Source organism: Limanda limanda, chromosome 13 (genome assembly GCF_963576545.1).
Source record: "Limanda limanda chromosome 13, fLimLim1.1, whole genome shotgun sequence".
In the NCBI taxonomy this organism is placed as follows: Eukaryota; Metazoa; Chordata; class Actinopteri; order Pleuronectiformes; family Pleuronectidae; genus Limanda; species Limanda limanda.
This window is the reverse complement of record NC_083648.1, coordinates 16,366,665-16,510,843: the sequence shown is the minus strand read 5'-3', so window position 1 is coordinate 16,510,843 and position 144,179 is coordinate 16,366,665. Positions and strand designations below refer to the sequence as shown.

Below are 144,179 nucleotides of genomic sequence, written 5' to 3'. Positions count from 1 at the left end.
TTATAAATACTTTATGGGAATACTCAAATTTGACTTTGTGCTTTTATGACATTTTCAAACTCAAGATGGACAGTTGGTACATCAAAAAAAGTCAAAAAATCAATCAGAGATAAGATGCGCTCAATTCAGGGGCGTCGTGTGTCAGAGGATGCAATCTTTGCGGCCTCCTTCCATGGTCTAGTCTACGCAGACTTCCACTATAACTGCGGTCGCCTAGCAACAGAGCTGCAGTTGGACACAACGATAACGTTAATGCTCCTTGGTCCTGTGTACTCTTTGCTGTTTGGTTGAGTTGGAACCTAATACTAATGCACTGGACGTCTCGTTGCTTGCCGCCGTCATTAGCGCAATGAATCCTGGGATTGGTTGAGCCCAGATGGATCCTTTCCTGGGAGCCTTCGCTTCTCGCTGATGGAATTATACGCATTTGTCAGCTGCATCTGAAGGAGCTTTCACAAAGAGACAGTCTAGTTGCGCAGATCTTCAAATGCAGCCTCTATAGGATGTGGCCCCTGAATTGAGACACAGTTTAAGTCTTTTTAAGCAAACATATTATTACCTCGATGCAACTCGAAGGCAATAATTCTGGTTGTATAAAGCTTGCGCTGAGGCTTTATCAATCTTTTCCCACATATGCTGTAGTGCTCTCCAACACCTGTCAATCTATGCATCTAAAAAAACAATTGAAAAACATGTGTAAAATAACCCAAACTGTGCTGACGCTGGCAGATCATTGTGTGTTTGACTGAAACTGTAGAAAGAATCTGACTATTTAAATGTTTTTTCAAAGCCATAATCATTTAATGGTTTAAGGGGTGTAGAATAGTACAGCTTCTAAAAAAATAGAAAACCCTTCTAATAAATGATTTCTTTTCATAACAATTTGGTAGAAGACTTCATCATGTGCCATCCAGAGACTGTGTAGGCTTTGATCCCAATCAAACGCACTTGCAAATACATTCCCTGATCACGCGGTCTACAGTAAGTAGAGAGGAAGCGGCTGAAAGCATCTGCTGTAGTGTTTGGCTGCAGTAAAGCCCTGTAAACACACTGTATCTCTCGGAGGCTGCTGTGTGGGGACGCACAGCGGACTACTTCAGCCAAATTAGTGTCACAGCGGCTTTCCACATCTAATTACTAGAAAGTGTTGAGAAAGAAAATAATTGTCGGCACACGCTCGTTCTTCTGATGCCCTGTTCACTAATTAATAGTGATAAAGATTTTGACCCACAAGCTCTGAGCGGTTAGCCACTTGTTTTTGTATTATTATTAATTACTTTTTTATTTGAAAGAGCTGAATCTATTCCATTATACAGGATCAAGAGATACTTTAATCTGATTTTGTGCTTTTGAATCGGCCCATGCCTGATGTCTCGCGCTGAGACTGACCTCCCGGTTGGAACATGACTGACCTTGCATGGCAACATGACTGTGAGCCAGGAATGAGGATTAACTGTCTGTGTCAGCCGAGGAGAGACAGCAATTCCCTGAAGCCAATTGACAATTTGCTCAGATGTAATGAAATGGGTGGAAGACCACACGTCCCTCAGCTCTGCAATAAAAACCTGCATGCAGCGTCAGTGATTGCCTCGTTTTCACAAATTGAAAACATAAAAAGAAAGTATAAGAGAGAAATGACAAACTCGGTGGATAGCTGATAACTTCCTCGGCAAAGACAATTATATTTTAATTACATTAGTATGAGAGAATGGTACATTGTCTCGTGTTTCATAAGCATCCCCAGCGTTTGGGAACGTACTGTACATAATTAGGGAGAGAGAAAGCTGAGGTCTGGGATCACACAATGTCTCACATTCCTGATGATTTTAGTAGCAAAACCAATTTAAGTTCATCTCTCCTGCATGGGAGCTGAATGTGGGACTAGCAGCTGCAGCATCTCAGACCACAAGGCATTTTACAGATATTATGCAGAGCAGATAAAAGATGGTGCATAGTTGAAGCACATGACAGAGATGACATGAAAAAGACTTTAAGAAAGTGTTTCATTTATATAATAAATCCTCTTGCAGTCGAGAAATACTTTTGACATTTTGGAAAATACACTTTCACATTTTTCACATTCCTTCCACTAGCATTAGGGTTACTATACTTATGATTTTTTTTTTTCATCAGAAAACTCATGCTGGATGTTTCCCCTTTTCTCAGGCTTTATGGTAAGCTAAGTTAACCGGGTGTAGCTTGATATTTACAGCATAAAGTAATAGCTGTCTTCAGACATGAACTCAGAAAAAATGTCGCCGGTCTTAACATTTTCTCTGCCTTTTTATTTATCTGTGCATTTTCTCTTATGAAGAGCACAGCAGGAGATTGTTAGAGATGGCTGCGTTCATGACAACAGGAAAATGTCCTATCCACGGGTTGCGGCCTGGTAGAGAATTCAGGAGGCAGGACATAATGGATCAATTTTGCTGGAAGGAAAAAACATCAAGTAATCAGCAATTATCCAAAAATGCTACTGAATCTCATTGTCTTGTCCATGTTGACATCTTTGTCAGCGTCTTCTATGTGTATACCTCTTTTTCATCCTGAAATATATCAGTTTTGCATCCATCCCATGTTGGTCATCATTTCCCTGCTGTATTCTACAGTTTTTACTCGGGGGCTGGCAGGAAATGTTGCAGATCAACTGACTCAGACAGTTGCATTCTCACAAATAGCCACTTTAGAAAATTTCAGGGAAATGTCCAGACTTCTGAGAACAGCTAATGTAAAACATTTCCAGGGTAGGTGCAGTGGGTTCTGAGAAGCAGGACACAGCCACAGGAATATTATAAGTCTGGCCCCTAACAGAAATCCATAGTTGTGTGTGAGATTTGTTGCTGCTGGGTAATCACATGACAATAGTTAGGCTAAATGTGTCACTGGTGACTACAGATGTTGGTACAGATACACTGGTTGTTACTTCAGGCAATTCTTCTGATTGGACTAAAGACTGACCTTTGACCCCTATTAGGCTAATATAGAGCCATTATTCCAGTTTTGTCTCGTCCACTGTCACAGCATGCATCCTCCCCCTTCTCCTCAATGCTCTGTCTGTTAAGCTCCACCGTCACTCTCTCCTCTTTATCTTCTTCTCTATTTAGCTTCCTCTCCGCACATCCCTCCCCTCTCTCCTGAGCTTTCCTCAGGCTACCTCCCCTCTCTCTGTCTTCTTCTCCTGTCGATAACCTCTGCTCCTCCTCTGGTTCCATGTTTATCTTCGCCTCCGCTATCTCTTGTTTTCCTCTCACTCGTCCCACATGGGTGTCTGCCTCCAGCCGAGCTCTCAGCTGCTGCTCTCTGCGGCTCCATTCTACCTCCATCCTCTGGTAGATGTGAAGAGAGAAGTGCCGTGACCCGTTCTTCAGCAACATGTCCTCTACTTTTCTCAGCAGCTCTCTCACCTGCCCCTGCTCTCCTTCCTGTCTGTCATCTGACTCACCTCCTCTGTTCTTCCCCCCCGCCCCCTTGTCATCGTTCCTCCACCAATTTACTTCCTGTTTCTTTCCACCTTCCTTCACCTTCTGTGGATGTATTTCTCTCTGGGCGATGATGGTTGTCTTGTTATCCAATACGTGGTATCGATAGCGACACTTGTACAGAACATGGGAGCGCCTGCTGACTGGATGTGCTCCTGCACACTGCACCCATTTCTCCTCAGCCTGTCACCAAAGGTGAACAACACCATTGTGTGTCTCCAGGCTGTGGGAGTCAAGATCTCCATCCTTCTCTGTACTGCTCTCTTCTCAGAATCAGTGAAGTCCAGCAGAGGGATCACAATCAGAATAACATGGGGTCTGTCAGGATGTAAAACGCAGCATCTGGGAAATGATAAGGTTAAAGTTTAGTTCACTTCAATGAGCATGCACTAGAAAAAGCAACAAAAATGGCAGCTATATACCGGTTTCCCTGCGATTGGTTAAAAGTGCCAGGTTTGCAGCTAAATTTAGCATCACAGTTCCACATTACTGGCATTCACGGGCATTTACCTCTACGAATATTACTGTGTTCTTGTCTGGTATTTGAGGGATTGTGGAAGTAGTCTTAATCGCCCCTTACTGGCCCGGTCTGCATTTTGTAGATGTTTTTTGCATGGAGATATTTTGTAAAACAAAGGTCGTGTGGACAGAGATTTGTGAAAGGAGGAGAAAATCTTCACAGTAGTGTAGACAAGGTAAAGGTATAAATATGAGTCCATGAGATAAAATTGGTTGTACTGTGAGTGACTGCATGACTGGTCTTAGATCTCGACCTGGTTGCTGGTTGCCAAACCCACTGCTTTTGTGAGGGTTAAAAGTTCACTCACCGACATGTCCAGCTGAGCTCCAGCTTCCCATTGTCACAGTTATTCCTAAAGGCTGCAGGTGTAAGATCCCTACACAATAACGGTGCCATCAGAGATCCCGGAATCCTAAGACTCAAGATATTGACCCAAGATCACTCTTTCTTCTTCACTTACTTCCTATCTGGTAGCTTAGGCGATAAACGTTCCTCTTATCAACACTTAAACATAAGCACCTTTTTATAGCTGTCTCGACATTTCCTACGGTTATAAAGCTATCGAAAGTTTTTATGATTCCCATCAAATACTTTCTCACTGTCAGAAAGGTTGTGAATGAATTATAAGGCCTTTTTGAGCAGCATCTTGTTTTACATTGTTTTAGTAGAGCTGCTCACTGGCTTTTGATGAACAACAAGGACTTGCATAACTAAAAGAGCTCATAATAACTTTATTAGGCCTGTAAAGATGATGATGTTGCATCTGTAGTGACAGTGTAGCAGTGTACATTTTACACATGCATTCATATTCATATAGACCTGTGCATTTGTTAATGTAAATATACCTTCAGAAAAGTGGACATGCGTACCTGAGGTATCATGAACTACATATTTGACATGCATTAAAAAATACAATTGTGGTATATGAACTTTGGGCTTAGCCAGTCAATCATCACCAAAAATCTAAACTTAAATCAAATCGTTAATTACATTTTTTATTCAATTCCATAGCAAATAAATGAAATGATTCAGTTAAAACAAACTTATCTTCTGACTCCATTTCCTGTACAAAGTGATTTCCTCCTGCAGCCTTGTGCGTCATTGTTCTACAGCTGTCAAAACAAAATTACCGTTTAACACTTTTTTTAAAAGCAACGGATCTCTGACATTTTACACACATCAAACCTCTTACACGTGATTTGTTTGTGTGAATTCTCTGGCCTCCTTCTGCCGCTCACTGTATCAGGGCTCACATGTTTGGTCCATCTGCAACCTTAATCTGAGCCCGTGCACCTCACAGATTATTGTTACTCTCGTCTCTGTATGTGTTTGTGCATATGCCTGGTGTCATTGTTGGTTATCTCTGTGCTTGACATTTTGACATTTTGTGTTAGCAGATGGAAAAGTGTGTGTTGTGTCTGCTTGTAAGCATGTACCGATATGGAGGCTGCATGGTGCTGTATACTGTTGATGCATGATGCTAAATATAAAATATATGCTATATAATATTTGACTGGCGTAATCCAGGAACAGAAAGTCGAGAAAACGCAGCCTCTACATCATCAGTTTTTACTCACTTTTTACTATTCTTGTTTTCTTTAATTTAATGCTATAGTACTAAAGTACTAAATTGCTGCCGAGCCACTTAAAGAGTCCATGCTCTGATGCAAGTTTCTAGCATATTTATATGTAATGAAATCCTGTATTCTTCATACCTGCTTCATAAGGTTACTACACTTTGTGATTTGCAGAATGACAGAATGACTCGAGGCAATTTCCACGCAGCAGGTATACACTTGCAGCAATTAGCTTCAGTGCTTGTACTGCAGGAAGAAGTGGAGGGGAGCACGGGTGGTAATGATGACATGTAAATATACAGCTGTCTTCTACTCTAAAGTAAATGTCTCCAACCTCCCCCTGTAAATCAGCTGATCTTTAAAAGCAGGCAGGTGGAGTGTTAATCTCCAGTCTTACACCTTTCTTTCTCTTCTGTCCAGCTTCCCTATGCTTCTTACTTCTCTCTCTCTCTCTCTCTCTGGGTTTATGTCCAATGATCTTCTGCCGCTTGTTAGTGTGTGTGTGTGTGTTAGTGAGAGAGCGAGAGAGAGAGAGTAAACATGCACCCAGATAAAAACACACTCTGACCTGACCGGTAAGGCCAGAGAAGGGATCAGCCGTTTTTATCTTGGTTTGCCTCCGTCACACTGAGGTTAGTGTTAAAGCCTGCCTGCTGCGTGTGCGCATGTGTGTGAGCTCATGCTTGTGTTAATGCACGTGCGGTTTCCCTACTTTACTCACACACACACAATCCACCGTAGCTCCAGAAAAGTTCCCCCCCTCGGTCTTTCCTTTTGTTGTTTTGATCTTCACTCTCTGATCCTGATTCTGTCTTGTCTCTGTCAGTTTCACCTATTCTGCATCTCCCTTTGTACTTTTAGGTGATACACACACACACACACTCACATAAAACAGTAGTTACAAAAGTAAGTTTTCCTAATCATCCATATCATGAGCTGTCTAATAAGGTTGTCTATCTGATCTGTACATGTTGGTGTCACTTACAGTATGAATGTAGATATAATTGTTTTTGTCCTCATTCTCCTCATAGTTTGGTTCTTCCTGAAAGGTTAGTTTTCAAGAGACTTCAAGTAGTTGTAGTAAACTCATTTCTAGTCATTTCTTGTAGAATAATCAACAAAATCTTAAAGTGTTATTATTTACTGGAAACTATCATATAAGTGCGTAGCCTACATATGCAAATCATACAATGTTGTACTGCTGTTGTTTATAGCTTTAGCTGTCACATTCTCTTATGAAGTTTTGCGCCTTTTTTGGACAAACCGTTGCTACTTTCTTTAGAAGACAGTGTTGCCCTGGCAGTGAGATTCACACCTATCTGTGAGAGTCATAGAGGCGGGGCAGCAGTTTGTTACCCAGACAGAGGCAGCGCACGGCAACACTTAAAAGCTGAACTTCTCTGAGCATTACGCTGAGGAGCTGTACGTGTGAACGCAAATGTCCGAATCAATTGAACTGGACAACAGAATTTGCTCGGCTACATCTGTAGTACAAAGTCAGTGTTATGTCCAACTGAGCTGATACACAAACAGATAAAGGGTGAACAGATGAAACTGGCTGACACTGCCTCATGGACTGGAAAAATAAAAATTTAGAAATTAGTACATAAAGCATTAAGTACTCAAAAGGCACTTCTGGCAAGAATGAGTGTTATAATATGGGAAATATATTTAAGTGTGTATTTACAGACGTCAGTATTCATGATAAAAATCTAGAAATTATAAAAATCTAGAAATTAGTACATAAAGCATTAAGTACTCAAAAGGCACTTCTGGCAAGAATGAGTGTTATAATATGGGAAATATATTTAAGTGTGTATTTACAGACGTCAGTATTCATGATAAAAATAAAAATCTAGAAATTAGTACATAAAGCATTAAGTACTCAAAAGGCACTTCTGGCAAGAATGAGTGTTATAATATGGGAAATATATTTAAGTGTGTATTTACAGACGTCAGTATTCATGATTGAGAATCAACAATTACTATATATTATATCACCTCAATATTAACAGCTATGTACCACTTCAGATTGTCCAAACATTTCCTTGTTCTTTCATTCTCATATTCATACAGACGACATTGGTCTTCAAATATATAACAGGCTATCTACATTTAATTGTAAAATACAATATTATAAAGTTAGAGGGGAAAGCAGCATTGAAGTCAGAAAGCATTCTATTTTATTCCCTTAAGAGATGTAGGTCTTGAGCTTCTGTGTGGCTCTACAATAGTTTAACTACATCCTCACCCAGGGATGAGGGATGTTTTATCGCTTTGTTAAACTGCATGTAAGCAGGAATATGAATTGATGGCTGTGCTTGGTAAATCATAGCAACATATTTTCTCTAATATTGACATATTTATGAGTGAAGTCCACCTCCATGTCGTGTGTAGCAGTCAAGGATGTCTGAGGGTCAGACAGCAGGCTCTCCTCTCTCAGTGCGTCCTTCCCCTCTCATCTCATGACCGCTTCTCCTCCTCCTCTACTTCATCTCTTCATCTCGTCTCCTCTTCCTCACCCCAGTCCTCCTCCCCCAGTCTTTTACTTTTTCTACCTCTCCTTCTCATCTTTCCTCCTCCAGTTTTTTTCTCTCATCTCTCTCACCGTCTCATCCCAGAGGAGACAGCGAGCGGTGGATTTACAGGAATGCAGGAGGAAAAAGAGAGAACAGGGCTTTAAAAAGAAACAGTGCCATGGCTTGTATTACCACCAACTCCTCTCTGTAGTATAGTCAGCTCTGCCCACAATGCCCATCTTTCTGTGTGACACTTATGTGGCTGATAAGATGCTAAATGACTCATAACTAATACTTGAGCCACCAACGTTATGCTTTAGCCAAATATTTCAAGATGGAGTGTTCACAGAGGACTTGAGGGACAGTTTTTTTTATTTTTCCTACCCTAAATCTGTGTGGGCTGGACTTAGTGCAACTATGTTTGCAGCCATTAGTCCTCCCACGCCGTGGCTGCATCCTTTTTTTAGCACAAAAGGGTTTTCTAACAAATCCTCCATGGATTGTCGCAGCAGGTCTGCTTGAGGTCTGAATAACGGATGCTTCAAACTGTCTTAAAGTGTGATTATGCAAAAAACTTGAGTGTTGCACAATTTACCGCGGAAAAAGATACAGGACACCGCCGGAGGTACATTAGTTATGGATAACGGCGACTTGTCTTTCCTTGTGAAGGACGTTCGGTGTTTGGCAGAGTTCAACGTCTTGTGTGTTTGCTCAGAGTGTAGAGATGCACCTCCTAACAGTCCCTTCTTTGTTGTGTTTGCTCTTTGTTTGAGTGATGTCTAAAAATGTTCTGTTTTCTTTCTTAAATCATAAACTCACATTTTCAAAGCAGCCATTAATCTGCAGAATTAACCTTAATTGTAATTTGGGACATTATTAATCACCTTGTACTACACTGCTGTCCTCTGTCAGTAGATGCAGGCTTCATATTAATACAGTGCATAGTGATGTTGTGCATACAGTATGAGAGTCAAAGCAAGAGCCTGCAGTGCAATAGCTCACAAAACTTGTCATATAAATTATAATTGGCAGAAGGATTCTAAGTTCTGTACTTACTCTTTCCCTTTGTGTTGTTGAAACAACAACACGTCCAATGACATTTGAAGCCTTTGGACTTTTCTTGGATTTTGTTGCACCTGCTCATTCTGAACATACAGTCCTTCCTAAGTTTCTGCTCCTTCAAAGTGCGGCCCAATCACCACCTGGTGGCTGGCTGCAGTATAGGTTATAAATCCTGCCTCCTCCATGTTAGGGGATGGGACATGGACCAAACTAAAACATACATTTAATACATTTTTTTCTTAAAAATGATTTTATGCCATTTCAGGTAGTTCTTATCACTCTGATGAATGTTCAAGTGTTCATTTGTACCATTAAGTTTGGTTTCAATTAGTTATTTGATTCTATAAAAACGAGGTGAAACGAGGCTCAGCGTCTCCCCAGATTTAGCAAAATAGTTATCTGCCTACTCGTTTCAAGTCTGTTCACTCAGAACAGCCTTGCGCTTATTTATTTACATATTCACTTTAAATATGCACAATACTCTGCACTTTTACTGCCTTTTTTGCACTTCTGGTTAGATGCTAAACTGCATTTCGTTGTATAAGTACTTGTACTGTGCAATGACAATAAAGTTGAATCTAATCTTATCTGATCTAATGATCGACAGCTGACAGCCGGACTCCTGATTGGTTGAGCATCTTCGGCGCCTCACTACGGCACAAATCCTTTCTGATAGTCAGAGGCAGCTGAGGCACATCATCCCTCTTTATAAACAGCCTATGGTTCGACCACAGACATATTCCAGAGTAAATATTAAGTCATGAAGTTCAGGACCCAGCCCTACTTGTGACTGTGTTGGAATTATTTGCCCTCGACTGAGCTCAAAGCCTCTGTATATGCATATGCAAGGAGCTCTGTGTGTGTGTGTGTGTTTTCTCTTTGTTTATTTCATATTGTTTTATCTGATCTTCCCTGATTTTTTCCAGCGATGTGTGTTGATCTGTTTGATTTCCTGTATTCGTGACATCGCATACACGGGTGCTCTTTGTGTCTGCATGTTTTTCTCGACTGTCGAGGTCTGTACCAGACAGGTTTGTGGAGTTCCTTTATATAAATGTTTGTTCTCGTTTCACGTTAACAGGACAAACATGCTGCGGCTGCTCCAGCGGGCCTGCATTGTGACATTAGATCAGGACAGAAAAAGCTTTGTATTGGGGGAGAAATACACCAGAGGTCACATTATTGAGCTGTTTGTTAATCCTTTAACTATTTGCTTGTCCCATATGTACACATCCATATGAGTAGACATATGGGCTTGTGCTTTACTTTCAATTGTACCACTGTTGTCGTGGAAAGCCTTGTAATTACATTTTTATTCATTATTCTATTACATTGACTTTAATTAAAGGATTAAAGGATTACATGCTCCTCTAATTCTTTAACCTCTCGGGCTTTGAAGCTCCTCCGAAAAATCAGGCAGATAATGATAAAAACTGCATTGTCATCAGGATAAACACACACACACACACACACTTTTGTGTCTCCTGTTGACAGTTTGGAGATAAAGCAGTTTTCACCCAGTGATAGTTTGTGATGTGCCAGGGAACGATCAAACACTTCAACCTTCGAGAGTGTAAGGAGCGAAACAGTATGGGAGTGATAAAGAAGGGCAGAGAAGAAGGCAGCGGCTGAAGAGGTTTCCTCTTTACAGGTGGAAAAGCACCGCAGGAGGAGAGAGGTGTTCTTTTACAGATGAGATGGAGCTGTGGCAAAATGAGAGACTTGAGAGAGAGAAAGAGGAGAGGATCATGTTGAGCCTGAGCCGTCCATTCTATATGTAACGTTTGTGTTTGTCATCGCCAGTCTCTGAGGCCGTTTGAGAAGCTTCATCATCTTAAATCTAGCTGATTTTTTTGCTAAGAAATCAACATATATAAAACATCTCCAGTTTTTTTTTATTGGTTAAAATCATAGACTGTATATAAAGATGGATGACGTGACTCCACACACCACCAGGTAGGAACAGAGCCATTTTACACATTTGGTTCAGGCGGTGGGAATGTTGGTCCCGTAATCAGTGAATTGGAACAAACATAAGTTTATTAAATTGCTACAGTGCCATCTGCCCCAGTGAACCATTGGAGGTTCTCAAATGTCAATCAACTATTTCCATGGAAACCATTCAACATCCTAATCCATCTTAACATCTTAGGAAAAATAGTCCCTAGCTCTAGTGTCATCATACTTCATCTTTACCGGACTTTGACTTTGAGTATTTCTTCTTTTTCTATGACTAGTTTCTCTCTGATGGCGTCTCAGGCTTTATTTAGATCCTAGGCTTCACCTCAGGTCAGTTTTGACATCCATCATCAGAGTGATGCTGCGGTTGCCATTTTCACCTTCTCTCCCATTATCATTGTCTACAGACAATAACTCCTGCTCTGCACTGCTGTGCAACTGAATCTCATTACAGGCGTCATGTCATTCTGTGTGACCCTATTACTTCTTGTTCCCATCACAGCAGACCCAGGGTCACACTTCATATCCATATAAAATGTCTCATCAGGGAAGCAGTCCTTCACTCGCTGAGATCCCTCCGCACACCGTCGTCATCAGTTTACCCTCCTGATGAATTAATAGAGGCCTGCCACTCTTGTGCAAATAGAGCTGTCACAGCAGAATGTGGAAAAAAACATTAAAGGTTGCTGGTTTGATTCCCAGTGCTGCCAACATCTGCCTGAACAAGCACTCTGAAAAAAGGAGAGAAATTACTTTTATTTTTCATTATCACTATAATAATAATTATATTTTCATTAAAAAGTCCTGTGGTCTAGGGGCGGTTTTCCCTCAGGAATTATTCTGGTTTCATCTGGCAGTTTAGCTCTCAAACACTCTGAACTCATTTTGACGACCAGTATCTCAATTAGAAAGTTATTATAATAACTTGAAATAATTGATTTCAATAAAAATAGAGCAATTATACTCTGAGGAAATCCAAAATAACTCATTAGGGTCCACTGTGTATTCTGGTGGTATCTTATTCATCAATGTGACGTATCTGTGACGACCTACAGGTAAATCTCTTCACCCACAGTGATGATATTCATTCTGAGGCATCATTCCTCTTAATGCACTGAGTGTGTAATGATGCAGATGTAAATTACCCACTGCTGATCATCCACAATGAATCTGCTCATTAGCTTGGGGAGCTGCTTATAGGATGAAACATAATGGAAAATGTGTCATTAAGAATTAAACCTTATTGTTAATGCACCGAGAAATGCAATGAAAGTCATTAACCCTGCTAATAACTTGTATAACGCAACAAAAGGTCACTGTAGAAATGTAGAGGGCAGCTTGTGATTAACATGGAGAGAACGCTAACTTATAGAAAGGATCCCCTAAAGATAGAATAATATTATGAGCTGGTACGTGTTAAATACCTCCTGTCGCATTAAACTGTACAGCTACATTAACACACTGTAACATGTGTAAAGTCATTAAGGCAAGGAAGTTTCATTTGTAGAGCCCATTTCATACGCAGTGGTAATATATGTAAAAAGATTAAAATAACAAGAAAAAAGAGAAAAATAACACAAATTAGGTAGAAATTAAAATATTCACATAAAAATAGATTAAAATATGATGGTATGACTTTGTATACAGTTTAGTTACAATGTTTTCAAAGATGATTTATAAGATTAGAAGATGTCGAAAGCTTTCTATGATTACAGAAATTTAAAAAAGACAGGTAATTATAGTCAATCTTTTTATTTTTCAGAAGTTTAAGGGATACAAAAGGTAATGCTGCTTCCCGTGTGTGAGAGGGGAGTCTGTGATGAACGCTGATAGTTTCCACTCAACACTCTGTGGTTCTTTGCGGCTGTTGTTATGTCTGAAACATCTATAAGACTTAATGCATTACAATAAAGGCTCATAGAAGCTATTACAACACATTAGGTTATAATTAGAATTCATTGTGAGGGTATTAATAATGCATTCTAGAGGCTCCATAGAAAGTATCCCTGACATTATGGCAGACAGAGCTGGGCTGTTTCCGGATACTTCACTTCTCACTGAGGAAGAAATGACTCCAGGAGGTTTGAGTGTATTTTGATCTTTAACTCTCATTCCAGTAACAGCGGCTAATTAAGAGACGTCGCAGTGACAAAAAACAGTGAATTTTTACCATTTCAGTCTATTTTCATTTGTATTATTTGAAGTTGTTTTTCTGGAGAGGGGAAGACAGAAAGAAAGACAGAGAGACAGAGAGTTTGAAGCCAAAGTGTTGTTTGCTGAAACTGTCTCCACATTATTGAGCACTAAAGATCCTACCAGCGCTCTAATTAATGGCATTTGGTGGCAAATTGCTCCCTTTGACAGGTTAGTGCACACAACTCACACACTTGTACAATTCTACCTTTGTGAGGACACTCATTGTGCATTTCTTACAGCCCATAAACCAAACCTCAACCATCACAATCATGGTTTTCCACTTGTTCTTATTAGTTCAGCAAGGCGAAAAGAAGCCAGCTTGTGGGCTGCAGCACACACAGAATTATCTGAAGAGGTCTGAGTAGGAGTCAGAGCAGGTAATTAAACCTGGTAAAAACACTTTTCCACAACTCGCTTGATTACTTTCAGCTTTCATCTCTGCTTTCATGTCTTGTTTTTTCAGAGAACCTTCTTTTTATATTGTATCTATCGGAAATTCAATAAATAAGATGAAAAGTGTCTCCGAAACAAATTACCTGCCCTCAACCCTTAATACCGCACACGTAATCACGGATGAGACTTCAAGCTGTACAATGAACAACATCCAATTGATCAACCAGTACCTTAAACATTCTTCATTTTAGGAGTCATTAACCAAGTATGTAGATTGAAGAAACATCTCCTACTGTATAACATTTGTACAGGGGAATATGTTTCACTGCAACGGGAAAGGGAAATTTAATTCAATTTGAATTGTACAGAGCCAAATCCCAACAAACATTATCTCAAACATCTTACATATGGTTGATCCCTCACAGTCTTATAGAAAACCTTGTGCAGAACCAGACACTATGTTGGCGGCCATCTTCCTCAGCTGGTCAGGTGAGAGAAGACATATGAGGGAGAGGGGAGAGAGAGTAGTGTGATTATCGTATTTTAACTATACTGGTTGTCATAATGAAAATAATAAGAGTGATACTTGGATATAATGGTGTTATTAAGCAGCAGTAAATTGCTTTAGTAATAATAATAATAATAATTTTGAGCAACCAGTCTCAGCTTATCTGCAGAGCTCAACATCTGCACTGTCTCAATTATTATCTCTGGGACCACAGCAAGTACAATGTGCTGTCATGTGGTGATGGGTTTTTGATTGAAACATAACATTCACTTTCTCCTGCGAAAAATATGTGTCAGATAACTTTATAAGGAAAATTACTATATGGATTTATATGTCGTGTTGATGGCTCAGGCACCGCACAGCAGCATTCATCCACTGTGCCTCGTATCAGCTGAGATGAAAGCAGCTCTCGTAGTGGCAGCAGCGTAGTGGGAGAGTCAAAGTGAGGGCAAACTTAAAATCAACTGTGCTCTTATATCATCGTGACTGTGCACAAGTGATTCTGTGGCGAGCGCGGGTGAGCATTGACAGAGCCACTGCAAGGACACAGTTAGCGTGTGTGCGTGTGTGTGTGTGTGTGTGTGTGTGTGTGTGTGTGTGTGTGTGTGTGTGTGTGTGTGTGTGTGTGTGTGTGTGTGTGTGTGTGTGTGTGTGTGTGTGTGTGTGTGTGTGTGTGTGTGTGTGTGTGTGTGTGTGTGTGTGTGTGTGTGTGTGTGTGTGGACTGTGCTCTGTCCTGTTGGTTTAACCTTGAACAAGCATCAGCAGAGGACGTCCAGGATTACAACAGGTGATGGCAGCGTGTGTTTGTCCTGTAAGAGAAGCAGGGCGACTCAGACTCGTAGACTGTGTTTTACTGTCACTTCAGGATCCTCCTCAGCTTTTAACACCTCAAAATGATGATCCACGCCACTAATTACCGGCCGTCCAGATAAATACTTTATCTCAGAGGGTATCTCCCCCTGTCTCTGTTTTTTTTTCTTACAACTTTACACATTTACACTTCAAACGTTTCCTGCCAGTTACAGTCTCTCTGTCTCCTAATGATTGACTTTCACTCTACCTCTTTCAACCCTCCTCTTCATTGTCACTGTTTCTGTCACCCCTCCCTTTTCCATCGGAGTGACTTCCTTTGTTGCTGTTCTGCTCCACTTCTTAATTTGCCTGCATTTCTTCTCCACCGATGGTCGGGCGCCATTGTGTTGTTGTGGGAGTCATGTAGTTCAAAGGCTGTGCAGTGCAGTAAAGCATGTGTGTACGCAGGACAGTATGTGCCTGCCGTGGAGCGTGTGTCCTCTGGTGTGTGGGGGGGGGGGGGTTTGGGGCAGGGGGTTTGTTGGATCACGGAGTTCATCTTTGCATACATCTCCTCTCCTCACCCTCAATCCTCCCCCCTCCCACTCCGCTGTGCTGTGTAATTAGACCAATCAGATGTGGTCATTACCATTAATTAAAACAGATGACGCTATAAAATCAAAGCTGTGAGGCCAGGTTGCTAACACACAATGAAGGGAGAAGGACAAAGAGTAGGGAGCAGAGGAAACAAATAAACAGCCGGTTGGAAGTCAACCATACAGCTCTGCAAATGTCTATTAATCAATCAGGCTCTGGAGGCAAACTTAGCAAGTTGTTTTTTTATTGTTTTTTTTTTTAGATTTGAAATTGTTGGAGTTTTCTCTTTAGAAGCTGCTAAAATATTTGAAGTTTGATGTGCTCAATAACATCAAATGTGGCAATTCTATAACTATGGACCAAGAGACAACAGCTACACCAACACTGGTTTCAGACAGGTTTCTTCTGACCATAGTCCTTCCTCCTCCTCCTCCTCCTCTTCCTCCTCCTCTCTGTGGTCTGTCATGCAGCTCAGACCGCAGTCTCCAGTATCTGTTACTTCCTTCATCCCCATGTGAAGTTAAAGGTCAGAGACGAGAGGCTGACACGGCACTCGTAGAGATTAGAAAGTGTCTGTGTAACAAAAACATTGTGCTTCTGCACAAAAGCCCCAAAAGTTCTTGATCAAATTATATATATATATATTATGTTTTCCTTTGAAATGGTTTGATTAGAATAATCTTTTCAGCAGGACAGAATGTCCTTGTGACAGATGGTGTTCTTTATTCAATGAGTTCAAATACAGGTGCCTATATAGATCTCTCAGGAACTTGTTCATGCATAACAAATATAAGGATGTATTATGCATGTTTAAAAAGACAGAGGTGCAAGTACCAACAGAAACATACAGGCAAATCAATTCATGACATATCTCAAGTTTGCTCTCAGACTAATAGCATCTCTCTCTACTTCCCTTTCTGCAGCCGAGCCTCTTCCTCTGATGGACCTGTGTCGCCGTGCCGCCCGCCTGGCGTTGGGTCGGGAGCGGCTTCAGGAGATCGAGAGCCTCCCTCTTCCTCAGTCTCTCAAAAATTACCTCCAGTACCAGTGACTGACAGCAACAGGACCAACTGAACAACGCCACGAATCAGACCACCAGGAAGTCGAAGGGTGGACTGATGAAACACATTTATTTAAAAAAGATGCAGACACGGAAGACGGATGGAAGAATGTCCACACTGAGAGCGCCAAAGCTCAACACCCGATGGATTTATACGAGGAGGAATGGACGGAAGGATGGTGGATGAACTGATGGCGGAGGTCCGTCCTTCATGTGGAGGACACGACAGCTCCAGATTATTTTGGATATTGAAGCTGCTCTTTCATTAGTTTTGGATTTTTGGAAATAAATGATTGATGATGGGCTCCCCTCAGAGTGAGCCCATCCTCTGGGAGACGGTGGTTAGATGAACACCACCATCTAGTGGTGAGAGTGAGAACTGCGGCGAGAAGGCACACTAATCCTACCCTCGGAGGCCTTTCTGACGTACAGTCAGGGACAGTGTGTTTAAGTTGGAAACCACAGAGTGAGTCCACAGTCTCCACTGGCACAGGTGACAGCCCAGACGTCCGACAGCATTTTAGCACAAATGTCATTATTATGTGACGACTCGGGGCCGAACCTAAAGCTCCCACTGCACACAGAGTAGATGGAAACATCAGGGGGAATGAGCTCCTGGCTGCATGCAGAGATTTGGGGATAGTTTAGCCTCTTTCAGACATGGTATAAATATAATATTAAGAAACTAAAGTACCAGACAGCAGAGTGGGACAGAGCAGTGGAGTGAAAAAGTAATCATGGGAATCGAAGTGTATCAGTGATGGATTTTAAAATTCTTTAAGAGTTCTAAGTCTTAATGTTTCTCACTCATTAATTGGATCATTTATCAGTTTATTAACATGGCCTGTCCTCTACTGAAACATCCAACACAGCAACAGTACAGAAGGACAGGATGCTACATTTGCTGCATCATGAATAACACCTGAAACATTAAGGATCCCTTTTTGCCACATACCACAAAGGAAAAGAAAATAGTATAGTCTGATCTGACGTTACATAATTTTAACAAAAACTGCTTAACAACCTGGCATCAGATCTTAAAATACTCCTCTGTAACTTCAATTTAACAAACAATCAAAGTTTAAAAAAAGAGGTTCAGTTGTTATCTATTGAGAGTTTGATGTTCAGAAACTCACCTGATCCACTGTATCAAAGCTGGGTGCGTGAAGTTTAATCAGATTTGATAGGGAATTATTTGATTAAAGAAAACAACAACTGTCACATTTGAGCACAAATGCTACTTTATTATTCTTATTGATGGATGGAGATACTGTATGTGGCATCAACTGGTTCAACACAGAAAAGGAAAAACACATTTCTAATGGGAACCATAAATGTCTCGTAGGAAGAAGTTTCACTTTTAATATGCACAGTTTGTGCTGCTGCCGCCTTTATGTGACTGTGACGATATTCAGTTCAGACTTGCACTGTGTAACACTGTGGGTGCAGCTTATTAAGACTGTCACCACTACATGTCTGAAAGGGGCACGAGTGTGTGTGTGGTAGCTGTGGGAGCTGTGGGTCAAGGTGTGCCGCTGTGGAACCAGTGCTAACATGCTGTTGGCAGTCACAGGAGCCGTCCTCCCTGCTGATGTTTGTGGCGCCCTGCTGTAGCTCGCTGGTACCAGACAGTGTCTGTCTACTGTTCACACAACTGTCTTAATGACCACAAACAAACAAACAGAGAAACACACAAACAAACAAACAAACAAACTAAGCAGATCTAGACTCTGGATCTAAGATAAAAGGCTTGCGCAGGACACAGCATATGCAGTTGACACACACCAACACACACACACACACACACACACCGTACAAACACAAACACATTTTCTTTCCTAAAAAAGCTTGAGTCACTTTTTTTTACTTCTGAGTTTGTATCCTACATTATTATTATCATTATTATTATTATTATTATTAATAATTAATATTATTAATGTTATTTTGAGTGTGGAGTCTGATTCTGATGGTGAATGATGATGATGGTGATGTTTACTTATCACAAACTAATTCTATGTTTTTAAAACTGATCAGTGATGGTTACATTCAGGTAAATGTAATACAAAGATGCTAGTGATGAAGGGAGAGAGAAATCAGAACTAGTTGATTCAATGCTGCTTTTATTATTATTTTTTTAAGACTATTATAATTATTATTGTTATTATTTGTGATGGCGGTGGTCCCACCTCTTGTCTCCATCAGTTAGGATGGGAAAGAAGGACCATTTCAGAGAAGTTGTAGAATGTATGGACAGACGGAGCTGTGGAGACGTCAGCTGATATGAAATGTGAATAAAAAGCCAAGTGAATTTGAAAAAAATGATATCTGTGTTTCTTTCCTTTTGACATATGTGTTTTAAAACATCAAAGCAGATGATTTTGATGAATGTGGGTGATAATAGAGTTGTCCAAGAATACATCTAACACTTAGAAACAACACACAGAGCTGCAGTAAGATGCAAACCAGCCTGATGGTTCATCTAGGGGGCCGACACACTCTCAGCATCGAGTGTCTGAGGTAGTATTTTATCCACAGAAGGAGCCACTGACAAGGAAAATTGGGCTGTAAACTATTTGGCCGTAAGTTATCCCGATTGTCAAGTGTGCAGTTTCCACTTGAGAAAGTAAGCAGCTAATGTGCAGCCCATCAGCTCCTGCAGCTGTAAATACAGCTCACACTCACACTCAGCCGGGGACATATTGATGCGCTCGACGTCTGAGAGGGAAAAGCTGCAGGGAGCAGACAGGGTGAGAACACGGACGCTGGAGAGTGCTGCATGGTGAGTTTCCAGGCTTCATGTTTCTGCTGCACAACGTGGGATCAGACGCTCACGAAAGCAACATCAGGTCTGGCTCGCCACGTATGAAACACACGAGGGACTGATGTTGGAGAGATCAAAAACAGACAGACGGTGTAATAAAGCTCCACAGTCTCACCATCCAGACACTGTACTGTAGATCAGACGCTCACAATTTATCAGGACTGATCAACAAACAGCTTGATTTATTTCACACTGACATGAATACTGTGCAGGACGCAGGAGCTCAACTTTGATAAGGTCGCACAAGAGAACCAGGTTATTTACGACAGAGTTCTGTGTGACGACAGATCAGAATCAGAATCAGAAGGTATTTATTGCCAAGTAGGTTTACACCTACCTGGGATTTGCTCTGGTTGTTGGTGCATACAATGAACATAAAAACATAAAAACACAATAAATACAACACACATAAGAAAAACAATATATAAAATAAAAAAAGATATAAAAGATAAAAGATATTAAAGGGACTCTTACCTTTGTCGCATTTTTACACTTTTTTTGGATAAGGTTAAATTGGTATTAATAAGGTAATGACACTCTAAAATGCAAGACAGACCCACCAGGAGTAAAAACAAACAATTATTTCACTCTCATAATATTTAGTGAAAACTTCAACCAATAAAATTCTTCGGACCGAAGGACCTTATTGGCCGACAGACCTGTCTGTTTGCTGCATGGACATGCAGGTTTTCCGTCTGCTTCTTGTGGCGCATTCGGGCCCGCGTCATCAATGTACATAACTTACCGGTGCTTCTGAATCCGAATCCATTGCTTTGGTAAACAAAAACTCACGTGCGTGCGCGGAGGCAGTATTGTAAGTCTTAAAGGACTCTTACCTTTGTTGCATTTGAGAATTACAGCACATTCAAATCATCCCGCCTTCCTCCAATGCCCCACCCCCTCGTTCCCATCCGCGGTGTTTTTTTGAAGAAACTTTATTTACAAGCAGACTTACAAGCTACTGCCTCCGCGCACGCACGTGAGTTTTTGTTTACCAAAGCAATGGATTCGGATTCAGAAGCACCGGTAAGTTATATACATTTACATTCACATATGATGACGGGCCCGAATGCGCCACAAGAAGCAGATGGAAAACCTGCATGTCCATGCAGCAAACAGACAGGTCTGTCGCCAATAAGGTCCTTCGGTCCGAAGAATTTTATTGGTTGAAGTTTTCACTAAATATTATGAGAGTGAAATAATTGTTTGTTTTTACTCCTTGTGGGTCTGTCTTACATTTTAGAGTGTCATTACCTTATTAATACCAATTTAACCTTATCCAAAAAAAGTGTAAAAATGCAACAAAGGTAAGAGTCCCTTTAAAGGTAAAGTTAAAAGTGAAATTCAAAATGCAAAACAGTAGAACAGTATAAATTGCAATAGGCAATGTAATGCAATATAATATAATATGTGTTAATTTAACACATCCTTGAGGTGTGGGGGTCCAGGGCCTTGTTGATAAGGCCAATTGCAGCCCGGAAGAAGCTAGTCTTATGGCGTGAGGCTTTCGTCCTGATGCACCGCAGCCTCCTGCCGGAGGGAAGAACCTCAGAGAGTTTGTGACCCGGGTGGGAAGGATCAGCCACAATCTTGCCTGCACGCCTCAGAGTCCTAGAGGCAAACAGGTCCTGTAGAGATGGCAGATTGCAGCCAATCACCTTCTCAGCAGAACGGACGATACGCTGCAGTCGGCCTTTGTCGTTGGCAGTGCCAGCAGCGAAGCAGATGGATATGGAGGAGGTGAGGATGGACTCGATGATGCAGGTGTAGAAGTGCACCATCATTGTCTTTGGCAGGTTGAACTTCTTCAGCTGCCGCAGGAAGTACATCCTCTGTTGAGCTTTTTTGGTGAGGGAGTTGATGTTCAGCTCCCACTTGAGGTCCTGGGAGATGATGGTGCCCAGGAAGCGGAAGGACTCCGCAGTGACGACTGGGGCGTCTCTCAGGGTGATGGGGGTGGGCTGCTCTGGGTTCCTTCTGTAGTCAACAATCATCTCCACCGTTTTCAGATCATTGAGCTCCAGGTTGTTCAGATCACACCAGGTCACCATATGGTCAATCTCCCACCAGTAGGCGGACTCATCCCCACCAGAGATGAGCCCAATGAGGGTGGTGTCATCTGCGAACTTAAGGAGTTTGACTGGTGACTGGAGGTGCAGCTGTTTGTAGAGGGGAAAGAACACAGCCTTGAGGGGAACCGGTGCTAATGGTTCTGGAGTCAGAGACATGCTTCCCCAGCCTCACGTGTTGCCTCCTTTCAGACAGGAAGTCTGTGATCCACCTGCAGGTTGAGTCAGGCACACTCCACTCAGCTGGAAGAGCTTGTCCTGTAGCAGATCCGGAATGATGGTGTTGAAGGCAGAGCTGAAGTCCACAAACAGGATCCTGGCGTAGGTTCCTGAGAAGTCCAGGTGATGGAGGATGAAGTGAACGTTGACTGCATCGTCTACAGACCTGTTGGCTCTGTAGGCAAACTGCAGGGGGTCCAGGAGAGGGTCAGTGATGGCTTTGAGGTGACACAGCACAAGGCGCTCAAATGCCTTCATCACCACAGAGGTCAGGTCTGTAATCATTTAGTACAGTGATCTTTGTTTTTTTGGGGACAGGGATGATGGTGGAGGTCTTGAAGCAGGCTGGTACGTGGCATATCTCCAGTATATATGGCTGTGAACACCGGAGACAGCTGATCAGCACAGTGCTTCAGGATTGATGGAGAGACAGAGTTTGGCCCGGCTGCCTTGCGTGGGTTCTGTCTCCTGAAGAGTCTGTTGACGTCCCTCTCCAGGATGGAGAGAGTATTTTTACTGTATAGATTTAGAGTCCAACATGTATCAAATCAGTTCATTTCTGAATATTTCAAAGTACTATGAAAACACTTTGCTCAATAAGTTCAGAGAGAGACTGATATGCATGGTTCAGGACCTCTCTGACTACCTACATACTGAATATCAAACATATTTACTGTATAGATTTGGAGATTTTTCAAAGTAAAGTCCAACATGTGTACAATCAAATCGGTTCATTTCTGGATATTTCAAAATTCTATAAAAACACTTTGCTCAACAAGTTCAGAGAGAGACTGATATGCCTGTGTTCAGGACCTCTCTGACTACCTACATACTGAATATCAAAAAATTTTACTGTATAGATTAAGAGATTTTTCAAAGTAAAGTCCGACATTATCTCTGTGGAATAGATCATTTCAGGATACTTCAAAGTACTATAAAAACATTGTGCTCTATAAGTTCAGAGAGAGACTGATATGCCTGTGTTCAGGACCTCTCTGACTACCTACATACTGAATATCAAACATATTTACTGTATAGATTAAGAGATTTTTTAAAGTGAAGTCCAACATGTGTACAATCAAATCAGTTCATTTCTGGATATTTCAAAGTTCTATAAAAACAGTTTGCTCAATAAGTTCAGAGTGAGACTGATATGTCTGTGTTCAAGACCTCCCTGACTACCTACATACATAATATAAAAAAATGTTACTTTATAGATTAAGAGATTTTTCAAAGTAAAGTCCAACATGTGTACAATCAAATCAGTGGTGGCGCCATTATTTTTGTTCAAAGGTGGTGACAAACCAACAGCAGCTCACAGGCGGTGCAGTCTCAAGGTAAAAACTTCTCTAAATAACGTTTACGAGGCTGTAAACTCAGACTGAGCTTGGTTTACAGAGCCAAGGCTGTTTCATGTGCAAAGCATAATTACAGCTGTACATAATTTAAACAGAAGTTTGACTAGTGTTTGGGAATATGAGTTTCATGTTCAACCTAATTAACATCCGATAATAGCAAGGGACTTTCAAATTCATGGAAATGGTGCTAATGGGAAGCATTCAAAGGAAACAACAAACAACGTTTAGATTCAATACATACAGATTTTGGTTTGGATCTGCACCAAACTACACACACTTCTAAACATTGGTCCTCTAAACGTTTTTTCAACAAGATCAATGAATTAAATGTTTATAAACGCTTTATCTCAAAATAATAAAAAGTTGAATCATTGCCAGAATTTCATGGAAATCGGTTGAGTAGATTTTGTGTGATTCTGCCCACTAACAAACGAAAACAGGGCCGAATAAAACAGTATTGGTTCCACAGTTAATCCTAAAGGCTGATCCACTACTCACTGTAGCTCATTTTGATTTATATCAATCAAACCTTTCATTATAATGGTTTGATATATAACCATATCTCTGTGGGCTCAGTGAGAGGTTAGTCCCACCCTCTCACTATCTGTCTGTGTGGAAATGATGAACAAGAAACCTCCTTTCTGCATCATTGAGGTTCTATTGGACATTTAATCCCGTTGGACATCACACTGTCTGTTTCTGTTACATCTGTTCAGTTTCTGTGCTCAACTATTCCACATGTGACAGTTCATTTATGAAGCACATCATTAGAATCTAATGTGTTTTTGTAGATGTGTCTAATATAATAATCTCGATCAGATTGAGACGCCTCTCGTGTGATGGCCACCAACAGTGTTGTGAAATTTCAGTAAATGAACGCACGTGTTTCACCAGTCAAACATTCATGAGTTTGATCAGAACTGCTCAGAGGATGATTGAGTATTTTAGGAAGCCGTCTCCCCTCACATCTGTCACACGTTGGATTAAGGTCAGTAACACATCCACCCACTTCCTGCAGTGGCTGATCAGCTGTCAGAGATGAGAAAGTATGGGCTGGTTTCAAACGTGTCTCCAGAGGTGAGTTCCCGCTGCAGGAGCTCTCCCCAGGGAACAGGAAGCATATGAGGAACTCATTTCTCCATCGGGGGAATCAGGGTTTAAATTAAGTTCTGGTGAGATCAATGTGTTTCACCTCCCAAGAGATTATAGAGCCTGGATTCTTTTTTAAATTCCCATCACCAGCATTCCTGCCATTTTTCATGTGAACACATGGTGCTACATCAAGAATGTCTCAAAGGAGATTATAGAACTGTGTGACCTTATCCCCGTTTTTCAAACTATTCTACATTTTTGCTACGGTCTCACACCTGTAAGAAGCCCAAGTCTTTAATGTAGTCAAGCAACATGAATATTTTAAAGGTGGAAAATCCTTCAAATAGTAAAAGTTCTGCAACATAATTAACAATTAAAAGGTTCAGTGTTTGAGATTTAGGTGAAAGGGATCTTTTGGCATACACATACATACACACACACACACACACACACACACACACACACACACACACACACACACACACACACACACACACACACACACACAAACCCTGCTGCTGCATTTGCTTCATTTCAAACATTTAACCCTGGCAGTTGCCTTCAGAGCACAAAAATAAAGACCACGATAAAAAAGCCACATGGACATTTTCAAAGTGTTTCTGATGAACAAATGATTTGGAGAAATTGCAGAATTAACAGCAGTGAAGTCCTCCATTGTTTTCTATGAGTCATGAGTCCTGACTGTATATAAAGATGGACAATATGACTTCTCCCCAAAGCCAAACTGTCACCATGGGCTGGCTCCAGTTAGGTTAAATAGAATCCCCCCTCCTTCTTGTTAGGAGATGGGACATGGAGCAAACTTAAAAGTCAGAGTCAAAGTCAAATACATTATTTTCAACACACTGATGTATGTCCATGCTTTCATATTTCTGAAGAGTTTGTTTTTAATTAGTTATTAGTACTGTGAATTCACGGTGAACCATCCTGATTGGATCATAATTGGTTAAATAAAATGAAGAAGAAAATAATAATAATAAAAGATTCAAGTACGAGATTCCACAACTGAAGAAAACCAGTCAAGTAAAAAGCCGAACAGTGTTATTAGCAGTTAGTCCCATCGGGTCCATTAGGGTGGAATTGAACATGCTGCGCTCATCAGTTAAAAAGAACCAATAAGCTGCTAATTAGCTGATTGTGTATCTCACGTCCTCGGGGAGCTGCACAGTGTCGACATGAATACTCAGTGCTGCTTCGAGCAGAGCTGCACAGTCTGAGAAGTTCAGAGTCTGAGAATCTAAGAGATGAACTCAGAGAAAAACAGCTGAATTCATTTACATCAAATGTCTGTAATGGGATGTTTGACAGACAGAACAGTTCTGATGGAGAAATACTCGTCAGTGCAGTTTGTTGTGTGTGGATTAAATACAGGAGAGATGTTAGTGAAGTCACACTGTCACATTACATTAAATAATGTTAGGAATTGAAATTAGTGTTCTGTGTGTGCACACAAACACACAGACACACACGCACACACACACACACACACCTGCTCATTGTTCGAGTTTCATGTGTTTTGAACGTTCAACCACAACATCACCGGTGACAATTCTGAAGACACACTTCACTGCGGAAAATGAATTGTTCTCCTCATGACAGGACTCACCACCTTCTTATATCGTGTTACATCATTAAATGCAAATATTTCAATATTGCATGAGCTTATATAAAACTGTCTATTTCCTCAAAACTTGTGTTTGTGTTTCTGACATCAAAATATTTGAATCTGTGGCTGGAGGTTTAACACAATTTAGTTGCACTCAGTAACTCTTTAATTATTGTGACCTGTCAATTGCTACTACTAATTATCAATAATAATAATTAATCAATCTATCTTTCTATGATTGAATGTTTTTACTGCACAGACTTTGTATTTTCCACCGAGGAAAGTCTGGAATAAATATTTTAATATTTACAACAGAGAAGAAGTTAAGCACTAGTGAGGAAGACTTTCTCTATGATCATTCTTTCTCCCTCAATCTCCTTGCTTCTAATCAGCTTGGGTGTTTACTCTAATCCAATCAGATTTGGCCATGATCAGAATCAGCCAATCGTGTCGCTGCTGTCAAATTTTGAATCTGTTGTACGCTCTGGTGCTGTCAGGTGTTATTTCAGTGATTCTCTCTGACCCTCCTCTTCCTCCTCAGTCATCAGTCTCCACTCATCTTATTCAGATACTCATTGTTCTCTATAGATCCATCAACCACCATCAGGAGGTTTCATATACTGTGCACAGCCACGCCCATTTTCAACCTTGATGGCATCACAAGGGGTCTAGCTGCCACATGGGCTCATTGACATCACGTCACTTTCTTCTCTTTCTGTGCACAGCCGTGGACTTTGTTCTGTTTTCATCTAAAATCTCTCCTGATTAAAATGTATGTTTTGTATTCTTTGTTTTCTTTCTGCATCTAACCTCAGAACTATTTAGGATCCTTTGGAAAGTGTCGACCTTCACAGTTAAACAGATAATTTCATTCACACACAGATTTCCCTTTGTTGTGGTGTTTTTTACTGCTCCAATAAAGGTTTTACAGAGAAGCCAAATGTTAGTAGACAGATGTGACTGGTGTTCAGTTGTACAACAGAGCCGACACGACAGAAAAAGTTTTGTTAAATGGTTTAGAAAATCTTCTGTTATTGTCTATTGCTGTGAGACTAAGCACAATGAGGCTTCAAATATGAATTTCTCATAAACCGTTGAACCGTTGCATAAATATTTCAGTCTTTTGGCCCAGAAAAACTAACAGTGTGAACAAATGCAGGGATGTCATGGAGATGGTTCCGCTCTCGGTCTGTGAGCTCATTATCTAAAACCCAGTCAGCTCCAACATGTGATGATCCAGGCAGCTCGCCAGCTCCCACGATGACAGTTTATCAATTATGTAATTTACCGTGAGTCATTTCAAGACATCTACTGTGCAAAGAAGAGCGAGAGGCCGCTGTAGAGTCTAAAACAAGTCTTTATTGGTCAATATACAGAAAGCAGTGGGACGACCACTAAAGAGAGAGAGATCCCAACCGTTTTGTTTACAAAAAGAAAAAGAAACGGATATATAAAATAACTGTCTTGAACATTTTTACAGGGTTTGTTTTTATATGTAAAAGAATCTTTTTTTTTCTCTTTAATCTTCCAGAAGCACAATATGACAAAGGGAGCAAGGCAGTTGTTTCACAATGATGACATCACAACCACAGGTTCTCAAAGGCTGACAGAGGGAGGGAGGACACAAACCAGTTAGAGAGAGAGAGAGAGAGCTCAGAGGGACGATACCAGCATGGAGAGGAATGAACTTTCCAATCATTTGGATGAAGACAAACTCATGGGATTAAATCTGTTATGATAAATGGTAAAAGATGGAATCAGTATCAATGAAATGTCTGCTCACGGTTCTGGGAAAGTTGTGCAGGACTGAGGAGGCCGGTAAAACAAACAATCACTCTGCTTCTCTTCTCCGGCAACATTTAGCAAAGTTCCTCTGATTCACACTCTCACACAATTTTGATCTGTGTTTATTCTATATTAGACGTTTCACAAAAGTAAAGACGGACTACTTCAAACATAAAACATGAACCCCCCTCAGATGTTTCCATGGTAACAATCTGATATCTGCATATCAGTGGCCAAAAGAGGAAAAGAAAGCTCTGAATTTGTGGGGTTCACAATGTAGTCTGCAATAATTGGTTGGAAATATGCAGAATTGTAGATCAGTTTTACAATTGTCATCAGTTTGTCGTTTGGTTTTGTCAAGGGAAATGTCTGACTCTGATGGACACTTGAGAAGCAATGATGGTTTACCACATCTGGGCACATGCTCAGAGTCCTGGAGCCAATGGAGTCCCTTGGCTGTTAGATTTATTATTAGACAAATTTTTCTTAAAGTTTTAAGTATTTCTACTTCTTTAAATATTGGATGAAACGTTGCATGATTATGAAATAGTTTGAATGATTGGTTAATGGAATGAAAGTTTATTTTACATTTGCATTGTTTTAAAACTTTATCTGACACTTACTGTTGTCTTAACATGTAAAAATAAATAAATATAATCTCAAAGTGACATATGCTGCATGGTCGAAGGGCCCGTGTAATATTTTGGTAAGTGGGTAGTGGTTTGAAAATCCATCCATGATAAGAAGAGGAACTTTGCCATGTCACATCAAGAAGCCACATCGTCTCAGCTCTGCTACAGGTCTGCACTATACTGACGTTTTAAGCTGCAGGGATGTCCAACTGAGATGCATTATGGGTAGTGTAAAATCAGGCATATTTTTGAGATTGACCCATACTGGGCAACAAAGGTCAAGTCAGGCACTGATTCTCTAAAAGTCTAAATGGTTGGACTTTCAGTGTCTGTGAACTGGTTTTACTGGATCTTTAACTGCATAGAAAGCTTCTTTTTAATGGAATTAAAAACAAGACATGAAGTGGATTTCAATAGTAAATAGTAACAACATTTCATCTGCTGAAAAAGAAAGAGAACCGATCTCCCCCTACATGAGGAGACCGCAGTGGAACAGGACACATGCAAACAGGCTCTGAACAACATCAGCTCGGTTCTGAGAGGAGTTCAACCACAAACAACTTTGTCCACCAGCTCTGAACAGACGGAAAAGTAATGATTTTGATTTTGAAAATGAAATATGTGTTAAACAGACAATAATTGATCTTTGACTTGTGTGAAAATCGGGATTAATGAGGAATATTAATGTAAACGATGCAGATTTCTCTCTTGTCTCCAGGCCACAGAACCACAGCACTGTGATGTGTTTGGTGAAACTCAGCACTGATCACACACACGTTAGAGACAGAAGAGTGTTACAGATGTCGAGTTAACGATGAGAACAGAGGTTATACACTTAGTGACAATACAGCTATTTTATCTCTACTAAATAGGCTGAAGTAATTCTATTAAAAATGTTTAATGGATACATTTATCAGTGGATATGTACGGAGAAACATCTCGCTGTTAAATCTGTTAATAACTCGCCGTCTTGCAGGCAATCTCTTTAGAGAGGAACCAATACAAAACGAATCTGAGGACACACGTAACTGCAAATATTAAATGTGGACATAAAAGCTCAAATCCTCCTTGTGTCGCCATTTTTCAGATTTCACTCTTGATCGTTTACGAGTTTGAGGTTCAGTGTTATCAGTGAAACTCGGACTAATTCTGCACACATAATGAAAGGGCTGTGCTTGTTTGATGTATTTTGTTCTGCCTCACTGACTGTGATGTGAATCTTAATTCATGTGCATACAGACGCTGAGAGGCAGCAGCTGATTCTGTACTTCTTACTTTGTCCAGCAGAGGGTAATGTTTCATTAAAAATAACAACTTGGGAGCGACACACTTGCAGAGACTGTTGTGAATATGTAGGTATATTTATGTGTGTGTGTGTGTGTGTGTGTCTGTGTGTTCAGTATTTTATGGAGGAACTGTCCCACTCAAGTCTTCCCCTCTGCTTCCTCTTCTTCATCTCCTCTCTCTCTTCCTCGTCCTCCTCTTCATCTTCGTCACTGTTGTCTGACTCAGCACTCGACAATCCTTGTTCTTCGTCCTCCTCCTCCTCCTCTTCCTCCACCTGCTTCTCTTCTTTTACCTCCTCGTCCACAGCTTGAGCTCCTCTCACGTTCTAGAAAACAGATAAAAATCCTAAACCTGCTTATTCCAGAGAGTTAAGACAAATCTGAGGGAAACGGTATCAGAAACGTCAGATTTGGTGACATGGTCCATTGATAAAACAATAAAGGAAAACAGGCAAAAATTTCAACAGGTTCTGAGTTACCTCCATGGGGTTAACGGTGATGTTGAGGGCAGATTTGTCCCAGTCCCCCTCGGGGTCCTTGACCTCGTCCTCGTCCTCTCTGGACCCCTCCTGATGTGTGGCGTGGATCCTGTACACACCAATCACCACAATAACAACCAGGGCGGCGATGCAAACCACGATCACTGCTGTGGCTGCTGGTGGCGCTGCTCCTGGACGAGAAGAAGAGAAGTAGAAGGTGTCCGTTTTTTTTTTACCTCTGCCAAGGAAGTTATGTTTTCATCTGCATTTGTTTGTCTGTCTGTTTGTTTGTTAGCAGGATTACACCAAAACAGAGGGATTATTGCAGAATTGAGTGTAAGGATGTGGTTTCATAAGGGAACTGTATGTGCTCTACTGAGTGCCATTCAAGTATAAGATAATAAAGCCGATTCCTAATGCCTTATTTTCATTGTACAATCCTTTTGCTTAAGGTTTGAGCCTTGAATAGAATTTTATCTCTTACAGATGTAATCCTACTTTTGTTGTTATGGTTACCGATTCAACAATAAAACTCTATACTTAAATATCACGGCTAAGATTTGGTGATGAAACAGCTCATCCAATAGTGTATGTATTTGTTAAAAAACTGCCCTGTTCCTCAGCAGCGAGTCACAGAAAAGACAGGGGGACCTGCTGCCGTCACTTTGGTTACTTACCTGACATGTGTGAGTTTGGAGTGTGTATCATGAGCGGGCGATGGACAGGTCTCATGTACTGGGGCTGGGCTGCCATATGATTGACATGTTCCACAGGCGCTGAGTGGTGGAGAACACCGACCTGAGGCGACACGACAAAGAGACATTAACATCGGAAAAAACAGAAGCTGGGTAAGTCACGAAACATGAGTAAATAAAATAAATTGATCATTGTAAGGGTGAAAAAAGGCAAATAAATAAGAGAAACAAGTAAAAAAAGATCAAATGGAGAAATAAATAGTGCACAAGATAAAAAGAAAGATCATCAATCTGACCTCCAAATTGAACTCGTTGCTGGTGTAACGCCCGTTGAGTTCGGAGCAGGTGAGTCTGAACCTGCGCTCAGTCAGAGTGGCAGGTCGCCAGTTCCTGTAGCGCACCTGCCTCAGCGCCTGCTCATAGTGAGCCATGGAGTCCACACCTTGGAACACACAAGGAGACATGTTATACTGACTGATACACAAACTGCAATGCTGGTGTAATACACACAGTGAAAATGTGGTGAATATCCTGTTCACATGTACAGTAAAATGAACATGGAGGTTTTCTACCATATATTGAAATTCCAGAGGTGGAGTTGGTGGCGTCCAGATGTTTTCCCAACAAAGCGTTGTGATGAATCTCCAGACTCTCTCTCTCTGGGCTCAGTTCCTCTCCAATGACCAGGATGTCACAGTAGTCCAGGTTGTGCATCACCTCAGTCACACCCGGCCTATGGACTGTGTGCATGGAAATATGTGCAAGGTTTTGAATGTGCATTTTGCTGAGGAAAAGACTGTAAAAAAATCTTTTCACAAAGAGTAAATTGGTTCATTAAGAGCGACACACATTAATTCTAACATTATGACAAGAGAGCATCGTAACAAGCCGGTGCCGCAGCCTCTCCACTCACATCCACCGAAGCTGCCTCCCTTCATTACGGTGCTGGTGATGTGAAGCTCCTTGAAGGGTGCCACACCCAGCGGGCCCTGCAGGTCAGCGGCAGGCCTGACGAGTCGATTAGATCCTGTAATTGTGATTCTCGGTTCACTGGGCGGCAGCACCATAACCACTGCCTTGACGTCCGGGATGGAGAGACACGTGTCCTCCCCGAAACACCTGACACAGACATGGGAGACGAGAAGAGAGGTCACTACTTCACTTCTAATGGATCCGTCTTCATTTAGCTTCACTTGTGTCGGGGTAAATCTCATGTATTTGAGCTATTTTTGGTCCCAAATAACGAACATAAAATATAAAAATACATTGTTTGTTGAAAGTATTTTTAAACTTACATGAATCCTTAGTTTTATCATGCATTATCCCTGTTACTATTATGTTTCTTTCAACTGGCCAATACAGAGCAGTCAGAAGAGCAGGGATGAAAACCTGGAGGCACCAACTCCAGACGAATTGGAGTTGGTGCCTCTCTGTCTGGGCATCTGAATTAAATATGAAAGTCCATGAGCGTAGACACTACAATGTACTGCTAGTTGGCCCTTTATCTATAACCTGACCGTGGGTCCTGCAAGGAGAGAAGGAAGTATCTGTGGAGTGAGTTAAGCTGTTCTCGTGGTGAAAACATTGACTGTATGAGGATGGTCAACAACTTTCTCACAGTTCTAACCTGAATATATTTTCTGCAAACAAAGAAGATTCTTCTTACAGCTCACACCACGGCAGCAATTGAAACACTCAGTATTGAAGCATATGAGGGAACAGATGATAAGTCCAGGTCTTACAATTCATGTCACGATCTCTCATCTGGCGAGAGTGGAGACTCTCTCAAGGTTCATCATATATCCATGCCAGAGACAGGACGGAGACATCGAGCACTAAATTTAACAATCCTCATCTAAAGTGTTTCTGCTGAGGACTTATGAGCTCTCAGGTCAGCCACCTGTGACACAACACTTTGGACAGGAGCAATAAAAGATGCATTAAGTCACAAGCTTCCAGAGCAAATAGGTTGTCAGTGTCATTGATGTAGTCACCGACCAACAAGCACAATCAGAGGTAAACCTTTGGTTTTTATTTATGAAGCGTTTGATGGAGAGCGATCAAAAAACCCTAAAAATTTAATTAAACTTGGAGAAGTTCAAAAACCCATACCAGCATCAGAAATGCCACCGGTACTATAAAAAAAAAAATCTAGGTACAACTGTCTACAATCTACTAACTGATCCAATACCACATGTTTAAAGAATATTAGTTTCACCCAGATCAAACAGCTATTTTCACTTCTTGTCCCGCTTTCCAAAAAAGCAGTTGTGCTGCACTGGCCTTGGCAAGTACTGTTTTTAGAGCGAGGAAGAAGTGATTATTGGTAGTGAAGCGTTAACCAAAGCTCGCTGACATGTCAGCAATTTGGAAAGGCCCACAAGTAAAACAGCAAAGTGTATCATATGCAAGGCTATGTTTTCAAATTGACTTCTTTTTCACTTTAGAAAAGAAATGTTGATAGATCCTGCGTCGTGCAAAAGTTACGGTGTGTGACATCACCCCTGCTACATTAACCCGATAAGAAGAGACAGAGAACTAAAGAAAAGTGTCCAAACTTTGAAAGAACTATGTATTAATTTAGGATCCATCTCTATGACTGAAAAAGTGTTGTAAATGATAACTTCTGATTATAACAAAGAGTAGGTTAACATGAAACTATGACAATATTCACAATTTCATAAACGTCATTATATTCTGTTATTGTACTGTTACTGTTACATAAAAATCTGATATTACAAATACACGTTTTCCCCGAGCCATGTGGGATAAGTTGATGTAGGACATGTTTGCCTCATGGTTTGTTTTTTATTGTAAACAATCCCAGGAGACCTGACTGATATCACATAACAGAGATTAAAACAAGTATCCACAATGTGTAACAGGAGAACATATTATCTCCTTTTCCTCAGATTCAACCGACTGTATGTGCTGAGTGTAAAGGCGGACGTATCAGTCTTTATCTCCAGGGGAGCTGTGAAGTGTTGTTCAGAGTTAGACTCCACCGCTGCTCCTTCCGCTCGTTTTACTTTATCGACCAGCGACCAACAAAGCGGATTCCACCTGCCTGCGTTCGTTGCTCTAAAAACTGAACAGGCACTGGACGGGTGTGTGGACGGGAGCAGGCGCTAAACGTACACCCTGTTAGACACGTGGACGAGCACACACACACACACACACACACACACACACACACACACACACACACACACACACACACACACACACACACACACACACACACACACACACACACACACACACACACACACACACACACACACACACACACACACACACACACACACACACACACACACACACACACACGTATAGACTGACACAAATAATACGGTTTAGTGGGGTGAAATATTTAATCTCTCTCTCGCTCCAGTGTTAAAGGTGCTGTGTTTACTATGCTGTTGCATGATAAACAGTATGTTTTAAACCTGTCATCAAGAGGATTTAAATTTTTCCCCGTGACCTTTTTGTCTTGATGGTAGCATTAGAGAACCATTTAACCATTTGCTTTCTTGTTGTGCTGCACTTTGTACTTTGTGTTTAAAAAAGCTCAATAAATATAGTTATTATTATTATTATAGTAAACTACCAGGACACGGCAAGACACCGATTTGAATAAATTCTTTCAGTCATTTTAAATTTGTTTATGGAGCAAAGGTAGATTTCACCAACACCAGAGAGAGAGTAGACAGAAAACAAAATAAGACTGGAGCAGTATGGTGGTTTCCAATCAGCAGCAGGTTGAATCTCTTTAATGGCCAGATGTTCTCTTCAGAGGTTTAATAGTTTTTACTCTAATGATCCGCCCTCACTGGGAGTTCTGTGGCTTCAAGAGAAACACAACACATCCGACAGAGCTTTAACTTTACTGCGCAAACCAGCAATCCTCCGGCTGTTTGTAACTAATGTGATCATCCACTGCTCCTCTGTCATCAACTTGGTTTATGTATTTTGTATATAACATTTCACACTAGTGTTCAAGAGACCCTGCACTTTATTTAACAACCCGTCAACTCCCTCAGCCTTTCACTCTTGCTGAAAGTGTGTTCTTAGTCCTTCAGCAAGATGTGCGCTGTTTGGGGTTAAAATTTTTGATTGGAAACCAGTACATTCACAGCATTAGGAGTCCTCTCCATCTGTCACATACACAAAGAGATATAAATAAAACAGTATGGACCTTCATGACACATTAAATATGAGGCTGTTTGGCACATCAAGCAGGTCCCTGTACCTCACAACAGCCAACTCAATGCATGAAGCAAAGGTGACACTGACATTTGTGTTTGTTAAAGCACATACACCTTAGTTATTGTACTGCCTGGTAATGAAAAACCAGAGACATAACTTGCACCGAGTCAAGGTCAATATAGACAATTAGTGTCTATACGCACACACACAGACAGACAGGCAGACTCAACTACTATAGTGGCATGGCAGATGTGAACAGGTGTAACTGAGTGAAAGTTTGTAAAGGGGGATTGAGTTAATTTCCAGTGTATGTACTCACTGCACTGTGGTGGTGATGTGCAGCCGCCGGAGGCCTGCGGTGGGGAACTGGCGAGAGTTGATGTAGGACACCTTGGTCATGGCTGTGTTGATGCTGTCCACATCCTCTCCTTCCACAACCAGCACAGACTGGGCAGGGTTGAAATGGAACTGGACACACAAACACACACACAAAAAGCTCTTGTGTTAATACAACTCAACATGATTTATATCTGGCCTTAATGAGGGAATGTTTCAACTGCCGTGACAGCTTTAACGGGACAGAAGGTGACATATGAACCCTGAAGAGAATTTGCTATCTTCTTCAACAGAGCCAACAGGATGGTAAGAAGCTACAATTCAACCAATATGAGGCTGTGGAATGAGTATGAGTGTGTGTGTGTGTGTGTGTGTGTGTGTGTGTGTGTGTGTGTGTGTGTGTGTGTGTGTGTGTGTGTGTGTGTGTGTGTGTGTGTGTGTGTGTGTGTGTGTGTGTGTGTGTGTGTGTGTGTGTGTGTGTGTGTGTGTGTGTGTGTGTGTGTGTGTGTGTGTGTGTGTGTGTGTGTGTGTGTGTGTGTGTGTTCGTTCGTTCTTTGGTAACCCAGGCTCCTTTTTTTCAACAAACCTTTATGTCCTTAGCCAGGCTCTCGAGGGAGTTGATATCAAGTCCTTCTTTACAGGCCTGCAAGCACGAGATAACCTTCTGGGTTTCAATCCGGCCTGGTCGGATCGTCAGACCTGACAGGCTGCCATGGAAATACTGAGTGAACCTGGGGGTGGCAACCTCTCCACCTATGGGGAGGAGGGGGGGAGGAGAGTAGAGTAGAGAGGACAGGAAGATGTGGAGATCAGGAGAGGAGCATTATAAAGTGGGGTGGCAAAGGAAAATTGGACAGAAACAGACTAAGAAGAGAGAATATGACGTAGTGTGTGTTGCAATTGCAGTTAACATCTGCGAAGCTAAACCCAATGGATATCAAGTTAAATAGAATCTTATTCACCTCAATAATATAAAGACAGATAGTCCTTTTGCACTTAACATATTTTAGGTTGTGAATATAAAACTGTTTACTACCGGTTAGGGAAATAACTAAGGGAGGCATCAATAACATTATCAGTCTTTGGATAATTAAAGTAGGTTGATTGTGTTATAGGAGGAGATAACGTTTTTTTCTCTGTCCTGACATAAGCTTTAACTAACACTCAGCCACTAACTGTATCCAATATTTACTACACTAAAACAGCATGTGAGATTTGTTTATGTCTGAAACAAAAAGAAAAAATAGTGTGTGAATCAAATGGTATTTTAAGGTGAAATATTAGGACACTGCAATACCAATGACAACAACAGCCTAACAGGACACTTCTAGCAAAAAGTGCAGGGGACAATAACTGCATGATATTATTAAAGAAAAAACTAAGAGTAGGTTAATTCGTTAATCTGCAATACGAAAGTAAAATCTATACCAAACACGTCCGACACTTAGCTCAACAGTAGATATTCTGACACTTCTTGTCAGAGTTTACAATTGAGCTTTGATGGATGTAACGTGCACTTTACATGAAATGCTTTGCAACTACAACATCGAGAGGGAAATAAATCCTTTAATTCAAAATTAATGGAACCTCAACTGGAAGTCAATACACTGACCCAGTCTCTGAGTCTGTGAAGATTCACAGCACTGGAGTCCATGGTGTCAGCTCCGTCACAAATTCAGTCAGACACTTACACTGAATCTACATTTTATTTCTAAAGATTTTGCTCGGGGACAGGTCAGCTCTACTCTGTGGTGCAATTTCACCACTTCTGATGAAGTGTGTCCCTTCCATCAAATCATAAAGGTCTGAGAACCCTTAACACAAATTACTTCCAGTGCGAGTCTTTTCAATGTAGGTCAGCTATGGCTTAAATATTTGGACAAATTCTAGTGAGGGGGGGCATTCAGTTCAAGTCTCCTTATAGTAATGCAAATGACATCAGAACTGAATGTACCTCAGCTAATATTTCTATTCTAAATTGTATTAAAGGGCACATTCACATATATCTCATAGTAGCACAAATTTAGTTTATTTCTGCCAGTTTTTTTAATTACACATGTTCTTTAGATGTCTATACTTTATAACCTAACTGGCATTTCTTACTGTGACTCTTTAGTTTCCTGACATATTAGCTTTTGATAAGAAGCCTAACAATAAGGTTTTTAATCGTTTCTCAAAAGACCACTTTTGCAAACAAAGGACAGTGTGACGACTTTGCTTCATTGATCAAAAGTTGTCTGTATCTCTATCTTGTCTTTAAGATAAAATTATTTTCAGACACTTAACAGACGCTCTCCTGGTAGAGGGAACTACTCTGCACAGAGAGGCTCAGGGGAACTGTGGATAATGACAGATGTTATTATGAAGGCGTCTATACTATACCTCAGCTCTGCGAGTGTGAATTACACAAGGACGTATGGATGTATAGAGCTGAGCAAGCAGGAGACATAACCTGTGTATTATAAACAGATTTAGATATTTCAATCAATCCATATTCTCATTGTGTTTTATCTTGAATTGGGTGGAGGCTGATAATGGTGGTGAAGGAGAGCATAATGTTGGGATGGAGTCCATCTGGATGTACACTATGTGTTACAAATTAACCTTTAAAACACATGAAGCTGGTGGATGACTGAAGGGATGTTTAATGTACTGTTGAGTAGCAGGGTAGCTAAATGTAAATCAAGTTTTTACTTTTTATTAACAGCTGCCCCAGTGTTGCTGAGTAACATGTTTTAATGTTTTAATGAAAGAAGAAACAGAATCTCACTAAGTAATATGACTGGATTTTTAAGTGCAAATAAAGTTGCTCCACCAAAAAAACTGCCTCACGAGAAGAAGCTTTAAATCTGCTACACAAGTTTGAACGGTCATCGTAAAGCCCTGATACAGTTACAGTTCACAGACAATATCTGACTTCTAGATCACAACCGGAGGATATTATCAACCACACTGTTGAGTTTTGTCAGTGATCAAATACTAAAATGCTGAGGTTGCATTTGAGTGTGGCACTTCAATATAACACTACATTACATACCTATAACAGAGCTGGGGCAGCAACCCTGCAGGAACAGTTTTATGTCCACATTTGTTGCAAGGACATTTTCTGTAGTGCAGGTTTTTATTGCAGATAAAACAAAAAGGTGCTGTGGACGTGGTTGTTTTACCCAATCACATGACAAGCAACAAACAAACCAAAATGGCTTGATTTAAAAATAAAGAGAAGGGACTGAAAGTTAGATTATTAGAAAAGGGGGTAAATGTGAGATATATTATGTGTCCACTCTAAAGAATACCTTTTTTAAAAATCACATTAAGGAGGTTGTATTTAATCTGCATTATTTAAGTTTTTTTTTGGCAAAAAGTACTTCAATTTCCATGAAATCTTTATGAGAAACTTATGTATAAATACATTTTTACACACACATTTTTTTAATTTATCAGCGTTCTTTGAAACGTTTTTTATAAATTATTTAGGACACAAATCTCTCAGAAAAGACCCAAAGACTCCAGTGTGTCCTCCCACCACTGGCTCCTGTTTATGCATGTTTTCAGACACTGTGGCAATAATGTCGGCTGCCTTAGCTATTTCAGTTTCTTGGCTCTTTAATTGTTCATGGCTGGTTCACTAGTGTTACTGTTAACACTTAATAGAAACAGAGACTTAATTAGCATTAGTGACATTTGTGCTTTTCCTGCCGTGGCAAGGTTATAATGAGAAAGCTCTAATGGATCACCATCAATTAAACCGACAAATACTTTTTATGCCTATGGTTGTTTGGTGGTGTTAATCAATGGGTATTTTCTTGCATTCCTGTTTGCTGAACTAAGAAGCGTCTGAATCATCTGCAAATGAAAGTTCCTGATGTTGATTGATGTATTCATTTCATACACATACAATCACCCCACGCTCCTTTTGAAGCCTCCTCCGTGCCTCCTCGTCTTTGGTTAAACATGTGTACACTGTCGGCTTCTTTTGAAGGTTCACACCCACCTTTCTGCTTCCAATGAAACAAGATAGCAAACACAATTTCCCCCGATCAAACACATCAGCAGCTTACTGCTACAGAAAAACCGCTGAGAGAAGCCAATAACAAACAACTGAACCATTTTCATGTTAACCTTGTATGGCGAAGCACCAGCGCCTTCCTCTTGCTTTCAGGGCAGTGAAAGTACAGTCTGAATGCCTTTCGTTCCACATGCCTCATCATTATGTTGTTGATTGTAGGGAAAAGGGGATGGAGAAATGAGAGACTGAAAGGCAATCTTGCTCGCTAATGGCCTGCAAAGTTATCAGTTGCGGCTTAGTGGAGCTTAGAGCGGCTTCATTGGGATGTAATAGCTGGCAAAGTTGTCCTCCATTCACTCTGGCTAATCCTTCCTTCAGGGCATTCTCTCTCGATCAGATATTCATGGAAGGGGCAGAAAGAGAGGGCTGGATGAAGCAAGAAAGAAAATGATGACGACAAACAGAAAATTCATTCATGCCCCGGATGAAAAGAAATTTCAAAACGGCAACCAAAATACCATCAGGATTGAGGCTTTTTGATGATGCTGGAGAGCGTTAGAAGCGTTATTTAGGCGAGCCGCACCACACGTTGGTGTAATTATTCCACTCATAAACATGGCAGCAGGGTAGCTCCTCCTCGTTCCAATGGGATCACTACTCGCTCTCCTTCGCTGCCGCTGGAGCTGACACACAGAATTTCCAGTTTGATACCCACTCAGCTCAGGCCTCTCTATTTCAAAGAGGAAGCAGCACTAGGAGCCCTGGGGTGCAAATCTTAATCTCTTTATTTATCTTCACAGTGAGTCTCCTGGTTTCTCACTCTCTGTTTGCGCTTCAAATGTGATTTCACCATCATAGAGCAAACTGTGGACAGATTTTTGTGGAGTTGTTCATTTGAACAGATTACATCACATTTCAAAACACATTTAAATGCAACAATTGCTAGAAATGCTTTTAATTGTGTTTCGTTAGGAAGTCTGTATTAAATTATTTCCCGTTATTTCAGTTTTGGATGAGTTGCTGCCCCAAGTGGTGGAGTTTTATCTTGGCCTCTTGCTTGCAAGTGAGAGGCGGATGGAGTGGGAGGGGGACAGGTGGATCGGTGCCGCGTCAGCAGTAATGCTGGCATTGTACCGGTCCACTGTGGTTAAGAGGGTGCTAAGCCAGAAGGCAAAGCTTTTGATTTACCGGTGGATCTAAATACCAACCCTCACCAATGGTCATGAGCTCTGTGTTGGGATCATCCTTAGAGACAGGTTGAGGAGTTTGCACATTTGAAGAAGCTTAGAGTGGAGTTGCATGCTTCCTTACGCCGAGTTCAAATACCTGATTCCTACTGGCTGCCTCTTGGAGGTTTTCAAGGCGTGCCCAACTAGGGTAGACGCAGAACTTACTAGAGGGATTATATATCCCATCTGGTCTGGAAACACTTTGGGATCCTGCCGGAGGCGCTGGAAAATGTTGCTGCGAAACAACCTGTCTAACCTGCTGACACTACAACCAAACCTTGGATAAGTGGAACAAAATGGACGGATGTGTGGATCGATGCATGGTCGGATACTTTATAGTGACACTTCGCATGGCCATCCCCGGGCCGGAGAGTTCAAATCTTTATTTTGCTTGAGGTTGAGGTTATCTTGTGATATTCAGGAGCAGAATGCTTTTCATGCATAGGGAAAAATTATCTGTTGATATATGGTATAAACAAAAACACTAAAGCAGTAGTAGCTGTCAATATCCAGTCATAAACCAATTATATAAGCGAAACAAAAACTGTGGTTTTAACTTGGGTGATAAAAATGTACTGATGTGGCTCCTTTTGTTGAAAATAGGCCCATAGGAGCTGAATTCCTAATTTTATGTGCAGCAAATAAATAAACGCCATAACCTGGAGCTGAAAAGGCTGCTGCACGTAAAAATGTGAGATTATAGTAGAGCTGTAAACAATCCCAAAACACAATGTTATAGCAGTTGCATCCGAGCTTTGTTGGATTTCAGCTTCTCTCATACCTTGAACACATTTCTGCAATGCGCTGCAGCTGCTGTATTTCTAAACATACACACACTGACCTTGCCAGCAGGCACCCACAGTCAGCTGTGTATCAATCTTTGAGGCGTGGATTGGCCAGTCATCTGTCACCAAGTAGGGTTCGTAGGTCACACCATCCACAAATAGTGTCACCGCAGGAAACTCCACGTTGATAACATAATAATGCCATTCTTTGTCACAAATCTGCAAAAGGGAGAGAAATGTTATCAAGTTATTATCCAGTACTTTCCCCTATGTGACCACTCATTATGCCCTGAAATGAGAAAATATTCCTGATTTGCACTAACACAAACACAGGACGTCCTCAAAAATATATTACTTTCAATCTACATTCCATTTTTCAGGGTCATATTAAGGTGAGGAGCCGTTTCCTGTGGACGGTTATATTTATAGAGCTGCTGTAATGAAGATCGTGATATTTTCTCATGCAGCCGAGACCAAAGGCACATTTCCGAATGTTCCCGACTTCCTACCTTCAATTAAATAGATGCGAACAAATTCCTCTCCTCATCCCTGGATCATTTGCTCCCTTTCGACAGATGACTAACGAGGTTTCCATCAAATGAGCTGTTCATTAAAGCCACGCAATGATTCACTAGCACGGCTGCAGATGACCTGTGAGTCACATAGGTTTTATCAACCATCACAAAACACTCTGATTATATGGAGAACGTCTACAGATACACACACACACACCTCCAGACTTAAGACAACATAACGTGACATTAAATGCCTCGGAAATTTACCTCAGACCTCATTCCTTCCTATAGATAACTGACCCTTACCCTTAACATAACACTTTTCTTAACCTTTACCAAAACCTAACCATGCCTACTCTACATTACAGACACAAACACCCACTGGCCCTAATAGAGCGAAAGTGATAATGTCAAAACGTATTTGCTACTCACCTAAATGGCTTAAGGGCTTCAACGCAATTTTTACAATTTTTTAATTACATGGCTGATTATTATTTGTTGCTTTATCTTTAAAATGTCAAAAAATAATATCCCGCAGCCCAAGACGACATATTGACGGGTCCAGACCTCAGATATTCAGTTAATTATCATGACATAAGTATATTCAAGAAGCTGGAGCCAGTGAAATATTTTACATTCTTACCTGAAAAATGACTGAAATTATTAAACAATTAACAAATTAACTGACAAATTATCTTCTGTCGTGAGACTAATCGTTTCATTGACTTACTATTTCAGCTCGACAACGCTTTTTTTCTCAAACCGTTAACTGCTGTGAAAATGATGGTTTAGAGCAGAACTGGCCAATTTAAACTGCTTGCAGATGTAAATGTGAGTGAAACTGTGTTTGTCCATAGGAGTTATGCTGCGTTCACATTATGTACGGAATGAAGAGATGGAAAAAGATTCTCACGCGTGCGTTCATAGTCACATTTGGGTCTGCATCTCAGAGACTACAGCCCCAAACACCAACAGGAGAGATAAACCAACAATGTAAAAGATACAATACAGGCGGAGGGAGAGAGCTTGAATAAGCAACAAGAGCATGACAGAGGTTAGATAATGTTATGGAAGATAAAAGTTATTAGAGCACAAAATCCACTGATTACACTGCAGGAAGTGATAAATGGCAACCGAGTGCTGAATGATGCACATCTGCTGCATTAATGGTTTCCTTTCCTTTTCTATTTCTATTCTACATTTTTAGAGTGGTCTGAGTTCAAAAGAAGCCCTGGACACACAATAGAGGGATGAATAACATACAAGACTGCACAGGGCGCAGTAATTATTGTTAGCAGTGTTAGCAGCTTGGTAAAGTCTCAAAAGATTTATAAATCTTCCTCTAATTGTTTCTCTTTTATGACCATGGCATCAGTTTTGTCTGTAATCAGTCTTGTGGTGAAAGATTAGGACGAATTAACAGCAAACTTTTTGCAGAGATGAGGATCTGCTAATTTGAGAAAAACTGAAAAACAGCAAGAAAAAGATTCAACATACTTTCTTTTCTTTCTTTTCTAAGCTTCAGTAGCCGTACACACACACACAGGCTATTCATGCTGTGAAATTAACTAATAGGGTTGACACCTACAACCAGGAATCTCCAGGGATGTGTGATTTAAAACGTAGACTCTTACTGTACGAGCTTGAGAAGACAGAAATTCCCTCAGGATATCCCAGATACCCCCTCCCACACAGTGTCTGATCTTTATAGTTAGTGTATAGACTTTCTTTCTTATATGGCCAAGAGCAGACCTGAACTTTACGATTCAATGCCTGACAATAAAACAAAACAAACTATATCCCAGGATGCATCGCAACTGTTATTAATAATGACAGTTTTTTTTTCCCCCCCATCAGCTTTGTCAGGATTTGTATGTGCACTCGGCCAGACAGGCAGAATGAATTGCCACTTTCGTTTAGCTGCTGGCTGACTGCCTGTTGAGTAAAAGTTACGTTCTACAATTATTTACACTGTTTGTGTTGGTGACTGTCTCCTCTTACACTGCACTTAACATTCCCATTGATTATGTAGAGTGTATAAAAGCATGGCCAGATAATGGTTCAACAGCTGCACAATAGATTTTTTTACTTTTAATTAAATAAAACACAATTTATCGAACAACTAATGACAAATTATAACATTTGTATGGCATCCAGACATTTCTATTCATCTTTCTAGTTTAGCTGCCAAGGCCTCTCCTGCTCTACCGTCCTCACTGTCCTCATCTTACCTTACATACATCCACACCAATGGAAAATATTAAACTGTGCAGATGTATTGATTATAGTTTCATAATTCTAATATTCCTGATTTCTCCCTGCCAAAACACTGTATCAGTTTCCATCCCCAGTGATAGGGTCTTCTTGGGACTAGATCAAAAGAGTTTGCAGATTCACGTCTATCTGAAAATCTCTTTTAACTGTATTTTTCTGTGTCCTCTGAGCTTAAACAGACACTGAAAAAACATAATTACAAGAGACGTGATCTTTTCGAACTAGCGGGACTTTGACATTTGTTACATCTCTCTTGATTAAGCTTGATATTTTGCTGCTACTTTTTAGGGAACAATTTGACTGCTAAAGGTTAATACAATAAATAAGAAAGAACTTTATAAGATAAGAGTTTAAAAAGCCAAATGATAACAGTTGCAGGTTAAAAAGCTCACAATGGCAATGGAAACATTCACAATGCTTACTATGTTAATCATCTAATTTTAGTGTGCTAGCATGCTAACATTGGCACTGAACACAAAGCAGAGATAAACTGGCAGGTATTTGGTCATAATTAAAAAATAAAAAATAAAAATGTTGACCTGTTGGTGGCGCAAGCTAAAAGAGATAACCAAAGTACTTATAAGTCATCCTGAGGGGGATATGTCTCTACTGTTCTAAAGAGAGACCAACAATGAGTCTCAGTTTGTGGTCCCTCTGAATAAACAACATGTTCCGATTATTGTCCATAAACGGTTCACAGACAATAATGGGAACATGTTGTGCACAACAAGTAGATAGTTTACTCTAAACAGTCCAAATATTAAATGTGAACACTGAACACTTGGGATATACTTTTACTTCCCTGATTTTATTTGAGTTTATATTTCCTTATTTCTGTATTGATTGAAAATATCACCATGCAAAAGCAGTGCTTGATTCCTGACCGTGAAACAGCAGAAAAGGGCCCATCTATCTTCTGAAAATCTGTACAGGCATATTTACGAGAGGCTATTACATTTTATAAATGCGTATGAAAGAAGGGAGATTTCAAAATTCAACTGGACTAAAGATCACCCTTGCAAAACAATTAGACAATGTCTCTTCAATATTAGACCAAATACTAACTAGAAGAGAGGAGCCCCAGTTCTTTTATTGTATAAAACAACATGAATCAGGCAGTGAAAACAGGCATATTGTGCATATTGCTTTTGAGAAAACCAATTCAAACATGACCCCATATTCACAGATACCACAGGGGCATTTTAAGTCTGCTGACATAAACAGAAGTTTCTGCTGGCTGCAGAAAAGCCCTTTAACAGGGTCATGTTTATGTTGATGCGTTAGAGGTTCAGGATGAAAGGAGATTTCTTTAAATGGATTTGAACCATCAGCGTCTGACAGGTATACGTCTGTATTAGGATTTTAGCTTATGTGAAGGGTTTATTGATTTGTAATTATGATTCATGGATTTGCTTTTTATGCTGACATTTTTTCTTTTGCTGTTTTTCTCTACAAACCTAATGATGGCTCAATTTATTTCAGAAAATGTGAAGCGCCCCCTTTGGGCCCCACGTGTTTGCATCCGTCTTCTGCGAATCCCCCCTCCTCCTCTCCACAGCATCCCAACATCAACCCGTCCCTGCTTTCTCTTTTCATCTCCTTTGTTACCATTCGCATTTCTGGCGGCTCTTCTCTTTTCAGCCACTGTTGTGCCGTTGCATTATTGATGCCAGACTTTTATTCGTCAAGTGTGGTGGTAGGGAATCACAAGGACATAGTGAAAGTAACAGAAATATAAGAGGATAAGAAAACACTAAGAGAAGGAGCTTTGCTTACATGTCAGCAGTTGCTCTACTATAAAACACATCTTGTCATACAAAACCAGCTTAAGTGCTTGAGCGATGCGCCCTGCTGACAATTAAATACTCAAAAGTAAATGAAACAATGTTGAGTTTTGTTCTAGTTTAAAAGAAGAGTATACTAATTTAAAAAATACTTTATGCCTTTAAATAAGATCAATGCAAAACACGTCCACCATCTGAAGTCAAATGCCAGCTTTGAAACTGTTTTGCTGCAGGAATCTAGAAATCTTTGTGTCTATGCATCTGTCTGTAATGAATATAATATTTTAAATTATTGACAGACCTTAGAGTCAACACAAAAAGAAAATGTTCTCCTCAAAGTAAAGGCAGGAATTAGATAGGGAGGAGATTAGACAATCAAAGAGAGAGCAAGATTAAAAGATAAATATATAGAAAAGAGCTGGAACGAACCAAGCTGTCAATACATTTGCATGCCGACTGAATACCTATGTTCACCCAGCCTGTCTGCTGAGTGCTCTAAGACAGGCAGATAGTAGCACTAACCCCATCAGCGAGCACACGCATGCAGAGACACACACACACGCACAGCAAAGACATTTACATTAGTGAGCTCTACGTGGAGGTAATGCAGGAGGCGCCTAAAGCAGAGGAACTACAGCTGGAGCTCTCAAATGAGGTCATTGGAAAAATAGAAGCTAGAATTGGAATGAACACACACAGTGAACATGTTTGTGCTGAAGGCGACGCACAGCATCTTCTCTGCTGCTCTTTGTCTTTCAGTCTTGCTCTCAGGAATAAATCAAAAACTAAATCAACAGTTTACTAGTGTTCTTTTTATACGACGGCATGTGACATTCTGGTCCTGTCGTTCTACAGGATGACAAATAATATTGAGACTGAAAAGTGAACAAACGCAAACAGCAGTGCCAGAGAACACTGTGCCAACAGAAATAAATTAGGGATTTGTGTGAGTCTTTCAAACAAAAAAAAAAACATTACTTCAAGAATACTTTTTGAAAGTTCCTATCTGACTATTACGTGATCTTTTTAAATTTATTTACCCATGTAACAAACACAAACCTCTTGCGCTGCAGACACTCCTCCCTTTTACCTTTCAACACACACTCTTATATGCACAATGCAATGCTGCTAACTGCATTGATCGCTGATGTATGAAATGCAAATAAGTTTAAATTGAAGTGAACAATTTATCAGTTAGCCTCTTGTGTTTGAGCTGGAACTAAATCACTCTTTGAATAGGCACTTCAATTACTCCTGGTATCTACAACTAACACACACACACACACACACACACACACACACACACACACACACACACACACACACACACACACACACACACACACACACACACACACACACACACACACACACACACACACACACACACACACACACACACACACACACACACACACACACACACACACTTAATCTCCTGAGAAACAAAGGGAGGCTTCTAATCAACACAGGACAGAGAACAAGCAGTGGCACAACAAGCATGGTAATAGCAGGCAGATAAGGCAGATAATTGTAGATGCTGTAATGATAAACAGCAAGGGTGAATTTTATGCCCCCTTACCATTGAGTCCTTTTAATTGAACTTCGACACAAATGATAAACAGCGCGGGTCTGCAGTGGTTGTTTCCAGCTGTGTTATTGGTGAAATTGGAAAATGTACATGGGATGTGATTCACCAACCATGCCCCGTCAATTGTGCAGTTATCTCGGACTGATGTGAAACACCTTCCAAAACAAATAAATCACTGGCTCTCAATCTTTTTTTATCAAATCTAAGTTCACAGCTGAGGAAAAGATGTGTATTTGTCTCACCTCCCACCCTTTTCCTAACACGGATTTTCTCCCACTCTATCTTTATAAGGTTGGTGTGAGAAAGTATCAACACATTTCTAAGGGTTTAGATCACATGCACACATGCTCTTTATCTTACTAAAGATTGTGAGCAGGTCCAGCAACTGAACCAGGATGTAAGCAGCACCTTGAGAGCATCAATCCGTCCATACTCCCTGGCAAACTAAAGCTCTGGTGGCTACAGTTTGGCCAGCTTACCCAACTGATGTGCTAATCCATAGAACTGACAGCGCCCTGGGAGGATGCTGTTGATGAAGCGAATGACAGGATGCGGAGATGCCATCTGAAGCAGAACAACACGACGGGAGAGCAATAGTCCGCCCAGTGGAGTTTGGCTGCAGGGGCTTTATTGCAACATCCACCATCGGGCTGCTCAAAGAGCTGGAAATCCATGGACAAGCCCTCCAGACCATAAAAGAACCATTACAGACTGCAGAGCGCTGCAGCTGATGGCGATGGATCACGAGGAAAGTCCCAGACTGGGCCCCAGGTTTGATCAGCTTGTGGTGGGCCTGCCTTAGAAAAGGATGCCTTGTGATTAAAATGATGAAACACCCGATGGCACCAAGGTACACACAACTGATGATGTGTCCCTAACATCCGCTGGTGGTTGGCAATCTATCATCAAGCTAGTGCTGAAGACCTTCAAACGTACAAGGGATATTCACCATCTTGTCCCTTGTTTTAAAATAAGCAGCTGGGCAAACACTGAAAGCCAATGAAACATGAAATGTAGAGACAATGCAAAAATTATTTATCTTCTTTTTGGTTTGTAACCTTGCATGTTTTTTCTTCCTCCTATTCCCTCCGCTTTATGAAAATGCTGGACACATCCCTACCACCTCAGGCTCACAGGGCTTTAAATGCGTGGATCTAGATTTGTAGAGGACTTGTGTGACTTTGAGTGTATATCTTTTGGACAGCTGGATTCCACTGATAGGCTTTCTCAACTCAGGGAATGTGAAAAATGTGTGTTAAGAGTAGTGATCCATCCTCTAGTCCATTACCAAGGCTGATAAAGAGCTAGGGTGGAAAAAAGCTGTGCTGTGTGTGTGTGTGCGTGTTATTGCGTGGTTGTGTTCACGTATATACACTTAGGTTCCTGTCAGATGAGACATTCCTGAGTGTTCGATCGACAAGGGAAAAAAAAGCCTCTCTCTCCATCGCTTTCCCTTTGCTACCCTCGTTTCATTCCCCTCTGCCCCTACCCTCTCGGGGTGGGAATTGCAAAATCAATAGAGCTAAATGGAGTTGCCACGGAAGCCACAGAGTGTCCTTTCTAAGTGCTTGAGGAACACGGCTGGTAAGAAGCGGCTGTGACACCCCATACTCACCTCTTCAACTTCCCCCTTCTACCCACCAAACCCCTTTTCTCAACCACTCTACTGAGCGTGTACTCGTTACTATCACATGCAGCAGCTCCTTTCCTGACATCAGTCTGGTGCAGTGTTTACAGCACAACAAAGTGTCATTATGTCATTTTGATAATAATATATTGTATAGCAAAAGCAATGACAGGTTATATAACACAAAAGAAGTTACTGTGAAAAAGTGGTCTTTCGTGTTGTCATGGTTATCGTCTCTGTGTGACTTGAGGCGTGGTGTGTGACACTCATCTGTTCTTTATTTTACCACAGATGTCAATGTGGCTCTGTGACCACCTCCCCTGTCAGATTAGAGGCACAACAACAACAACGCTCTTTCTGTGTTGATAAGGCTGTTTTTGAGCAGCTATATTGTGCATCTGCATCATGTGACATTTCTGTGCTTACAACATCTTTTTTAATCAGATTTATATGAATTCATAATCTCTGGATCTACACTTGAAATTACATTTTTTTTCATTCTCTGTAATTCACTTTTCTTTTATGAAGAAATGAGATTAAACAAAGTGAAAAATGGGGTCAACTTTCAACTTCAGGCCAAGATGCACAAATCTGACTAGAACTTAATCAACTTTTTTTCACAGCAGACATCTTGACTGTCTGAAAACAGTATTGTTCTGTTAGCAGGACAGGAAACGATCACCTATTTGAGTGTCTTAGCGTGTATGTGAAATGTATTTTCTCCCCATTTCAGTGGCCTTTATGACTTAAATCAAATTTTATAGAAGCTAAAATGACAGTGTTGAGACACTACACCTGATGACAGTAATTTATTTCAAAGACCTCATTAACCATTAACTTATTTTGTCCGTTTGTTAAAAAAAGATGGTGATAGTTTTACAAGGAATTTCAATGTATCTATAAATTACGACTAAGAAGAAAATAACAAATTGATGGTTGTATTTAATGAAGATAAAATAAAAATTAAAAAAATGCAATAACACAGTTCTCTGCAGCTCCCAGTTTATAGAGGTCTGCAGTTGTTTTCAGAGACACACTGCTCACTTCTCTTTGACACAAACACTGTGTACTGCCTTAGGGCACACACCAGGTTTTGATGTCAGTTCTTTTAGTTTTAGAGAACAATGGTTTCTTTTAAGATCCACCATTTTGAGAGTCTAAATAACACAGAGGCTATATCAACTCTGAAATAGGTTGAGACACCAGATTGTCCTTTAGCAGTGTAGCCTGCAGACAATAATACAATCCAGCTGTATCTCATCTTAAAGTCCACACACAAAACCGGCACAGCAGTGTTCATTTTTCAACCTTATCCTGCGCATTTACACTCCTATGACATAATTTCTCTTGTTATCCTACAGTAATTCAGACCATTTTCCATTTATATTTGATCAGTCTCTGCACAGGTGATTTGTACTAGTGAGCAACTCAGCAAATTATCACTGACTGCAGTGCACTGCATGCTTCCTCTGTGGTCCTGCACAAGATCCAACTAAAGGAGCAAATGGGATCCCCACTATCCATACACTGTAAATGTGTGTGGGAGAGAATTAGTGAGGGAGAGATAAAAAGACAATGAGAGAATGACACTGAAACCCAGCAGAGTCTGGAGGTTGTTTGCTAAGAAACCTCTGAGGGCCTCAGGAGAAAAGGGCATCAGAATGAGAAAAACACTTTTCAATCTATCTTTGACTTAGAACAAACAGCTATCAGGTAAGAAGGTACACATGATAAAAATACATTTTGTTGTACCTGTGACTCACAATAACCACTCTCTGACTGAAAGGTACACACCAGTAAGGATAGTGGCAAGAACACACAGTCATTGTATTCCCCCAAGTCTTGTATGCAAACATCAGACAAGAATCACGAAAAAAAGTAGTTGTCAGTGTCGACGCACTTGCAAACACAGGCTCACAAATGCATGAGCACACGCAAAGAAATACAAATCTCTAATCTGCTTATGAGCATAAACTCTGGAGAGCTTGCAGTAATTATGAAGCATTTTTCTAATAACTGCAGTGTGAGGTGGATATATGCTGCATCCCGAGGGTAAACAATCAGATTAGATTTACATCTTCTATGCAGTATTATCGGGCTGGAGTGAAACCGTCGAAAGGGGAGATTCCTGCCGTACTAGAGAGTTCATTGGCTTATCATCGAAATCATCCGGGCTCCAGGGATTCTCTTTTCTTTTTCTCTCTTTTTTTTTTTTTTACAGTAGATAATTCTCTGCTCAGAGACTGCTTGGTGAACTGCAGGCGCCCCTCTGCTGGAACCAAGCGTTCACCTGGCTGGGGTCTCCTTCTGCAAGACTTTTAATCTTGCTCCACTGTCGCTGGTCTGACCCCGTTCTGTTATATCTCTAAAGGACTGACACTATATGTGAAACTTCAATTCTTTATTTTTATATTTAGATAAAGGCTTCAAAGGACTGTGGAGCATATCTTTTGAAACCGAGCAACTTCATACAGTGCATTTCTTTCTTTTAAAATGTCTTCCTGCAAGACTGAAACAGTGAGCTTCAGAGCAAATTAGTTCAACAACTTCCCAAAAGCATGACAGATAATCAAGGTCTGCTGCTTGGTGAGCTGTAACCCGGAACTAAACAGACTTTCCACTTTGCGTCGACCCTGTTATCTCCTACAGTGAGCAGAGGAAAGTGATGGAAGGCCTCCGGTAATTAGAATGGAGAGTCTCTCCCTTCACTATACAAATAATGATAGCCCTTCACCTACAGCAGAAGAATCAGCCTTTAATTTAAGCCCACACTCAAATAGGACACAGATCAGGTCACAAGCATGTACACACACACACGCACGGGCACATGCACACACACAAGCATGTGCGCGCACACACACAGACACACACACACACAAACCTCACCTGTTCCAGTTTCCAGTGGAACTCGGCAGGTCTGAAAGTGTCAACCTGAGTGAAGTCTCTCCTGAGCAGGAGCACCAGGCGGCAGTTGTGCACATACAGAGAGTAATGGTGGCGGTTCATCTCTGAAACAGTAACATCAGACATACATGGTCATGCAAACACACTATTAAACACAATTATTAAAAAAAAAGAATAAACTGATGCCCCTTCAGTTTTTTGGGAGTTTTTTCGACATTATTTAGCTGCAGGAAGACTTAACTCTTTTTTAATTAATGGAAATCATTCATATCTCCATACTGAAACACGTCTTCAATTCAGTGAGTGTGGTAGATTAGTCGATATTTTTTTTAAAAACATCAACTCAGAACTCAAAAAGTGAGTTCCATATGCTCTGCTTTAATACACCCAAATACGTTTGAGGTGGGATGAGTGAGATGAGCCTCTGGTTAACTTTGTGTTATTTTTTGCGAGTGTCGGTAGACTTATTTTTGGTGTTAATATATTTGGCAATCAGCACAGGTGTAAGTATGACAAAACCGTGTTTTGAAAACTTGTGAAGGAGGGAATCACAGAAAGCATGTTGCACAATGTATGCAATTTACATTTGGCGAAATGTGTAAAAAAGGCAACCCTATGTAATCCTATATATTATATTATGAATATTCCATCCATCCATCATTTATATCGCTTATCCTTTGACGGTTGTAGAGGGTCTTGGAGCTGAACCCAGCTGAAATAGGGCAACAGCCTGAACGGTCCATCACAGTATTTTCAATATCATAATTTCTTAGTCAATATAACTGTGTTGTTCACTGGAATTTCAGAACTCAACATTTCTGAATGAATGATAGAACATTTTATTGTACCATATTTGATTACAGAAAGTACATATTCTTAATATATACATATATTTTATATATATATGTGTAAATTACACAGAACATGTCCTTCTGAACAATTTGATAATACCCCAAATAGGTTGCGATAGAGAGATAATGCTTTGATAATTATGATAATAAGCCTCCTCCACTTAAATCACATAGCATTGCTGACATGTTCCTGATGCTGAACCTTCAGACACTATATTACACACTATATCATATACTTTTGTGCAAAACATTTATAAAGGGTTGACAAGATTATGGTGGTCCAACAAGAGCTACTCTGCAGTTTAGCATTACAAGATCAGAATACACAAATCCTGAGCCAACAAGCCGTCAGTGAGAGCACTGTGACAGCATGCAATTTGCAGATGTCTCGCTTAATTACACAGCTCAGGCAGCTCAGTTCAGACACTGAATGGGTAAAAGTTGAGACTTTCAAAGAGCATTTGCATGGTGAACTTCAGTCTAAGTCTTAATAATTGTGTTATTTTATAAGGAGGTGATGGTTAACAGTGTGTATGGCACATCCTGTTTGCTGAGGACAGACAGTACGTAATGTAATTTTGCAAGATAATTAAAAATAGTCTCTAACCTGTCTTGTCAGAATTACACAGTAAGGTTTCCTTCTCCGCTCTGAGTCCCGGACTGGGCCCGTGTTTCATCCACGTTGCTATGGTGAACTGGTCTGTTAGATTTTGGGGCACCACGTGATCTGGAACATTGGCAGCCTGGCGTCCGTCAAATCTGTAGATGAGGTCACTGTCTCGCCCACTGTCAGTCAGCAGAGAGGCTGTCCAGTTTGTGGAAGGGCTGGGGGCAGGAAGGAGGTCGGTGCTGCCAGATGCTGCACCTGGATGTGCCAGTCAGAGGAGAGGACACTGTCAGGACGACTCCACAGAGAATAAACCTGGAGAGAAGCTGCTTCCTCATGTGTCACTTCATGCCTAAAGCTGTGTGTGTGTGTGTGTGTGTGTGTGTGTGTGTGTGTGTGTGTGTGTGTGTGTGTGTGTGTGTGTGTGTGTGTGTGTGTGTGTGTATGAAACATACCTCTAATAAATAACAATATGTATTTGGTAGTTGTTAATATGTTTGCTGTATTTTGATATTAATGAAACATTTGTGGTAAAAGGAAAATAAAAGTAATATAACATTGTGACTCTGCTTGTGTGAAACTGACTGAGTTACTCTGTGAGAGTTTTTTGGTGTTGATAGGGAGGAAAATCAAAGATATGGTAGACAACCTAATTTTATATTTCTGTAACTTTCAAAATGCTACGTTGAGCATGTTTATGGTTTTTATATTGTAAAGAAAATTTCCCAAATCCGATTTAGTTTCTTGTGAGTTTTCAGGGTCCAATATGCTGATATTCTTTCTCAAAAGGAAAAAAAGGAATTGTGTGCTCTAACAGAAAATGTTGTGCTGAGAAAATTAACTAAACAATGGCATTACAAAAACATTTAAACAACCACAATGGCCCAGGACTTCGAAAGGTTAAGATGTTACTCCTGTTACTGAGGTAAAGTACATGCAAATGAAAATCCTTCACATATTTAGCCATTTCTGTCAAAATTAATCAGGATTCTTGATTGGTCCAAATGATCTGACCTCACGTTTCAAATTGTGCAATTTCTTTGATTCGTTTGCGATTGTAAAATATGGCTTGAAAACGATCATTGTGCAAAAAAACAAATCAAAGCTTTTATTTTTCCTCAAAAACACTTAATTATAGCCTCTCAAGAGGAATATAGAGTGAATGTCTTACATGTACTGCATGCATTACAGTGGATGGCTGCGTACAAGGGTTGGTAACAAACGCGTCGAAGTTTAATATGACTTTGGAATTTAATTAAAAAAATATTCAAAAGTCTCGAGGATTAAAATGGAACACTGAAAATTGGCAAATTAATATACCACAGAGGTGAGGACTTAAAGAGGTCATTTCTTCCTTAAATTAAAAAATGTTCTCATTTCTCATTATTATTTCTTCTCTTTGCTCCCTCACAGCACCTCACTATTTCAACAAGGCTTTTTATTTTCTCACATATTTCAAGCTCCACACTTAAGCTAATTGCCCCCTTTTTCTCTATGTTTTGATTTCTGTCTATTTACCGCAGAGTTTTTGCAGAGACTTTTCAGAGTACGTTTCGCGGTCACAGCCCTTCCCGATGTGATTGGTCTGCAGCTCCACCATCGCCCTCACGCCGGACAGGGGACCACCGCAGGTTTCCAAGCGCATCTTTGGGAACAGCTGCTTGCTTCCAGTTCCCGGTTCATAGTCCACCCGCTTGTTCCAACCTTGAAGGATCAAATGATGAACAGTTCACTTAAACTGACCTTTTTCTTAGGTTTCTGCTGACTAGTACTTCATGGAGTACAATACACCAAGATAACATCTGTAACACGTTTTTTCGATTTCATTGTATGACTAAAACATTGGAGTTACGCACGGACACACCTGAAAATGTAATGCCTTCAACCACTGGCTGTTGCTGGCACAGAAAAAATACTTTTTCGAATTTCTTACTCAATTTCAACATTATCTTAACTGCTTATTCATTGAGGGTCGCGGGGGGGGGGGAGCTGGAGTTACTGCAGGAAACCCATGCATACACAAAGAGAATATGCAAACTCCATGCAGAAAGACCCTGAACTCAACTGTGATTCAAACCAACCTCTTGATGTGAAATGTGTTCACTGTAGGTCTTCTCTTCCTGCTAACCTTGCTGTCTTTTATCCTACTTTTTTTTTTAAAGAATAAAACTCCATGTTCTACACCAAGTTGGCTCAGAATAAGGATGTGGGTCTCCAAACGATGACAGAGTACCACACAGGTTGGGCCTGGAATTATCTGATATCTTGCCCTGTGACAAGTCAAAAGTCGACCGAAATGGCCCAGTAACATGACAGACTTGGTAGAAAGGGGTGCTCCCCTACTTGTATCTGTTATAGCCTGCTGCCTGGTGTACATTTTCATTACCCAGGTGTTATATTTATCCTCAGTGTGCGTGAGAATCCCTGAATCTGGATGTGAAGGGGATTTCTGAGCATGATTGTGGGAAAGTGTGTGTGTATGTGTGAGTGTGTGCAGGTGGACACCTGGCAGCTCCTGCCAAGCCCACAGAATATAATATCAAGTCTCCTGTGACAAACATTCAAAGAGAGAAATGGAGTGTGATTAAGAGGGCGAGGAGGAGCGAGGAGGAGCGAGGAGACAGGTGGAGCGAGACATATTTAGCCTCCATTTATGCCAAGGAGCCTTTTTCCAAAAAAGCAGCACTGACCTTTACACACATGATAAATAAGGTTATGTGTACAAAGGACTTGATATTTGTGTGCATCAGTGCAATGTTTTATTTATGGGCTCAAGCTACGATGGGTTGATGGTTTTACAAGTGGATTATGCAGTGCGTCTCCCTTTTATGAGTCAAACTGCAAAGAATCATGCAACATTGATGAGGATGTTACTAGGCCATGATAGCACATGTTTCTTTCTGGTTCAAATGTAGTGTAGTGAGCTGGCAGCGCTTGTGAAGCCATCTGGAAAATTATTATTATTATTATCTCCAAAAGCAAAAGCTTGAACTTTGCAGATGCATTCCTTATTTTGGTGTCAGCTGTTTTCTGTCAAATGTTTTTTTAGATCAAAATGGCACATGTCCCCTCCAATCTCAAACTCTTTCCCTCTGCGTGCTCGGATATCTACATGAAGATGACATTTACATAAAGCAGCATGCCATTTCAGACCAGTTTTCTCCAAACCATTTTACTATTTCTGTCAGCACCTCCACCCCTCTGTGACGTGCACTGACATTTCCTTCAATAAGTGTCCCTAAAGCCTAAACAACTGGCATTCGTGACATTTTCAATACAGGGTCTCTTCGGATTAATTGTCTGTAACATCATCGCTTGCTGAGGCGGAGTCACGCGATGGTTTTTTGCTACTAAATTATCATCTTCATCATGGCACAAAATTGTGGATGTGAAGCAGGATTCTGAGCCATTACCTAATCAAACCATCGGTTTACACCATGGACAAGGATGACAAGGCAATCAAGATGATTTGGCTTCACTTTGAGGGGGCTGTCATGTCGTCCATCTTTGTATGCAGTGTGTTCTACTGTTGTGGAGAGCTTCATGTATCCCTGCACTTACATCAATTAAGATTTGCTGACAGCTGGGAGTGATTGCCCCTCGTTTCACCTCTCAGGCTACAGGCTACTGCCCTGAATGTTTGCTTATTATTTCTGCTCTGAGAACAGAATAATTACTTGAATGTATATTTTATTTATAATTAACAGGCTACTTTCCTAAAGAGATGTGTGAACAGAGCAGCAGTCCAACATAAGGCAGTAAAGGAGAGTGCTCTCTGTAGTACGGATGAATACTTAGACATTACATTCTAATATTAGTGAATTGTTGTACTGTTTATGAGTACAAAAAGCAAAGCACTTCTCATTTAGGAAGTTGTATTACCAGGTTCATAATATTGTGGTAGATTGATATAATATATATGCAGAAAAAGTATTCTAGTCGGGAATTAAACTGATATAGAGGAGACCTGAAACCTGCAATACTTTAGAATCAAGGAATCAGCATAATAATAGCTCAGGCGGCAAATACAGGGGAGTAACGGCGTCCCACTTAGGCCAAACCTAAGAGGCCAGCTAAACAACAAAAACAAATTAAATGGCATTCAGATTTCTATTTTCTGTTTCTTTTAGAAGAGCCTTTGCTCGGCTTACACCAACTCTCTCCTCTTTGTACCTACTCGCTTCAAATGTCCAATAACACTTAAAAAAAATGATTTTCACTCAACATTTGATTCATGAATAACCAAGAGTTGTTTTGTGTCATCGTTGGATTGATTCATCTTAACAAGAATATGATGGGAATGAATGAAACTGTTAGAGGAGACCTGGTCATGAATTCTAAAGCGTCACTACGAGGTCTTGCAATTGTTCAGGGTTTTACTGACTGATTTGTTTTGGTCAGTTAATTTAAGACTGCAAGAATAATCACTAGTCTTCTGTATATCTTTGTCTCTCTCTGTCCTCCCTTTTTCATTCAGCCTCTTTCTTTATCTCTCTTTCTCCCTCCCTTCTCTTTCCCCTCTCCTCTCTTATCTTTCTCTGTCTTCTGCTTTCATTCCTGACTCTTGAGGGCCTGTCAGTGCTGACAGGTGGAGCAGCAGGGGAGACGAGACCGGCTCGAATGCCAAGCTGCTGGCGTGTTACAGGAGGAAGAGGGGGAAAAAATAACACATATACACACTCCAGTCAACGTTCCCTCTGGAGGGTTCTGTCAGGTCTTCTGATTTCCTCAAGAGACATTCATTCCAAACTGAAATGGAATTCCCTTGAGGGAAAGGATGCATTTAAAAACTTCTCTGAAGTGGCTGCTTCAATTTGGATTGTGTTACTTTAAAATTTTTGTACATTTAAAAATTATGTCAGCGCACTTAAAAATAAGTTCATTTTCATCAAGTACCCAGAGGTAGATTAAAGCATTAAGCAAATATTTCCCCGCCTATTCCTTTATCTCTGACCTTGCCATCCAGGTTTGCAGACAGGCTTGACATCAATATGCACAGCCACATCTTCCTTTGCTCTCTTTTGACCACAGTCGAAGGCCGTCACCATGATCTTGTAGCTCTGCTGCTTGTCGTAGCTCAGACGCTCTGTGTTTCTGATGTTACCTAAAAGAACAAAGTAGAAATATGATCATCATTATTTAGAAAAATGGACCAGTTATGTTTATTTAGTAATAATAAGGTGAGAAACACTGAGCAATAACAGGAAACGACTTTACATTCAAAACTGTGACACGTTTACAAATGACTCTCACTGAAGACTGTTATTAAAAACTCAAGGTCTGGAAACCTTGTGCTGTATTTTAATATCAATGCGTCAATGTAAACAGTCGATTCCGCCAAGGTAACAGTGTAAGAAAGAGTGAGACAAAGATTGAGGAGATGCAGCAGCCCTGAAAGGACAAACACTAGACAAGTTCACATACTGAGGTTACTGTAATCAACAATCCAAACATCTGCTGGCAAACTTTAGTAGATGTTTGAAGGCCCTGTGAAATGAAAAACACATTTCGTTGTCAATTTACTTGGTGTTATTTACCATATTTATGTCCAAAACCAATACCGTTGTACTTTCACATCAAAATCTCGGTCTTTTCTCTTCAAGAATAAAGGTTTCAACTGTTAAAATTCCTCATCTTGTACTTTTCAAGTCTTTTGTATTGATTTTCAATAATGTACAACACAATAACTGTACAGGGGAAAACATTTACTTTGTTTAAATGAGCTTGGGTCACAATATTTCTCGTGTACAACCACAGCTGACCCCAGAGGATAAATCCCAAACTATGTATTTACAAAGTTAATCAGAGATGTTAAAATTACGCAGTACACCTACGGGCCTACAAGACCTGCGCTGTCTGATTAATGGATCAACAGACAGTATTTATGTGTGTGATTGAAGTTTTCATGCATATTTCTGCCACAGTCAGCCTCTCCAGGTGACAGTGTTCAAATCAATATGTGGGTTCTTTGTTTTATCAATATCTCTCGGCTCTGTTGCGGCCTCTGTCGTTTCTAACTTCAGCATCTACAGCATTATGATAAGTAACTGGTTTTGTAAAACTGTAGTATGATTTTAACAAATGTCTTAAATCAGTTGAGTTGCTGGTTGCAGCTGATACTCTGCATTCACATCAAAGTCCATCAAAGCAATGATGATTGCATTTCATAATATACAGAACGGCTTTAAAACAATGCCATATTCTTAATTTGTCAGTCCCTCCCATCACAGTCCTTCTCCGAGTCTATGAGGACAACTGAAGCTATTTTTGTTGTTAATATCTGGAGGCTTGTCTGTGTGAAAGGCTGTCACTCTGATTTCCACGAGAGACCAGAGGAGGAGAAAGGGAAGAAGAGAGAGAAAGAGGGGGAGACCAGAGGAGAGGAGACAGCACTGAGGGAATCAGTGTGGACCACAACAGTACTGGAAAACAGAGCTGAGCTGGAAATGTCAGGGGGAGAAAGGTGAGAAGATCAGAGTCAGACAGTTTTTACAAAATCCTCATACAATGGCAATTTGATCTGCAGTTGGTGAGAAGACAGCAACAGAGAAGGTACTGGATAGCAACAGCTGGAGTTTAAGGAGATATTTTGAATTGAATTATTGATTCTCTGTGGGATCTTAGGGAATTTTCTCCAGCAGACACGTTCACAACAACACATGAATCTCCAGAGCGTTGAGGTGGGGGGGGGGGGTTGCAGCTGGTAGAGGCATGAGGCAACTCTGCTATAGAGATCACGTGTTTATGTTTACAGCACGTTGACACTGGCATAGACCCTGATCACCAAAAGCTCTCTTGACATCTCAGTCAGTGACTTCAATTTGTGTGGAACACAGTTAGACATGAGGGTCTGGAATGAGCTTTGAAAAAGGATAAAAAAAACACTTGTCCTCACATTACTCAGCGTAACAGAGAGAAGTATTGAAGTCTATCTGGGTCAGCAGTTGTCCCTATAGTCCTGACAAGGTATTCATTAAATAACGTTCCAAAAATATGATCATCGCAGGGAAACCGCTGCACACATTTTCTTTGTTGTGGTAAATAAAAGGAATTAGAGGCAGTAAGCCGGGATTGTGTATATATTGTTTCATGTATTGTTTACAACTGGTTGCCGTCGACTCTGCTTGCAGAAAAGCAAAGAAAATTAGTATATAATAAATGGAAAAGTGATCATCAGTGTGTTTTCTTTTTATCAAGTTAATTATTATAGTATGTGTTAATATATTTAAGCATTAGAGATGTCACATTCAGCTCAATTTGCTGACATCATTTGATTTCTGAACCCTGCAAAAAGCTGATGCAGGGCAACCTTATTATACTCACTCAACAACAGGCAGTTAAATTAATTTAGTCTTAATTTACTGTCTATTTTATGATGCACATTTCGCTCCATATCAGCTCACTTCACTGCATACGTCTATGCTTTATCTTGCTCTTCCCTCAGTGCACAAACTGACCATTGTTCTATAAAGTAGGTCTAAGCAATACTGCATGTTGTGTAATGCTGCGTCTCCCAAGCAATATTATTGTGCCCCGGAGAAGATCAGATCAAATGAGCCAGACCTCTGTAAAATACACTGAGAGAGATCAGACCAGGAGGTTAAACTCAAAAAGCAATAAGACATAATAAATAAGACCCTGAGAGACGTGGAGAGACAGAGATACAGTGAAGAAAGCAGTGTGGGTGCTTCTGTCTGATCTATTGGTTGGAGTTCAACACACAAAGCCCTCCAGTCTCCATTCAGTTTGGATTACGCCACACTCAGATCAGCGCAGTGTAGCTGCGGAGGCTCAGGGAGAAGTCGGCACAAAGCCCAAAGCTGAAATTTCGTATAGGCAGATATGCTCAGAATAGCTCTCAATCAGAAATAAAATTCACTCTGCCAGTCAACTACAGGGCCGGTGTAGAGCCACAAATGAACATGAGAAAACTGTCATGGATAAAGGTGGATGTTTGTCAAGAAACTTTTGAGCTACGTGCTGATGAAAGCTACTTCCCAGATGACAACATCACTGCAATACGAAGAGGGATCGGTCTCAGTTGTCTGCTCGGTTTTCCCTCTTCATACATATTTCTATAGTGAATACACAGATGCATGACTCTGTTGTTTGGTCTACATCCATAAATAGATCAGTTGCACAGTCCCTATTTACAGCCAGTGATACATTTTTCTCCATTGTTCCAGCACAAACAAACAAAAAATTTGCTGCAGAGCTTCCTACAGTGGTTTCGAGTTCGGCGTCTGCTCCACGACTCATCTCCAGATAAGGTCGTCGGCTCTCTCATGTCTATCTTTAGTGGAGACCAGTTCATGTTCATACGCAGTTCAGCTAGCTGAGATCATAGAAGGAACATATTCAAATACAGCCAGGGATCAGACTTTTTCTTCTTTCATCGAGACATTAACCATGCTGTTTGTGTTCAAGTGAGGAAAGAACACGACTGCCATTAGTGTATTTGCAATACCACATGTCTCCAGAATGATGTTTTAAGGGAAGCTTCATGTGCTAAATTTATAAAAAGGATATAAAGGTGTTAATCGAGGGCTCTAGTTCAGGTTAAGTTATTTTGGTTACAAATATTTGATATAAGTTTAAGTACATTTGTCCTTATGGCTTAACTTTGTTTTAAGATAAATCTGTTAATTTGAAAATTAGCTGTTTGAAGATTTTCAGTCTGGCTTTCGCCCCCTCCATAGTACAGAAAAGGCCTTGGTAAAAATCACCAATGACCTTATGACAGCTGACTTTGGACTGTGTACCATTCTCATCCTCCTTAATCTGAGTTTGACCTTTGACAACATTTCTCATAATATTCTCCTTGACAGACTAACCTCCATTGGCATCACTTACACACTATTGGACTGGTTTAAATTGTTTCTCTCTGGCAGCACTCAGTTCATCCAACTCAAATTTTTCAAATCCAAGCCATTTCCAGTCACTACCTGTGTTCTCCAGGGTTCTGTCCCGGGGCCCCTTCTGTTATCATCTATTTGACTTCCTCTTGACTATATCTTCCGTAAATCTAAAATCAATTTCCATTGCTATGTGGATGACACCCAGCTCTACCTGTCCACCAAACCTACCTCGATCTGTGATTGGCTACAGGAAATCAAATCCTGGTTCTCCTCCAACTTTCTCAAACTCAACAGTGATAAACTGCAGGTTCTCCTTATTGACACCAAATCCACCAAATAACTGAGAGACTTTTTCCTTAACTATTAATAATTCCTTAGTTTCTCCTTTCCCTCAGGTTAGGAGTCTAGGTGTCATCCTTGACAGCACACTGTCTTTCAAAGCTCACATTAATAATGTTACTCAGTTCCCATACTTCCATCTACGTAACATGAATCGCCTCTGGCCTTCCCTCACAGCGCCGCCATTCTAGTTTACAGCTTGGTTACATTTTGCATTGATTACTGTAACTCCCTTCTTTTTGGTATCTCTCACAAATTCCTTCATAAACCTCAACTAGTCCAGAACTCTCCATTTTCAAACCCTGTCTCAAAACCCATCAAGTTAAACTGATGTTAATTTTCTGATCTTTTTTGATACGTTGTTAATTTATTTTATTTTTTTGATCTCTGCCTTGTAAGGTGACCTTGAGTGCTGTGAAAGGCACCTATAAATAAAATGTATCATTATTTTTAGGTAAAGAGGTTTGTGTATAGGTGTTACATTACTAATGTCCATTCAGTGTAATCAAATTAAATGAACTCTGCTCAGCTGCTGCACAGAGCACACACTTTCAGGTTATAATTTAAACGTCCGTCTAAGCATTATAACTAGTATTTTACAATTTGTTTTTAATTCTCTGAACGTGGGCACTATACTGCTGACAGGCCAAAATGAACCAAATGGGTTTTTATAGCTATAAATACAGAAATTGACTGTGGGGCCGCTGGGTAAGTTATGTAATTAGTGTGTGCCTGAACACTGTGTAACGCCGGTAACACCAACCACCTAAAATAGATGAAAGATGTTGGGGCAGTCATCAAAAAAAAACAAGAAATAGACAGACAGACCGAGATTCTATTTCGAACACAAACTCACTTACCATTGCGGTCTATGGCAAATGGCGTCCCTGCAGTGACAATTTCATAGTTGCAGATTTGGCTGTATTGTGGTGAACAGTCCTGGTCCCATGCTTCCACCTGTAAAAATGTCAGTTTACACCAGGGCCATCAACAACTGCTCTGCTAGCAATAACACTAGCAACCTGTGCATGGAATAACATCTTTAATTCATTTAAGAATAAACACTTGTTATAATGACAACATTTGTAAATGACTAAGGTCATCAGTGTAATCTCTATTGACATTTTTTATCAAAATGACCTCGAGCAAAACAAAGAAGAAGACTTCAGGTAGATAATAATGATAATAAATATGTATGCGTATATGTATTCACTGTGCATTAAAACATTAATATACCTGCAGAATGCTGTCGTATATTTTGCCTTCGGTTACTGACGCCTTGTACAGTGGCTCTCGAAACACAGGACAGAACTCGTTGACGTCATCTACCTGGATGTGAACCACCGCCCTGAAAGGAGGAAAGGATTGAAGAAACATTAGGGAGGGAGAGAACACAAGAAGGAATGGACAGATGGATGCAAAGAGAGTGAAGAGCAGATCAATTATGGAAAAAGGGAAAAGTAAGGACACCGGGAAAGAATAAAGGGATGGAGGAATGGAGAGAGGAGAAAAGAAAAATCTCTTTAAGTCATTAGAGATTGATTGACATTAAGTAAAGATGCATTGTGTCAGTAAAAGGGAGAGTGAAAGGAAAACAATTCTGCACAGAAAGGTCATTTGTATTGGTATTTCTTTGAAAAATGTGTTTCCATTTTTGTTGAGAAGATATTATTTACCAGACTAATCCATAGACATAGACTAACCACAGAGAAGACCTTGAAAACGTAGATTGCTTTCCAAGGCTCTATTTTTTTGTTTTTCACTCCTTTCCTCCTATTTTGATGCAAACACACACAACAACACACAATCTACTCTGCTGGGAGGAAGTGCTGAAGATATTAACAAGGTACTCTGATAACATTTGTGCACTAAAGTACATAAATTAACCAATAACTCATATGTGTCATGAAGTTTTCTTCACCGGTGACCTTCTCTGACAACAACTCGCAGTGTATCTGAGGAAGCACATCTGGTTAATTAATGACATTAGCTTAATGAGGCCTATTTAAAATGTCACACAGTGATAATGACACACATGCACACACACGCACACGCACACACAGAGTGGCATTCATTTTCCACTGGAGAAATTCATCACAGATCCCTTAGCTGATAAATGTCCCTCTCTTTCTCTGTTTAGTACCGAAGCTGCAGAAGCTTTTTTGCAGCTCCTCTTCTCTGACCAAAGGGTTTGATTTGCTGCTGTCAATGCAGCTCTGTCTGTTTGTCGATCTCAGTCAAATAGTGCACGCACGCACGCACACAAAATATTATATTGGGCCATTAGTGGGACAGAACATGAGAACACAACGGCAGGTCTCGGCTGTCACTGCTTCGGTGCTGAGGGATGAGAAAATTACGAAAAAAGGAAAGAAAGAACATGAAACAAGCAAAGACAAAATCGAATAATAATGTTTGTATTTTTTTGTCACCTTAAGATTGTGAACTGTGAAGGAAGCACAGGAGCATGTTGTTTTTTTTTTGCTTCTTAACTAATTTAGTCAGGGGAAAGACTAATGATGCAAAGGTTCAACTAAAGCTATGTGCATATTCATGACAACATCGTTATCTATCGTTAATTTAGTAATGCGATGCAATTAAGCCTAATTTTAAGGCTGTGTTTTCAAGGGTTACATGCATATACTACTCTGGTGAGGCTTAACTTAAGATGACTTCCACTCTTTATTGATGAAGTCTTTCCCTGTTTTTGGAAGTCTTTAATATGACTCAATTGTGCAGCTTCCTTGGGGACTTACTTTGAAGTTAATGTCTGTTTCCATGTCATAATTTGTCCGCCTCTTGTAAATGTGCGTCACAATGGCAGCTACACAAGTGAGTCACGCTGAGATAAATAATAATTTGCACTATGTGACAGTTTGAACACAGGGTCTGACAATCACAGTTTGTTAGGAAGCACAAAGACACACAGGGGGTTGCTGCCTGTGTGTTGGTGAATTCCTAAAAGTGTAAAGCTTCTGAGCAGCAATTTCACATAGTGAAGCCAGCGTGGTGAAGAAGGAACAGCGTCAAAGATTAAAAACAAAGATTATCTGCTTAAGAACAACCTACAGCCTCCATAATATTTGATTTAGAAATCATTTATTTAACGTTCTCCAGCATGAATTGAACAGAACAGCTTAAAAAAAGAAAAATTATATTATACTGCAAGCTCTCCCTGTTTTCTTTATACGCCTCAGTGTAAAAAGACTTTTTCCCATTATTTAAGCAGGGCTTCAGGCTTACTTTTTTTAACCAAGGAGCACATGTCGAAAAATTCAGGAGAACATTCAAATTAAACACGGACACAAACCACAAACCACAAATTGCTTGACTCACTTGTGTGATTTCTTCCAGTCTGCCCCGCTGGGTCCGGCCCCACAATCGTATGCCTGGATTATGAAGGTGTACTCTTTCTGGCTCTCACAGTCCACAGGGCTATTGGCCCTCAGGACCCCTTCTCCTGATGTGCGATTCAACACCACCGCCTCAAATGGAGCATCCTGACCGTAGATCTTAAAGGCACAAATCTCCCCTAAAAAACAAAGGAAAGAAAGCTATAAATGATGTGATATTTTATCTTAACAGTTACTTTGATAATGTTATGTGTTTCCAAAGAAGACCAAGCCAGAGGATTTCCTCACAGGGCCAAAGTACGAATTCATGAGAATATGATAATAAAATATATCTAAGACAGAACATATTTTCACATCCAAAAATAACACAAGTTAGTTAACTTCACTGAAAATACCAATGTCCTTTATAAAACAGGAAAAATTTTCAATTAATGTGGAAAAAAATCTTTCAAGATATATTTAGAGATCAAGTCATTATACTACAAGAATAAAGTCGTAATATTGAAAGAAAAAAAAGCATACATTTATGAGACATTTTTTGGCTGTATGTAATTTTTCATATCAGCAGATGAGCACAAGTTATCATTTGTAAGACGCAGTGGAACTATGTTGAATAACACAATTCTTTACCCCAGAGAAAGGAGAAATGTGTTTTGAAGAAGAGGCTGAACTAGAAACATCAGAAACATGGTGGGCTTCAACAGGTCTGTTCCCCAGTAGAGAGTGAAAATGTTTCCCGGTAGTTGGCTCATGAACTGACAGACATCAAGGTCTCTGGTTGTTTAATATGGAGACAGTCAACACAACAAACTATCACATGTAGAGGAATTGATGAAGTCTGAGGCTGCATTTTATTTCAGGTCTGACAGTGGAAACGAACAAAAATGAAATAGTTCCAGTAACTCAGATTTTTCTTTTATGACAAAGCTTATGAAATCTCATTTTGTTTTGTTTGCTTCTTCCGTTTGTCCCTCGTCTCATTTTCTCAAACTGAGCAGTAGCCACCATATGGCTCCGATAGCTGGGAATGAATCAAAGTGTGGGTAATGAAGTAAAAACTAACGGTGCACACCGCTGACAATTTCTTTACAGCACGACTATCACTTCAAATTGAAGTGTCACTTCTGGACACATTGATATTTGTCAGCATGAACTGCTCACAGAAACACAGTGTGCAGCTCCTCCGGTGTAGTTAGTGAAAAAAATTATTTCTCACACATGTCAAATTTTGCAAGCTAGACAAAAGATGACATTTGTTTTGTCCACAGAGCGTTTCGCCTTACACACACAGAGAATTATGTTTGCCCAACGTGTGCATTTTTCTGTGTACGGATCCGGCTTGTGAGTCTTGAATCATCTGCGCAGTTCATTCTCTGTGTTCATCTCAGGGATTTGGGAAATCTCCTTGCAGAGGGATCAAAGAGCTGTGACGCGCTGACCCTGCACCGGCTGATATCTCCCAGAGGATAGTGGGGCACAGTCGGAACAAAAAGCTACCTATCAATGGGAATTCTGCTTGCATGCTCAAACCCCTCTGACAAATATAGAGACAAAATTTGTTTTCACCACTGGCTTCTCTTCACTTCTGTTCCTTTTGTCTCTCGTATCCCACTGTCATGCACACAGTCGTTCCACTTACTTTCTCCCTCTGACTTCCTTTTAACCTATTTCAACTCTTTAAATCTCCTTCTTGGTGATATAATGATGCTGCCAAACACAGTGGGCTTCAAGGTTTCATCCACAACCAATTTCAGGATGCTTCGCCCTCACATTGGCCCCTTTGAGGAGTTATCGAAATGAAAAAGGTCCCCACTATGACAGTGGGGTGTATGGAAAAAGAATAATAGACACGGTGGTATGGAAGAAGGGTGATAAGCGCTGCCTTGATCCTGCCTCCACATACTCACAATCAAACAGTGAGCAAACTGAGCAAATATGGCCTCAGCCAAAGAGAAGGTAATCTGATGAGAAAATATCAGTGATTGTAATACACTTTTGCAGCCTTGACTTAGTGGTGGAGAGCAGGAAGAGGTACGTCACCGAAACAGTTTGGGGCTGAATGCAAATCCATTTCCCGCTCCATCTGTTGTGGTAAAAGTATTTTCTGAATACATTATACAGCAGAATATTACATTGAAATGGAGGGGGGGGGAAGCTAGAGGGAGCAATTGAGGAGGTGAGTGAGAGAGAGGTAGAGGACTGTGATGTGTCATGTATATGTAAATGCTAATGACAGAGATTTCCGACAGATTCCTACTGTGTCAGCAAATGTTTTTGCTCTGCACCAGCCGCAATGAGGGAAAACTATAATTTCACCCTGTGGTGGTTTATGGAGGAAATCATGTCTAATCTCTGTGCCTATGTGTCATAAGGGAAAGGAGTTGCATGGAAGTAAATATCAAAACGCATAGATTTCTGCTCTGGGGAGCTGGCATGATGCCAGGGGAGATTGAGAGTAAAGTGGAACAGTCAGCAAAAAGTGGATCAATAATAACAATCATCTAAAATAGATGGTGCGCCACAGAAAGCTTGAGCGCTAAAACTGCATAGGCAGAAAATGTCAAGCTGTCAGGGAACATGTAGTTCAGGGGATATTTAATTTCCAATATAAAGGGAAAGGACAAGACGGATATAATTAATGAGAAAATGATGCTCCATGAGCGAACGTGCTGTCACGAGGAGCCAAAACAAATTAGTGTTTTCCCACTGTAACTAAGAGGAGTTGACAGAGCATCTCTCACCAGTTTCTTTCTCCAGCTGTTGGCTTTGACAAGTCTTTACACTTAAGCAAAAAAAGGTTTACACAATTGTAAAGGGTAGACATTTTCCTATATTGAATATACTGTTTAAAATAAGAATTTAATCTCTAACCATATAACACAATCTTAAAGCATACTCTTAAATATATACGAAACTTTTAAATGCCTCCTGGTTTAATTACTTAATAAAAGTTTTAGAAATGTTCAGTTTGTTTCCCTATTTGTTTTGATGCAATTTATAATAAAAAAAGGAATCCAGGCCACATAAACGTTTTGGATAGTGCTCACAATTTGGTTCCACTGAACAAATTTTGATAGCATTACAAATTAATCCATTATTCCAAAAGATAAACAAAACAGATTTATTTGATTAGTTGTAATGAATACATGAATAATGAAAACCGGAAATAATTAAAAGAAGATACTTTTGTTAATGTATGACAGTTACTTGAATATTGTGTTGTTAAGTATAACAAACATTAACATTTAAGGACGTTGCCCTCTATTTATTCAGGATAAATTAAGTTCAAGAATAAATAAATAAATTAAGAGAAAAATAAATTAATACTAGTGTCTTTGTTGTACTTCTTATGTTACATAACACATACATTTTAGTTCTAATAGGAATTCTAGTAAATTACCTTATATACCTGCTGTGTCATATTTGATGCAAACAGTTTGATGTATACATATTTAGAGGTTAACAAAAATTGTCATCCAAGAATTTTTTTCCTAGTACATTAAACCAATAGAGATTAAACAGAGATTACAGGAGATTAACAGACTAGTGTTTGTTATGCAAAAGAGAGCCTGGTTACTGTAAACCACAAACCATAGGACTGTCCATTCTTCTAAAAGTCCAGCGCAGTACCGATTGGGTGAATAGTTCGCCTGCCAATCATCGAGTTTTGCATCAACTCAGGAGCTCAGTGGTCAGGGCAGAAAACACTGTCGCTCTGTCGTCTGCTTTCATCATCCCCCTGTTCCAATTACAGTTGTGTATTTAGATGATTCAGAGACAAGTCTCTGTTAATGTTATCAGCCTGTAATCTGCCTGTCCTTTATTTATATGCGTAATGAGATGGTTAAACCAAACGGCATAAATAGGACTAAGTAATTGCAAGTTAACTCAGGGATGTATTTATTTGTTGCTGCTGGCCAGGTCCCTGGATGTTATTGTTGACTATATCACACTATTTGAATAACTATTTTTTTGTAGGGAAGATACCAGCACTTCTTCCATTATTGTGCAGATTTTATTTTTTTTTATGTAGATATCTCCACAGTGACTCATAGGCTCTGAATGAAGCAATCATAGATGTGGGTCCTTTTATATACTGAATGTTCTCAATGTGTTTTTAAATTATCGCTCTTAAGAAATGCTTCTGAATGCTCACTGAATACTAGTATTTTGTAAATGTTCTTACAACTTGAAGCAGCATCAGCTTTCAAGCTTTCAAACCAGATTGTGTCCATGGCAGCAGAGAGAAACCTGAAGAGCCTGTGCCTGCAGTCTGCTGAAGAAAGCCAAACTGATGCTGAAAGACATGGTAGGTCACACAGGCCATACTGAGTTTCCATTTTAAGGAATTGGTACAATAACTTTCTGTTGAAATTGATCATCAATCTGAATAGATCCCAAAAGGAGGACAACATTTCAACCATTGTTTTCCCTGGTGGCCTTGTAGGGCTCCAACTGAATGAGATACACATGTTAAATCCAATTCAACGGATTTACCATTAATCTGATATTTACAAGACCTGTAATATTTGCCTGTCAAATAGTTAAAGTCAAGATATACGTGTAGACATATAGAAAAGCTTTATGCATTGGGTTTGTTGATGTTTAAAAATCGGTTGTTGTCAATCTGATGTATCATCTTGAATTTGAGGAGTGATTTCAAAAAAGCCTCATGTGAACAGATAAAGAAAAATCATGTTAGTTCCTCTTCTTAATCAAATACTGTTGAGACTCCATCTGGTGTGTCTGTGTCCGTTTGTCTGTCTCTGTGTACAGCATTAGAGCCTTAGACACAAAAGCTTCAGTATCAAGATTTGACTCTGTGTGCTTGTGTGTGTGTGTGTGTTAAGAGGGGGATAGAAGGCCTTGATTAAAGTGAGTTTCTAAGCAGGCACACTATCAGGCGGCTTTAAGCCCCGATTCCTTCACTCTCCTGCCCTTCTTCTCGTTTAATTAATGACTGGATTACACTTCCTCCCACTACTGACCCTCAGATAACTCCTCACTCTCTGAGACAACTACACATGCATACGATACACAATATGTGGACACACACAATATGCACAGTGAGCAACAAATAAACAGGATAAAAATGAGAATTATTCTGTGGGTAAAGGTCTTCATTACAATGTGCCTGATTTTAGTCAGACTTTATTGACTCAGCTTATGCTTTGCACTGTGTTTGTGCTCTGTGTTTTTCCAATGCTGAAAATAAGAAAATGGCTGAAGGCTAAAAATGCCATCAGGTTCTTGGTGAGTATTTTTTGCAGCTAGTTTTTGTTTATTTCATTGTAGACAGAATGCCATCACGAAGACGCACCTCACTCTGAACATTCTAGTGGCATAAGGAGCACATGGCTGTGTATGACTGAGCAAACAAGGATATGTGCCGTTAGTTCTCTCCTGCTTTAGAGCTTGAATCACTCCAGCTGTCCCCACTAACTTCTTGCCTGATTAAATATGTTTTCACTGTCAAGGCAGCCTCAGGCTGTTCTTTTATGGATGTACTGTTTAGGCTCCTGCTGTTCCATCTACACTCAGTTACCAGTTTTAGATACACCTCTACACTCTGATGCTATTTGCCTTGTATCCATGTTGTCTATGATTTAGCCTACAAATCAAAATATTGCAGGGCATTGTTATTATTATTAATGCACATTAAGTTTAAAGCATTTTCAAAATATGCTGGTGACACTGAGGCTCCAGGTCAGGACAGGCATGATTAGGCTGCATGGTTCAGAAGTGAAGACTCCAAATATTGCTTCAATTAAAACACAGTTTTCAAATGTCTGTGGTGCCTCTGCATTTTTGTCACACCTTGATATTATTTCCAATATCAAGTATTCTATTTGATCTGGTAAGTCCACCATGTGCACCCACATACTCACACTCTTTGCAACAAATAGATGGTATTTATAAAAAATTAAGTTTGTATGAAGACATGAACACGCGTCAGCTAAATTAAATGTAATGTAATGTAATACGTTCAGGGAAAAATCAATCCAGATAAATAGGAAGCAACCAAACCCTGTATCTCAAAAGTGAGCAACAACCGTCTTATAAAAACAAAAAAATCAACATCAACTTTCTTACCTAGTCCGTACTCAATGAAAAACTTATGCTATAAAAGAAATAACAATATAATCAATTTCTTTAGACCCTGCCTGACACGTGAAAGTGCACCAAACAAGAATACAATAGAATTCAGATAACTTGAAGTGTGTCTGTCTGCATGCAGTGCACATACATGTATTTACCTGTGACCAGCCACAGTGGACTCCCAGTCAGCTGAGACATGCAGGGGCAATTCATCAGATAGCAGGCCACTTTCTAATTGCATTTGGGAGATTGTCACACCATACACTTGACCTCAGGGTGACAAATCAGCAGCTCGCACAGACGTAAAGTGCAGACACACCAACATATATACACAGACACACTGGTTATCTATTCACATTGGGAAGTATACGCCTTGGAGAACACAACATAGGATGGGGAGAATTCAATATTACAGACAATCGACATTCATTCTGCTGGGGGCTTTGGTGGTCTGCTACGCAATTAGAGTTAATTGCAACTTCTGAAGTTGTGGGATTAGAATTCATCAGATGAACTGTGACTGTCAGTGTAGCCTGTTAATTGAACCGCGGGAAGTCCTTGTGGCTGTGTGACTTAAATACTGAGGAAGAGCGCTCTGAGAGGCATTTTGGCCGAAGTGCTGAAAGCCAATAGTGAGTGGAGTGTTAACAGCTGAAGTCAGACACCACTGTGAGAGGCTACTTGTGAGTGAAAGATGATGGGCTTGAGTGCCACAACAGACTGGGAAATAAGCCTTATGCTAAGTACTCAAGATCTCTCCAGCGAAAATATGTAAAAAGGGAAAGATAAATGAGGCACAAGGTTGTTTATCAAGTTAAGTGGGAAATTGTGCAAATTATGTGTGTGTGTGTGTGTGTTTGTTTGTGTGCTCCTCTGGCATCATGCATCAAAAGTTAGACCACGAAGGAAACTATATTTTTTCTTCTCCGAAGCTCACAGTATTAAAAGGAATTCCTAACCATGGTTTGAGTTCACCAATAGTGAGAGTAAACCAACCTAAGACAGGAGAAAGAGGACATCTGAGAAATGAGCACTGAGGAGAAAACCAGCACTGAAAGTAGAGGGGAGGTCAAAGAGATACAAAGGAGTGGATTAAAAAAGGAGTGAGGGGAGAGGAGACGCTGCAGGGAGATAAAATGGAAGAAAAGGAGGAAGCATCCAGAGTGATTATGTGTAAGAAAACGAATGCTGTTATTAACAGCACTATCAAACTCTCTAGTATTGCTCTGTCCTTCCTCTCCTCCTCCTAACCTCCTCCTCCACATCATATCCATCCTTCCTTTCTCTGCAGCAGATTTCACAGCGGTAAGCGATTCTTCTGCTCTTAACATCACCACCCAGATGCACCGCTCAACCTTGCCCTCCCGTACCCCTTACACGCCTCACCCGCTCTGGTTTCTGCCCAATCTCTCACCTTCCTCTCATCTTTCCTCTGTTCCTCTGTCATCCGCTCTTTGCTTGAACTGACAGTTTTCTGCTCTCCCAGGGTCACCAGCTGACAGTTAAATAGTCCCTTGAACAAGGGGAATATTACAGTTTTTTGGGATGAATGTGAGTGGCAGCGTCTCACATTCTCACAAGAGGATGGGTAGCAGACTGAGAGCTGCTGGCCACTGTCAGATCTCTAAATTGACTACAGGAGCAAAACTATAATGGATGTAGGACAGGATAGTGGTAAGTGGTTGTTTATTGAGTCATAACAAATGTCAGAAAGTAAAAATATATTTATGTATTATGTATTAAGGAACTCTATATTCTTAAAATGTCTTTATGGGCAATAACTCATCAATTCAATATGTCCACAATTAAACAATTCATAAAGCATTTGAACCTTATTTTATGCGAGATAGAAGCAATAATCTGTCTGTTTTATGTCTCATTATAAGTATTGCTGTTGCCTGCGGCCTTTCTAATTATGACAAAGTATTAGGGCCACATGAAGGGCGGGGGCGGGGGGGAGAAATGCGGAGTATCTCTTTAAGTTATTCTTTGATACATGTTTCACAATTAACAAAATATAAAGTACCAGTGAAATAACAAGTATGAGAGCTTGAAAAGAAACCGTCTATTCTTTAGAAAGAAGTTATCAAGCGTGTTATTCAAGGCAGTTTAGTAGTTTCTCAAGAAAACAAGATTTTGGATGAGCAGGGACTTCTCCCTTCTTTTTTTCCCATAATATTACAAATAAACAAAAAAATCACTTTGACCACCCTGAAGTCAACCTGCTTTCTGGTCATTCTTTTCTTGGCTGTCACGTATTTCGAACAAGTCACACCTCCCCCAGGTGACATTCATTTCATCATGTTTCTTTTCATTTCCCCTATTTTCAACACCCTTTCTGTTGGACCGCAGGCCAGCATGGCTCTGAGATAATCACAGGCTGCCAGGTACAGCAGGGAGTCTCCATAAGCCTCTGAGCTGTAAATGTCACTGTGGCTTCGGCTGTGACCTCTGTCAGCTCAGCGGCTCACTGAGTAGAGAAGGACATGGCCCACTGGTTTATAGAAGAAACACACACTGTCACACAGACACCTACTCACACATTTTTGTCTTGTGGACATGCTCCACTGCACGCAAGCAGACTATCGAGCATACACACTCACACAAAAACCTTTTCTTACGGCAGACATTTGACATGACATAGCAGGTAAACTTGTGTTACTAATCACAATAATAAGATCTCAACTTGTACAGAGGCTCCAATAAAATCATTCACACCTTTTCTATTTTCTAACACAAACTAAAATTGAGATTGGATGAGACAAAGGACATGGTCTAGTTTATTTCTATGAGTAAATGGTATATCTGTGTCTTCATTTTAAGTACCTGCATAGATGTGTCTTTGTGAATTTGAGGCAGACAGACAACGACCAATCTGACCTATTAACTGAATTAGGGAGGTTATGTTTTCAACCCGGTCCGTTGGTTTACTGGTTTGTTTGTAAGTTAGCAAAATTTCACAAAACTACTGAACAGATTACCACAAAACCTGGGTCAGAAAAAAATCTGTGCAGATCCAGATCATGGGGCAGATCTCTCTTTTAATTTTATAACATTGTAAAATAGGGTGTTTTTCTAAATGTTCTTTGATTTGTCTAAGAATAATTCAATGATCTTAAATAAAAAACATGTTTAGGGGGCCGATATTCATAAGTTTGTGTGATTTGATGCAGATCAAATAAAAACCTGGATCTAGTAAATGTAAATGTAGCCTCATATGGAGACTGTTGGGCTTTGGTGGAGGTATGCACTCTTATGAGTGAGAGTGTAGTTTCATGGTTCGCAGGATTACGCAAATACTTCTCAACAGATTTCCACAAAACTTGAATATAACGAAAAATATTTGATTTCTTTTTCTGACATTTCTTTATTTAGATAACTGATATCTACAAGTGTGTAAAATTTAATTAAAATTTAATGAGATGGTCACTGAGTGCCATTTTAGTTTCCTTGTATCCAACTGATGAGTACCGCAACTGTGTTTCCTGTTGCTCTGACAGCTTTTCAATACAAACAGGTTTGAGAACACACGTCTGCCAAAACCATCTGCAATTAATGAAATCCTCTCTGGTATTATTGCTTTCTAGTGATGCTAAGAACAGGAGAAGAAAAAAAGACCTGATGGTTAGTGTGCGTACCCCATGGGCGTACCTGCCCTCAAGCAGCAGGTCCCCAGTTTGACTCCCAGCTGGTGGACCCATTTACTGCTCTGCCTATGTTTCCTGTCTCTCTCTGCTGTCACTATCTCATACAGAAGCCAAATACAATACCAACAACCACGGAATAAGGGATGAGATTTAAATAAAGCTAGGAGATGCACACTACATATAAATATAAGACACCTTTAAATCAAGAGGATGTCCGATGTCAGTTATCAAGTTATACAGTCATACTAGGTGAATAGCTGACTTATAAATCTGCCAGTTACAATATCTCTACATGTGGGACTTGTCATGAGCGCACTTTTGAATCACAACCGAGAAAATGAAGGTATGTAGCAATATTTAAGCAATATTTTGATGAAATGATATTCATATTGTTTGAGTATAGTGTTCTCCAGCATACAAATCTGTTTTTAAGAATAATAACTGGCCGACAGGTAAATATTACGGCCTGATAGGCCCTCCACCCCTCTTGGGTTTTTGCTTGATATTTGACATTAACTTCCTGTCCTTTTGCATTAGGCAGGTGGCATGCACTCATCTTCTCTGTGCATGTTTGCTCAGAGCAGCTGCCGGTGACTTTACATGGTTTTCCTGAGATAGAGGACTCACAACTATGAGGGTAAATTAGCTGCCAGACCCAGAACAACAGGCCGGCATGTAATTTGTCGGTGAGGTGGACAGTTGTGGCAACCCATTGACTTTATAGGGAGGGATGTCATTCTTTGTTGATATAAAAACATTGTTTAATCAAGCTTTCAAATGAGCTTTCAATCGTCAGCATACAGCGGTTGTGTGTCTCTGCAGTTTTACACAAGCAGAAGGTTTAATTTACCTCCTCCTGAAGTCTGTAAACACACGACACACTCAGCAGAAATAATTGAATCTGTCTCTTTTGTGTCACTCTCTTCTTTCTCGCTCTCTCTCACCCGACCCTATGTCTTTCAGTAGTAGAGTGCAGGATAACTCTCACATCATCTAACATAGATGTTTAACCATAGCATGACTTAAAACAAACACAGCATCAATGGAAGCAGACAGGTGGCATTTGAGAACACCAGGCGATCGTTTGCATACTAATGCACTCTTATTAAAATGACAAAACTGCACCATCAGTCAGGCGGGCCAGCAGGTGTGTGGGCTGTGGGGTGAGACCACATGCAACATTCATCAGGAGGGTCAATTCAGGGGAAACATCTTGAAAAGAGGTAATCAGCAGTGTGGTTTCGATATGCAGTGGAGGTTAAGATAACCTAATCTGTCGTCTTTCATCGAGCTCTGGGCGTTAGTTAGGTTTGTCATAACAGACGTCAGGCAAAAGCTCACGCATGCGTCGCTGACATGTTTGATCATTTATATTTATACAGATTTGCCACAATGAGTCTCCGCATGAAACGCAACATGCAAAAGTATTTGTTGAAGCGTTTAACCTGAACCAGGCCATACAACAATGATATCAATCATCATTTCCATCATCATTAGTAGCATACTACTAATGAAATACATTTGAGTCATAATTTTTTAAATGCAGTCTTTGATTTCAGCTGATATGAAAAAGTCCAGGTATCGGGAAGAAAAAATGGTATCGGAACATCTCTATTAATAGACAATGAAAAAACAAATCAAAAACGTGCTAGAGTGACTGCTCAGAGGTCATTTCACTATCTGAGAGCGGTGCAAGATAATAATATATGACAATAATTGTTAGTATTATAAAAGGTTAATGCAGTTTAAACTAGAGGGGCGCTTGGGGAGTGCATACCTCTGCCACGGCGATGCCCTATCTCACCATGTTATAGAATCAAATTACTGGACTCCTAAATGTGTAGAGTTCTGTCTAAGGTGATTTAATTTTTGGAATAATCCTGCTGCTAGTCAAACAAACGGTGATGAAAACATAACCTCCTCGGTTGAAGTGATGAACATATCAAGTAAAATTGAAAAACAATTTGACCAAATTTATCCAATTATATGTTACCGTTCAGTAAATATATATACCCCAAAAAAGAACACAAATTTCTATTCACTTAAGTGTGGGCTCTTTTATTTGTCTTTGCAGTGAGAGATTTGCTGCATTTCCTCTGTGGTGATAATGCAGCCTATGCATCACTGACCACCTCTGGGGTTAGTTTCAGGTTATCACTTCATAGTGAGGTTCATGATATTTGCTGCACCACAGCAAATCTGTCATCATACCCCATCCATCTGGTCTGCGAGTTGACGAAATCCCCGCCTCGTAGCAACAGCCACACTTGTGATAAGAGTTAAATGACACAAAAAGGTCAACAAAAGGTCTGAGAAGGGCAGAGAGGGGCTGCTATTAGACCGTCTTCATCTACCACACGCTATGGGAGGTAGGGGGAAAGAAAGCTCAAATAAAAGGAAATATGGGAAAGGTTGGCAATGGACAAAGGACAATTCCCCTATCTAACATGAAATGATGATGGATTGAGGAAGTATACTTATAACACTAATGGATATTATAACATGTTGTACACATGCATGAGCACAGTATGCTCTCCTTTATTTTAGTTTTTAAGTTACTTTTAAGCTATTTTTGAACATTCACACTGTTTATCAAACCACCCCCTCTAATTATTAAGCAGGAGAAAAAACATTTTGGCTCAAAGAAATCTTTATCTTCTGTAGCCTGCTGGTTTGTTTTCTAACTGGAGACGAATCACTCAGAGGGCTTTTGATCTATATTTACTTTAAGCTAATATCATTACTGTGGCTTTCAGCGTCCATTCAGGATGAGAATAGACAAAGAGGCCCTAAGGGTTTTTGTTTAGGATCGTTTGGTTACACGTGTGCACCAATATTCACAGTTCATTTTGCCACAGTTCTCTTGAAATGAGGTGCTAGAATATTGAGAGACTTTTGTCACAGTAGTTTAGCGCCACTGCGACAAAGTACCAGCATTTTTTAAAATACCCAACGGACATCATCTTCGAAAAAAATAGGTCTGGATTGTGAGTAACTTTCCAAAGTAATTTCCTGCTGCAGTTTTCTGCCAGGGAGGAAAATTGAGTCATTTCCAGCAAGTGCACAGGCAGGAGAATGGTTATAAGTATATGTTAGCTAGGAAGTCTGACTTAGTTCTATTCAGCACTTGACTGATGGCCCTCGCTGCCCTCATCTATTACACTGTCACACGTCTGAAATTGCCTTTCAAACGTTCTGGCACTTTTGGAAAAGTGAGCACTAGCCCTTTTTGTCCGGGTGCAGCTGAAAGAAGCCACAGTGGCAGGTGAGGATGCACAATAATCTTATTTCACTCGGGCAGCTGTCAGATGCTGCAGGTCCACATCAATGGGGATCCAGACCTGAGCTGTGATTGGAATGTCAAAATGTGTGCAAAATACACAGAGCAAAGAAATTAGGAAGGGGGGGGGGGGGGGGGGGGGCGACTCTTACTGACAGTCTCAGAAGAGAAATTTGGACGTAAGGCAAAGTGTTATTACCCTTGCTCCTTTTGTCTGCTTGTCAATATGACATTGACATGGGCTGTGTAAGTAGATTCTGACTGATGGACAGACAAGAAATGTATATTTATGAGAAGCTTTGACTCCAACCATGTGGCCACTATACATACAATGTCTATTACTGTTTTGTACTGTATACTCGCTGTCAATTTGTGTCAATGACATTCTCTGCTGCCCTTCACTCTGTCTCTGCGTGGGTGTGGGCCTGGTAACATGGCAACTCATTCCTAAACACCATTAATGAAGGAGCTCCCTTTTTATTTTCTCCTAGCGCCGACTCTCATCTATCACCCACAGCCAGGCCAGCCATCACTCCTTCACTAAATTAAAATCCACTGCAGGAGACATAAAATAGGGTAATGAGCCAAAAATTAACCAATTACAATCATTACATTGCCATAATTGACCCTGGAGACCCATGTCCAGGGGTACACACTCTGCCTAAGGTTATGCATGTGTTTGTGTTTGTTGCACTTAATTAGGAGAAGATTGGACCATGAGGAGGAAACCTAATTTATTTAACTGCAGCAATCCAACAGCTGACAGGCAGTAAACAGGGAGCGTTTTGGAGAGGTGAATAGCTGAAGTGCTTTTAATAGAGACAGGAAAAATGACTAAATAGATGAAAGAAAATAGACAAGGTTTTATTATTTCTAAGAGCATTGCTTGTAGTTGCGTGCTCCATAAACTGAGTTGCCAAAAAGTCAAAACATTTCTCATTGAATATTAAGTGATAACAGCAAATGATTAGTCCCGAGGACGTGTTGACACCATGAGTTTGCTAAACAATCAACAAACACCTGCAGAGGTTTGGATTCATGCCCAGTAATTAGTCTGAGACATGGGCATACATAAAATAAAGAATTAGTGTCCAAATGAAACAAATGTGATGATATGTGTTAATTGGTGAGATTAGGAGGTGATGGTAGGACAGACCCAGCGTAACCCTCAGTTTACAGTCTTTGTCCTGAGCTAAACTAACCAGCTGCAGGCTGTAGCATCACATTAAGAGGACATATATTAAAGAGGTATCAATGTTCTCATCTAACGCTCAGCAAGAAAAAATATTTTCCAAAATGTCAAACTCCTTTTGAGTTTTTTTATCTGTCTCGGTTGAGATGCTCATTAAATTTTACAACCTTGAGTAAAGCTTTTTAACGAATGTATTGTTTCTTTTATCTGAATTGTAGAATGTGGTAAAAACACTTAAAAACATTTCTTTGACTGCAGGTGGAAACAACCACCCTGAACTGAGGCTGACCTTCTCCGGTGCCAAGGCTGCCAGTGCTAGTAAAAAAACTGCCTTATTTACTTGAGTAAAAATTCACATTTACACTACGTGGATAGTTAGTGTCATTTTAACTGCAAGACAACAACAATAAGGCGGAGGCACTTCTCAGAGGCTCATGTCGTTATCACTAACACATTTCAAATAAATGTTGAAAGCAGCCAGAACAAGGCGATAAATAAACAGAGGTTGTGACAGTGAAAACTCTTCGAAGCTGTAGAGTTTCTTCAAGGGACAAACAGTCTTCCACACATTTCACAAAACAGGACTTAAAGACCGATGATGCAAAACACTACACTTGACAGAGTAGCTCAAATAAACTTTTTCCGTGTTATTTTTTCTCTTAATCTCATATTAAACTGCAACACAGATAATTAGTGGTAATGCAAGCAAAAAGACAACATAAATTGATCAAAGAAATAAGTATGTAAAGCATGAATTTTACTTAGATCCTCAAAGATGATTTATTCTTTAAGAAGCTCTTAACTTTCAACTTTCAAGAACAAGCACCACCTTGAGAAAAACACTGGAAAACTAAGTTATGTGAAATAAATGTTTATGTATCGGTCTAACATTGCTGTTTGTTGACGTTAAGGCACATTAAATCATAATGGACTGAATTAACTTTTAAGTAAATTGAGGTTTGGATGATGTTACATAATTGGTTTCTGCTAAATAAATGCATTTTGTAAAAATACAAGGTGAACAACAACAGACACTAAGTCACAGTTTTATCTTTTGTACCTATTTGTTATTATGTGACCTCTCTCTGTCACTTTCTCAAACAAAGGTGTTAATCTCAATGTTCCCCAGGCTGAAGCATCATTAAATAAAAAGCCTGTTTATATCTTTCACATTGATGGGAAACTGCTAGACATCCATCTAGATTAAACCATTATTTACCCCATCTGGTCTGTGTCTAAAAAATAGTTCATCACTTGAAAATGAAGGACAAATGCCTCTTTTATTCAGTAAGAACAAAATAACATCTTAAAAAGAGCCCATTTGTGGCATTTAACTTCATCTGAAACCCTAAGGACACTTAAGTTTGTGCAGTCTTTAAACCTAACGGCAACTTTTAACATCTACTGATTTGAGATATAAACCTGTCGACCCATTCATATATCTTAAACTGGGACCATAAATATGTTTGTGTATTCAGATCCATGTGCCTCAGACTTGTGAAAATGAAATATAGACCACTATTAAAACAAAATCAAACTATTAAATATTTCTCACATATAATTTCTGTCATTTTAGGTAGTGCTAATTTTCCCTGTAAGTTTGGTTTTAATTAGTTATTTGATGCTATAAAAAATGGGGTAAAATGTCATGACTGAAAGACGAGACTGAGTCCCAATTGGTCAAGAGTGTGTATTGATGTGACCATCTTTATATACAGTCTATGATAAAGACATACAACGGTAGTGTCTACTAGACATAACACAAATTAAATTGAGTGATTGTATCATAAAAGTTATTCTAAACCCAACAGGTCCTCCAATTTAGGCAACAATATCGCTCTGTGCCTTTGGATATGATCCAAAGAAGCAAAACAGCAACACACAAAATGGACTGTTGTCTTCATCTTAAGAATAATAACCACACATTAAAGATTTTTCAATGGTCATGGGTAAAAGTAACATTTTCAAGTGAGAACAGCAGCCCTGTGATTTGTTGACCCAACAATAATACTGACTTCCTTCTTTGACCCCATCATGGGTCGCCTAACAATAAAACAGGTCGTTCAGCCATTTCACAGACTTGGGTAATTTGTGTAAGAGTGTAAGAGTTGCGCACTTGTAACAGTCAAGTGTAAATGTGCCGCATGTATCCAAGCATATTCAGAGTCATTTTATAAGCATTATACCCGAGGTGTAAATTGGCTGGGTGAGGAACATTAAAATTGAAGTGACATAAATATTAAACATGACAAACAATTAAGTTTTTCTCGAAGTGAACTATTACTAGCATTATTGTGCCAGTTAGAAGTAGTCAGTTCAGTTAGATGAAATGAAACACTAGCTTTACAATACATAAACACAAAATAAATCATAATAAAGATCTTCCTCATAAAGACACAAGAGAACTGGAACTGAGTCAAATATATTCATTCCAATGACTTTAAACTGCCTTGCACTAAAAACACTGGGACAGAATATCAATTGAGGATTTAAACTTTTTTTAAATTAGTACACATTTATCACCTTTTGTAAAATTGTTAAGACAAGTTTGGCTAGCCCATTCAACCCCAAACATGCTGCTTTACTTGATCTTGCTTAATTTGCTATATACGATATTATTAATATCAATGATAAGCAAAAGGTTTCTTGGATAAATGGCCATTAGTATCTTCAATTAATTTCAGTCAGAAACCGCTGCCCTTTTGTTTTCGTTTCACAATTTAGATGATGAAAACAATGGGAGACCCCAGGGGGTCTATGTTAGCAATAAAAGAGAGATGGGATGGAGTTAGCAGGGCAGAGGGGTTGTGGGTGATGGAGGATAAAGTTAGTATGACTGAATCTGATGTCATACACACAGGTCCAAGAGCCAGATTATCCTATTTTATGCTCACATGAACAAGGCAAATGGAGTGAAGAAGATATGCAAATTGCCGTCTAATTGGCTTGTCAGAATACTGAAGGCCTGTCACACCGCTGTCAGATAGAGAGAGCAAGAGAGAGAGAGTGAGAGCAAGAACGAGAGCGAGAGAGAGGAGGAGAGAATTACTGGATTAGTTTCAGCTGCCATTCACTGCACATTGCATTAAGGAATTTCAGCTCACATCAGGACCATGGGTCAGCGCTCTATCCTTGAAGAGCAGCCATTATTTGACAAAAAAGAGAGGCAGCACTTCTCAGGTCCATGTACTTCCCCCCTCATGTCTGTGTCTCTCACAAACAGATTGGCATTACGTTACAATAAGACTGATCATCACCTGCTGCGGGAGAAATCCCACCCACATCAATGGCCTGTTAAAATATCCATGACGTTTTTACCATATTCTGCAGCATGAATTCGGTAGATATCGCTTTTACTGTGCACATTAGTGCGACAAGCACACAATTCCCTAAAAAAGTGTCACGTACAATGTGACACTTAAATATTGAAACAAAGGCTGTAGTCACATGCAAAATCATCCACCCAACCCAGCTGATGAGTAAAGCATTTTCCAATATTTCAAGGGTAATATGGGAAAACATGCAAGATTGCGCTGTTCACTGCATGCATCACTTACATACCTAATTTTTCAACAGTATGCTTTCAGTTTAATGTTACAGGAGAAAAGGTATTTGCTATGAGAGCTAAACCATGAATAAAATAACATTATCTCAGGTAATATTACTGAAAGGTGCTACTACTAGTTGCGACTGATATGCTCCTTTACATATATCTATATACGTGTATGGGCACAAGATCTGATGTAAATTTTACTGTGAACTATCAGGTGATAGCTGACAACTGCAGCTTAGAAAGGTGAGAAAAAAGACAGAACCCACTAAACCCTTAATTGTTGATTATCCCTTTAACAACACAGTTTTATGAGTGAAGACATTACACAGTATTTTCTAATTTGAATATTGAAGCTGCAGCTTGACTGAGCTAAAAAAGCAATTTAGTCAAACAGATGTAAAATCCATGATCCCATGCACTGACAAATCATATTGTACATGATGCTGGTTATGTTTTACTGGGGTTAAATGAATGGTGGCAAGTCAATTTATTTGTGGAGTACATTTAAAAACAATTATCAAATGAATGAAATTGATCATGAATAAAAACAGTGGGAATACGTAAGTTAATATAAGCATAGAATATATGAATTCATGCACACACAGCACCGCTCAAACAATGAATTAACACAAACAAATAAAAACCAGAGTGTGGTCAGGCATGTCTTCATGATTACAATTAAGAGGGTCATATGCAAACTGCCAGCTCGCTGCAGAGAATGAATACAAAAGTAGCAGCACCAGATGGAAAAAGTGTTTTATGTGTATGAAATGCTGCCTTTTCATTTTATAAACAAGCTGCTGTAGACATAGGACCACATTTTCAGGGAATTCATCATATCCTTCTGGACAAAAATACACACACACAGCCTGATCCCATTACTACTAAAAACACACGCACACAAAATAAAGTAAGGAGCAAGCAAGAAATTGAAAATCATCACAGTGTCAAGAAAAGAGAGACAGATCCAGCGCAGAATAGAAAAAAGGGGGTAATAGGCTAATAAGGGAAGGGACTTGGTCCTCCAGCAAATCAATCTGTGGCTAAGAGGTTGTTTGACGCTATGAGCAACTTGACAATGCACTGATGACAGAGCTTCAGTGGAGCATTACTGGACATGTAATTACTCAGACCATCTTTTATGGATCCAATTAGCTTTCCTCAACAGCAGATAGTCACAGTGATTCCCATCATATTAATTTTTCATGCTTCTTACTCCTGCAGAAAATGTGTGACACCAAATTTTTCATCTATCTTTTCAGAAACCGGCTTATTTAGTTATTAGACGTTCGTATGGTAGATGCAGATAATACACATTTTGGATGTGTACAAGTTTCTTTTAAAAAGATAGACATAGGGTGTGAAATGTTTTTCAGATGAGAATAATTTTGCTCTAGGATAAATTGCCTCATTGCTTATAAAGTGGTTTTACTGAAACATGACAGTCATGCAGTCAGTCCAGTAGTAACTCGACTCAGTAATGCAGAATATAAGATGACATGGTAGCACAGTTCAATTAAAGTCATTTCTGTCTAACACAATAAAACGGATGATTTACAACCTTAAATAAAACACGGGGTTGATGGATTCTGAGAAGGAGAGAGGGAGTGTTATCCACTGTAGCCTATTGACTATTGATGGCTGTAAGCCACATGAGAAGCTCACCCTCAACAGAGGCAATGCACACCAACACAATCTAACACACACACAAACAAAAACACCCATCAAATGCAGGACAATTGGCAATTTGTTAAGACAAAACCACAATATGCTTACTCAGTTGAAAAAGTCTTTCCAATTTCTTTTGGCTTTCGCTAAATTCAAATTTAAATGAGGACTTTTCATAACATTATGTAACTGCTCTCTTAGTTACAATGAAAGACAAACATGTAATGCACTTGGATGCTGCATATTGTAAACAATATTATTCAATACTTATCTAGATATGTGGCCAATTCATGATAACTTTGCGCAGATACAATTCAATTCAGATGGGATTTGATATTATTTCAGATATAGACATTTTTATTTTTTCATGATTTAACGGTGAGAAGATTTATTGTTTCCCCCAGGTGTTATACTTAGTTTCTATATACAATAGTACAATTTTATGATCTGTTTCTCAGCAATAATTTCATCAAAATATATTTTTGAAAGTTGTTTGGTTATGAACCTCTGGCAGGGAACAAATGGTAGGGAACACAGGTCAGATGCAAGGTCAAGTGATAGCAGGATCAACAAAATGTGACAAACATGATACTGCTCTGGTTTGTAATAGGAGGATGTCATTATCTCAGGCACAGCAAATATGACTTTCTGGTGCAGTTTAAATGAGGATATACTGTGATGGAGCAGGATGGGAAAACCAGAACGAAAAGGATTGAGATTACAGAGGGGGAGAAAAAGGGGAACATATCTGTCCTTCTGGGAGCAAACACAGAGAGATGGGTGTGGAGGCGTAGCATTGAACCTAATGTCCTAAGGCGAGGAGGAGATATCAATACACACACACACACTGACACTTCACTCCAGTCTCCTGCTCCTGGACACAAAAAATGAACGAGGTACAGTATAAGGACAAAAACTGTGCTACAACTCCAAAATCACAGAGGAATTGTGTCTCTGGGTTCTTCCTATGTTTTTTAAAGTAAAGTGTCCTTCTTAAATTGTTTGGGTTCATAGCAATGCATGAGGTTCTACCCACAGCACAAGCAAGTAGTATAATGAAAAATATTATTACCTATGCCAAGAAGGTTATGTTTTCACCCCTTTTTGTTTACCAGTAGGATTGCACATAAATTACTGAATGGATTTCCACAATATTCAGTAGAAGGAAGGGACATAGGCCAAGAAAGTTTATTTTGTTGTTTCTGGGATATTACATCACACTTTATGAAGTCTCTTTTATTTAAATTTTCACTGATTTCCAAGTGGGACAATGCATAGATCTTGATAATATTTAGGGGACTGATATCTGAGTGTGTGCAATATGGTGCAATATGGGGCAGCTTGAATTAATTTAATTAATTGCAATTAGAGGGATATTATACCAATTTAATCTAATTCAACGTCCAGCAGACAAAGAGAAACACTGGCATATATGTGTTGTCTTGTTTGTGGCTGTCCAATCAATACAAAGAAACATTGTACTCTTCTTTTAGCTCTGTTTTGTTCCCTACCAGATTGAAATGAGTGGTTCTACAAGGATCCACTATTTTCATAGGCTAGCTAGCCGGTACCTTTTATTGCCATTTGAAGCTAGGCAGGTAGCATTCAGAGGGCTTATCAGGGCTCCGTCACGGATAACAGTCCAATTGTGAATAATAAAACCAAAACAATGAGCTGCAACATAGATGCTAAACCCTTGGTAAAACTGTGAAATCTGTCCAGTCCAGTGATAATTCACTGTGGGTTTGTCACTATTAGCAGCTCTGTTCACGTTACACAATGATTTGATCCATAGTTCGATCCAAGGAGTAGTTATTGAATATCAATATAATAACAATGGGATGGTACCACTTTATATAGGGGTTATCATTTACTAAAACGGTACTGCCAAATAACATGCTCCAATCATTGCCGTGCAGGGCTGTTAATGCTGCCGGCAGCAGAGGGAAATCTGGTTTGTAGGTAGGTGTCAGTCCTCTAAACAGCATACCAAATCTTTGATGTTCTGCATTTGTTTCATGTTGCAGACTTGCCTCAGTATTACCTCACGACTAAGCACCCACTGCAGAAATTTAACAGCGGCACAAAGGCAAAAGGTACAGGGTGAAGGAGAGAGAGAGAGGGAGGGAGTGGGAGAGAGGAAGAAAGAGGCAGGCATGCAGGCAAAGTGATATGTTCCTCTTCTCCCTCGGGGCAGATGGTCAGGCACCTGCGTGGTTTGATCAGACTGTCCCTTCAATAACCATGCTTATCGTTTGATGATCCATCACATCGTCTCTTTCTATACTCCCCCTCACTATCTCTCTCTTTCTCCCTCTCTCTTACACACACGCTCTACATATCCCCATTTCCTGGATCTACCTTTGTTTCTTTCCTTCATCTCTTCCCACCTCTCCCTTTTCCTAACATCTTTTTTGTCTCTCTCCTTCCCTTGTCGCCTTCCTCGTCACCTTTGATGTGAGTCACAGTTTCTGCTTTGTTAGGTCCCGCAGTTTAATAAGCACCTCTGCTTTTGTCACTCTGGTGCAGTTTCCCTCTCAAGTAGTCACTGTTGGTAGATCTGGGATTTAGCGAAGGGAAACTGACTGCTGGTATAGTGTGAATACGCTTCACAATGACACAGCCAGATCTATAACGATAATATGTGGTAACATTTTTTTACTTTGAAACAATCATGTTATCAACTTCACTTCTTTATCTACTACCCTTTACCATTTAGGTTGTTTCCAGACATGAACTCAGAACAATGTCTAAACGCAGCAGGAGATTAACTGGATCAGAAGCAACAATTCTCTCAAGAGCATTCTGCTGGTTTACTTAAAAGATTTGGCAAGGAAATCCATTTTGTTTACAGCCCTCATAACCAAAAGCTCTCCAATCTCCCCTTTCCAAGATGACATCTTTGTCAGTGTCTTCTATGAGTAGGGCATCAATCATGTGTTAGGAAGACTTTTCCCTGCTGTATTCTCACATGGGTTCACTCGGGCACGATATGCAGTTTTTACCTGGTGTTCTGGTGGAAAACTCCGCACAGAGCAACTGACTCGAACATTTGCCTTCTTACGTACAGCCCCTCTGGACATTATAGGGAGTTCAGTGCATGTTTGCAAGCAGTTTAATTATCTTCTCTGTCTTTTTAAATCCTAAATTTTCGATATCCTGCTTTTGTCTTAGCAGGCAGAACATATTTTGGGGGATACACATGAACATATCAAAAGCTGCTATTGTCGCAGAGGCATTGTTTCTGTACACAATAAGAAAATGATACATCTGTAGACAAAAGCGCATTAGACAGTGAGTAGAATGGGTTTATCCAGCTGGCAGTTTTGATAATAGCACTAGAAAGTTTTCAATCACTTCCTGCTTGTGTCTTCACTGCAACAACAGAGAGAGTGATGTGATTGCTCCTGACACAACTGCAAGATCATTAAATCTTGTTCACTCACAACCACTTAGCTGTCCATCAGTGTGGTTCATTAATAAGTCAGGTACTGTAAACAAAGCTCTCGTTGGAATAGGATGCTATTCGCTACAGAAATCCTCCTCACAACCGGCTTTGAACTTATGATAATACGATTTTTCAAATCACACAGCAAGCATTAAATAGAAGTTGACTAAAAATAGGATTCACGGCACAGACAAAATGTAAATGATTTGTATTATTTTGCTGTTTTGCTCAGCAAAGTTATGGATGAAATGGAATAAACTTTCCATAGTTAAAAACATTGCCATGGGGGTATGCGCATAACATATGTTAATTGGAATATAAAATCCTAAAGTTTGACAGGCTATGATATACTTTATCAACATCTAATATAAGCTACATTAGTGAAATTAAATCAAATGTGATTGTTCTAGTCAGACAGCAGCTAGGCAGCTGGCAGCCTTTAGCCAGTAAACAACAGTCCTCTCCTCAGTTCTCTACTATCGACATTATAGTATTGACCTTCTTGGATGGAGTGAATAAGTACTGCGTGTTTTTAAGTATGAATTATGTGTGTATTGTTGAGCCCTGTCAAAGGGGAACATTTCAGTCAATTTAGGACAGAGAAAGTGTATCTATCCATCCATCTAAAATGGGGTCATTGTCAAAGGGAAGTAAAAGTAATAACACAGCTTAACAGATAGCTTATTCTATTCTATGCTACTTCTTATGCATCTCTTTTTTTTTTTTGGTCATTCTTTGGATCCGTCCAAACAGAAGGACTTGACATAAGCTGCACACCACATTCTCAATGTTGGCAATGGAGAAATGAGGTGTACATGTAATCAGGTAATAAGAATATCTAGATACAATCTGGATATAGAAGGCATTTTAAAGCAATATGAATAAATCTAATTCCATGGATAAAATACACCATATTTGTTAAACTTGTTCTTCTAAAAAATCTTACCTTTGGCTTGTTGCTGCCATTTATTTTTAAAATGTTCTCAAACATGCTTTTATTAATATATACTAGTAGTTTCTACCCCACATTACTGAACCCCGGATGTCAACAGGTACAAAGTGAAAAGAGTTATAGTCTAGTCTCTAGTCAACTGTTTTACAGGTATTCCAAAGCACAGATAGGCTTATCTAAAATGTGAAAATAACCAAAACCCTTTTTCCACTTATGATGACCCTCTCTCATTTTCATTATCCATCTGTCTCTTTTATACTTTTCCTTCAGCTATCTCATCTCCATTTTCCTCCACTTCTCAAAGTACTTTTGTTCCTTTACCCTGTGTGAGTTCAGCAGGGAAAACAATGTACAACACTACGTTATACTGGTACCATGATAAATGGTGAGGATCCATGCTTGTTGACTGTGGCCTTGAGATAAAGAATAGACAAATGAAACTGCCTGCCTGCCTTGCAGCACCCAAGGGTCCACTGCCACCATTCCTCATGTTAATTTGATTGAGAACGCTCGATCAGCACATACTCCTCGACCCACACCTTTGCTCTGACGGAGGTGCTGGGTGGGGATTGGGGAGGTAAGGAATAGACGATGCCATCATGGCATGCGGTAATAACAATGAATCTCCAGGATGCCTGTCTCAGCGTGTAATGTTGAGGTTAGGCCCACTGTGGGTAGTTTACATCAAAGTGAAATGTGGTGCCACAGGAGAACGACAGAACAAGGAGACGGGAAGGAAAAGAGAAATGAAGATAGGGGTAAAAAGGTGAAGTGAGTGTAAGAAGTGAAAACATATGAGACTTCCAGAGAAGAAGCACAAGCAGCAGATGGGAGAGGGGATAAAGGACAATGTGAAAAAAGTACAAGCGAGAGAAAAATCACAGGCAAGTACTTAACAGTCCTGGTCTGTGTTCCCTCAATGCAATTAATGTGGAGCCAGAAGGACAGCCCACTACTTCTCTGCAGTAAAACAAAACCACGATTGATGAGAGTGTGTGTGGGTCGGTAATGCATATGTGACTGGATATGGGCTTGCTCGGAGCAAGGTGTCAAGATAGGGAAGAGGAGGAAGGATAGTTGGACTGAGAAAGAAGGGATTGTGTCACTGGGGGGGAGATGGTTAGACAAATGTGTAAGAGAGTTGTAGACGCAGACAAATAAAGGGAGACAAATTGGGCCATTTTTTCACAAAGTCTCCTTGGTAGCTATTGTATGGGTTTCAGTCGTTAAACCGCATTCAATGAGAAACGTTCAATAAGAAATATCACCCGTCTGCAGCCAGTGAACGCACTTTGGGCTTTTTGTCCTTCTCTGCCAGTTTTCCACGAAGCTTGACCTTCTTAAGTCAACAAACAATGTGTTAATCTCTGAGCAAAGCAATCACAAGTAATTTCCTCTTCAGTCCGCCTGCTCATCGTGGTGTTATTAAGACTTCACAGCTTTGGTTACTAGGGATAAGCTATGTGCTGTAAATTACAGTAAATCATCAAAACTGGATTACAGAGGAGCCATATCTGTAAAAAAAGATCTTTGCATCTCCAATTTTGCGATATGAATAAGTGATGAATGAATATGAAGTTGCATATTTTAAAAAACAAATCTCCCTACACCCCTCCAAAGCTCCATTAAGTCTCTATATACAGACCGTATTCCATTGTACTTGTTTTACACTTTACAGCATGCATACAGTCCAGGGCTGTTAGAGGCCCTAATGCGAAAAGTAGGGGAAGAAAGAAAGGGCCTTTAACATGAATCCATGATGTTCCACACGGTTTAAGGTCGGCTCCATTTCCCATTATCCAACAACTGAACACACATAAATTGAAAAAGACAAAAGTGTGGCTGTGGCATCAGCAGAAAAAACACACACTCATAAAATAAAAACTTTGGAAGAAATAGCTGAGCATCAGTTTTTTCATGGTTGTCAGGGTTGGGATTAATAGGAGCCATTTCGCCATAATGAGCTATTAAGTGTTTGCTGCCAAAAACCCTCTGTGTTTGCCTTTGAGTCTCAGAATACCATCTCTAATTATAACAGCTCTCTCCCTCCTGTCACTGTCAGTCCTGGTCTACCTGTGTGACAGCTGCCTGATTCCAGCTCTTGTTAGACAACATAATCAGCTCCCGAAACAATTATCTGGAGATCGGGAGTATAATGATGTCGAGCTGGCATTATTACATGTGTACTGTAGCTGTTCTGTGACTCAGTCTGTGCTACAGTCCCAGCACCCACTTTAATGGAAACCATTAGGTGTTGTCCAAGAGATGTTTTTCTTCATTTAGTGCCAGTGGAGTTTTTACTGTCCTGCCAGGCTCTGAAAGCCTTTTTTTCCTCAAACAGCTACAGTGAGTTCCCAGTGACCAAACCTTCAGTGAAAGCAGAGCATCTACAAATCTACTGTTATATATACGACAAGCCCCCCTCTCCTACAGTTTCCTGTGTACAACCATAGACTGTATATAAAGATGGGATGACATGACGGCTCCCAGAGTTAAGCCAAAGCATTTCGATCTCCACCTGGTTGTGGCAATCTTGCCTCCCCCCATGTACGTAAATGAACATGGTAATTTTAGGGTAGTTCTTATCACAGTGTTGTTTGTTCAAGCGTCAAAGTGAAACTTTACGATCGATAGCCAAGACTGACTCACGATTGGTAGAGCTTGTGAACTGTGGCTGCATCCCCCAATCGCCACTGCACATACTCCAAATGTGTAAGATTGCAGAGTTCCTATCTGTTATATTTTAGCTTCATTGCTGTTTAGTCGGAGGAAGTGGAAACACTCAATGCATCTATATTTATATACATATGTGTACATTTCTAAGTGCTATAAGAATTCTGAGTTTAATTTAGAATACATGAGGCTCAGGCTGGATTTATAGAAATTAATAAATATGAACTTAAATACAACTGGAGCCGAGATGCACAATAAACTACACTGTAAATAAGACAACAACATTGCTTCTTGTGTGCTCTGCTTGATAATCTGGACAAGCTTGTCGACCAGAAAATGAATATTTACATCACCAGAAGCTGACAGCCCTGGGGAGGAAAAGACGCTTTTGAGAGGAAGCTCTTGCTCAGGTTAATGGGGCATTTCAACTCAGCTTATGAGGGAAAGAAAAAGGATGACACATGGCTTCAATTAGCGGAGCCGTGAATAGGTCCATGTCAGGGGGAGTGAAAAAGATGCATCTTAACTCAAAATCTTGAATGCCACAAGATTACAAAAATATAAATGAATTTTCACAAACTCTCAGAATGCTTGAATAAATCCGTCGTCTTCATCCAACTAAAAAAAGGAAAATCTAAACCATTTCAAATTCTGACTAATAGCTTTATCTAAAGGAAGAGCACTAGAGTTCAAACAGTTTGACGTTCAGCTGTGTATAGCTGAGGAGCGCTTGTCAAGAGAATCAAGAGACTTCTGGAACTGCTTTGAAAATCATTTATCATTTGCTTTGACATCACTAGGGCTGATGAATGGAATTCAGTCACCATGACAAATCCTGAGTACAGAGAACTGTCGGCTCAACCATTTGTTTCGACGTTGCCACAGTTGCCTGCGCAGATTTCTGAAGCATCCTCGTCTTGGCCCCTATGTGTGTGAGACAATGAATGTGCGGGAGAGGGTGTGTATCTTCTACTTTTTACATGTGTGTGGATACTTGGAGTATCCTGGTGTTTCCTACCAGCATAGGGGACAGGGGCATCCTTGTCGAGAGCGACCAGAGGGGGGTCCAGCAGTACAGTGTCCATGTTCTCCGTGATCACGCCATGGTAAGATGTCTCAATCCACGGCTTGTGCTTGTTCACTGTGGAGAAGGAAAAAGATAATCAATACAATAAATGTTAGGATCTCCCTTTACAAATGTACTCCTTTACTTTGTACAGTTTATAGCAGTTGGTATTAAAGGAAGTAGTAAGTCATTTGTAAGGGGAAGAGGGGATCTGCCACAATTTAAACCAAAATAACCAAAACTTCAGCCATGCCCAATGAGAGTGTGCTCCATGTGAAAATAGAGAATTTGTGTGGGCAAGAGAACATCCTTTATTTAGTGATGCTAACTATGTCCACCTGCTTCTGGGAGATTTACATGGGCAGGACTCAAAACTAAATAGGAGGAGGTCAGAGTAGAGACGTGGTCAGAGGCACACAGTAAGCACGGACCAGAATTGCATTGAAATTAACTGTTGGAAACACTCTTGGCCTCCTTTCCCTCTGCCTCAGTTAGACTAAAAATCCGAAGCAGATACTCTGTACCACTTTTCCTCAACACATTTCTGAAGATTTAAAACAAATGGCCTCCTGATTTTAAGGATTGTTACTGGGATTCACATGTTTTGCTGTAACTCCTGTCGAAATGTGCTGAGTCACAACAGGGCGGACGAAGAGAAAACAGAGGGCAAGGAAACCTCCACTTTTCGAAACATTACGTTGTCATTTTGATTTATCTCAAACGTTTTTACAGATGACGGGAGCACTAATGGAAGCCAGAGGTTGAAGACTGTGGAAAAATATATTGATTGTTGTTGTAAAGGTTTACATTCATGATTGTCTTGCTTTTAGAAAGGGCAAGAAGGGAAGAGAAGACACTCCTCGTCTCTACCAACTCTCTGTTGGGTGTAGACTCACATGTCTCCGAACCAGTGGCTACATCTCCAAATGTGTTTGACAGGGCGGTGTACACATACACCACAGTGAAGCACTGAATCAGGTATTTGCAGCAAAGCTCTGACACCTTGACTTATTTTGGAAAAACAACAGGGTCTCAGTAGCCCAGACAACTTTGTTCAATATGGTTCTGAGGTGTAATCTCCACTCTTCCTCTAGCACCATCACCCTTTGCTATAGTGGCTTTGCATTGTTTATTTATTTTTCTCTCTTTGCCTCTCTCTGTATTGCTGCTCCCACAAAATACAGAATCTCACCACCATGCCACAAATGTGACTGAGAAGTCTGGAGGATGAGATTGAGATTAACACAGATCAGATCACACATAATTACTGACATCGCAAATTAAACATCTTCCCTCCCCTCTTCTCACAGCAGGACCTCACAAATGCAGAGCCCTTTGAACAACCATATGTGTGCAAGTGCCTGTGCTTGCACTTTGCTGTACACACGCACTCGCACAGACACATGCACACATACTGAGTGTACAAGTGTCGCTCTGTGCAGGAAGCTGGGATGATCAACTTAAACTTTCAGTCCACTGAAGGAAAACGTTTTGTCTCATGCCAATGAGCAGATGACATGTCCAGCTGGCGGTGATTTAAAATGCATCAAACTGTCCCTATGAACCCTCTCACTGTTTAATTTTCATCTTTTTGGACAAATTTGAGTAGTTGTCCTACTATTCTCTTTTCTTCCCAGCTTGTGTAAGAAATAAGGTCAAAGTAAGAGAGGAAATGAGTGCAAGCCCTCTGCGAAGGACACGTTTTCTTTTAAGCAATAAAGAATGAAGAATGTCTGCGGGAAATGAATTGATGCCTATGTGATTGTCTGTGTTTTAAGTTGTGATGTAGTCAGAGTTAACAGCACAGGGCCGTTAAGTCAAGAGGAGAGCATGATTAACACTCGACTAATGGATTAACTATCACAAAGGGGATCAACCTTGTCATGAGGTCGGCAACTCTCCTTCTCTTGTTTATCTGATGCTAAATAAGGAAAAAAGTTCCCCAAAGTCATTTCAGAGAACAACCGTGTAATTACTTCTACATTACTCTTTCGCATTTGCCTTCAATTCACTGACAGAGACGTGCTAATCACTCTCGATGGGATTCTTACCATGCTGGGACAGAGCAGGGAGTGAAATATAGGGAGTAATGGAATCACTAGGGGAGACATTATTCATACATGGAGCCTCATCTCATGCTCATGCAGGAGACGGAAAGCACTGCAGCACACAGTGTGACTCTGCTCTGCTGGAAAGTGGATAGACGAGAGCGGCGCTCCGTCCTCGACTTGTGTTTAGGTGTCTTTACACCTGGAATATTTAAACTATAATGGTGGAAATTGAAGCCCAATAACACACACACACACACACACACACACTCGTCGTAGTCACAGCACAGCTTCCTCCTTATACCTGCAGCTCTCTTTGGATTTAATTTCCACCCAGAAGCAGACATGAAATGAACTGAAACAATCTCATAAATAGACTCTTCAAAAGCAAGAGCATATTAGACTGAGGTGCTGAGGTGACTATAAAACAGACTATAAAAATGAGCATAACTGAAGACATTCCTCATTCTCGCGTGCTTGCACTCGGCAGTGCAAATACATATTAATCCATCAGGCTCACGTAGCATTTCATTTACATTCAAAGATGTCTTCAGTAAGTCTAACAGCGGCCAACAGTTAACACAGTTTACTCATGGATGGCAGGTTCAATTTCTGGCTCAAGGTCTTACATTTATCCCAAACAAATTGGGTGGTGGTAGAGGCAGCAGAGCTGTGACTTTTTTTAAAGGGAGTCTAATATAAGAACCGTTCTGCGGAAAGAGCACACATCAAAGCATGGAAATGGGCTATTTCCAAAATGGCTTTCATGACATGTAGCATAAAGCCATTAGTGATGCATTTAAGGTATTCATCCTTGACATGCTGGTACTGAGCCCCGGGAATGAAACAAAAATCGAGACAAGTTTGTAATAAAAGAAAAAAAAGGCTGCAGTGGTTGACTACACAAAGCCGGCCCTGTTAAAAAAATATACTATGCAGCAACTGTCCATAAGATCACCTCTGAAACTGAAGGACAACAGAAACTACAGCCACGCTAACCACTCTGTGAAGCTATTGTTAGGCATAGCGAAATGCTTATGTCAGCATAAAAACATCCCCCGTATGACTAACAGCCTGATGTTTAGTAGGTGTGAAGTTTACAGTGTTCACAGTCATTATGATAACATCTGATTAGGGCTGCAACTAACGACTATTCTGATAGTCGATTAGTCACCGATTATTGAAACGATTAATCGACTAATCGGATTATGAATGACACAAATTCTCAATTGCTATTATTTAGCAAGCAGCTTTTAAATTTAGCTTGAGGTTGTTCAAGGCATGTGATGACTGAAAATAAAGACAATAAAGATTGATACTTCATTAACAAAAATGTCTTTTCGCCTTATTCAGTTTAAGACGGTGCATAGGCTCTATTATTCCAGAGAAAAACTGCACAGTTTCTTTCCTGATGTTTCACCCATTTGTAACAGATGCAAGTCTATGACTGGTAACTTAACGCATTCTTTTTGGTTATGCAGTAAACTGTACACATACTGAAAAAGTATTTTTCACTGCTTCTCTACGGCTTATGGGAAATGTTGGGAGCCGGATCCATTTGTAGCCATTCTCGGGGCAACCACCCCTTTGTCTTCTGCCAATAAATATGAGAAAAAAGCTATCCTATTTGGAACTGTGATCGCGAAGAAGATAATTCTTCGTGGGTGGAAGTCTGACATTGCACCCACGTGCGATCAGTGGTTGAGAGAAATGGCAAATATGCTTCACCTGGAGCGACTGAGACTTCATAATGAAGACAGGGGAGACATATTTGATAGGATGTGGGACCCTGTACTGCAACTGTTTCAAGGAAAGGACTAAAGTATGGATCATTGTGAAACGCCTGCTGTGTGTATCTTGTTTAATTTATTGTCATGACTGTGGCTTCTGTTAATTCTTTACTAGGATGTGCTGATCTTGTTCATGCTTTTTAGTTTATTTGTTAGTTTGGGGTGGGAGTTTTTTTTTTTTCTTATCCTTTTCTTTTTTGTTTGTCCTGTGTTCCTTTTTCATTCTGGAAAATAATAAACATATTTAAAAAAAAAAAAAAAAAAAAAATGTCTTTTAATAAACTTTGCTGCATATAAGGGTACTGTTGACACAAAAGCAAAGAAAAATCAAGTTTTTGTCCATTTAAAACCAAGGACAGGCAAAGTCTTAATAAAAAATATTAATTTAAATTTAAGTTTCCCTTTTTACTGTGAACCAAGAACAGGCCAAGTGCTGGTTAGGGGTGCAACGATTAGTCGACGTCGTCGACAAAAATCGATGACCAAAACAGTCGCTGACGAATTTACTCGTCGATGATTCGTTGGTGACGTCATAGCGCGTGTTTCTCGTGCCGCGCAGCGGAACTAAACGGCGTTTTACCGGAGGTGCTGATGGAAGTAGCTGAGGAGTGAGCCATCTCGCTCCCTTCCTATCTCTGAAAGTCGGGCATGTGCAATAGCGACGAAACATGGACCAATGTCGGCGTCCGCTGCCGCGCGCAGTCGCGCACCAGGAAGTAAAAAGTTCGGGAAAACTTCACTCTTAACAGCCCGAGGAAAAACTACCTGCAGTATCTGTACAGAGGACCTGCTCTCCATGGAAGCATGACACGTGCATGTGAGGAGGAGTCACGTGTGACTTCGTAACGGAGACGATGCGGACTCGCCTCTGTCAGATGTTATATATACACGTATATACCTGTGCGCAGGATTCTAGCATCCATTACAAAAATATGGTTTAAACTTTTTATTAACGAGTTTAAAAGCGAAATGTTATCCTATTGCCTGACAAACGTCTTGTTTTAATCAAAATGATTTAGTCAGAAGAAGACTGTAGTTTCGTTTGTTGATGTTTTTATTAATTGATTTTTAATTTATTTTTAGTACCAGCACTTGGCCTGTTCTTGGTTCACAGTAAAAAGAGAAACTTAAATTTAAATTAATTTTTTTTATTAGCACTTTGCCTGTCCTTGGTTTTAAATGGACAAAAACTTGATTTTTCTTTACTTTTGTGTCAACAGTACCCTTATATGCAGCAAAGTTTATTAAAAGACATTTTTTATAATGAAGTATCTATCTTTATTGTCTTTATTTTCAGTCATCACATGCCTTGAACAACCTCAAGCTAAATTTAAAAGCTGCTTGCTAAATAACAGCTATTGAGAATTTGTGTCATTCATAATCCGATTAGTCGATTAATCGTTTCAATAATCGGTGACTAATCGACTATCAGAATAGTCGTTAGTTGCAGCCCTAGTGCTGGTACTAAAAATAACTTAAAATTCAAGTATCCATTTTTCGTGTTAACAAAAAAGGACAGGGAAAATAACATTAATAAAAAAAAAAAAAAAATCATTTTGATTAAAACAAGACGTTTGTCAGGCAATAGGATAATATTTTGCTTTTAAACTCGTTAAAAAAAAGTTTAAACCATATTTTTGTAATGGATGCTAGAATCCTGCGCGCAGGTATATACGTGTATATATAACATCTGACAGAGGCGAGTCCGCATCGTCTCCGTTACGAAGTCACACGTGACTCCTCCTCCTCACATGCGTGTGTCATGCTTCCATGGAGAGCAGGTCCGCTGTGCAGATACTGCAGCTAGGTTTTTTCGGGCTGTTAAGAGTGATGTTCTCCCGAACTTTTTACGTCCTGGTGCGCGACTGCGCGCGGCAGCGGACGCCGACATTGGTCCATGTTTTGTCGCTATTGCACATGCGCGACTTTCAGAGATAGGAAGGGAGCGAGATGGCTCACTCCTCAACTACTTCCATCAGCACCTCCGGTAAAACGCCGTTTAGTTCCGCTGCGCGGCACGAGAAACACGCGCTATGACGTCACCAACGATTCATCGACTAGTAAATTCGTCGGCGACTATTTTGGTCATCGATTTTTGTCGATGACGTCGACTAATCGCTGCACCCCTACATCTGATAATATGGTGGTGCTGGATGAAGTCTCAAAGTCATTAGGATTTCTCCCAGAGTTGTTGAGCGGCTGAAAAGGAGAAGTTTGGAAACACCGCTGACTCTAGGGGGGGCGCTGTAGTCTTGAAGGGCAAAATACTCAAAAATGTGAAAACACATGGATTTGCTTCCTGATTGGTTCTTATCGGTCCCGACTCTACTTCCAGTGGTGAAGGCAAAATCTTTCACCTCAAGAAAACAAATCCTTCGTCTTTCATTTCACCATTATATGAGTACTATTTGCTCTAGGAATGCAACCAAGTAGACAATCTATTTCCTGTTAATATTGATACTCTCATGCCCAGTGTACATGAATGATCACATGATGCATGTTTTCAGGTGTGTAACTATAGACAAAGAACATTACTAATGCAGAGCTAAATTGCTTTTGTGGACAGAGGTCGTTTTTGATGTTTCGGTTTTGAAAAACCATTTGGAAACTAAAACGTATTAGTATTGATGTAGCCTGAGTGAAATTCAGAGAGACATTGCCATCATTGTCGTCACCACCACCAGCATTGTTCATGATAAAGCATTTTTGGAGCAGCTCCTCGTTTAATAAGGTTACAAGTGTCACTGGCTACAATATGCATAGAGTCTCTGGCTTTTTCCTGAGGAACTTGTGCAGCCATTACAACTTTAGACTGTACATTAGGGAGGACTAATTTATTTAGCTGGAGAAAGAGTCTAAAAGGGGATCTAGTAAAGCACTGGATAAAAATCTGATATGACAGTAATATGAACAGAGAAATCCAGAAACAAGATTTCCGGTAAATCAAATTACTGCTTGGGAGCGTAAGCTTGTCCACCTCGGAAGTGAGATCAAAATATTGTGTGGTCTCTTGTGACAGACGCTCGTGAAACATTTTAACTGTGGGGACATTGACAACTCGTGTTATGCATCGATTGCCATAAGTCATGTCATATTAACTGCCTAGTAGAATTTATTTGATTACAGTGATGTTGCAGTGGAATGGAATGATCCTTCTATAGACTATGCTTAGACCATGACAAGGGTCATAACACCAACAAGTAACAATAAAGGAAACCCCTCTGACAATGTACCAGTATGTGCACCAATACAAACACAAGAGGAAATTGTACATCATCCTCAGAAAACTAGAGCTCTACATTAATGGGTGGCTTGTTGGCACAGTTTGTGCGACTGTGCACACTGTGCCGCTGTTGCATCAACACCAGAGACAAAAGTAGATCATAAAGATGGATGTACTGTATCAGCGGAATGTGGAAACAGAGGAAGCGGGGACGCAACGTGAAATGGGAGCCAACACTTTGAATGAACCGAGGGGGGAAAAAAGGGTTAACCAAGAGATAAGAGTTGAAAGGGGAAAGAGAAGATGAGAGGACGCTGTACTGGAGGCAGAAGGGTGAGTGTGGTGAGAGGGGGAGAGATAATAGTGGAAGAGAGACAGAAGGAAGATTGGGTAGGAAAAAGGGATGTAATTACTATCACTTCCTTTAAGAAGAGTACACTGCTGCCCATAGGACCTCACAATGCCCGTCAATTCATTTTCCTATCAAAAGTATTAAATTGAATTTCTATTAGAGACAATACACGCCACAGATCAGAAATGTTCAAATAGTAGTTCTGATCTGAGGAGCCTCTATTCTTCTCATGTACAGAGAGTTGGAGCAGAGATGCATCCCCACAAATTTGCTTTTGTTACACACCTCAAAGTGAAGCCCCTCCTCAATAGCAGAAAAAATAAAAGACAGGGAACAACAAAGGGAGAAAGATACCAGTAGAGGAAAATTTTGGGTAAGAACATGAGAATTGTGCATTGTGCTGATGTGTACAATGCGTAGTTGCAGCGCCTCTGAATGGATTCTGGCTGGTGACCTTTGTTTTTTATTAACCTTGTGTTTCCTGACTGTTTGCAAAGAGCATTGCACATGATAAAATGGTCGTAGGAAAAAAAAGAAAGGGCTAAATACAGCACGTTTGTTGCTGCTGTCGTCAACTATCAAATAAAATAAATATGTAATAATAATAATGATAAAGCATGAGGGGAGGCCTCCAACAGCGACAGTAGGTTTGGTTTTACTAACCCGCCCCGTGCTGCATGTCTTCCCTGCTCTCTCCCCCTTTCACCCCTAACACTGTCCTGTGAATTAAAGACATAGAACCTAAAGAATACATTTAAATAATGATAAGAATGATAATAACTTAAAGAGTACTCAGATCCCAATAAATCCCTGACAAGCTTGAGTGACATAATGAGAATGACAAAAGCAAACTTGTTTTCTAATTAGAGAGTTTCCAACAATTGTGTTTGGAAACTGCAAGATCCTTGTTTAACACCATGTTTATCACCTTCACTGTTGTCTTCTCTCAATATAATCTGGTACTGGTGTCTAAAAATGTAGCTCAGGGATAATGCCCATAGGATCTTTCCCACTCCATTTCCAGCTTCGTTACCAGAGCAAGAAGCAGTACTACTGGTTTGCGATCAACTATTGTTAATTAACTGCATGTTCATTTCAGAATTTAAAATGTTTTTCATTATCTCACAGAAAGATTACACAGCACACAAATAGGAAAATCTAGTCCCCCCAACGACATGGCGGGCATCACAATATTAAACGATTAAACTTGTATTGTTGGTTCCTCTAATGAGGCAGTTAAAACAAATCATCTCATTCTCAATTTGTCTCTTACAGTGATGTGTCCGTTTGGGAGAGTGTTTATGATGCTGTTAGTTTAACAGTAAAAGCGGTCTGAGGATTAAAAGTGAAGATTCAGAGCCATTCCGCTCGGTTAGGAGGTGATAATTGCTTCAGTGGTGAACAGTGAATCGCATTATATCACACTTCTAACATTAATTGATGGCATCGCAATGCCCAAGCCTTGGAGGAGTTAATTATGTGTGGCGGATCTACCATGGCATGAGTAAATGTTATGGACAAGTTCAAGCCAAGTAACTGGTGTGCCTGAAACTATCCCCAAGATAATTTTTATAGGTCACAGTTTGCAGTCAGAGAGGGACATAAATGACTGCAACACCTCTACACAGATGACAAGACATTTACAAGATCAATTTGACATTTTACATTGTTTCCCACAGAATTAGATAATGGGTGCACAGATGAGAGCATGCAGTTTGCTTCCATGCACAACAGATCCCAAATGACAAGTGACACTTCTTGCATTCTGAGAACTGCTAGGCCTGCGGGGAACAAGCACAACTAGCCAAAGCCATAAACATGTTATGTTATGTTAACGGGTTAAAAAGGTTATTTGTAGCAGCATCCGACCCAAATTATCACCCTTCTCTCCAATATAGGCAGTTCCTCTAATCTCCACAGAGCATTTAACCAAATTTCAGCTCATTGTATTGGTATCACAACCAATACTCAGTTTGGTTTTACCCTCCCTGCTCCAATTAACCATTTGATTAGTAATTAAAACAAAATACATACATTTACAAACAATTTGAGTGTAAATACTTATTTCCTTCCTCCAACTGCATCAGCAGCACATTAAGCCTAAGAAACTCCAACGCCCGTGAGAGGAGAGGGACAAAATCATTACATCAGGTCAATAAGTACTATGAGCATCAGTTCTGACTTTTACAGTCCCAGTGCTTAAGTGTAAGATGCAGTTAGCAATACCAGAGCAATTAGGCATATTGACTGCTGCACAAGTCCTGCACTTTAAGCAAAACTAGGTTGGAGCTGACCACTGGGTCATTTCCAGAACATAAATTCTTCCCACTCACTCTCTCCCCGGACCCTCCCAACCTGTACAGTGAGATTTGCAGCCAGTGCGGTTGTTTTTTTATTGCCGCTGTTGTCGTGTCCTTTTTCTTCTTAACAACTCATTAAAGGGGCCATAAACTCTGATCTCCCCCAACCACGAGCCATAAAATGTCCCCCAGTTGTGAAGACAATTAGTTTACAGAGATTTTGATTTAATTTGTCTTTACCCACAATCCCATCAAGACAATTCTGCGGTTGCTTTTCTTTTTGGAACAACACATTGTGAAATACAGACAGGCCATAATTGCTCTGCGACATACAACTCCCTCATATTCCCCGCCTGGTGCTGACTGCATCAAAACAAACCAAGGAGGGAAACAAAGCCACTGCGTTTAATTGGCATCAAACATTTTGCAAGTGGCAGGGCAGAGTCTATAGGCGTATGAGAAATGGGTTGTTTGGGTTACTTGAGTCCGTTTGTAGAATAGATGGTTATGGACAAAAACTACTGAGCAAATAATCACATGTAGAGATGAAAAAAAAACTTCATCTGTGGCTGAAAGAAGAAACACATCTAATCAAAGAGAAAGAAAGACGCCTGAGAGGAAGGTACAGTGCGGTAGGAAGCTAATGATCGGTGATGGTATTTTATTACCTCGTGAGCGTGAGATAAAACTCTGCAGGTATCTAATTTGTGTGAATCTGATGAGCGGGAGAATCCTGTAGAGACTATTGAGGGTGGGCGGCTAGAGTTTTTACAGAGAGTGACAACAAATCTTAGAAGTTGTGCATGTCCCAAACTGAGCACCATTCCCTGCTCGTCTGTCTGTTACAGCTAACTGGTAATAATTGAAAAGCTAACAAAAGCAGGCTAAACTGCAGCTGATACATTCCACCGCCTCCTATCGTCGTTCTCATCAAAACACATGAACGCACACTGCCTGACATCTTCTCAAAGCCGACTTTACACTTCAGTCACGCACAGGTGAGTTATTGAAGGTGCACAAGAATATAATTACATTACGTGTATAATTTCATTTAGTTTGAAGGAAATTGTGGGTCGTGTTTATTACAAACCTGGTAGTGCCACAGACACCAGTTTTTTATGCTTTCTTTTTTTTTTCAAGACGACTATCTGTGGATTGTTAAGATGTCGTGGAGAGTATTTCAACAAATTAGCAACCCTACCTTCAGTATATGATAAACAAGATTTAAACTCAAGAGACAAAAAGTCTACAGTGCATCACAGATTGAAGGCCCAAGACGCAAAGCGTAAAATAACTGTCAAAGATAAAAAACATATCAGATTGAAGAGTATAATCAGTCAAACATCCCACACACGAACCTTCAGCTTATCAAAGCATTCATCTGGCAGAGATATGAGCGTTTTGATGCCATTTAAGGCAGATGACAGGATCAGAAATACATATTTGCGTTGCATTGCAGATTCACAGAAACAATAATCATCATTTTAGCCCTGATTATGTTTTTCTCTCAGCTGTGGCAGTTTTCGATGCAAAAGCTAAAGTGATACCTGCGGAGTCACAAAAAGTTAATTGTTTGCTAATAGAGCTCCTGGCATTCACTATAAGGAAATACCGAATAGCGCTGAGAGAAAGTCATTCTGCCTGCCTTCCAGAATTGCACTCAATAATAAAAACCTATTTGTTTTTTTCTGTTGTCTGCCTCTTCTACTTGTTATGATTCATTTGTTGATTTACAGTGCAATGAGGGAGGGAGCGGGGGAGTGAGGGAGGGAGAACGTCTTGGATAACCAACAATGAAATGCAGAGTGCTCTGAGTGATGGCTTACTGTCGATTAGTTTCACTGAGTGGGCCAGTGAAGAGGCACAACAGAAGGATTCGAAAGGAGGGAAGTGACTGTGGAGAGGAGGGAAAAAGTACAAAAAAGAGAAGAGGATGGTGAGGGGGGGGGAGGGGGGGGAGGAGGTGATATCTCCATTAACAGAAAGCAGCAGGCGGCGAGAGGAGCCGTGGTGAGTGGAAATGGATGGCAGTGTGACTGACTGGAATTAGAAACTGTTCCACTCCACAGATTTGGGCTTCGTGCAACAATCAACTGAAATAAAATAAAAAAATCGACCATTTTCACTTATTTCAAATCAAATACAACAATCTCATAAACATAACAAAATTGTTTAAAATTATTGTGTGTGCATGTACGGTGTGCCTCTGTGTTTTCTCAAATTATATTTATATATTCACAGGTACAGGCACAGGTCAGGCTGAGGGTGTGAACTAAAGAATGTTTTCTTTCTGGAGAGGTCAAACTAAAATCTTAATGCTAATTCTAATTAAATAAAAAAGTTTTTTTTATTGTGAAAGCTTGTTACACATCCTTTGAACACTTGACTTCTGCTCAAATCATTGTCACTACCAATAGCAAACTAGCCATTACATCACAATGGATCCTACAAAGACAGACATGGCCAGTGGTGAATAGGTTCTCAGCGGCTATACAGCTTGTAAAAAGTTGTTGGGGAACAAGTCATATGTATTATCAGTTGGCATATAAGCTGCTGATAATAGTCTTTCATACGTTTCTGTTGGGCTGTATTACAGTATACGAATACTGCATTTTGTATATACAAGTCTCTCTTGTTTGACAGTGACGACACCAGACAAGATGAGAGACACATCTCTGGATCCACTCCTCTCATGATAGTTGTACACGGGCAGACATCTGTCATGCTGCTGATTCTCTTATCCCCTTTGTTGCTGACTCGCGTCTCAGTTGTATCAGCCGAGTTTTACTCTCTCTAACTTTTCAAACTGATCCTCTGTCTGTCATGGTAAATCTGTCATCTAAACCTACTTAACTGTGTCTCTCTCAAACTTGGCGTCTGTCGCTGTCAGTGGTATCAGGTAACAGGTGTTAACTGTCAGTCTGACACTCACAGGTGGGACATCTTCCTGGGCTCCAAGTGAAGACAGAGGGAGAAATATAAAACATGCATTTTGCAGCTTGGAGCCTACTTTTTTTCCCCAAGGAGCACATGTGCATAAATGTTGGAATTATTTTTTACCTGAACAAGGACTAGAGAGATAGAAAGATAGATAAAGATGGACAATGCAAAGTTTATTCAAATTAAGCCAAAATATCCTACGGCTGTAGCCATCCTAAACTGATGATGTCAGGGAGTGAAGCCACAGTATCTAGATACAAGCTGTCAGGTCATCTATTTTTATGATGATCTTTATGTCAACATTAGCCATTAGGCTGCCCACAGAGACGTATCTGGAGAGAAGTTCAGTGTTCTACTCATATGTAATGCAGGGTTTTCGCAGCAATTTACAGCACCTTAGCCAAATGAACACAAAAATGTGCTATTCTTAGAATTTTTTGCAATGTTTTGCTGTCATTTATGATTACGCCACCTTCTCCATCCTCTTCTCAGACAATGAACTAGATGTAATTAAGGTAAAGTCTCAAGTTGATGGCAACTCAGAATAATGAAAAAGTAGAAGAGAGATATTTAAGTTTGCTTGGTCAGCTGTTGTTTCACAAGCAACTGGGCACTTGTTAAACTAATCGCACTTTGATATGGACAAGTTCAAATGAAAGCTATCCGTCTTCTGGCTGAGACGACCAGTGTGTAACTTTCACTACAAACTGTACAACGACACCTCCAGTTCAGTGTTCTCTGAACAATGTCGAACAAGTATAAGCCCTCAAGAGGAATAATGGATTGAAAAAAGAAGGAAGTCTGTTATATCTGTTCAAGGGAGCAGGAAATTACTTCCACTGTGGTGTCCACAGCAGAGCTCATAGCCGAGCACAGTGACTACATCAGAAGGCCAAATAAATGACGAGGCTGTTCCCTTGTGAAGATGTCATAAAATACATCCTGAGATGCCTCTTTGAGGAAAGAGAATACAGATAGATTTTTTTATGTAAATGATGCAGCGTTTCACACAGAATTAATTCAATCTATGGCATAACAGGGGTGCGTTTGCACACCCACAGGTCAGTCTTGCAAATAGTGCTGCAAATAGCAAGTTAGTAATTTTAATAATTTAATAATTATTTTAATAATTAATGGAAAACAATGATGTGCTTGAAAAAAACTGCTGTGGAAATACTTCTGAGCTGCTGACTGTACTCAAACATGACTTTGACAAATACACAATTGAACATGCTGACAAATGTTGTGTGCATGGTATTAGTGCTATATGAAAAGTACCACACACAAATCCCCTTAACAACAGATCAACACGCTCTTCAACTGAGCCTTAGAAACCAGCGCTCAGAAATTGGTGCTCTTTTGCAGTTTCAATTATAAGCGTGGCTGTTATACTCCATTCCAAGAAGCATTTATTCCAGGCTGTTTGTTGGCTATAAAAGTGTAAAGGAATATTTTCAAATAGAAAACGCAGGCTTTAAGAACTTTAAATATAAAAGGTATGGTATACGGCTGGAAAGTAGTTGCAAATCCATGCATGGCACTGTGGATAAAGAGGGAGAAATCACCCAGGGGAGGTTAGAGTTGCTGGCAGTGGCCCTTTTAAAGTGGGGGAAAAGCTTTAGTCATGGCTGAAGGGGCCTATAAGCCCCTCTAGAAAGTATAATAAAAAGCATAAAAGCATAAAAAACAGTTACATTCCACAGCGGAGTCATTTAGTACACACAAATGTGTATGCAAACACACCAATATACAGTCATCCAACAACACAGACAGAATTACTAAGCACTGCACCACTGGGAATGAGGATTTGGAGCTTTTAAGAACCGTTTTAGTACTTTTTCTTAGAAGGCTACTGGTCACAACCAGTGTGTGTCTTACATGAACACCAAGGCTCAAACTAAATTGATGTGTAAAATGTCAAATTCCAACAACAACAGCTTATTGCCACCCGTAGTTCCATTTTAGTGTTAGGTGACCTATAGCAGTCATGAAAACTGGAAAGAGCAAAGTAAGAGAGAGTATGTGTATTCAACATTTATGGAATTAGGGTCTTAAAAGTACAGTATGCAACAACTTCTCTTAATCATAACAACAACAAAACACCAAGTTTGACTTATGAGGCAGAGCGGGATCATGGGAATTGTTGTCTTCACCACCATTGCAGAGGAAAATCTACCTGATGCGAGCGACTCAGGGACTAATCGTGTTTTATTCACCTCATGCAGCAAAGCCCCGGATAAAGTGGCTATGATGCAATTATAATGCAACCAAAATGAAACGTTCCATTACCTTGAATAAAACTGGGCACGATAACAATACCTTTAGACTACTTCACTAGTAAGGTTGATTAACAAAACACGTAATGTAATTTAGCATAATGCTTGTGTCTGGAATTCATATCCATAATTAAAATCATTATGAGCATGAGTTTCCCTTTTTACTTGCATAATCACTACAGTGAATAAACACAAAGTTTAAGCAATGCTCAGAATAAATGGCTAAAACAAAACATCAGCACAGTAAAGAGAACAGATCAGCCAGAAAAGTCTGATATACAAAAAACACGACCTCAATTTAAATTCCTCTATTCCTCTCTATTCCTCTATATGTTGTCTGGAGATTGACTAATTTTGCTTTGTTTAAGATGAAAATTCTTCCGACACATGCTCCTCATTTCGTGATAGCCGGAAGGTGTGTTCTGACCAAAAAATGAAAAGCCTTTTTGAGGCTGTGTGATTGCAGAGAGAAAGGGATTGCAAAGATGTGGGTGGATGAAAATTTGCCTTGGCAGTGACAAATGGGCAAAGATGCATCCATTAGGGTTTAAAATGGATGAACCTGAGTGAAACATTGCTGCTTATTCTGAGGTGGTATAGCATTTTCAATGGGTACATTTCAATGTTTATGACTATTTTGGGCAAAATAAAAAAAGAACTAAACAGTCACAGTCTGGGTTAACTTGGCATTCCAGACAAATTCATTAAATCTGGATCACTAAAATAGAAAAGAAAAGTTCTTAGTCTTTGCAGCTCAATTTCAAGTATCACAGATTAAAATCCCCTCTGATAATCCAGAAAAATCACATTCTCAAGTAATTGGTCAGCACCACTACATATCCTTGGGTCTGTCTTTCTTTTTAATACCTATTCATTTTATTCTTCCAGAATCCCAACCACACACACTCATACACAGCCTGAGGCTATATCCAAACCACCATGGTAGAGAAGACCAGGGGTGATGGACTATTGACTGATAGACTTTAAGCAGTCTATGTAACTCCTGGTGGTTAGCCAGTCGTTCCAGCAACAGCCTTGGGCAACCAGCTCATGCTCACTGTGTATGTTTGTGTTTTTGTGTGTCAGGGATTGTGTGTTTTGTGTCTTTTGCTGCTGACTGATACAATCCCCAGAAGCCTTGAGCCTGACTGGGAGGATGTCTGACAGGTGAAGATAAACTGGACAAACAGCCACCATTGTGAAGGAGTCATAAGCACAACGTGGCAGATAGAACACATTGTCCACTGTATAAAAGTTGACTAGGTGTGGGTTTTAGGGGGATAAGGTGCTGTATGTGTGTGTGTGTGTGTGTGTGTGTGTGTGTGTGTGTCTGTGTGATAAGCCCACCAAGACACTAAGGGGGTAGAGGTGTGTACACGTTACCAAAGTGTGCATGTGTGTGTTTCAGTGATAATGTGACTAGATGGGAGCTCAGCCAGTAAGTGGAAGAGAGACAAAGAAAGAAAGAAAGAAAGAAATCAAAGTGACACAGAAAGATGGGGGGGGGGGAAATATAAGGGATAGGTTATGGACCAAGGGGTAGAGAAGTCGATACAAGAACACAAACCCGGGGCAGCAGGGCACCCAAGGAGGATGGGAGTGTCCCTCATGTTTTTGGAATTAATTCAAATGAAGTGATTTAAACTACATTTCCAGTACAAAAATGAACATGGGAAACTGCCACTGCCCCTATGGCCTGAAACTGCAACTGATCCAGTTATATTCCATTGTCAAGCATCAGGGGGTCCTCCTGCACAGTTTAAGGCTAGGAAACCAAGTAGAGCAGGTGCACTAAAATTATTTAGCAAATCTTGGCTCCTGGCACCGTCTGGCCGCTATGTAACCTCTGACTTACAAACAGATACAGAAACACACACACACTTTCCCAGCTCACGGGTCTGAAATAAAAAAGTGTGTCTGTGTGTGACTCCGGCTGCACTGTGGCACACCTACACAAGATTGACAAATATCGTCATAATGGTTTAGTGCACTTATTACACCATTTTAAATCAAACCCATCAATCAATGAATAAATGGCAAAAATAATAAGCAGATTAAATGATAATGAAAATAATCATTAGCTGCTCTCCTACACAAAATAGTTCCAAATTGGTTCACTCCCACCAATGACAACAATAAAATCCCAATTTTTTTTAATAAAATGATATAATATATAACAGTGTTTCTGCATCGACTACTTTTACTTAAAATATTTACAGAATAAGCCCATTTAGTTTTACTCATCATTTTTCTTCATGCAGGACTTTTATTAGTAAGTATCACAGTCTTCCCTTCTTGAGCACATCCTGTCTGGCCTCTGTTTAGGTTGTCTGTTTAGATTTTATGCTTTAAATACTATCCTTGCGTGTCTGTAGTGGTTTACCTACCGTCTTTGTGTTTATCTTGCTGTGTTTCATTAGTTAATTAGTTCAGTGTCTCTCTTACCTTGTGTTTCCCCCTTTCTAGTTGCCGGAACATAACGTTTGTTTACTGTGTACGTCTTGTCTTCGTTCTCCATGTTTTATTCTCCATGACTTGCCTGTGTTTAGACAAATTGACTGTTTCTTTTTGGATTTTGGATTTCAGCCTGCTCCCCTCCTCTTTCTTTTCCTGTTGAGACTGCTCTACCAGGTTTGAGTCTTACCTGTCTGACCGCTCTGCACAACTTTGTTCCTCTTTTTGTTTAGCAAATGGTGACTGCATTTGGGCTCTTTGTTCCTTTTGCATCAATTGTCACAGTATCAGAGTTGTTTTGCAGTGCTGGATTAGTGTGACTACTTCCTCCCAAAATGGTGCAAACATGCTTTAGTTTATCATGTTTCAGTTACGATGTTGCCATTTTGTTTCATCATTCATTTGCTACTCTGACCCTGTTAATTCATGGTCTTGCTGCAAGGACACTTCCTGATCCATCTCAACCAAGTGTCACACAGCTAGTTAGATCTCACGTCCAAACATGCCAAATAAAGAAATATGAAATATTGTGATGCCATGAAACAATGACATTTTCTGAGGCAGTTATCATACCATGAAACTCTCATATTGTTGCTACCCTGACAAACACACATACACACTCACACACAAAAAGGAGAAAATCTTTACAGAGAGATAAACTCATCCAGCTTTCTTGGACTGCAGTGCTGTACTGTATGTAGGCGGTTTTGGCTGAGGGGGTAGAGTGGTAGCCTCCAACCAGAAGGTCGGTGGCTCGAATCTCAGCTCATGCTGAAATGTCCTATGGTGAGATGCTTAAGCCCACAATTGGCCCAAGAGAAATGTTGAATGCATGCATTGTAAGTCGCTTTGGATAAAAGTGTCAGCTAAATGACATGTAATGAATTGAGTGAAATGTCTTTATACCAGATGTCATATCTGTCCCCTTTTTCACAATGTTTGGTCATTGACGTCCAAAAAATCTTGTGTACTCAAGGCTCAATTACTCCCGAGTTGATTGCGGCGAATCTACAGCACATTTAAATTTTTAAATTTTAAATGAAAATGGAAATACTAAAAGGATAAAAGGAAACCACAGCAGAGAAACCATTTATATCAAAATGAACTGAGAGTGCATCTGAGAAAGAGAAGCAGAAGGAGAAGAAGATGAGGAAGAAAACAAAGACAGTGAAGAAGACTTTAAATTAGATAAAGTAGACGACGCAGAAGAAGAAACTAAAGTAACTAGACACTTTTTCCGACAGAACCTTGTCCAGTTATTTGGAGAGGCTGGCTCTTGCACAGCTCAGCAGTATTGCTCTATAGGACATTGACTGTGACTCATATACAAGTGTTTCTGGCTGATAGAAGAGGGTTTTTTTTTGAACAACTGACACACAACTCCTTAAGCCCAGTTTTCAATGATCAAGGACAATTACTTATGCTTATAGTTCAAAATATCCAGTCTAACTACCACAAGAAGAGCGACGACAAAGATCCTCTTCAGAGCCAGCAGCCTTGAAATTAACGTCACCCAACAGCTTAGGTGTGAAACATTCAAAATAATACCTTATGACGGTGCGTGAAAGTTCATTTTGACCTTGGAAACAACAACCGAGACGAAAAGATTGCATGTCACTGTTCACTTACACACCTTGACTTTCTTCAAATGTGATGACGAAGACAAGTGAAATGTGGCAAAAAGCTCTGGAAGATTTATTTTATCCATGCACCTATACTTAAATGTCACCCACTGAATAGCTAACTAACTTAAGACACTTAATATTTATCCATTTTAATTTAATTTAATTTGTGTGTGTGTGTGCGACAATCTGATATACAAAGAAGAGGCAAGGAAGCAGAGCCGAGGGTGAGCCAGCTAAGATCTATGTGCAGTCACTAACACTAATCAGGCTTTGTCCAGCAGTATTGGCTTAGAACTGGGCACTGACCAGCAGCCAGCCAGCCAACTAACCACAGGCTGCCATGGCTACAGCACCGCTTCAGCTGCTTAGTGATAACAATGGGGCAAGGCAGATTCCTTTAAAAGGAATGACCTGTCACATTGAGCAACAACAGATTCCAACCTTTGTTGCCATCTTAGCTTAGAACTGTCGGCTGGAAAACGCTTTTTGCATTGTAGTCTTCACCAATGCCACCCGGTGAAGAAGCAACTATTAAAAAGACATAAAGAGAAATATGAGCAGACCGGCAACAGTAAGACTGTGTGAGGGTGTACCATACATTTTCAACAACAACATGATGAATGGAGAATGAGACAGCATTGTAAGAAAACCACAAAGGAATACCATGTGAGCGGTATGAAATATGTACATCGACGGAATTTAAGGGTTAAGAATTTGAAAAAATGCAGCCATCAGTGCCTCAGCAATGCCACGCTAATAGCATCTGAAAACTTTTCATTGTTGCTCAATTGTGTCCAAACCTCTGCCAGTCTCCTGTTCACTTTCAATCCTCTGCAGGTCGCATGTGACTTTGTCAAAGTTGTCTGCATTATATTTGAAAGAATATGTCATTGGAATAAAAAGGCATGGGGGAGGAGGAGCCGGGGCCAAAGTAATCAAGGGAGCTGAAAAGCGTGAAAGTACCATTACTCATAATGCCATATACACATGGGAAAGATAAATGACTTCAATCCAATGGCAGCCCTCTAATACTGGATTCAGTTGGGCGGAAAGGAGGAGAAAAACCTTCCCCTTGCTTACCATCCAAACATTGTTTCATTGAATTGTCACACATTGGGAGCTCATACTGAAAACAGGTTGCCTAAAAGCAGTGAGAGATAAACTCACCGCTTTCTGTGCCTCTATAAACCAAAGTCAAGTTTACTTCACATTATTTACTCATTTGTGCGTCTGACAGTTACCTTTCAAGGCTGTGCCATTTGCTGCACGTCTTCACAGAGGGAGAGATGAAGCCCCGGTACAGGCAATACAATGACAACAAAAAAAAGAACAGGCTGAACTTGCAGCAGACAAAAGCCAGCCCTGTTTCTTCGACGGCTGCAGTGGCTTCACAGTTGCCATGTTATCTCTCCCTTAGGCTGCACGTGTATCTGAGGCCAGGCAGCACATCGTGATAGGCAACGTGCTGGAGGAAGCTGACCTGCTGTATAACAATACACTCCACTGCCTCAAGGCTTCCTCTCCCCACAGAAAGTTACATATTGTAAAAAAAATATAATATCAGAGAGTGAAAAACCGTATAATCTGACAGCGCTGTCAAAATATGTCAGGTCCTTCTGTTCAAACATTCTGGCAAATACAACAACAGTAAATAGTACAAGACATTGTGAGTTGTACGCAGCATTTTTATTCAGCCTGTTACAAAACGAAGGAAGGGTTCTGGACCCGAAAGACCATAACTTGTGACATGCACAGGTCATAATGGACATATTTACTGTGGTTGGCATGATTTAAAAAATCTTTATTAATCCATTTTTCATTTCTCTAAGTCGGCCTTGTTTTCCTTAATTTAACATGAATCGGTACTCGATGTATTGAAGTAATTCTTTTTTTTCTGTACCCAAATCTAATTCTAAGGACTCAAAACCTAAAGAGCTGATCTTATGGTGCCAAAACAAGAATTAATATTAGCAACAATGGCTCACATCGTCTACAGTCTTTTCTTATCATGGGCACACGCCACATCCCCACACCTTCCACTGTGATTTCACTCTCCTGGCATTTTTCAGAAGTTGTTTAGCTGCATTGGGAGCGAGGGAGAGAGGTGGAAATTGCCAACAGAAAGAAACTTCAAGAAATGAAATGACGAAAAAAAAAGAAAGTGAAAAGAAAACACAGACAAAGAGCGGAAGGAGCAGAAATAAGCAGAGTTAATTAGGGGGCTGCTATTATGTGAAACACGAGGTTCACATAATAAGTATTGAGAGGCTGCATAATCTCAGCTGAACTAATGTCACACAGCACATGAAAACAGCCTGCAGTAACAGTGAGAAACATTTATGCAGTGTTACATCATGTTTCCCTCTGGGCTCAACACAAAGGTTTCTATTGTGACGCAGAAATGCCTGGGTCAGAGCTGCAAATTAAACTCAGTCTGAGAAATTCTTTTGGTTGCTTCAAAGCTCAAAAGATTGCTACCTGAAAATTCTCAGGTTGTATGAATGGGCTTTACTGGCTTAAAGACGGGCTTAAATGTGGCTATATTCGGGCAAGCAGGTCTAAAATGAATTGTACCATAAAACTGTTTGTTAGTGAAGCACAATCGTCCTGCTGATGTAATCTTTTGATGCAATTTGGGTTTTTTCCAGAAAGGGAAAAGGGTTATTCATGTCAATCTAATGACATAGCAGGATTGTGTTTAAATTGACGTGCTCCGGCTCATGGATGCTTTTATGTTTATATGAGGTGAACTGCATCCAAACCGACCTAGCTCTCTGCTTTATTTTCTATTGTTATGATTTAGCTTCTCTTCACTTATGGGTTATGATTTCTTTTGTTTTTGTGTTCCTCTTTTAGCTTTTCACAACATTTATTTTTTTCTGCATTTGTTAGTTTGTCCATTTTGTTGATTTACAAACAAACACATTTGAGAGCAAAATGTTTCAATTAAATTCAAATAAATACAAAAGAAAATGTTTCATATTTATTTTGGATGAATTGTTTAATGAGCCAACTTATTTATATGTGTATATAGGAATGTACACTACATTCACACAACTAAGACTTATCTGTTTACTGTGTTTGTCTGCTCTATTATGATATTTCAAAATTAAAACTTAAATCAAGCAGATACAAAGTCCTTAGTTACTTAGTTACTTCTAATTGGCAATTCCAACGTTCTCATACAAAGTGAAATATTTGCAAGCTTATACAAACGCAAACACACACAGATCCAGCTGTGCTATTGTTTGTAAAAGGTCTTACTTTGTCTCACCAACATGCACACACACAGACAAACACACAAACACACCCTCCAGTGCATATCCATCCTGGTATAAAACTTTAAGTAAGAGCTGTTTTCTTTCAAACTCTGCCCATCAGGCTTGCTTTCCCACCACAACGTGTTCTCAGAGGTGAGGACATGATGTTGTCCTGAAAGACAACAAGAATAAAAAATGCTGACCTGGCACAAAGCCCGCTGACCTGGGTGCACCTGTAGCTGTGTTCCAGCGAGGCAATTAAATTACAGCCGGACAAAGAACACTGATTCCGCAGCAGCAAGACTTCACCCTTTACCACAAAGAAGCTCATGTTTCCCTTGATACGATAAGAGAGGGACACTGAAATGTCAAATGACATATTTGACTTTAAACACAGTTGAAATCATGAGGATTTCTATTGGTTATGAACACGGTTCAATTTACAACAACAAAATCTCATATGAAGAATTTGAAGTCCACTGATACATATTTGATAGTGTTGCTACAACTTCCACCACAGAAAATGTAGGAAGTGTTTTGTTTACACTTAAACATGAAATATTTAATTTAAATTAACGTCACTGGACACACAAGCACTAGGCATTCTTTCTGTTTGTTTTACCATAGTTTCAAAAATTCAAAGGTATGACATGACACTACAGAAAAGCTAGAGGGCTTATTTTTTATCGTGCCCCTCTCTTCCTCCTCTTAACCAACTCTTCTATTCTACTCCTCCCACCTACTCGTCTCCAGCTCCAAACTCACCACCATTTTAACATTTAATCAGGTGCAGGAATAGTTGTAGATTTTGTGTTATCAAGCTTGAAGTTGGGCTTATGGTGCCACTGATTGCTTCTCAGCCCTACTTAGCAAACATTACCACAGATTGTGAAACCCTTGGATCACACAACTGTCCCACTCCTTTCCCCTACTCCAACACAAGTGTGGCTGGAGACACACACGGAATAATCCATCCAGATACAGTTATAGTAAAGTGTGAGTCTGTTATGATTGCTTTTATTCATATTGGCCTGTCTACTCCAACTTGACTGTAATTATTACATTTACAAGACTTTGAACAACCTCATGGATCCTGCATTTGTTATATGATGGTGGAGAAAGTGAGTACAGCCTCCTGTAATAAAAATGCAACGTGTCTGATTACATTCTCTCTAAGGATACTGTTAAGGCCACTGTGACTGCTAGAATAAAAAAAACTAAAGTAATCGAATCCTTCTATGATGACTGATCATGTTGATGTTGGAGTTGTTGAAACTTAATGAAACTTCAGATAGGGAAATTTATAAAAGAACAAATAGAGCTGCTGGTTGCTGCATATTTTGCTGATACTTCGATAATAGTTTGAATTTACAACTGGCCCAGTCCAGGTGCAATTTTAACCAACCGCTCCGCTCACATCTTAACACTAGGGTCTCCTTTTTCCCTCTTATACCATCTCGATAAAAACCTACCACAAAAGAAAAAAACATCTGACTGTGTGTCCTCCATTTTAGTAATGAAAGTTGTCCTGCAGCTGTGAGGTGGCAGTAACCTTTTACAACAGTGTAGAAAAATACATTAGGTTTAAGCTGGGAAAAACATTTTCGTTTGAAATAAATTCATTATTGATTGAAAAATTATAATGGATGTGGGTGAAAAGTAAGTGGAAGTGTCCTTGGTGTCCTCAGTGGTAGTTACGGCTTTGGTACAGTATGTGTGAGCAATGAGGAGCCACAGCGCAGTATGAAGACCAGTCGATAATTCAATAAGCAGTAGGCAGGCAAGAGAAGTCAGTGACGCCTGAGCTGGTCCCACTGAGGTGGGGTTCATCACCAGAGAGTGCTTCCTCCGGAGATGTTACTGCACTGTGGGGAACAAGTGTTCTGAGGTCATTTCTATTCTCTTTGGCACAGTGGATTCTCAGTTCATATTGTGGCATTAGCCAGCTCTCAGCTTGCAGTTACTGGTCACTGACTCTCCCTCCGATCTTTCCCATCAAATTCTATTCACTTCCCTGCATGCTCTGACAGACCCTGAGAGGGAATACAGCTTTTATAGAGATGTAGGAGCAAAGAGGTCGGTGACAGTGTACTCAGCTATTCCGTGGTCAATGAACAGGAAAGTCTCTTGTCCAAGGTAAAACTCTTGATAATCTGAGTTCTGATCACAAACAGACTAACACTTCATCAGGTGGAGTTTGGGTCATATTTATTACCATATACGGTACATTGGAAAAGCGTGAAGTGTGAACTGGTGACCATGATGTGTTGGAGGAAATCACAATTTGAATAAAAATTACTCCTGAATTCATTGATATTAAATATTGTTGCTTGATTTATTGTTTAGTTTTTTCGTCATAACCATGGACCATTAAGAATGTAACTCTAATAAGAATTATCGCACTATAGTTGTATGCCTCCGCCAATCAATGCAGCTTTCATATACATATAACTACATACCTTTCTTTCCAGATTCGTATAAAGTCACTGTGACCTTTGACAACTGAAACATAATCACTTTACCTGAAAATCTTAGTCCAAGTGACAACTGGTCAAAAGTTGAAGAAATTCCCTCGAGCAGGCTTGAGATCAGGGATGGGCGATATGGCCTTAAACAAATATTGCAATATTTTCTTTGTGGCTTGGCAAAAAAACAAAAGGTAAATCTTGGCTGTTAAGCACTGTCTCCATGCCAGCGTTAGTTCATCATCACTTGGACACATTGGGTTTTGCAGAAGAAGACAAACTACTACAAGTTCATAATGGGCCAAAGGAGTCGAGTCTGTCTACAAAGACATTCTCCATTATCGGTTCATGTCAGCTCCAGACAGAGAGTCGAATCTCTGAATCTACCATTTTAGGCTTAAGCAGCTAGTAAGTTAACATCATTGTTACCGTATACCTGTCCAACTACAATATGTGGCCAATAAAATGTTTTGTAGTATACCAATGATAATATGACAGCTAGCCATATTTTTTTATTATTTGCATTAAACTGCTAAGGTGATAGAAGAAAACTATTCATACATCATTACCCAAAATAGCACTACTCATGGTGTTACATTACATTACTCCAAGTCCATTTTCACAGCTATATGTCAGAACTATATTAGGATATCATTAAATAATGTTAATCATACTTCTAATTTAAGGACCAAATGGGGACTGAATTGTTCAATCTTTTTGCAGGAAACTAGGAAAGCTTAGTTGAAATTGTATACCGGGAAGATCACCTGGTAGCGCAAGTGCCTGCATGCGGAGGCGTGAGGCCTCATGTAACAGCCAAAGGTTCGGTCTCGACCTGTCCTTTTGCTGCAAGCTTATCCTGCTCTCTCTCCCCATTTCCTATTTACTACCCTATCAATAAAGGCAAAATGCTAAAAAATATCATAAAAGAATCAGCCAAAGACCAATGACCTCAACATCAACAACTGAGTGATTTTAATTAACAGTCATTCACCTTCACAAAACTTTCTTGTCCAAAAACTACTTACTATAATCTATGAAGCTGCAGCCAAATACTTTCCTAGCATACATAATGTATTTTGCCATTGAGACTGAAGTGAGATGAGGTAGTTGTGTCTGCACAATATGCAGCAGAGCAGAGGAAAACATAACTGTCAAAGATTTCTCTGCACTACACATTCTGGGCGATTTAATTGGCTACAACTGCACGGGAACTGAAAATGGAACAATGACGGGACTCAAAAAAAGATCATTTAGCTGCCGTTCCTGCTGCTACTACCTTTGGAACTTTTTATTATTGTACTTGGCCTGCTGCTCCATTCTGCGCTCCTGTCACTGCAGCACATTGGTTGTAAGGTAGTCATTAGGCCTTTGTGCTACACAGCATCACTGCGTGGCAACTGCTTCACAGCCACCTGATGAAGGCATCAGGGCTTGAATGCAAAATAGAACAAATGGAGCTGGAGTTTTTCATCGACCGGATGTGGTGCTGCTGCTGGACATTGATGCTATTCGTGCTTGTAGTCTGCTGAAGCTAAATTTAAAAACTGAATTGACAACTCACATTTCTATCCTAATGTCATCATATGTCCTGACCAGTCACTGTTAGCATAGTTGCAGATAGGATCATAACTGTGTATGGTGCAGAGATATGAGATCAGTTCAGCTCTTCTATAAGATGATTCCCTCAATGTGGAACTGCATCCTAAAAATACATGCAGAGGTGTGGTCATTCAACACCCGCTCACATATTCCAATACTGCCTGTGAATCAAGTTTTCAAGTCTGAAATCTATGTATGTTTTCGTCATACAGCACGGAGCTCTTTAAATCTATCTCTGTCTGGCTACAATTTATGCCAACTGAGCTGCTGTGTAAAGGCTAGAGCCAGATAAGACGCTGAATTTATGTTGAAAGAGAATTTCATGGGCGAGATGAGGTAAGACCACTCATTGCATTACATTACATCATTCCTTGCCCATCTTTTGCAGGTAAGCAGGTTCTTGTTTGAATATAATATCTTTGGACGATAAAAGAATAATGAAAAAATAAGGTTATTGCCATTAAGCTGTATGTGTCAGAAACACACAATTTGTGTCTATTAACAAGATGGCAGCACCCTTTTGGTTAAAAGGAAAGCAGTTTCAATGATTAAAAAACTATTGCTATGTCGAGGAAGCTGAACGAGTGACTCCGGGCCAAATACCACACAAGGAATTCATCTGAAATGAAGCCTTCAACCGTGGTGGGTGAAAATGAATCCAACAGTGTGCTTAAAAGGCAAACAATTTAGGTGGTGAAGCGTGTGTGCCAAATAGAGAGAAGGAAAGGGGGAAACTGAAAAAAATTGAAATTGGAATGCATAAGCAGTGGGAAGGAGGAGAAAACGCTGGAGTGTGAAAAGATGAAACAGGTCATTTTCATTTTTCCACATGAATTTCCTCTTGCCCTCTCTGAAGACAACCCCCCTACTCATTCTTACCCCACCTGCACACCGGCCCATCACATTTCCCCCGGCTTTTGGCTCTTGATTTGAATTTAGACAGGGAACAGTGAGTCAAGTGCACGGCACGGCTGAGGTTTACAGCAGGTGATTTGTCCTGGCTGCCCTTGGAGTCAGCAGCCAAGGGGACTTTTTTATTTTTTTTTGCAGACAGACCAAGCAGCAGGCGGAAAAGAAATAGTCAAATGGAGGTGTGGTTTGTGCGTCCAGGTGAGTCCAGCTAAGGCTTTGAGCTTCTGACCAGGATCCTAACATTTCTGGTCTGAAAAGGACCTCTGATTGTTTGGTTCTCTTCTCCGTCCCCATTTCCAGTCAGCTCTCTATGTCTTCTGTCTACAAAGTGAAAACAAATTACCTTCAATATTTAATACAGCTAATTATGCAGAGATCTGTACAGCAGATATGACAGCTAACATTCAGTGGTAATGCATGAAAAATGCTGCAATTAATGTAGCAAAGTAAGGGCTTGGTAGGTTCGTCCATTAAAGTTTCCATCAGAGTTATGGAGGTTTTGGCTGCCATCTGCTATTATAAGAAAAAAGGTTACACTAAATTAACTTAATTTAATGAAAATAATCCAAAAGAGTTGTCCAATATCAATGTTGTCTCTGGAAATTCCATTTGTGTATGTGTATGTGTGTATAGGTGGGTTATACAGAGGGGTCACTGGCCTACAAATGATACCCTAACTCTGAATCTATCCATAAGCTTGAATTTTCTGTTGGAAAGCTACGTTATCAACTAGACGCCTATCTACACTATCAACTGGTGCATATAGGTTTTTTTGTTTATGTTAAAGGTCTGAAAAGTTAACACATGGGCAAAGGGAGCTCCTCTCTCTACTCTACAGAGGGACATTAACCCAAGAAGCTCCTGAAATGCCTTGTCAGTAGTCCCCGCCTGCAGCTAGCACAAAACTTCTAACTGGAATGTACTAAATAAGAAACTTTAGCCGAAATTACCAGAGAAATATATTATGTAAATATGACACTGGGGCTGTAAGGATTTTCAAAACTGTTTTAGTAAATGTCATGATGTTGAAAAACGTAGAAATACAGATATATTTAGAGGCAGAAATAATACTTATTGAACTGTGCTGCATTTAAAAAACTAAGAACTTGTAAGTAACAGCTGTTTCGTCACACGGAGAATAAAGTAAAGCTTTCGATAATTGTATTTAAAAAAAGATGTTTGTTCTTAAGTGCCTTGGCAACAGAAGAAGAAATAAGACATTGTATTGTCTGTTTGATAGATTATCATCTGCCCACTATTCCCACAGCATGATTCTTCAACCAGACATAACCATAGATCTTTCCAGATAGGTCTCCCTCTCTAATACTGTCAGGGGTAGAGGGGAGGGACAGAGAAAACAAATCTAAAATCTAATTTAACTCACAAACAGTAGAATTTGTTCATCAGATTACGATCAAATTGAATTTCCTACTCCCCGTCTCCCAAGTTGCCTTTCTCCTGCATCCGCTTGTACACAAAGCTCCCTCCGTTTCTGTGTTTGCTCTGTTATTACAGGACATCAGTTGGGGCTGTCTGTGGCTTCCATCAACCCCAAACTGAGCACCCTGATGCTGTGTGTCATCTGACATTTTCATTTTCATATGGGTGGATTCAAATCTTTTTTGCATCTACAGCCTTCATAAATACAATAGACACTACTCATCTGTAGGTAATTTCCCAAGGCAGACAACTGATATGAAATATTTCCCCTGAGGTGGGCTGTGTAAAAAATGCTCCTACTTATTGCGGTTGCCGTTTTACATACTTCCAATCTTTCTGGTGTTTACATCATCCTCTCCTTGTTGCCCCGTTACAAAATCCCCAAACAGGAGCAGAATATTTGGAGCAGGCATGAAACTGTGAAACTGGTTTTGAGTTGTGTGGTGGGCATTTGTTATTCCAATATTTTAATTCTATACATGAAGAGTGTGTTTTATATATGTGCTGTGAACGCTAAACAACCATTTGGCAGGTCAATACAAAGTAGCTGCTTTGTGAAAATGAAAACATACAGAGTTCAATTGAAACCTGAGAACTACTCGGGGGGAGGGGGGGGTAGCTTTGTGCTACCTTCAAAAAGTTGGAAATCATACATTGCAGTTTACGTGAAAACACCAAATGTAAAAAAGTTAACACCCTGTCAACACTATGGCAGATATTTGTTTGCATCCCTTTGTTTAGGCTTCACGTTCATACACAAACTATTTTCCCAAACGCATTGCGATGTGAAAACTGAGCGTTTGGGAAACGATGGCGTCACAGGTCACCCAACTTGTGGCCAATACTGGTTTCTCTATATTTTGTTAGCACTGCTGGGTCTAATTACAAGTTTGCAGCTAAATTAAGGATCACTGCTCAACATTCACGGCATTCACACTCATATGCATCGCCCAATATTTCTTGGACCACATAGTTCTTCTATGGCATTTAGCAGATCGCTGATGTCGATTTTATCGCTGCCTGCTGGCCTAGCATGCTTGTTTGAATGTTTGTCTTTTTGTGTTCTTGTCGGGACAAAGATTTTTTACGAAACAAAAGGTTGTGTTGACGGAGATATATTTTAAAAACAGTGGATGAAAATCTGTTCAGAAAAATATTAGCAGTCATGTAGACAAGACCTGAAACATCCTCTTCCAGTGAAATGCCTTAACAATAGGAACAATTTGTAAACCCGCCACACACTGTGTGACTGGTAAGGCTTATATCCTTGGGTCTTTTTTTTTTGGAAAGCACAGTTTTGCCCACACACACACACCCACACCCACACCCACACCCACACACACACACACACACACCAGGTTGTCAGGCCAGCATTTTAGGGTTTGTCCTTTCAAGAGTCTGTTTTTCGAAAAGCCGTTTAGCATGGACGAAGAGCCATCATGGAGGGATAACCTTAGCCCGTCCACACATACAATTTCTAACCACAACCTTTTGGTCTGTGATGTTTCTAGTTGCTTTTCAGGTTTCAGTAACAACTAAATCCCGATAACAAAAGGAGCCTCTACCACTGCAAAATGTTTAATACAAAATCAGCTGCCTGACATTGTTAGATTCACCATCAATAGGTCCCGACATTAATCAAGTCACCTCCAATCAGGGCTGAGGATCTTACCTGATATTAATCGGTGAGCTTCCTGCGAAGTGATAAGGGGTCAGTGAGGTCATGAGTTGTTTTTTTTTTGAGTGCTGCAAGGTTGTGACCTAATCATATAGGCCTTTTTATATGAGCGTGGGTGTGTGGACATGTTCAAGAGTGTGTATGTGCAGGCCTTACAGAACAGAGGCTGGACGCCGATGGGCAAGCCTTGAATAATAATACCTTCATATTAGGCACTTTAAATACGTTATGGGACATAAAACCTCAACTTTGGAAACCTATAGAAAAAAAACACTCCTGTGCCTTTGGATTGGGAAAATAGTTGAGTAATGACCCCCCATTACTGGTGAGTACAGGGCTTTGGTCAATTGCAGTACCTGTGATGTTAAATTACCCAGAGAATTGCAGACGGCGCCATGCTTTATTTTTAGGGTTTTTCTCTGTGAGTGAACTTAAAAATAGTATTAACTTTCAAGATGCAGTTAAAAGTGTCATCTCTCAGTCAGAGCGCATCTCATTCTGTCCATGTTTCTTTTTTTCTTTTCTTCGCCCCCATGTCCTCTATTATCACTCTGGTGTTATATCTCTCTTCTCTGTTTCCACTTTAAAAAACCATCACATTAGCAGATCAATTAAATGAGGGCAGAGAACAGAAAGAAGCTAGCGGACAAACTGTTCACACAGCAAGGTTAGAAGATAGCCATCACACTGTTATCAGGAAAGGTCACAGCCACAATGCTAGTGTGTGTGTGTGTGTGTGTGTGTGTGTGTGTGTGTGTGTGTGTGTGTGTGTGTGTGTGTGTGTGTGTGTGTGTGTGTGTGTGTGTTGGGCTATCTTTGGGGACAAATTTCAGACTAAAAACAGTTAATTGGCGACAGCTTGTCCAACTTAGAACACAAGCTGTGTTGACAAAAACAGATTTTCGAGTCAGTGGTCAGGGTTAAGTAAAGGTTGGGGTAAGGGCGTCTATACACTGTGCATACCATACTTAACAGGACATCACTACAGTGTGTGTTACCATTTAGATCTTACATAGCTGCATGTCTACTGTGTCCATGGCCTTACTTAGTGTTCGTTCTCCTCATTATCCCCTTCTTGTCCTCTTCATCCTTCAGTCTGTATATTGATCCTTCTATTTTCAGTCCCTCGCACTCATACAGCATCAGCATGGATGGCAACCATCTGTCCTCTTTATCCTCCTTCCCTGTTTGCTGCCTGCAAATTTGCTGGTTAATTATAGAAATGCAGGGTCTCAGTATGGTCGCATCATAACAGGTTGTGTTTATTGTCTATTGGAAAAGTTGACTCTGATGAACTGATCAAACATTTGGCCTGTGAGCCAGTCAGTCAGCTTGATAGTCATGGGAATAGATGAGACTGTGAGCACGTTGCCAAGCACATGTGGTGCAGATACATTGCTGTCAACCAAGCAGGCCACTTCCAGGGATGATGAGTAGCTTCTGTAAAACTGCTCAGGCAGCTGAATTCCTAATTGGTGTTGCGACGCTAGTTGGCTCATCTGTCCTACAAACAAATAGTCTGTATTAAATGATAGAATATGTGCACTGTATCTTATCCTTTTGCAAAGTATTCTCTCTGAATCTGAATGTTATATCATATCCTACATATCTGCATCAGCCAACAAGGACGAAGTGCCTCAATTTCTTTCAACTGAAATGCCTTATAAGTCAAAATACACCTATAAAGACCTTTACACCGTGGCAATCATTCAGTTTTATCAGGTCACTGCTGGTTTCACAGCAACTATCGTTTTGTGATTTTCTTGAATATTTAAAAAAAAAAAAATACATATTAAAATGAAGTCAATGACTGACATCATTTTACAAAGACAAGCGGAAATATTGGGCCTGACAGGCAGACAGCAGCAGCTCCATGAATAGTGGAAAGTGTGACGCAAGTTTCAGAATGAATTAAATGAGGGATATCCAGCAGCCTAGCTTTATGCAACTCTAACTGCATTTATGAAAGGGATACGTTTGTTTAAGACAGAAAATTACCATGAGTATTTCCAAGAATTCATCTTTGTGAATGAAATATATTAAACAGTCTTGAAAAAACAATGAATTTATTGATATCCAATCCTTCATTTACAACAAATAATACCACCATAAATACCTTTAAATCAACCTGAGCAAAGTGAAAAATTATTATATATACTTAGAGATTTTTTGCAATACACATAGGGTTCCTCTCATAGACATAACATTTTTATAGCGGAGGTTATTTCAACCTCAGGTTGCAGGTGGTATGTCAGATGTCTGACCAAGGAGTTAATCAGACTTCCTGCTCGCTCTAATGGCTGAATAATTGTCCCAGGCTTAGCTGTGGTCTGATAATGCCCCATCCGCCCCGAGTCGTCTTACAGAAGCGGGCAGGGGAATGGAAAGTAATGCAATAGGAAGAGCCGGCAAATTCTATTAGAGATGATAAACAATGGATTCATAAGTCTGGATGGAAATAGCAAGAGGCAGAGTGCTGCAAAGCCCATTGCTCTGAAAAAATGGCTCTCATCCTCTGACCTTTCCGACGCAAAATGTGAGAGAAAGAGGATCTCATTGTGTGCGAGGAAATTTTCCCTTGTGTGATGAATTATTGTCCCACCCTCAGTCACATATAGACCATAAAAGCTGAGTAAAGGGGTTCTCAGTGAACACTAGAGCAGAGAGAAATGCAACAATGATTCTAAGGAAACAATAGACTCTTTGGTATCCACATTCAACATAACTTGCTAGCTAATGACCTCGATTCTGTCTATTTCTTACTCGGCTTTGGAGGACGTACATTTCTTAATGGCCATGGACGTATAAATATAAACATACAAACAACCAAAAAAGAGAAATCTGTAAATTTTCCTTATTACTACTAAACCTACTAAATATATTTTCCTATAATTTTCTTTACCTAAGGTCATGACAAAATAATGAAACAGAAACAAATCTAAAACACATGGGCCACTCCTCAGTTAAAAGGACAGATACTGGATGATCTGTCGAAATTTTCTGTGCCAATGTGATTCATCTTGCAAAAAAAACCAAAACATTATTTTCAGTGTCACAATATATTAGTTTGTTAAATCCATTTTTTTCATCTCAGTGACATTTCAAAGAGCAAATATGACAAAGTAGATGTGTGCGTGTATATTTTTTGATCTTCTACATTTAAGCTGCAAACGGATTTTGAAGCTCGTCCAGGCTTAATTAGGAAGCTAAAACATCAGAGCAGATATTTTTTATTTTAAGTGTTCATAAGTTAATTAAAAATGTTAAAGTAATCCAAATTTGAACAGGATCACAGTCAAATATAATACTGCTTCTAATCACAGTATTCCACATATGATATTTGTCAAAAGATTATTGCACTCGCGCTTCCTTGCATCTCATCAAAAGGTTCAAAGTAGCTTTAAAGTTTCATTGCCATTGGTGAGTCACTCCGGCGAGGGTCCCTCCAGGTGAGGTTAATCTTTTCGCAGGCTGTGGATATTTAGGGGTCTTGAAATGGCTCTTTCTGCCGCCCCCTCCTGGGACCAATCTACGTCAGAAAATCCTGACAAGAGTTGTTGCTCCTGACAACAACACCTCCCAGGGTCACGGGGGCATCAAATCCTTCTCACCACGAGGTGGATCTCACAGGGATCTCCAAATAAGTGCAGGGGGAAATGGCTGCCTTGCTAAGCATACTGTGACACTTACTTGGACCCAGATAAGCGTCCGCAAACGGTTTGATGGATCAAGGGTTGCAGCAGCAATTTAGAGTAGAGGCATCGCTTCATCTTCACTTTTAAGTGAAGAGCAATTCAGAGACTGCCAGAAGAAAAAACAACATTTTTATCAATTTTACTGAGTGAGCTTCGACAAAAACAAGCAGAAATTCTGCATCACAAAGACCAGGTGTTTAATGAGTGTTTATACAGAGTTATGATGACATTAGAGGAATAAGGATCTGTCTCTTTCAGCTCAGCAGGCGATTAAATAATTGATCATTAGCAGCAAATAATGAGTCACAGTGTAGGGTGAAAAAGAAAACGATATAAGTGTCTACAAGGTACAAACTAACAGCCCCATCAGTCACAACCAGCAGCTAATGAGTGACAGATTAATGGACTGCAATCTGACAGCTAAAAAAAGGAAATTTGATAATCACCATTTGGATGCAAATTAATCTGCACCGATATATATCAGTTAAATATTTGTAATGAACAGAAAGCCCATTTTATAAAGGAAAGCTTCTTCTTTCTAGCCCTTAATGTTTAATACCATCATCATCATCACCATTATCGATATTAAAATTATTTTAGACTATATACTGTAGAGCCGAAGCAGTAGAGTAAGTTTTTCAGATTCCCTGTTGGGACAAAAATAATGGAAAAGAAAACTCCAGCAGCAGTTTTCATGGAGCATGATGATTTTTTTAGGAGAGTATCTCTCTACTTGCCTTTGTGGCTGTGTTTGCAGGACATTATCTTAAAAGCTGCCATATCAAATTCTGCTCTTTGGCTAGGGTTAGGGTTAGGGTTAGTTGCAATCGTTGTGCGGCTAATTTGGTTGATCCGTTTTTAAACATCCTCAAATTCAATTTGTGGCAGTTTTTAGATTCAGTTTATAGGGAAAGCAATACAACTGCTTGTGTTAATACAATATAGAACATTTAATAACTCCATTTAACCACATTCTATATAATTACCTATCATAGTTGACACACAATCTTTATTGCTTCCAGCAATTAAGCTTACATAAAGGCATGTGTTAACAACGATATTATAGTTGCCACCTGCAGGTGTTTTCATGCACAAAACAGAGTCAACACTAAAATATGACACAGGCTAATTAATGGGCATAATTTCTGTCCACTTAAAAAACATTCTTACATGTATATGAGCAATGATACACTGTTTAATGAAACATGATTAACAACATTGTTTTCTACAGCAAACATCTTGTGTGTGTGCATGCTGATAGTCTTTATAATTACTGGACTGCAGCTTAACTGTCTGTCTACAGTCTATGTGGTGAAACTGCTTCAATAGTGTTATAGATTAAAAAAAAGTGTTGGATATAAGGAGTGAGGAAATAATGTGTCATGTTTCTGCAACAGTAATAATAGTGTTTGCCTCTGATTACACCTGTATTCCTGAGGGAAGAAAGCAACAATCAGCCATCTAGAGTTCTTTTAAAGAAATTTAAGGTGTTATGTCACTATCAGCAAGGCAGTGGACATTTTCATCAAGAAATGTCAGCTCAGAAACTGCAATCTAACAGCTGGGGGCATGAAAAAGAAAAACTTATCTCCTTGACTACATCTCACTTCGGAAAACCAACTGCATTCATTTAAAAGGTTGGGTAGGCTGAGGAAAAGTCAATTAACATTGCATGAAGTTGTTTATTTTCATTGAAATACAAGTAGAGACTGCTGTTCAGCTGCTTTGACACAGTTCTATTTCCTGTTCGGTTTCTCTCCCATACTTTAGCAGTGCCTCCATGCTAATCATTGAACTGAGGGAATCACGTTCAACTGGAGACCATGTTGCGACTGCATCGCACCAGCTGCTATCGTTTAGACATTCTGAGAAATGGGTACTCGGTTGTTATTACTACATTATTACATGATTACTTGGTGGTTCCAACCACACCCTTCATTGAATTCAGCCCTCATTTTCATCTTAACTGCACACTTATGAAGTTTTGTGTGGAAGGTGGATACTAAACGAAAATCGTTCCTGATATGGTTGCAGTTGAACTGGATGAATTCATTAAAAACTATCTATAACTTCTAACATGCATCACCAACCTGAACCTGTATTTTAGTGGCTCTTCATGTTGGAAGAAAAACTCAGTTTAGAGGAAGCGATACTAAAATTACACCCTCTGCTTCTGATGTCCAGACATATATTTTGCGTTGTCCCTTACATACTTGACCATAAAAGATAATATTATTTCTCATTCCACCTCGTCTCTATCTGGAGTCTATGTGCACCGCTTCCCTGCATCCACAAATATACCTAAAGTGCACCACCACTTCCTCTGCACAGTGTGCATTTGACTGCACTTTATGTCTGGCTCCTTGGTTCATCCAAGGATTGTTCAGTTCTGAGCTTAATAAAACATGTTGACTATGTCCTTCTCAAGCTTAAACTCTTAAGCCTATTTCAATGCACAGTATATCACCAACCTGAATGTAGAAACTGTAGAGAACATTAAGTACTGCCTGCATACATTTGTAGAGTCTGCAAGTGCATTGTGCACTGTCATTATCCACAGTTATATCAGTGCAGTAATCAACTTCAAACCTGCCCCACAGGATGTCTCCAAATCCTACTGATTACCACTCCAGCAAAGAGTAAAGTTTGTTTCCAAGTCTCACAATTTTGATAAAGAGGCTCCAGTGAACTTGTGCATATGAAGGAATATATGCACAGGTTATTATAATATGAATTGGTCAAAACAGTTAACAATACCCTTAGAGGAAAAAATACTATATAGATGAATGAATATGCAGTAATATATCACAAAGCCAAAGGTGGGTATTAAAATATTGGTGTGTCACACGTGCTGCACTGCATTCATTTGTATTGGAGCACTCTGTGCGTTGTTATAGTTCGCTGTGATGTAGTGGGAGCTCTGGTAGACTAATGGAGTGTATGGGCGACTCTGAGTAAACATCCTGCAGATGATAAAGCTTCTGCATCCAGCAGTGATCTATTCCTGGATAGGAACACATTCTGTTTCTACTTGGACAACACACCCATACATTTGCAAAAACACAAATACACAGGCACACATGCGTATAAACACACACACAGACAGACACACACACACACACACATACACATCTATTCCTGGACACACAGCCAGACAGAGCAGTTGGCCATGTCTGGCTAGCACTACCAGCAGCTCAGCTGACACTGCAGGTTGTGTGTGCTTGTGTGTGTGTTTTAAGCCTCAAGAGCGTGGGCATCTTTGGAAATGAGGACTGCTCACGTCTTCAAAAGGTTCTCAGAGGATTAATTGGAAGACTTGGTTTTACGATTAAGGTTAGATGCAGGTTTTGCTAAGTGTAAGGATTAGGAGCTAGGAAGGACAACAAGTCAGGGAGGGGCCTCACGAATATAGAGCAAATGTGTGTATGCATATGCATGTATATAGGTCTGTGTGCATGTATATGGGTCTGTGTGCATGTATTTGAGCTGTTGTTTTCTTGTTATATGGCAGATACAGTGACTCCGTGGCCGGGGGGTGCATTGGCCTAGATAGTGAAGGTGTGCGCATTCTAAGATGCATAGCTCAGTGAAAAGTAAAAATGGAACACTGGTTTCTGGGGGAAATTGTTTAAATTTTAATGAAGACAGAAACTTTACACTCTAATGAGCAATGACTCTGTGTAGCTGCAAAACATGTTGAACTCACATCTTCAGTACTCGGCCCAGTCACAGCTTTTCAGTGGATTTACAGGGGCAAGTTAAAATAGAAATAGTAAAGACAATGTTATCATTTAATGTTTATTTTCTTTGTTCTCCAGTTAAACTGAATGTTTGAACCTGTTGTCTTTATATTTTAAAAGCTTGCCTTGCTATTAGAAAAATGCTCTGATGAATACAAAAATCATTTGAAAAACAACATGAGCCCAACAGTGGATACATGCTTTTTGAAATGAAAATTAGACAGAAATTATGTTTTGGGCATGTTTAGCCTGAAGAGTCTAGGCATGAAGGGATACAAATAAAAGTTGATGTTACAGTGGATACATGTTGATCTCAGTACAGAGGGTGAAAGTCAGAATGTTCAGAAATCAGGATAAGTACGGCAGTCCTAAGGCTTAGACGTTAAGATCCTAATCCTGAAACAGCACATCCCTCATTCTTTGAGTCTGGCTGAGTTTGATATCTCTCTTAAGCTTGTTTCCTCTAATCTTTTTGTTGGCACTGTTCATAGACAGTACACAAAGATGGACAACATGACATGACGGCTGCCCAAAAGTGAAGCATTAACATCACAAACGCCCCCTGGTGGATGGCAGTGTAGGGTTCTTAACCCCACCTCCACCCGTGCTAACAGATGGTCCATGGAGCAAATTAAAAAGTCAAAGTAGACACACATCTCTTTTTATCAAAGATGCCTTTTGTCGTTTTCTGTATTGCTTATTTCACTGTTCAAATGTTCATGTGTCTGGAAGGTTCAGCTTAAATAAGTTATTTAAAGGGACTCTTACCTTTGTTGCATTTGAGAATTAGATTAGATTAGATTTCTTTATTTATCCACACAACGGGGAAATTCACTTGTTACAGCAAAAAAGAGAAAAACAGAATTTAAATAACAGTGCCGAAGCAACAATAAAAAAGAAAGATCAAAATATATACACTACTAAACTACACATAATGAGAGTAAAAATATACAGAAAACAAAAACAAAAAACAACCTGCAAAACAGACACTGTGCAAAAGCAGGTACTGGGGAGAAAGTGGAGTGATGTAAGTGTTATTGTAATGAAAACAAAAGTATTATAAGTAATATTGCAACAGTAGTGACCATGATACAGAAAAAATAATTAAAAAGTAAGTGACCATAATATAAATAATACTACAAGATAGTATAAAGGAAAATATAAATATTGCAATGTAACCATTATAAGTGACCATGATATAAATATAGATGTAAAGTGTTGAATATTATTGTGCATAGTAGTGATCTGAGTAAAAAAATAAAAAATAAATAAGAAAAATAAAAATACAAATACAGCTATGGTGAGAGGTTGAGTGGAGATAAATAATAGACAGGGACTACAACATTATCAGGTGGTGCTGGTGTTGTAGAGCCTGACTGCAGCCGGGATGAAGGACCTGCGGAACCTCTCCTTCTTACACCGTGGGTGTAACAGTCTGCTGCTGAAGGAGCTGCTCAGGGACCCCACATTGTCATGTAGGGGGTGAGAGGTGTTGCCCATGATGGACGCCAGCTTGGCTAACATCCTTCTGTCCCCCACTTCCTCAATGGAGTCCAGAGGACAGTCCAGGACAGAGCTCGCTCTTCTTATCAGTCTGTTGAGCCTGCTCCTGTCTCTGTCCGTGCTACCCCCCCTCCAGCAGACCACAGCGTAGAAGATTGCTGAAGCCACCACAGAGTCATAAAAAGTCCTGAGGAGAGCCCTGCACACTCCGAAGGACCTCAGCCTCCTCAGCAGGTGGAGGCGGCTCTGGCCCTTCTTATAGAGGGCATGTGAGTTATCAGACCAGTCCAGTTTGTTGTTGAGGTGAACACCCAGGAATTTGTAGTTCTCCACCACCTCTATGTCCAATCCCTGGATGTTCACTGGTGTTAAGTTGGATGCTTTTTTCCGGAAGTTCACGATCATCTCCTTCGTCTTGCTGGTGTTCAGCTGAAGCTGGTTGAGCTCACTCCAGCTGACGAAGTCTGTGATGACCGCCCTGTACTCCAGGTCATTCCCCTCAGGAACACATCCAACGATGGCTGTGTCATCTGAGAACTTCTGGATGTGGCAGTGGGTGGTGTTGTGGGTGAAGTCGGAGGTGTAGAGGGTGAAGAGGAAAGGGGAGAGCACCGTACCCTGAGGGGCACCTGTGCTGCAGAGCACCACGTCAGACACACAGTGATGGAGCCTCACATACTGTGGTCTCTTGGTGAGGTAATCCGTTGTCCATGCAGCCAGGTGTTGGTCCACTCCCACGTTCTCCATCTTCACTTTGAGCAGTGAAGGCTGGATGGTGTTGAATGCACTTGAGAAGTCAAAAAACATGACCCTCACAGTGTTCCTGCTGTCCTCCAGGTGTAGCAGGGATCTGTGCAGCAGGTAGGTAACTGAGTCATCCACCCCAATCCCAGGCTGGTAAGCAAACTGCAGGGGGTCCAGCTGTGTGTCCACCAGCAGTCGTAGGTGTCTCAGGATAATCCTCTCCATCGTCTTCATCAGGTGAGAAGTCAGGGCAACTGGCCTGAAGTGGTTAGGCTCCTTGGGGCGCGGCGTCTTCGGCACCGGGACCACACAGGAGGTCTTCCACAGGGCTGGGACTTTCTCCAGGCTCAAGCTTAGGTTGAACAAATGCCTGATCACACCACAGAGCTGGTCAGCACAGTCCTTGAGCAGTCTTGGGCTGATACCATCCGGGCCCGGGGCCTTCCTTGCCTTGATCTTCTTGAGTTGGCTTCTCACCTGATCATCTGTTATAGAGAGGGGGGTGGAGGATGACTGTGGTGGGGGTGTGGGGGTGAGGAGTGGTGAGAGTCTCAAGGGGGGATGATGATCTGGATATGGGGTGGGGGTTGGCTGGTGGGGGTCAGGTGTCGAAGGTGGCAGGCTGAGGAGGGGAGGGGGGGGAGGGGGGGCTGGCCAGGAGAGGTGTGAAGAGGGGGCAGGGGGGGGGGAATCAAATCTATTGAAGAACAGATTCAGTTCATCTGCCCAGTCCTTGTCCCCGCTGGGTTGTTGTCTTCCCACACCTTTTCCGTGGCCTGCAATGGTCTGCAGCCCTCTCCAAACGTCCCTGGCGTTGTTCTGCTCCAGCCGCTTCTCCAGTTTCTTCCTGTAGCTGTCCTTCCCCTTCCTGATCATCAGCCGGAGTTCCTTCTGGACTCTGCGCAGCTCCTCTTTGTCCCCCGATCTGAAGACCCTCTTCTTCTCGTTCAGCAGGGCCTTTATCTCGGGGGTCACCCAGGGTTTGTTGTTGGGAAAACACCGTACCAGCTTGGAGGGCACAGTGTTCTCCTCGCAGAAGTTAATATAATCCGTAATGCAGTGGGTCATGCTGTCAATGTCAGTGCCATGGGGGCTGCAGAGTGCCTCCCAGTCTGTAGTCTCGAAGCAGTCTCTGAGCCTGGCACTGGTCTCCTCGGACCACTCCTTAACAGTCCTCTTCACAGGTCGTTGTTTATTCACCACAGGGGTGTAGTCCGTGACGAGGTGAACGAGGTTGTGATCCGAGCGACCAAGCGGGGGGAGGGGGGATGAGGTGTATGCATCCTTGATGTTTGCATACATTAGGTCCAAAGTTTTATTGTCTCTAGTGTGGCAGTTCACGTACTGGGTGAAGGTGGGAAGAGCAGAGGACAGAGGGGCATGGTTGAAGTCACCGGAGATGAGGAGGAGGGCTTGGGGGTGCTGCCTTTGAAGATGCGAGATAACTGTGTGGATCCGATCTGAAGCTACAGCAGCGACCGCCGAGGGGGGGATGTACACAGTCACAACAATAACATGTGAAAACTCCCTCGGGAGATAGTATGGCCGCATGCTGACCGCTAACAGCTCCAAATCTCTGGTGCAGAGCATCTCCTTCACGCTGGTGTGTGCCGGGTGGCACCATCTATCGTTAACCAACACAGCGATCCCACCTCCTTTCTTCTTACCGCACTCCGTTGCATTTCGGTCCGCTCGTACGAGTTGGAAGCCGTCCAGATTTACGTGTGAGTCCGGAGAAAGTTCAGTCAGCCACGTCTCTGTGAAGCACATGAGGCTGCATTCCCTGTATTCCCTCTGCAGTCGGGTCAGCGCCGTCAACTCTTCCATCTTGTTTGGGAGAGATCTTACATTCCCCATGATGACAGACGGTAAACATGGTTTAAACCGTCTTTTCCGCTCCCTGCGCTTCACTCCCGCTCTGCATCCTCTTCTCCTCCTCCGTAACTCCTCGGGGATCTCCGGCCGCTCCACGCAGAGAAGGGGTGTGTGGCGCAGGCCCAACAGCTGATCCCGGGTGTAAACAATGGAGCCGTGGTTGAATGGGGAGCCGTGGTCGAGTGAGTTTCCCACAGCCACACCAAAAAGTGCCGAAAACAGCAAGGAGCAAACTACGAATGTTAAAATGTGAACATCCATAGCTGCGCACTTGCTTAAAGTGTCAATGTAGTAAAAAAAACAACAACAAAAATACACTAAAAACACTATTTACACACTAAAAGAGGTACGAAAAGTGAGAGCTGCTGTAACAGGCTGCCACTCACGCAGCGCCATCTTTAATAATAATAATTACAGCACATTCAAATCATCCCGCCTTCCTCCAATGCCCCGCCCCCTCGTTCCCATCCGCGGTGTTTTTTTGAAGAAACTTACAAGCAGACTTACAACCTACTGCCTCCGCGCACGCACGTGAGTTTTTGTTTACCAAAGCAATGGATTCGGATTCAGAAGCACCGGTAAGTTATATACATTTACATTCACATATATATGACACGGGCCCGAATGCGCCACAAGAAGCAGACGGAAAACCTGCATGTCCATGCAGCAAACAGACAGGTCTGTCGGCCAATAAGGTCCTTCGGTCCGAAGAATTTTATTGGTTGAAGTTTTCACTAAATATTATGAGAGTGAAATAATTGTTTGTTTTTACTCCTGGTGGGTCTGTCTTGCATTTTAGAGTGTCATTACCTTATTAATACCAATTTAACCTTATCCAAAAAAAGTGTAAAAATGCAACAAAGGTAAGAGTCCCTTTAATGCAATAAAAAAGTGATTGACTGGCAGATTTCCTCATTGGCATGTGTCTGTCGTTATTGGAAACACAACATCAAACAGCCTTGTGATAAACACATGCACCCCGCAAGAGTGTGTTCTACAGTGTGCTCTACACACTGTTCGCACACGACAGCGTTGCCTCTCACAAGGACAACACCATCCTGAAATTTGCTGACGACACCACAGTTATTGGACCTATTACTGGCGGCGTCAAAACAGCTTACAGAAGTGAGGTGGCAAGTCTGGTGACATGGTGTGAAGAGAACAATCTCACCCTTAACACAGACAAAACCAAGGAAAGGATTGTGGATATGAGGAAAGAGAGGAGAACTCATCCGCCACTGTTCATCCGAGGGCTTGAGGTGAAGAGGGTCAGCAGCTTCAAATTCCTGGGCATCTATATCAGTGATGACCTCACCTGGACGCTAAACACCATCCAGCTTGGCTGCACGTATTTATACTTTTCTTACGTTGATATATATATATGTTGTACTTTTTGTATTTTTTATTGTAAAACTCTTAAAGCACGATATCTGTAGCGGAAGGCAAAGTAATAATTTCATGTACAGGACTGTAAATGACAAATAAAACACTTTGACAGCCGAGACTGACTCTTAATTGGTCAAGCATGCGTCATAGGACCTTAACGCAGCAGTTCCACTATTCATATGCTTAATGCTTGGTTTGGTGAAACTGGAGGATGATGTATAATGAGGACTATAGTTTCCATTTCAAATGTCTTGGAGAATAAAGAAACACAACATGTGTCAGAGTCAGAACCTTGGACTCTTGTGGTTCAGTGATGCATTCAATGATTAAAAAAAGATGTGGTGTTTAGCCTATTGGAAGACAGTTCCCCCATTGGAGTGACTAAGAAAGCCTGCGTCAAGAAAAACCCCCAGCATGGATGACATCAATCCAATGTCTATATACTCATTCTTTATTCGTTAAAAAAATAAGAAAATTGGGAAGAGGGCTATTTCATTTGCTAAACAGCTGAACAAATTATGTAAAACTAAATGCCAAATCTGTCTGTTGATCAGGATACCACAGCCACAAAAAAATAATTCTACAGTGTAAACGTTGCTGCCTGTGCTACGATGTGAAACTCTGACCTTCACATGGTGGGAAGGTGGAAGGAAAAGGAACAAAAAGATGGATGTCTCATGCACAGGTGGCACGGCTAATCGGAGGTGTTGCTACGTTCAAGATTGATAATTCTGTCTGTGCTGCTGCGATATAATGCAATATGGCCGGACGGGGCATAAATGTGGTGCCAAATGGCTGCGTGTTGGCACTAATGCCTTTTTTAGACATGACCTACGTGTAAAACCTGGAGTTTACATCGGGCTCTTACCATCACAAGTGTCTGACAGCAATAGTACTTTCTTAAGGGACCGCACCCTGTTTCTTTGATTAATTATTCTCCCCACGTGATTGGTAAAAGGTGTGAGAACACTAATCTGGCTGATGGTATTATCACTACAGAAAAAGAGAGGTGAGGAGGTAAGGTGGACAGATTGTCAGATAGTCTTCCAGGGCATCCAGGGACACTGTTTTACTAAGTCCTTAATACCACTCAAGTCCAGCCAAGATTCTCCGACATTCATGGGATCAGGGCCATGTGACTGAGGAATGCAGCCTCAAGAGAAAAGTTAGTTCTGGCTGCATTAACTTTATAGAGTTGAAGTGTCACCTCCATCGCAAGCAGCACAACAACCATACAAGAAATACAACGTGGTGTTTTGCAACAGTATAGCGTGTGTGCTGCTCTCTATGTCCTGCTGTTGATTTCTCTCTCATATGAACACACTGCCTAAAGAACTGCCTATAATGGTTGGATGGGCCCATCAGGAGCACTGGGAGAAATCAGTGACCTGATGGACTTTTAAATAGTCCATAAAGTTTTTACCATCCTACAGAAGGCAGGCCGAATTCTGGGTTGAACATGAAAGCTGAGCCTTGGCAACTCAAAATAATCAGTGGGGGCAGAAGGAATTGAATCATTTAGATGAAAAGTGTCATAAACACTGTTATATATCCTACACCACTCTGACGGTGCTGCTTTCTGCTCCAGCAATGACCTTGGAGATATTGAAGGGTATAGTCACAAACCATTTGGTTTGTCATCCAACATTAATCTTACTGGCCTTGAGAGGTTGTATTAATCCGGCAAAACTTTGTTTTTGATGATTTACAATCGAGTACCTGTATGTATAACAGTCAGGATTCTACAAGGATTTCTTTCCTTGCAACTTTTGTTTTGTGAAGGTAATATAATTATAACTTTAGAATAAGGCCCCCTATATTCAAAGAGATGGTGTGTGTGTGTGTGTGTGTGTGTGTGTGTGTGTGTGTGTGTGTGTGTGTGTGTGTGTGTGTGTGTGTGTGTGTGTGTGTGTGTGTGTGTGTGTGTGTGTGTGTGTGTGATTGAGAGAGAGGTGAGAGAGGAAATAAAATAAAGAGATTTAGACTGAAATAACTCAGAACAGGAGAAAGTCTTATATCTCAAGACAAGTAATTACATCAACTCTGTAAATGTTGCATATCCATTGTTGATCATTTATTCATGTAAAGGAAAGAGTGTTTTTTTTATCCAGTAAAATGTCTGAAATGATCAATGCCCCTGCTTTACACTCCTGCGGTTTGTGTTATTCATTTTCCTGCTCTCTCCTCAACCTTTCACTACCTCTGATTTTGGAAGGGTCCCAATTAGACGAACTTATCCTGGTGAGAGAGGACGAGGGGGGGGGGGCTTTATCAGGGTGACTCACACACCTGGGTGGAAGCAGAATGTTAAATAGATTCAATCAAAGGGTCAAATTAACTTTCCCAGAACAGAATGTCTGACAACTTGGAACACGTTAAACTAGGCCACAGAGGATTCATATAAATAACTGGAACTAACAACAGAGAATATAGTTGTTACACCATACAGATTAGTGAGTAAATAAATTAATATTATGTGTGTTTTGAGAGAGGTGATGTGATAGAATATCATAATAAAAATGGAAAATTAGGGGGAAAATTGCATCTGAATTCACCTTTTTTTTTAAATCAAATTCTGAAAGCTAGAATAATATAATATGTACATATTTTATGCATTTGAACCTTTTCTTAAATGAATTTTTTTAGCATAGATTTGTATCGGACATACCGAACCAGAGTAGATCGTGTGTACTGACAAAAGCAGCATTGCAGCACGCTGACCAAATCTCAATCCTGAGACTTCAGCCTTTACAAAAAAGTAATTTGATTATTGTTTCTTAATTTAAAGACATGTACTCCTCTATTTTGTTTTGATGAATTGGTCAGTCCCTCTCCCGTCTGTTTCTGCATGGGGTTTCTTCAGGTATACTCCTCCAACACTCCAAAGACATGCAGACTGGTGTTTGGATAATTGGAGACTTTAGATTTATAATATGTAAACGGTTGTTCTCTTTATGTCCAGGGTCCCCCCCCCGCCCTTCTCTTGCCCGATGTTAAAGGATAAGCTGTATAGATAATGGATGGAATGGATAGAAAGAAAAATCTGTAGTTAGTTTATTTTAGTCATATCTGTCACCCTAGAGCTGTGTGGATAAAATGGTTTGGAACTTTATTACTTCATCTCAAAACTATATTAACATGGTCAATTATATCTCTATCTATCTTTCAGTGTAATATCTACTGTGTAGATATCATATTTTGTGTTTTACTTCCCAAAAGAGACTTTAGTAAAATTATACGGCCAAATTGAAACATTGTATTATCCGAGGTGGGGAACAGTGTGATATTTCAGGCAGTAAAGAATTATGTAGTGCAATCTCAGCAGATATCCTTAAACTGAATTATCGTTAAATTATGAGATTCATATTTAAACAAAATAAAAAGTAAAATGCAGAGAAAGTGGTGCATATTTAAATTGGCTAGAATTAAACACAAATTAAACGAAAAACCGAGATTAAAGAAGTGTCCAAGGAAGAATATGGATGAATTTCGCTTCCAGTGCCCACGTTTTGTCTTGTGAAATCTGTCTGTGTGAAGCAGACTTCAACAAAACTGTGTCTCATTGCAACGTTAGCTGAGAGGGACTCTTGTTCATTTCCATCACGACATGCATTTTCTCACATAACATATGCAGATTTTTCCAATTTCACCTATTCGAAATTTCAACCACCCATTTCAACAAGGGCACGCACTGCGCAGTGTCAGTCACAGATGTTCATGCATAAACGCACACGCTTCACCGCCATGTTTACAAGTACTGGCGCTGCAAGGCAAGTGGGGCATACTCCGTCTCCCAGCATGAGTTCTGAAATGATCTCCCACTGCCGGGGTAATTGCAAAAAAATTGCAGACTAATGAAAATAATGTACAGTATGAATTGGAGACACAAAGCAGATGATAAATGTGGCACAAATCGAAGTTTTAAGTGAGAGAGTTGGAGCATCATAAGAGAGGAGATTCATTTACGAGAGGAGAGAAACTGAACAGATGCCGGATGCAAGACAGAGAGAAGTATCTGCCTGTTCTTTGTCAAACATGATGACCAAAGGCAATTACCAGACTGTGCAAAAAAGAGTGCAATGACTTTGCAACAGAAATGTCTACCTCTATATATGGTGGTTTAGAAGTCCAACCATTTACTCCTGAGTTATGGTTAAGTGTGGACCTCCCTCCACTTCACATCTGACTATAAAGCATAACGTATCACTTAAAATATGCACTGAAAATATGACAGCAAGTTTAAAATGCAATTGTTCCCCATCCCCTCTTAACCAAGAATGGAAACATTAGATAATCCTATGGTCCCACAACAGGGAAATTAACTAACACCTCATAGACAGTAAAAATTTGTCAGGCAGGGATTTGGGTGAAGTTTTCAAGCAGCTGGGATTAGCATATATCATAGTTTGAAAAAAAATCCTATACCCTTTCCATTATCTATACTTATATCTCAGACCTAAACTAACAATTCACCTTGTTTATACTTCATAGTGTCACTTAAGAACACGTTCTTTAAAGTTTCTCACCAAATACAATAACAATAGATTTTAAAAGGAGTAATCATACAATATTTAAGGGCCATGTTTGCATAGCACAGAGACAGTGGTAGCCTGCTGAGAGAGAAAAAAAGACAATTTCTGTTTCACTTTTTTTAGAATATTTAACTTGAATGATGTGCAGAGAAAAACAGAGCATCTGTGGATTCCACAAAAGAAAGACATTCATCACAGAAAAACAAAAAGTGACAGCCCGCCCCCACTGCTCAGCTACAAAAGTTGTTCGGGGTGAAGGAACAAAGGGAGACAAAGGGAAGAAGACAGGAGTTTAGGAAGAAGGGAGAGAAATAAGAGGAGGAGAGAAGGATATTCCTCTTTTTTTCTCTCCCGGGCTGTTTTGATCGGCCTAACTCGTTCTTCCAGGAAGTGAAATCAAATCAGAAATCACTCAGTTATCCAATAATGTATTTTACCCTTATCTCGTGTCCGAGCACAGGAAGAACACATGGCAGGAAAAGGGCAGAGATAAGTTAGAAAGCCTGAAGGCTGCCTTGTCAGACAACTTTTATTAATCTCAGCTTTTTACGCGTTGGGTAGCGTTCTCCTTATGAATACTGCATCAATTCACTACCTGTATTTGTATGTCTTTAAAGATATTTTTTATAATAATTCTCCATGGAACTGTCTAACATGACTAGAATCTATAGTGTTGTAACGAAAGAAAAACAAACTGCTAGCCAGTCAGCTACTCTGCTGTTTTTCCCTTCCACTGTTTGTATTTGTCACTCGTAATAGATCAAAATAACTCATTGCAATTTGCTGCATATTCAGTTGCAGAAGCTCTTTCATTAAAGTGCAAGTTCATAAGGGAACTAAGCGACCCAAGAAGATTATGGACCAATCATGGTGAAGTCAACATCGCCCATGATCCCATGCTGCTTCGCCACATCTTCTGATTAGTTTTTTTTTTGTATTGTTTACATTGAGAGACCAACAATTAATATGTTGTGCCTTTAATTCATAGTCATTGACAATCAATGAGAACAGGGCAAGCCGGGCGATTATTTTCTTTTCAGCAACACTATGGCCTCAGAAGAACCAGCAGCCCCATCCATCATGGAGGCGAGTGCAGGTGACAAGGGCAACCTCAAACCAGAGGGGGAGGCTGACACACCACACTACCGGGTGGGATTCACTTTGACTGGAAAATGGTTTATTAAGGCAATTTAATATAGTAATAACTAAACAACGGTAATATTCAAGGTTACGCCTGTAGTTAATACCTGTCGATAAGCCTGCTATAATGTTTCAGTTGGGTATAAAAAATAAAAGAAAGACCACAGAGATTTTGAAAGAAGAATGTTCTTTATGACTTTATTTGCTCAAGAGCTGTTACATTTTTCTGGCTGAAAAAAAAAAGGATTGCCACAAACAGACTGCAGCAATTAATTATATTTTTCATTATCCTTGTCTGCTGAAAGCTGTTACTGCCCCCAAATCTCTCTAAAGGGAATCATTTTCCTTGAAGTATGTTGATCTTGTGTTTCTGTGTATTTTGTTGTCGTGAGCAACTTTTCATTTTCACATTTCCGCGTCCTTCAAACAGTTAGAAAATAAACATTGGCTGCCCTCTTCCCTTCTTTTGCAGTTTGCTGCTGTCGTTCTTCCTACCACCTGCTGTCCTGCATGTTTTTTTGTAGCCTAGTTTGTGCGTGTGCATGCATATATGTGCACAGTTTGCACAGTTTCCGTGATGAGGTGACTGTGAAACTTTGCAATGTTTGCAGTAATAGCACAGACACCCTCAAACTCATCAGTTATTGTCACCAAACAGAATCGCTCCAGGGAGGATTTCTGAAAGCTCAATGTCAATTTCCTCTGCCGCTACCTATCGACGTTTGATTTAATACAGCAGGACAGCACTGTAATCTACCAGGAAGGAGGGAGAGGGAAAACGGCTGCAACAATACATGATAAGGTCAACAATCGGTGCAGGAAATTCTCCAGATATTAAATCTAACATTAAGAACGAGCACTGGACAACACAACAATTAAAGCAGCTAATAATGTCTTTGTTGTCAGTAATTACTTAACCTCTGTACAAATCACCAATTCTAATATAAAAGAGGAATGTTTAATTTTGCCTGTCAAAAAGAAATGATTTTCTTCTTTCAGTTGAGTTAATTGTTTTTTAATTTGACACTAACATTGATCGTGTTATCAGGAAGGTGATTATCATTTGAGTTTGACTTTTAGCTTAGCCTTTTCACGGAGTCACATGCTGTCTGTACCAAAGAGAAGAGTGTTAACTGATACGTAAGACAACGTATAATGGATTTTTAATTATTTAAAAAATGTATATCACCTCAAAAGCCTATTGAAGGACTAACGATTAGGAGTGAAAAAAGTGAGATTAGAGTTTTACCTTTCAGTGTATTAAGAAGTGCACTGTTGAGTAGAAGTATATAAATGGCCTTGAAGGACTGAATGAGAAGCTAAAAGAGATAGATTGGGAGAAAAAAGGAAAAGAATGGTCGTGATTTTTCATCTACGAAAAGTCATTAAAATAGTTACATATATTTATATTAACATATATTGCTGCTCAGTTTGAGTATAAGGTCTATCTTCATTCAAAAAAAAAATTAACTTCAACCCTAGGTTTTGGCTAATGTTCCTTACGATTCAAGTCATCGTAAACACACACAACGTACCAATTAGCTTTCTAAAGTGAAGTGATCTAGGTTGTCTAGCCACACACATTTACAGAAATGTATGAAGGAGAAGGCATCTCGCTTCCCGG

At 40.2% G+C, this 144,179-nt stretch overlaps 2 protein-coding genes across 2 annotated transcripts in view; one reads left to right on the top strand and one right to left on the bottom strand.

Annotated features, from left to right (window-relative positions):
- LOC133018094 (SPRY domain-containing SOCS box protein 4-like) overlaps positions 1 to 18,961 on the top strand; it is an 80,520-nt gene extending 61,559 nt beyond the window's left edge. Inside the window, exon 3 of the mRNA XM_061084396.1 lies at positions 16,527 to 18,961. Within this exon, the coding sequence (XP_060940379.1) occupies positions 16,527 to 16,654 (128 nt within the window). The 3' untranslated portion in view covers positions 16,655 to 18,961. The remainder of the gene's footprint in view (positions 1 to 16,526) is intronic.
- A 10,701-nt stretch (positions 18,962 to 29,662) lies between these two features.
- LOC133017520 (calsyntenin-2-like) lies at positions 29,663 to 135,758 on the bottom strand. The gene is made up of 21 exons (XM_061083627.1): positions 135,180 to 135,758; positions 135,017 to 135,088; positions 134,628 to 134,798; positions 95,627 to 95,630; positions 93,528 to 93,650; positions 65,981 to 66,176; positions 63,881 to 63,992; positions 63,505 to 63,601; positions 58,402 to 58,551; positions 54,966 to 55,151; positions 53,448 to 53,705; positions 51,972 to 52,093; positions 41,351 to 41,513; positions 35,858 to 36,024; positions 35,255 to 35,403; positions 31,640 to 31,845; positions 31,299 to 31,466; positions 31,023 to 31,168; positions 30,709 to 30,829; positions 30,032 to 30,222; positions 29,663 to 29,878 (listed from the first exon to the last, which is right to left on the bottom strand). Exons 1-21 carry the CDS (start codon positions 135,756 to 135,758, stop codon positions 29,663 to 29,665), a joined length of 3,597 nt encoding a protein of 1,198 aa, XP_060939610.1.
- Positions 135,759 to 144,179: the final 8,421 nt, after the last annotated feature.

What these genes read in the sequence shown, in the direction of transcription:
- LOC133017520 (XM_061083627.1), bottom strand. Translation starts at nt 135,758, where the DNA reads ATGGATGTTCACATTTTAACATTCGTAGTTTGCTCCTTGCTGTTTTCG. An exon ending in GCCTGGCTAAGGACATAAAG is followed by an intron (nt 35,404 to 35,857) that starts GTTTGTTGAAAA and finishes TTGTGTGTCCAG; the next exon opens with TTCCATTTCAACCCTGCCCA. An exon ending in GCAACGAGTTCAATTTGGAG is followed by an intron (nt 30,830 to 31,022) that starts GTCAGATTGATG and finishes GTGTCGCCTCAG; the next exon opens with GTCGGTGTTCTCCACCACTC.